At 53.0% G+C, this 130,654-nt stretch overlaps 3 protein-coding genes across 11 annotated transcripts; 2 read left to right on the top strand and 1 right to left on the bottom strand.

The window, feature by feature from the left end:
- Nucleotides 1–35,456: 35,456 nt before the first annotated feature.
- Nucleotides 35,457–59,565, top strand: CSNK1E (casein kinase 1 epsilon). 8 transcript variants are annotated; one of them, XM_074326397.1, is made up of 12 exons: nucleotides 35,457–35,639; nucleotides 39,124–39,211; nucleotides 47,477–47,587; nucleotides 47,725–47,873; nucleotides 49,294–49,522; nucleotides 50,152–50,322; nucleotides 51,865–52,013; nucleotides 55,249–55,309; nucleotides 56,121–56,313; nucleotides 56,412–56,551; nucleotides 57,292–57,357; nucleotides 58,316–59,565. In XM_074326397.1, exons 2-11 carry the CDS (start codon nucleotides 39,136–39,138, stop codon nucleotides 57,306–57,308), a joined length of 1,296 nt encoding a protein of 431 aa, XP_074182498.1. In that variant the 5' UTR covers nucleotides 35,457–35,639; nucleotides 39,124–39,135; the 3' UTR covers nucleotides 57,309–57,357; nucleotides 58,316–59,565. The 8 variants fall into 8 exon arrangements, with proteins under 8 accessions (XP_074182498.1, XP_074182500.1, XP_074182503.1 ...); XM_074326398.1 differs by having other exon boundaries at nucleotides 35,500–35,639; nucleotides 39,128–39,211; XM_019753000.2 differs by lacking the exon at nucleotides 35,457–35,639 and adding an exon at nucleotides 36,098–36,224.
- Nucleotides 59,566–70,123: 10,558 nt separating this feature from the next.
- Nucleotides 70,124–117,505, top strand: TMEM184B (transmembrane protein 184B). 2 transcript variants are annotated; one of them, XM_019752963.2, is made up of 10 exons: nucleotides 70,124–70,289; nucleotides 94,735–94,984; nucleotides 96,544–96,709; nucleotides 107,471–107,561; nucleotides 108,047–108,122; nucleotides 110,315–110,406; nucleotides 111,340–111,509; nucleotides 111,966–112,160; nucleotides 114,125–114,145; nucleotides 115,041–117,505. In XM_019752963.2, exons 2-10 carry the CDS (start codon nucleotides 94,793–94,795, stop codon nucleotides 115,280–115,282), a joined length of 1,245 nt encoding a protein of 414 aa, XP_019608522.2. In that variant the 5' UTR covers nucleotides 70,124–70,289; nucleotides 94,735–94,792; the 3' UTR covers nucleotides 115,283–117,505. The 2 variants fall into 2 exon arrangements, with proteins under 2 accessions (XP_019608522.2, XP_019608523.2); XM_019752964.2 differs by lacking the exon at nucleotides 114,125–114,145.
- Nucleotides 117,506–119,065: 1,560 nt separating this feature from the next.
- Nucleotides 119,066–130,366, bottom strand: MAFF (MAF bZIP transcription factor F). Its single transcript, XM_019753027.2, has 3 exons — nucleotides 130,031–130,366; nucleotides 121,445–121,502; nucleotides 119,066–120,859 (listed from the first exon to the last, which is right to left on the bottom strand). The coding sequence occupies exons 2-3, from the start codon at nucleotides 121,478–121,480 to the stop codon at nucleotides 120,407–120,409; spliced, it is 489 nt and encodes a 162-aa protein (XP_019608586.2). The 5' UTR covers nucleotides 121,481–121,502; nucleotides 130,031–130,366; the 3' UTR covers nucleotides 119,066–120,406.
- Between the last annotated feature and the right edge of the window lie 288 nt (nucleotides 130,367–130,654).

Raw genomic sequence — 130,654 nt, 5'->3', positions numbered from 1 at the left:
AATCTATCACAGAATCTTTGAGTCTGAGGGGTCGTTCCAGCTCCAACTCTATTCTACATGTCAACTGGTTACCCAACATTCGGTGTATAAGGAAACAGAAGGCAAGGCACCGTCCTCATTCCCAGGAATCCTCTACGCAAAGCTGCCAGCTACCTCAGGAAACACAGGGAACCAGCAGCCACGCTCACTCACTGTGAAGTACTGTGGGCTGCTTTGTGAATGACCACATTTCGCCAGCACTGGCAACACAGCTGCCATTTGGGTAAATCATTGTGCATCCCATGTGCTTTCACAGTTTAGTAAGAGAACCTGAGTTGTCTTTCCTGGAGATAGAGACTACCTAGGATCCAAGTCCTCCCAAAATAACTTATAATGTCTCTCATCTGCATAACACCTTTCATATCCTTTAGTTCACTGAACACCTACCAAACCCCAAGAGATAGGTAGGACATGGACTTGGCCTCAGATGAAGAAATGGAGGCCCAGATCTAAGGGACTGGCTTGACCCCAGGTCAGGACTGTCAGAAGCTGAGGGGCTTGCATCCCCCTTCACTGCCATCCTCCCTCAGGCAAGGGCTAAATTGGGGGGGGGCTGCCTCCTTTCCTCCCTTGCCCCATCCAGGTCTTCCAGAGTACACCTCTGAGGGCCTCCAGAGGCTACTCAGCAAGAGAAAAGCTCAGCTGTCCAGGTGCCTATACTCTCAGAAGAGCCCCTGACAGCCTTCTGCCAGGTGAGAGCACCCCGGGGTCTCACCCCCAACCCCACGGACTCATCAGAGATGTCACTCCACCCAGCCTTGCAGGCCCTGGAAGGACCTCACCAAGTCGCATGCTTTCCTGCCTGCTTCGTTCTCACTGATGCTTTGGCTCCCTGGGTAAGCAGCAGTAACTGAATAGGACCTCAGGCTTATGCACCCTTAGCCGCAGAGCCTTCAACCTGGAATACATCTTAGAGGTTGCCCAGCGCCCCACCCAAGAGGGCAAAGGGGTAAAGAGGAACAGGCAGGGCCCACCCTAAGAGGGCCTCCCATCCAGAGCGGTGTGGGAGCACTCACGGTCCCTCCCGAACACTTTCACCGTCACCAGTTTCCCTCTTGCTCAGACACTGGTGACAGCGACTCCTCTAGGAGGGCCCGTCCCTTTGTTAACACGTGAGGGTGACCTGGGGGACACAGGAGAGGCAAGTTTTGACAAGAGTCCAAAGCAAGGACTTTCTGGGGTGCTAGAGTGGACTGCCATTGCGGGCACTGGGGGTGGGCACAGGGAGGGCACGGGGACCGGGGCCACAGGGGTGTGGAGAGGTGAGCACACAGCTGCGGGGGGGGGGGGGGGGGGGCTGGGAGTTTCCACAGCAAACTCCTGCTCGGCTGCTCTGCGCTGACTCACCTTCCGCTCCCACCTGTCCCCCTTCCAGCGCCCTCCCACCTGCCTTCCCCCACCCCTGCTCGCTGGCTGGCAGCTCTGCTCATCTCCCTCACTTCGCTCTAGGCTCCTGGCAGCACTGAAAGAACGGGATCACTGCATCTGGGGGTGTAAGAACCTTAGACATCACGGAGCGTGGAATCACGGAAATGGGCTGGCTGAGGGGGTCTTGGAGGTGCTGCAGAGCCCTCCCTCACCCCACCCCACAGCCCAGGGGAGTGGTGGGCAGCAGGGAAAGAAGGAAGGGGATAACAGGTAAGAGAAAGGGAGGAAAGGGGCGGTAGAGAGAGTAAGAGGGCTTGGTCTAATGAAGCTGCAAACCTCGCCCTCGTCTTGTGGAAAATCCCACCATTTAGTGCTTGGATGTTCACCTTTGCTTCCTTCCCGCCAGCTTCTGAAAACCTTATTTTCCCTATGGACTCAAATTGCTTAAAGAAACAGAAAAGAACCTAGAAGGCATTCAACTCAGCTGTTTCATCTGGTCAAACTCCCGTCTTCTGTTTGTTAGTCCTTAATTAGATCGCGCGGCTGTGATTGAGCCTTTCTTCCTACGTCTGGCTTTTCTTACTGTAGTTTATTTCTGGGTACTGACTTCTCTTGGTATTGATCGATTCTACGTATTTTCCATTTTTAATGACAACACAATGTTCATAAAATCATAGAGCTCAGAGGGCCAACCCCTCATTTACAGGTGGGGAAACTGAGGCCTAGAGGGAAATAACCTGGAACCCCCTCTGCTGGATCCCAGCCCTTCCCACAACCACACACAGAACCAGCTACATAATTTGTGGGGGTCCGTTGCAAAATGAAAATGTGTGCCCCTTGTTCAAAAGTCGGGAAAAGTGTGCCATTAAGGCACTAAAATATAGTTTTTCCTTTCTTCAGATTACCTCTTCTGCTTACTCATATGTGCCTGCTGCATTGTCCCACTGGACTTCGCCTACAAAACACAAGTTCCAAGAGAAAATAAAGAATTTCAAGGCAGAGACCACAGAGCAGTAAAGCCAGCCTGGGTCCCTCCCATGAAGCGGGCCCTCTGATGAGCTCTGCTGGCTGCAGCATTTGAATCTCTCCACAGAACAGTGTAGCCCTGGGTCCAAGGACGGGAAAGGGGAGAAGTTTCAAACCCAGCTCCTCCTCCACAGCTTCTCAAGGAGGCTGCGGGCTGAGAGGGTGAGCACAGATGAGGAGGAATGGCTGGCAATGGAGCATAGCGGTGGCACCAGGGCACAGAGCCAAGAGCGCTGGCATTTATGTGCCTAATTACACAGAGGAAAGATCATGGATGTGAGAGCCCAGGGGTCCTAGGTTTGAATTCTGCCGCTACCACTTACTAGCTATGTGACTTCGGGCAAGTTGATTTGTCTCTGTACCTGTTTCCTCATCTGTTAAAAAGGGCCATTCATATCTATGTCACAGGCTTGGTTTTGTGAATTGAATGAGATCTCACATGTGACCAGTCATGGCATGGTGTTGGGTATATTAGGGGACCCAAATAAAAAGCCTTCCAGAAAGGATTCTGATGGATTTACAATATGAGACACAGTTTGAAAACTGACCTCTGAGTTCCTGGCAGCCATGCAAAAAAGGAAACGTGATAGATCACTTAGCTCCCAGGTATGGGGACTGGAAGGCTAGAGACGGAGCTTGGGTTCTGACTTACTGTGTGGTCCTGGGTAATCTCATCCCTTCTCTGATCTTCATTTTCCCCACCTTCAAAGTTAGACATTGGACCTAATGACTCCTCGGGCCCTGACATGTCAGACAACCGGGGGTTCTATTCCTGTGTCCTTTAGAAGATGGCAGGCGGTCTGGGGAGAGGGTAGGAGAGGACAGAACTGGCACTTGGCAAAACTAGGAGGATGCCCGTCTATCTCTGCTCCCTCTTGGAATCACTGGCAACCCCCAGGACCCACCCCTCACTCCATTCATTGACTGCTTCAAATCTGGTATAAAAACCCCTACACATGCCCCAGTGGGAGGCCCCCAACCAGAGGCATTTTGCCTGGGTCATGTTCATCAGCACACCCATTACAGATTTCAGAGGGCTTCTGGGTCATTCATTCATTTCTTCATTCAACAAATATTTGCTGAGTACCTGCTATGAGCAAGGGAAGACCCTGGTCTAGGAGAGGGGATTCAGCGCTGAACCAAACAGGCAAAGATGTGGCTGGGGCCTGGGCCCCCAGCCCTTGAACCCTGGGCTGTGGTGCTGGGAAGGAGCCCTGGGCTGGGCCCTGAGGCCCCAGGTGGGACCGTGGACAATCCCTGCCACTCCCTGCTCAAGCTTGGGCTAGCGGCTAGGGCTCCCTGGGTACTGTCACCATAGCTGTCCACTGCAGCTGCAGGTGCTATGGCAATGGGGCAGGTAGGCTGGAGTCCCTGCTGGATGGAAGCTGTTGTCAGCTCTCGCAGTTCCCATAGTGGGAAGCAGGCCAAGAGGGGACCCTTGGGGACCCCATGGATAGAGGAAAGACAGGCCCAGGGACGGGGTTTGAGACGTGACGCTGCGGCGCAGGTGCAGAGCCCCATCCAGAACCAGGCTCCTGACTCCCTGCCTGTCACTAAGATCCAGTCTTCCTGGATGTGGTCCCGTGGAATGAGGGTCTGGAGGCCAACACCTGCCCCTCGTGTTTCTGGGGCCTTCCCTGCCTAGCAGAGCAGAGGCTCAGATCACTGTCCTCCCCTTCTCAGCTCTACGACCTTCCCAGGCCTGTCTGAGCCCCCTCCTTCCTCCCCTCCTGGGCCTCCCTGTCGACACCTGGTCTGGGGGCTCAGGGTGAGTCCATGGACGTGAGAGAGGGCTCAGGGAGTGGTGACAGAATGGAGGGGATGTTATACACGGATGTGGGAGCAGGTGACAGAGATGGGGGAGAGAGAGAGATTCAGACAGAGAGGCTGAGACAGTTATAGAGTTAGAGACAGAAAAATGGAGAGAGACAATGGCTGTGAGAGGGAGGCCAGGGAAGAACAGAGCAGCAGGCAGGGGAGGCAGAGTGAGTGCTAACTGACCAAGACAAGTGCTGCTCGCAGTTGGAAGGGAGGGAGACACCCGCTCACTAAGTCGGCATGGAGAGCAAGAGGGCCTTGGGGTTGGGGCACATGGATTTGGAGGGGAAGATGGTTGGTGGCCTCCCACCCCACTACGGCCTGCATCCAGGGAAGCAGCTGCATGCTCTGGGGGCCCAAGGACGGAGAAACCTGAGGCCTGCATCCAGCCAGGCAGAGAGAAGGGGAGACCCCTTCCTGTGGGCTGTCGCTCAGTGAGGGGTGTCCCTGAGGAGACTCCTTGGAGGTGCTGAGTGGTGGTGGGTGCTCCACGGAAAAACCGGAGAGGCCAGGGCACCTTGCCCATGGAGCACAGCCCTGAGTCCCAGGGCAGTGTGGGCCGGGTGGGGGTGGGGTCCTGCAGTGCTGGGCTCCCTGCGGAGGCCTTACAGGGCCTGGACCACGAAGCCCACTAAAACCCAAGTTGGAGCGGAACATCCCAGAGACCAGCAGGGACAAAGAAGCCCACGCCCCAGCTTCGTGTGTTGGGGACAGGGGACAGGCCTATCCTGGCTCAGCAGCTGTGCCACCTGAACCTCTTTCCTTACCTGTGAGATGGGGATACTGACAGTGGCCCCTGGAGCCACATTCAAGGGTTCAAGGCCATGTGGGGCAGAGACAGGCAGCAACTCACCCCCATCCCATCGTGTACACCCAACCAGCCTCCTGCTACAGTTGGAGGTTAATCTCACTGTTCCTTACGTGGTCACCATCACAATCACAACCCCCGAATCTTTTATTTATTTTATTTTTTTGACACTCCCCAGCAGCCCTGTGAAGGGGATTCTCTTACTTATCCCCACTTTACAGATGAGGAGGCTCGGAGAGGCATCCCAAGGTCACGCACACCTTGGTACTCTACCTGGGCTTTCTGTCCTGGAGTTGGTGGCATTTCAGCCCCTGAGCCATGGGGAAGTGGGGGGCTGATAGGACAGTAAGGTGGGCGAAGGGGGTGCAAGTGGTGGGAAGACAGTTGCTACTGTGGGGCTGGGCCAGGCAAGAAGGTGAGGGCAACAGACTGAAGATCGGGGGCCTCTCCCTGCAGGCGGTGGGGAGCCGTGGCCCGTCTTGGAGCCAGTGACGGAGAGGCATGCAGGAAGCTGTGTGTGAGCTGAGTGGGCTGCAGTGGGAGGTGGGCAGGGATGGGAGGCTGGCAGTCCAGGGCAGGCAGAGTGGCAGCCCGGATGGGGTCCGGCCTCCATGTAGTCTTTGAGCCTCCTCTGGGGTCTCTGAAGGAAGCTGGATGGGGCAGCAGGCACAGGACGCTGCCAGAGGAGTGGGGCAGGGTGGGGGGCAGGGTGGGGGGCAGCGGGACAGATTAGTGACAGGAAAATGGAAGGGATGGACTGGCTCCTGTCTTCTCCATGACAGGTGCGAGGAGGAGGGAGGACACGGGCAATTGAGTACAGTGAATGCCAAAAGCGGAAACCCGAGAGGATGGACGCGGCTATTTATGGCCCAGTTCCTACAGGAGAGGAGTGAGTAAGGAGGGGCTGCCAATGGCCTTGCCACCAACCCCTGGCAGCCTAGAACCCAGGCTCAGAGGGAAAGAAATGAGGCTTCGGTCTTTGGCTAAGGAATGCCCCGGCTGACTGTTGCATCAGGAAGCAGGCAGCAGAAAGGGCAGGACTCGAGCCCACGGCCTCGGTCTGGGTTGTCCCCAGTGAGACTCTTCCCTCTCTGGGCTTCTGTGAGAACAACAGAATAATCACAGTCCCTCTGTCACAGGGACAGCCATGACGACGATGACGAGTGGACAGGCATAGTGTATGTCAAGCCCGCCACATGGTGTCAGGCACAGAGTCTGGGCTCAGTAAACACGCACTCCTTCCCTTCCCTTGGAGATAGGCGGGCCTCACTTGACCTGGAGAATAGGTCTGAGGGAGGCAGCCGGCAGGGGAAGGCAGGCTTGGAACACTCCCTCTGTCACCCTCGCCATCTCCCCACCCCCAACTCTGTCAGTCTCCCCAGGAGACATGTAACACAGCGTCAAGATTGGACAGACCCTTTGAGACCTGACCCCATCTCCTCGAATTTATAGATGGGGAGACCAAGGCCTGGAAAGGGGAAGGGATGTGCCTTAGTCCTGCGGTAATTTGGATGACCAGCCAAGGCCAGAATATCCCAGGTCTGACCTTTCTTCACCTCAGGCCCATCTGGGAGGTGGGGATGACGATAGCTTCTTGCAGGGCCACAGGGGCTCGCTGAACTAATATGTGAGAGGGCTCGGCACACAGTAGGTGCTCCAGAAACAGTGTACCTTCTACTTACTGAGGTTGCACTCACCTACACTGCAGTGGTTAGGAGCAGTCTCGGGTGTCATCCAACCCAGGCTGAATCCGGGCTCTGCCGTTGCTGCTGAGTGACTTTGGACATGTGACTTGGCCTCTCTGAACCTGGGTCTGTTCCGTACACCCGGGGAAGCTCAAGCTCCCACCTCACAGGGCGGCTGCGAGGATACAGGGGAATGTATGCAGCATCAGGCCCCCCGCCCCCTGGGCAGCTGCTGTCCTCTCCCTCAGCCTTGAACCCCACCATCCATGCCCACATCTTGCCACTCCTGCATGCTGGAGAGCCTGGCCCTAAAGAGACTGAGGCAATCTCTCCCACCTGGCAGGGATATGACTCTAGCTCACCTCAGGCCCCCCAAATAGAGCCCTATTTGAGCTTCCCGCTTCTCTATGGACAGGCCCAGAGCGCAGTTCGAGGGCATGTGACTGCTGAGGGTCTGCACCAAACCCTCTCTTTCCCTCCCGCATTCTGCCAGGCGCTAACCTTGGGCCTCTCCTGCTTTCTGGTAACTGTTTCCCGTCCTGGGCACCCAAGGCCTTCCACCGAGGCTAGGCTGCCTGCCCGTCTTGGCCCAGTTCCAATTGAGGGTCTCAGTGCCACCTGGACACCGTTTCTCCCATAGGGCCCAGGACCATCATCTTAATCAGGATCCCCAAATTCTTTATTGTATTATTCAAATGAAGTCCCCTGGGCCTTCGAGCCAGTCCGTGTTTCCATAGCCCCGTCCCAGAGAGAACAGAAGTCCTCCCAGAGGCAGAAGGAGGGAGACAGGACTGCTAGACAAGGGGTGCAGCCAGCCAGCTTATTCACTCAGCCCCACAGAACCTTCTCCCGAGTGCTACCCACTGCTGGCTACCTCAGTGCCTTTGCACCCGTGGATCCCCTGGAACGCTCTTCTCCATCTCCAGCTAGGACTGGAACCCAGATGGCCTGGATCCAGAGCCCATGATCTTAACCACTCTGTGGTCACTGACATCCAAACGGAGGGATGGTGTGTGCAAAACATGGCATTACGAAAGAGGGGGCGGCTATCACCGGGCAGGTTTTTGGTTTCCAAAGACACTAGGGGACTTCACTCTTTCCCGTTTTACAGATAAGAAACAGGCCCAGGAAAGTGAAATCACTTGCCTGAGATTATACACCAGTGAGTGAGACAGCTGGAATTTGAGCCCTAGGGGTTCTGCGTCCAGAGTCCATACCTGCACCCTCATAGCTGGCCTCTGGGCAGGGGCTCAGAAGAGGTTTGCGGGATGAGAGTTCAATAAATGAACGGATGGGAGTCTCGCCTGCCCGCCCACTGCTCACCAGCTGTGCATCGTGGCGCAAATCCCCTCGCTCAGTATGGCTGCCTCACCTGTCCCAGTGGAGCTGAGAACTTCCCCAGGGGTTGGGGAAGCCCACATCTTGGGACCCTTCAATCCTCAGATCCTAGGTCTGGTGAGTTGGTGGTGGGGAGGGGTGGAGATGGGTGGGAGGTGGGCGGTGGGGGCGGGGGGGGCAGGTGGAAGTCCAGAGGGGCTGAGAAGAAAGAAGGGAGAAGGGAGGGAGGAAACCGGGAACCAGGCGTGGGAGAAGGCGCCCGGGGAGGAAAAGGTCCACCCTCTCCAACCTCCGCCAACTTCTCGTCAGATGCAAGCACAGAACTCGGGCTCTGCTGAGGCTGTGTGACCTCAGGCAAACCACCCACATCTCTGAGTCTCAGCTTTCTTATCTGTAGGATGCGGCAATAGTAGCACTCAGCTTAGCTAATGGCAGTTGTTATTTTTATCCACATCCTTCTCAGTTCTCCTTTCAGTGCTGTGCACATGTTGTCCTCACCAGACAGTTGGCAAAGCCCCTTTCTACTCATCACCTGTAGTGGCCCAGCTCTTGCCCTGGGAGGTACTGGGACCCAGTTTGACAAGTGAGAAAATAGGCTCGCAGCGTGAACGGCCTGTCCGAGGCCCCTCAGCTGATCAGCGCAGGCCCTCACCTGGACCCTGAGGCTTGAGTTCCTTCCACCACAGCAGCTGCTGGTTGAATTGGATGAAGGCGGGGGAGGGGACAGTTCCTGGCCTCCATTTCCCCTCCTGCCGCAGAGAGCACCACAATGCTCTCACTCTCCCCTTCCCAGGGAAGTCCACGCCAGACAAGTGAACTTCTCGCCTCGCCTCCTCCGCCTGGTGCGGTCCTCAGGGTTCTGCAACGTCCCCAGGGTGGGGTGCAGGGAGCTCCCACAGCGCCGCCCCGTGGCGGCCTTGGGGACCGCAGGCTGCGGGCGTGGCCCCTGCCCCTCTGCTCTCTTGGTCTCTGAGGCTTGCGCCCTGCCCGGCCCTATCTCTGTGTCCATACCTGCCCACATCCTTCTTCCTCTCCAGCGCAAACATCCAGAGGGCTCCTTCACCACCTCCAGGCAGGACTCACCCGCTCATGCGGAGATCCAAGCTCGGAAAGTGAAGTGACTTCCAAGGTCACGTGCAGCCAGGACAAGACAGAAGGGTTGGAGGCAGGATTTGAGTCCAGGTGTGACGTCGTCCCCATATGTTGGAGGAGCATCGGAGTTTGTGAAGTGCTTTTCACAGGCATTACCCAGCCCAGTGTTGCTCCCCTGTGGCCCCCAGTCCACCCAGAGCCTACTCACAGACCGCGCCGTCCAGTGCATTGGCCACTACCCACACTGAGCCCCTTGACACGTAGCTGGTCCAAGTTGAGATGCGCGGTAAATGTAAAACACACACCGGATTTCAAAGGCTTAGTAAAAAAGAATACAAAATACCTTATTAATATTTTTATTATCGATTATACATTTAAAGGATTTTTGATAGATTGGGTTAAGTAAAATGTATAATTAAACACATTTTATTTATATATTCAATCTATTTATTAAATATATATGTATTCTATATCTTAAAATATATAAAGATATAATTTAAATTTCTAGAAGGAACATTTCACCTGTTTCTTTTTACCTTTTCATGTAATTCCTAGCAAATTTTAATTGACAAATGGGGCTCACATAGTTCAGTGCTCACAGGACAGCATTGGACTAAACTGACCCAAAGTCCCCAATCCTGAGCCCCACCCGAGACCCCTTACAGTCTGCCTGAGGTGAGGCCCAAGGACCTGCATTTTAACAAGGTCTCTTCAGGGATTCTGCGGACCACCAAGGTCTGGTTTAAGCTCCAGGACTGTGTCTGGCTTGTTCACGATTATCGTTCTCAGGATCTGGCATGGGGCCTGGCACAAAGTAGGTGCTCCTTAAATATTTGCTGAATGAATGATCTCATCCAAAGCTCATGGTAAGTAAGTAGAGAAGATAAGACATTTTAAAAAATATTAATAGTAACTACGGAGTTTTTGTGCACCAGCTGAAAACCCAAATTGACCTTTATGTCCTTTAATATGACCTCAATATAGAAAACAAAACAAGGAGAAATGAACAAATCCATGGTCATAATTAGAGATTTTATCACAACTTTTTCAATGACCGATATATCAAAAAGCTAAAAGAATCACTAAGGAGAGGAAAGATGTCCAATTTACTGTTAAAGAACATTATCTCAATAATCACATCAAACAATATTTTTATATAAAGGACAAATGACCTGGTTCCTTCAACAAATAACTTACAAGGAAAATAAAAGAGATAAAGTGGGAACCTATAAATTGAATGAGACTTAAAAGAAAATTGACCATTTACTCTCATAGGCCTTATTTAGATCCTGATTCAAACAAATTGTGAAAAATGACATTTGATGATGTTAGAGAGTTGCTGTTATAGGCTGGTAATAAGATTGTTTGCCATCTTCTTTTAGATACACATATTTTAATATTTAGGGATTAATTCCTATGACATATAGGATTTGCTTCAAAATAATATGGGATGGGGAGCCTGTGGGGACAAACACGCTGCTTTAGTATATATCTAAGCTGGTTGATGGGTTCATGGGGGTCCATTTTATATGATTCTGTACTTTTGTATATGTTAAAAAGTTTCCATAACATAAATATTTTTAAAATAATAAATCAAGTCACCTCTCACGAAGGCCAACTGGTAGTTTGGAAGTGATTTGACCCAGATAAGATGAAGGGGGGAGGCAAATAAATTGTCCTTTGTCTGGAAAAAGATCAAAGCCAAAAGGTTTATTACTAAATTAAAAGCAGACAAACTAGGCTTCAAGACAAAAGCATTATTAGAAACAAAGAAGGAATTTATAACTCCAAGAAGGTATAACAATTCCAAACTCTTATTCACTTGATAATATAACCTCAAAATACATAAAGCAAGACAAGAAGACATTAACAAACCCATCATCAGAATCAGAGATTTTATCACAACTCTTTCAATGACTGACATATCAAGAAGATAAAAGAATCACTAAGGATATAGAAGATACAAACAAGACAGATATTCAGTATCATTAGTAATCAGGAAAATGTAAATTAAAGCCACAATGAGTTGGAATTTTACTCCCACAAGCTTGGCAAAAATTATAAAGTTGAACAGTTCCACATTTGACCAGGATGTGGCTTGGTGGGGACTCATCCACTCTGGGTGGGAGTAAAAATTGGTTCCATCTCCTTGGAAAATAGTTTAGCCTTGCCTAATAAAGGCTAAACATGTTGTACACACGATGATTTAGCAATTCTCATCCTAAACTTATTATTTAAGAATACATATATATGTGGTCAATCTGTAAGGAAAATCAGAGGAGGGAGGAAGGTGTAGCTGCAGAGAGATGCACGGGTGTGCTTTAAGGTGTTGGCAATTTAGGGTGGGGGTGAGTACATGGGTGTCTGTATTGTTTTTCTTTTAAATGCTTATCTTTTGCATGTATATCTTACAATAAAAATTCTATGCCTACATATTTGCACATATGACATCTGTATGTAAATGCATAAGAGGTTGTAAGGAGACCACTCCCCCAGACTGTTCACAGCAGCTCTTCCTTACAGAGTGTTGTTAGGGGTGGGGGAGAAAGGAGGGAACTCATATTTTGTTTCAAATATTTCTGGCTTGTTTGCATGTTTTTACAGTACATGTGTATGACCCATGTAAAAACAAAAGCAAAAACAAAACCTGAATAACATTAATATGAGTAGAGTGAAAATGCCACAAGGGTATTTTAGGAGGCAGGCTGGTGGAATGGAATAAGAACCTCAAATTTCTGGTGTGTCACGTGATTTCCCTGAAGCTCAATTTCCTCATCTGTCAAATGGGCCCATCTTAGGGGTTCTCTGGAGAACCGGGTGTGATGAGATGGGTGAGAGCCTGGCTCAGCCCTGGGTGCACAGTGAATGTTCAATACCTGGGAACACTCGTAAGAGAGGAATGAGTATTTTGGGGATTTAGAGGAGGGGGACAAAGAGTGTGGCATTTGGAACAGAACTTCAGCTGGAGGATGGGGAGGCCTTCTGGGGGAGGTGATATGTGTGTGCCAGGCCTTGGGGAAGTGGGAGAATGTGGAGATGGGGGTAAAGAATGACATTTGGCTTAGGAAATGGGGTCATGGTAGACTGGGCTTTCCAGTTCTGAGGATGAGGGCAGTGCTAGAGGATGGGGTGGGGAGGGGAGAAGCTTTCCTCAGGACCAAGCAGAAAAGAGGATAGGGGCTAGCACAGGCTTTATTTGGAACCAGAGAAGGCATGCAAATTTATGCAAAAGACCATGCAAATGAGACAGGCTGGTGGCCATGGGAAGAGGCCCCAGCTGGTGATTTTATTCCCAAAGTGTGGTCCAGAACCACCTGTGACAGAATCACCTGGAAAACTTATCCTGCTCCCCCGCAACCCCCAGACCTGCTGCTTCCATCCTCTGGGGCTGCAGCCCAGGAATCCACAAGGTTCAGTTGCTCCCAGGTGATTATTTACTTCCTCACTCATTTATTAAACATGCACATGGTAATACACTATAATTATAACACATTATAATATATGCACATTATAATATATACTATAAACATTCAACAGAAAAGTAAGTCTCCTCATTCTCCAGCCCCATGCCCAGAGGTAACCACCAGTACTAGTTCCTGTGTGTGCTTCTGGAAGCTACTCTGCACATTCCCAGGTGATTCCCTCTGAACTTTCAGGTCCATAGCGTCTTAGAGTCTTAGGGTGATGTCTCTAGGCCACTCACAAACTAAACTGTCACTCACTCGTGTCTTTGTTCACTCATTCAAAACTCACTAGGGGCTGAATGCCAGGCCCATGCCAGGCACAGGGGAGACCCCAGTCTGGCCCCCAGGAGCTCACACAAGAAGGGGAGCCATTTGCAAAAGGCAGCACTTCCCAGGGGTTAGTGCTCAGCTCTGCAGTCAAGGGGCCTGAGTTTAGCAAGACCCCCCTCCCTGAGCCCATTTTCGCATCTGTAGCAGTAATGATCTGGCTCTCAGGGCAGCGATGCTGTGGGTCAAGAGTTTCATGTAATGATGGGAGCTGAGCAGGCTCTTCAATAAATTCTGGTTTCCTTCCAGAAGACAGGGCCCTGCCTAGAACAGAGGCAATGGGAAGAAGATTTTTTTTTTCCAACACAGGTTGGCCAGGCGTGGGGCCGTGGGTGTGAGTCGAAGGTGGGAAGGGGGACTTCTTATCTCTCCCTGCTCTCAGGCAGAGATCTCTCCAGGCTGGGGTTTGGGGTGCTCTAGGGCCTGGGAGGGCAGCTGTGATTACAGTAGAAGGTCCACAGCCCTGGGCCTGCTGTTCAGGGCCTCTAGGGTGGTAGAGGAGCCCAGCATCATCTCCAAGTTCACTCTGGGTCTCTCTGAATCAACCCTTACCTTGAAGGCCTGCTTCCTCCAGGCAGCCTTCCTGACTATTCCAACCAAAAGAGTCTTTCTGTCCCCAGCCCCGCCCACACTCAACATGCTCAATTCATTCCCCTCACATTCATCCAGGATAGGTGCATGCCCAGCCTGGTGGGTCTCTGCCTGGAGTGGGGGCTTGTCTCCCCACCAAAGAGGAAACTCAGTGGGGCTCCAGCACGTGGGGTGCCTGGCTGAATGTCTGAAGTAATTCCACAGAACTAGCTCCAGCCTCACCAGCCAGCCATGGAAGGGAGGGAAGAAGCCTTCCAGTCCCAACTGTAGATATTCTCACCTTACCGCTACCTTTGTTGTCAAGCTGTGAGCCTCTAAGCGAGATTGATTTTAAAACAATATATTTTTAAATCAACTCACTTTTTTTCACTTTAACAATTTTATGTTAAAAGGCCACTTTTTCTCCCTACCATAAGTGGAAATCGGTCTTGACTTGCCATATACAGAAGGTGAAGGTGGAACTCCTGCAATGAGGTCCAACAGGAGTTCCTGGTCCTGCCCGGTGCTCCTGGCCATCAGCGCTGCTCGCTGAGAGTGAGATCAGGAAGCTGGCTCCACGCACTGGCACTAAATGGAGAGCTTCTGGCCTCATCAAAAGGATGGTGAGAGCGTTGAAGAGGCAAACGTTCACGTGTGATCAGTGCTGCTTGGTGCTCTGTCCCAGGGGCTCTTGGGAGATGCGTGGAGGGATGGAGGGAAGCTGAGCGCACGCCACCCAGGACTAGAGGCTGGGCTGGATGCTTTAAACACCACCTCAGCTAGTCCTCAAGGCAGGTGTGTGTGCACCAGTTTCCCCGAGAAGGAAGCACCGGGACAGCTGCTGAGCACCGGGAACCCCCCTCTGTCAGGTTCCAAAGCCTGGCTATTTCCAGGCCAGCACATAATTCCGCCATGGCCTGGATCCTTCCAAGGCTGGACATTGAAGTGACACCGCCTCCCAGAAGCAAGCCTCGTTTACCAATTGCAAGTGAATACATTCAGGGCCCTTATAGGGATCGCAGGCTCCGGCCCAAGAGTTTCGAGGGGTCAGGGCCCTTCTTCTCTTCTCTCTGCGCGTGGCTCTCTGCCCACGGTCCGCCCCTGGCTTGGCACCCCCCACCCCGTGTAAGCGGGAGCGCCCCCGCACGGTGTAACCCAAACCCCGCGCCACCGCCGCGACCCGGCTGCAGAGCCCGCAGCGGCCACACAGGGGCAGCAGAAGAACGCCCTCCGCGCCGCGTGCCGCCCGAGTTCTAAGCCCGGGAGGCCTCCGGGAACGCTGCCAGAGGCCTGGGTCTGGAACCCCAGACAGGTCGCCTCACCTCAGGAGCCTCAGTTTCCCCTCTCTCAAATGGACTAGGCCGGCTGCAAGAGCCTTTTTCCCATGGCAATCCCTGAGCGAGCTTCGGTAACAAATGGAGAGGGGCTCTTGTGCCTGTTCCCTGCTCACAAAGCGGAGTCCTGCCTTGGTCTGACAGAAGCTTCTCATGCCCAGGTGGAGAAAAGGAGCCAGGGAAAAGAGGTGAGTCACATCTTACTCCTGCAGTCACACCAGACTCCAAGCCCCGTTCCAGTTTCTGGAGATCCCCCCAATGTACAGATGGGGGACCTGAGCCCCCAAAGAGGAGGGAATCTGCCCAGCTCTTACACTGAGGACAGGGCAAAGCTGAGCCTCTGTCTGACCAGTGCTTGCTCCCAGGGCCTCCCTCAAGATTTAAGGACTTAGCAACCTGTGGGGACAGAGCCCCAGAGAGTAGTTTACAGGCTCTCGGCCTCACGTGGAAGGGTGCTGGCTCGGGTGGTGAATGGCCGTCAGCTGTGGCTGATTGGCGGTCGGCTGTGGCCAGTTAGCCGATTGGCCGCTAATATAACTGCTGCGGCTACGGAGGAGAGCGGAGGAGAGCTGAAGAGGAGAGCGGAGAGAGAGGAAGAGTCGAGAGAGTGGAGGAGAGTCGTCGGTCGGTCGGTTGGCGGAAAAGCAGCGGACGGCAGGTCGGCGTCCGGTGGGCCCAGCCTCCAGTGAGACTGTGGTGGTATGGCTCCCCTACCTATGGCTCCGTGGGTGTTCCTTTTCGGCCTCGCCATATCCTGCGTTCTTGTATGGGGAGCGGGAGCTGAGACCCCGCAGGCCGCCCCGCCTGAAAGATGGCGCAGCGAGCAGGGTCTCCCGCATGACACAACCCCACCCCCACCCCTTACCTTTATTTGGAAAATTAAATGGAACAATAATTGGCAGTCCATTCTGCCTAGAGTGGGAAAAGCGAGAGGCTCCAAGGCCCCACGGAAGGTCCTGGACTCAGGGAACAGCCCCCCTTCACAATCCCTGGAGAATCTGCCACCCTGGGGCCTGGCCCTGCTGCCCAGAACCTGCTTCCCACCCGGCCCCTTCCAACATCTCCTCAGGGCCAGCATAACACAAGCCCTTTCAGCTCCCTCAGGAGGGAGTATAAAGCTGGGGGCCACCTTCACAGCCACTGAGTATGGCCCCTCCCACATACACAACACAACAGCCACGAGAGGAGATGAAGATACTGAGGTTCAGAGTAGGTCAGAGGCAAGGCCAGGACTTGAACCTCCCTCTCTCCAGGCCTGTGTACACCGTCGAGCTGTCCCCTTCATACCTCAGGACAGGAAAGGGAGCAGAGGGGATATTAGCTGAGCCCCTTCCCTGACCTGCAGTGCTTGCTTCGCTGGGTGCTCCAGCCACCCTGAGCCGCAGCACCATCAGGGCGCCCCACTTACGGAGGCGGATTGAGCCATGGCCACCCGAAGGAGCGAGCAGACTGGGGTTTGAACCCAGGTCAGCTTGGCTCCCGCACCTGGCGGGAGCCTCAGTTCTGATCCCCCTGCTGGGCAGGGGGCAAAGCAAGGGGTAGGCTGCTTTCCCATGGAGCCCCAGAGCCTAGAGAGCAACAAGGAGAGCAGGTTTCTAGTGTGGCCTGGGCGAGTCAGGGCACCACCCCATGCCTCATTTTCCCTAGCCCTACCCACTCACAGCACAAAAAAAGTACTGAAGAGAGCCTTCCAGCTGATCGGGGTGGCCTGTGCTGGCCAGTGTGGGAGAGTAGCATGGGCCAGGCTTCCAGGACCCCTCGGGTTGAGGGGAGAGGGCAGGATACAACCAGGGCCATCAGGGCCAGCATCAAGGGATACGGGGGGCGGGGGCAGGGGCAGAGCACAAGGGGTTGGTGTCATCATGGTGACAGCTCATTCCTCCTCCTCCACCCTGCACTCAGACCCAGGCAGTGCCCAGCCTTGGCAGAAGGTGGTGAAATACAGGATCCCGGCCTCCAGGGGCTGCCCTGGTCAGGGGTGTGTGTCAGCAGGATCGCCTGAGATTCCTCCCCCATCTTCTCATCGTCGTTGTCATCATCATCATCATCATCATCATCATCATCTTCAAAGAAATTCAAAGAACTTCCTGCATCGGGCCCACAGGCAAGTGCTAGGTGAGAAATCTTCCTGGGGTCCCTCTGCTAGGGTGCGGGGAGCAGGCGGAGGCCTGACACAGCACGAATTCTCTGCCTGGGAGTCAGGGAGACTTCTCAGAGGAAGTGGCCTGTCCTCTGAGCTTTAAGAAACACGTATATAGTTCCACTCATATTCAGTACCTGGAGGAGTCAAGTTCACAGACAGTCAATAGAATGGTTGGAGGAGGGGAGGAGGGGGAGTTAGTGTTTAGTGGGCAAGGAGTTTCCGTTTGAGAAGATGATGGTTACACACCAACACGGGTGTACTTAGAGCCTTAGAACTGTACACTTCAAAATGGCTAAAATGGTAACTTTTAAGTTATGTATATTTTACCACGATTTAAAAAATTGTTTTCATTTAAAAAAATAAAGAAATGAGTAGGAATTGGCCAGGCAGAGCAGGGGAAAGGGAGTCCCCCAGAATTGTGGAAGAAGAGAGCGTGTCCCTAAAAGGCAAGGGCACTGAAGTGGGGCACAGAATGCCCAAGGGGAAGGAAGGGGGGCACTGGTAGGCAGGGTACAGCCCCCACAGTCCTGGCTTCTTTCTCACAGTCACCCATTATCCCGACACCTCCTGCCCCGACTGAGACCCCAACCTCCCCACACAAGAGTCACACTGGACAAGACCCTCCAGGGTCCCAAGACCTCTTGGTCATCAAACCTCAAGGAGTCTTACAGTCTTACAGTTCTCCTGCCTCCTACCCCACCTGTCACATACACCCCGGCCCTCTGGGAAGGTCTGTCCTCTGCTAAAAGCCTCCTGGGATGCCCATGGTCTACAAGATACAATCCAGAGGCTTTGGTCTGGCATTCCAGAAGCCAGGCACCTGGCCCCAGCTAACCTCTCCCATCACTTCTCGAGGGTTGCTGGACCCCATCCTGTGCCAGACCCTGTACTCGCTCTGTGGGCACCTGTGCCCACCTGAAGGAGCGGCCTCTCAGGATCCTCTGCTCCCAGAAGTCCACACCCTGCCCATGACTTCTGTTCCCATGGCCTTGGCCCTCCCTTCCTCTAAGAAGACCCTCTCCCTCTCCCATCCTCCAGTGTTCACCTTCTTCGTCCTCTGACTGCTTCCTGCACAGCCTGCGAGGGCACCTTCCCAAAGGCCCTGTGAGTCCACAGGTAGGGTCAGCTCTCCACAAACGCCAGGCCCTTCCTAGTGCCAGCACACAGTAGTGGCTTAGGTGGTATCTGCCCAGGGATGAGTGTAAAGCAGCCTTTCTGTCCACCCTCTTATCTCAAGGGAGTAAGTTGGGCTGGTAGAGTCAGGAGCTCTGCATTCTGCACTGTCCAGATTTACTATGTGACCTCAGGCAAGTGGCTCCTCTCTCTGGGCTCTGGTTACAGCCTTCTAGGAAATGTGGCCTCCTGGGCAGTTGATCCCACGGGACGTGCTTTGTTGGACAGTAGTAAAGGCAGGGCAGAGGGAGTCATCAAGGGCCATGACCTGTGGGTGGGGCACAGTCAGTGACAGGGTGAAGGCCATCATCCCCACAGCAGAGTTTTCTGGGTGCTCACACTCAGTCACACACCTGTAGAGCTATGCTCCTGCCCTGGCCTCTGGAATGGCAGGGAGGGGCCGAGCTTTCTCACTACCACCAGCACCACCATCATCCTCTTCATCATCACCATCATTTTCAGCTCCACCATCATCCCCGTCCCTATCATCACCAAGAAGTTCAAAGAATTTCCTTCTCTGGAGGTCACCTCTGCCCGGAGACAAGCCTGCTTGCTCTTTCTGTGCTCAGTGGCTGGACAAGGAGACCTTTCTAGACCCCTGGGAGGGGCCTGGAGGGAAACCCCGATGACTCTTTGTCCCTGACCTCTTCAGGGATGCAAGGACCCCACTTTAGTGAGCATCTACTGTATATCAAGCCCTGGGCTTCATGTCCATAAGCTTCAAAACAGATTCTTTCCCCATCTTATAGACGGGAAAACTGAGGCCCAGAGAGGTCCGGAGTGCAGAGGTGGGACTTACTCCTAAGTGTTTTCACCTTCAGTTTGCTCATCCCTGTGCATCGAGGCAAACAGCAAAAACAAAAGAGAAGTCTGTCCTCTGACAGTGTCCCCTCTTACAGCCCTGTGTGTCTGTTCCCCTGCGGCCCCTCTCACAGCCTCATCTGTCCGTTCCCCTGCCTGGTGATCCTGTGTGTGATGAGACAGCCGCAGTGTAGTTAAGAGCCAGGCTCTGGAACCTTCCTGACCTGAGCAAATCACTGTGCCCTCAGCACCAGCATTCTCCAGCTGTTAAGTGGGGATGCTAATAGCAGCAGCTCCCATGCTGGCATGAGGCTAACCGGTCCAGTACATGGAGAGAGCACTAGAACAGAGCTGGGCATAAAGCAGGCACTCAATAAGTGTCCGCTAGCAGAATTAGCATTTATGTCCCTGGCAGGCAAACCCTCCGCCCCCTTCAATGCCTTTCTGACCACCCTCCCAGGCCAAGCTGCTGTCTCACTCCTCCGTAGCCTTTCTCATCCTGTAAGGTAAGGACCATTTACTTCCCTGCACCTCCTCACCCCAGACCATGCCCCTCCTGAGAGCAGTGGGCTGGTGTCCCACAAGGCCCTGCCCTGCATCTGCGGTCCAGCCCAGGGCTAGCCCTGGCAGGCCCTCAGGTCAGCTGCTGATTGATGAGTGAGTGCACACACATTTCCTCCTCCCACTGCTGCTGGCCACCTCCTCACCGCCCAGGACTCTGAGGAATCTCCCCTGACCTTCTGCTGCCCCCTCCCACAGCTCAGGGCTATGCCCTGTGAGCCTAGATCCCCCCAGCCCTCATCCCTCCATCCTTCAAGCCCCCACTCAGGGAGGAACCCCCCGCCCCCCCTGTCCCCGCCCCCCCCCATAATCTCTTCACCACCCTGCACACCTCCCAGCCTCAGCGCAGCCCTCCAGGAGCCTGGAGTCCTAACATCCCCTACCCACTGGCTGTGTGGTGTTGGGCAAGGCACTGTCTCTCTCTGAGCTCCAGGAAGTCAGCCATGAAAGGAGAAAGAGAACCCACCCCTTAATGGATTGCTCTGAGGATTAAAAAGAGAAGGTGGGGACTTCTGTAAACTGTAAAGAGTGGTGTGCTTCAGAGATCTGTATGGGGGCAGGGGCTGAATGCCTGCCAGCATAGGAATGGACCAACCATGGGTCAGTTAGAAACCCCTCCCCACTCTCAGGGGAACTGAGTTGAATTTCCCTGCTAGGGGAGGGAGGCTTGTGCCCTATGGCCTTGGAATCAGAAGGCCTGGGGTCAGTTCACTGGAGTTCATCCTGCCCTGGCCTGAGCCCCTGCTCTGGGCCAAGACCTGTGTCAGGCTCTGGGACCCAGGGGAATCCACAACTTCTGTCCTCAGAGAGCTGGGAGCCTGAAGGAAAACAGTTCTGAAAACTCTTTACCACCACCCAGTGTGAACCAGGAAACCAGGCAAGGGAGGCATGACTGCCGTGGAGGCAGCGTGTGGGGTCCTATAGGGGTTCCCAGGAGAAGTGGCCCCAGGACTGGACTAAGGGGGTGCAGCCACTGCACACAGTAAACCGGAAGTGGTAGGAGTTGTTGCCGTCTCCCCCAGAACTCCCTGGTAAGGTCTCGAAAAGCTTCAGACAGGAGGCAAATTCAGTCTTGAAAGAAACTGCCATAATCCCATCAGAAAATAATCCCGTGAATTTAGTCAAAGAACCACTTCATTGAATTTCTTCCAAATCCAGACCTATTCATAAAGCCAGGGAGTCTGACAGCCGCTAAATTTAAAGTAAACTCCTAAACAATGCAATGAACGGGCCAGTTGTATCAAGTCCCTGATAAATCCTGTCGCAGTCATGCCAGTCCTATGACTGCTGTTCAGTCGGCTTATCCTTTCTTTCTTTCTTTCTTTTTTTTTTTTTACATAAAGTGTGATTCAGGCAAACAATAGTCCACTTTGGTCAAATTACCAGCAAGTTCAGGATGAAGAATGGCCTGCGTCAGTTAAATGAGAAATGTGTCATGACTTCTGGCCAGCTGGGGGTGGCTTTGTGTACCGACAAGGCCCGTGGGGGGCCGTGAGTCATGAATGTGAACTGGTCATTGGCTGCCCCCTGCACCCCAGCCTTGTGAGCTCTGGGTGTCATTCCCCAGCTCTGAGCCTCAGTGTCTGCATCTGAAAAATGGGGAGGCGGCTCTGAGGATTAAAATCAGGAAACCGAGGCGGGTGCCCTCCTAGAGGACCCCTCCTCCCCACCTCGCCCTCCTTTATCCAGGGCCTTATAGGAGAGGAGTCAGCAGCTCTGTAATATGGACCCTTAAACTTTTAATGTAATGTGATTTTTCGATGGACAGATTTTCAGGGGGATCAAAATTCAAGTATTACCAGAGGGGGTACAGTAAAAGTCTCCCTCCCATGCCTTTCCCCCAGCCACCCATTTTCTCTCCTGGAGGAGACCCTCACATCACCAGGCTCTTATACTGCCAGCCAGAGATCCTCACAGAATAGAAACAGAAAAAAGATGGATGCTCGTCCTGTCTCCTCCCTGCCTTTTTACATACCGCAAACTTTTTTTCCACTAAACAGTACTTCATGTAGAGCAGGGGTGTCCAAACTTTTTTCAACGTTTTTCCCTGTTTCCAAGGGCCATATGCGGTAAAATACACAAACAGCCGGGCCACTCACTCGAGGTGAAGGACGTATTGCCTCACCTGGTTTATTTAAGTAAACTAAATATATTTTTGGAATTTGCTGCGGGCCAATAAAAAATGGATTGCGGGCCGCAGTTGGCCGGCGGGCTGCAGTTTGGACACCCCTGATGTAGAGCTTTTCCCGTTTGTACATTAAGAGCTTCCTCATTCATTTATGGTCCATTGGATTTATGTTCTATGATCTATTTTATCTGCCCCTTACTGATGGATATAAGTTGTTTCCAACACACACACATACACACACAGCTATGAATGGCCCTTTCCCTAGGCCGTTTCCCTCCTGTACAGTTAGACCTGGGCTTGGAACTCTGAAGGAAATGTGCAGTTGTCATTTTGATATATATTGTCGTTGTCCTCGTTAGGGGCCGTACTCATTTACCTTCCCATGGGTGAAGGTACCTATTTCCCCAGACCCTTACCATCAGTGTATTACCTGAATTTTGTATCTTTGCTGACAGGTGGGAGTGAAATCTCAGTGTAATTTCAGTTTGCATTTTTTTAAATTTTGAATGAGCCTACCACCTTTACCTGAGTTTCAAAAACCTTTGTATGTCCTTTTCGGTGAACAGTCTATTCATATTCTTGGTCATTTTTATATTATATTGCTGGTATTTTTCTTATTGTTTCTATTTATTTTATAACTTTTTTTTTTTAAATATTGGGGAACAGTGTGTTTCTCCAGGGCCCATCAGCTCCACGTCATTGTCCTTCAGTGTAGTTGTGGAGGGCGCAGCTCAGCTCCAAGTCCACTGGCCTTTTCAATCTTAGTTGCAGGGGGCACAGCCCACCATCCCATGCGGGAATTGTACCAGCAACCTTGCTATTGAGAGCTCACGTTCTAACCAACGGAACCATCTGGTCACCCTCTTATTGTTTCTAGGTGTTCTTTGTATATTAAAGAAAGCATGATTTGCAAATATTTTTCTTCTGGACCTTTCCAGAGATATTCTATGCATGTAGAAGCCAAAATATATAGGTTACAATGGGCTCTTTGAACTAGAGTTTGCTGGAGGTTCTTTGCAGGTCCAGGTGTCCGAGTAGGATTCCTCCAGGGAGAACCTTAGAGTTGGAGCTGAGGACCAGGGCTGGTGGCCTGTCTCCTTTCTGGTGCAGGAGCTAATGTCCCCCAGGTCTACCTGCATCAGCTTTCCTTAGGCCTTTGAGGGCAAGGGCCATGCCTGGGTTTAGCATCCAGGCCTCTCCCGGTCCACTGAACACTCCGCTTCAGGCTCCTAGTCCAGTGCTCTCTGTACTGCTCACTCTGTAATAATGTCTGCATGTTCTAAGCATGTGATGGGCCGAGCCACACCCTCTCTCTTCCTCCTACCCAAGGGCAGACAAAGAGTCTTTGGCCAGAGCTCAAATCACACCTCAGGCCTTATTCATACGGTGGGCTCATTCCTCTGCCTTTACTCCCCGTGGCGAACTCCTACACATCTTAAAGGCCCCGCTCCAGCGATGCATCCTCTGGGATGCCTTCCATGATTCCCATCTCCCTCTCTCACGGTTATGGTCACCTCATCTATGCCTATATTTACCAGAGCAAGACCTGCGTTTCCCCATTTCTCTCTCCTCCAGAATCACTTGACACGAATTACCAAATGACTCATCAAAGGCAGATCCCTTCACCATTTTGGACCTAGTTTCCACATTTGAAAAAAAAAGATCAAAATATAAAGCCAACCACAAAGGGTTGTTGAGAGGATTAAATGAGTCAGTTCATGTAAAGCACTCGGCGCAGTGCCAGGCGTATCGCCAGGGCCCAGTATGTGGTAACTATTAATTAGTACTAACCCAGAGACCTTGGGCAAACCACTTCTCCTCTCCTAGCCTCAGTTTCCTCCTCTATAAATTGAAGGGTGAAATAGACCTGGTGGATGACCATCTGTGGATGCCAAAACCACTGGGTAAAATGTTGATGGGAAGCTTTAAAACAGAAGGATGAGGTTAAGATCTAAAGCACTGATAACCTATACATCACTCAAAGGTGGAGTAGCCCAACGCTCTGTAGCTCCTGCCATGATGCCCTGGAGATTACACAACCTCATCTATGAAATATTCTCGATAAAATACTCAAATCAAATCAAGCCTCCAGTTTCTAGAGTCTGTATCTAATTACTTGTTTAGAGGAAATACTGGGGAAAATGGAACATGTTCAGTGACACCACCGGGATGCAGTCAACCCACTCGAGACCCTGGGAAACTCAGTCAGGAATATTATTCAGCCATAGAAAGGAATGAAGTGCTGATATGTGCTACTGCGTGGTTGATGCTTGAAAGCATTATGCTACGTGAAGTCAAGCCCAAGAGGTCACGTGATTCCAGAAAATATCTAGAATAGGCAAAAGACAAAAGTGGATTAGGGGTCACCAGGGGCTGGGAGAGAGCAGACATGGGGAGTGACTGCTAGTAGGTATGGGTTTTCTTTTGGGGGTGATAACAATGTTAGGGAGTGGCAATGGTGGTAAAACCTCGTGAAGCTACGAAAAGCCACTGCACTGTATATTTTAAAATGGTGGGTTTTATGGTATGTGAAGTATCTCACTGAGAGAGAGAGAGAGAGAGAGAGAGACTCACTTAAAAGACATATCAACCAGATATAATATGTGGGCCTCGTGTGGATACTGATTCAAACAAACCAACTATAAAAAGACATTTTGGAGACAAATAAAGGCAATTTGAACATGGACTACATATTAAATGATCTCATGAAAGAAGCAGTGTTACTTTTGGTAGGTGTAATAATGATATTATGTGTGTTTGTAACAAAGTCCTTAGCTGGTAGAGATAATTACTGAAGTATTTAGAGGTGAAACGATATGCTCTTTGGAATTTCCTTTTTAAAAATCTATGTGGAGTGGGATGGATGAAACAAGAATGGAAAATGTTGATATTTGTTGAAAATTAGGAAAGGGTATATGGGTTCATTACACTGTATTTTCTCTACTTTTTAGTATTACTTAAAATTTCCATAATAAAAGGTAAAGCAAAAAAGGGATTGACTTTTATTTTCTTCTTTATATTTTATTGACTTCCTCAATTTTCTGTGATATTAATGAGTATATATTGTTTTTATAATCAGAAAACTGTATTAAGGCTATAAAATTACTGACGAGTTTGAACCAGCTGAACCCCCAACGTTGGGGCTTGGTCTCTGGCAAGCTCTGTCCACCCGGGGTCCCCCCAGGGCCAAGCCTCTGGGGCAGACAGTAGGGGCTCACCCTCGGGAAGGAGGGTACGCTGGCTGAATGGTTCCGCCTCACACTGCCTCTCTTCGTGAAGCCCAAACCCTCTCCCCAGCTCCCTTTAGCCCAACTGAGGCTGGTGGCCCTGAGCCTGGTGGTTAATCAACAGTCCCCCTTGGTGTTGAAACAGAGAGACCTGTCTCTGACTCTCTCTACCCGTGTGACCTTGGGAATCAACCTCTCAGACCTTGGCTTCCTCCCCTGTAAGAGGAGGAAAATAATAATTCCTACCTCAGGGCTATTGCAAGGATTGCATGAAAGAGGCTTATCCTAGATCAGGTGTTCAGTTAATGGGAACTTTATACAAGTGATATAAGCGCATTAGATGAAAATACAGGAACACAGAACGATAAAAAGCAAACCTCATGGGACCCCCACCCAGAGATAATAACCACAGTGAACATTTTCTTTCCAAGCCCTTTCCTATGCAAAATATTATGTTGTGCTTTTAAGTACAACTGTAATCCTGCTGTCACCACACATTTATATCTTGCTTTTATTCTCTTAATATTTTAACATATTTCCTCATATTATTATAAGCTGTTTGTAAACATAACTTTTAAATGGTTGTGTAATGTTCCATCGTGTTTGTGCTGTTCCCAACAGCACCCCACCTTTCCCCTCCCCCTTTTGTGGGACTTTTAGACTGGTTCCAATTTTCACCATTATAAAGAACTCCACAGTGAACACATATTCTGGATGACTTCCTTAGGACAGCTTTCCAGAAATGGAATTTCTGGTCCAATGGCCAGCACATTTGGAAACCTCTTGGCTAGATGGAAATGAATTGCTTTTTCAAAGAAGTGGTGCCCTTTAGTTTTGCCACCACCAGCAGGTTGGCATTTTCAACACAACTTTGCTAAAAAACAATCTCGGATAATCCAAAGAAGATTGAAACAGTTTCGTGAGGTAGGTGTCAGATGCAGAGGAGGGGAGGGTAACTTTCCCCAATCCCCAAGAGCTGGAATCACACTTCTTGGCCAGTCACTGTGCCCACCCCATCCCACGCACCCCCTGCGTTTCCTTAGCTGGAAGGGTGGGAGGTAGGGTCTGAGAGAAGTACAGAGAAGAAAACACTGGGGGAATCAGAGGCTCCCTCTCTCCCTCTGGGGGTCATTCCTTACTCCAGGGGATTTGAGCTTGGAATCCACCGACCCAATAGTTCTACATGTAAACTGGGGTGGAAGTGAGGAGGTGGGGTAGGGGGTGGTGGGATCCCCTCGCCCTAGAAGAGTCGACCTCCTGTTTAATCGGCCTACCGCGAGGACCGCCCTTGGAGGCTTCCTTGAGCAGGCACCGCTGATGGCTGGGGGCCCAGCCCACGTGGGGCGTGCGTGTCGGGGTAAGCATCCCCAGCACCTCACCCCGCAAGCACGAAAACCACGCACCCCCGGGGGCCAGGAAGCCGGGGCGTGGCCTAGAACCTGGGGGCGGGGCTGGAAGGTGATGTCATGGCCCTGCGCCCCTGCCGGTTCCCTCCTCCCTGCTCTGCGGTGCCCTCGCTGAGTCCTCACCTGGAGGGACAGGTGTGCGCATCAGAGGCCGACCCGCCAGTGTGAGGTGAGCATCAGCAGGAGGCTGGGGGCTGGGAGGAGGGTTCGGGGCGGGGGTCCTCTCTCCACCGAGAGGGGAGCCTGGTCATAGCAGGCTGGTCAAAGAGAAGGAACTGACGTAGGTCTGTGGGGGTACTGGTTACTCCCCAAACTCCTACCACGTCTCTTGGTTATAGTCACGTTGTCCTGAAAACATAGGCTTTGGAGGGATTTGAAGGAGAAGTGGAAGAGGAAGAGAAGAGGTTTCCAAATGTTTCAACCACAAATTTATTATTTTTTTGCATGTACCTTTTCTTTGTTGTAAAAGTTATATGTACCGATTGATTATTCGGTAAGTGGAAAAAAGTAAGGAAGCCCTCACCCGTGGTACTAACACACACACAAAACCACTGTGGATATTTTGGTGTATTTCCTTCTCGTCTTTTCTATGCACAATCATTTTAGAGTATAATTTTATCATATTGTGTTTACAATTTTGGGGTCTTGATCTTCCCCCCTTAACATTGTGTCATAAGCATTTTCTCCTGTGGTTCTTAGTCATCTGTGTGTGTATCATCATTATTTTTAATGGCTGCATAATGTTACATTTGAGGGATGGGCTATTGTTGGGACCATTCTGAACAGTCGAAGGAAGGTTTGGGGGCAAGACAGGGAGGTGTAATAGGAAAAAACATGGGCTCTGGGTCATGTAGGCCAAGACCAATGCCTCCAACAGTAGGATCTTGGGAAAGATCTTTGTTCTTTCTAAGCATTGATTTTCACATCTGGGAAATGGCTACATAAAGTTACTTCCCCAGGGTGTTGTGAGGTTGAAGTGAGCTAATTTATGTAGAAAGTCCTCCCTCATGCCCCATGGTTCTGTCAGTAAAAGGATCCATGTGTTTTTGATCTCTGTCTTCACCCTGGCTGCACTGACAGGTCATTTCTAAGACCTGTTCTGGGTTCTGGGTCTCCTACAGCAGATGCACTCCACAGGGCAGAGCCCACCACAAGGCCGGGCTGGGCATGACCCGGCTCTGCTCTCTATCACTGAATTAGTGCTAATTACATCTACACTCAGGTGACAGGCTCTGTGCTACCAGCTTTATGTCCATCACATCTTTTAACCCTCCTGAGGTGGGTGTTATTGCCACCCCAATTTCTGAGATGAGGAAACTGAGGCTTAGGAAGTTCTACAAACTCGCCCAGCTCCACTGCCCCGGAAGTAGCCGATTAAGGATTTGAGCCCAGTTTATTGAAGCAGGGTCTCTCCCACCAACGCCTCTCTAGTGAGAACTCACTGCAGGGGGCCTCCAATGCTGATGCAAACTTCAGTGCACACCCTGGCTGTGGAAATATTCTTGAGCAGGCATTTTGTATTCAAATGTATCAATATTTGTTATAACAGGTATATACGTTTTGCTGTGCTAATGTGTGTATTATAAAACATACATCCAAATGGAATCTTTGGAAGGCTAAGATTAAAAACTAAATAAGAATACAAATGCTGACTTTTTTCCTCCCCACACCCAGGGGATCTCTTAGTGAACTTCCCGGGTACAGTCATCTACTTTGGGGACAGCCACTTTAGTGGTCACCAGAATCCCCTGGATGCTTCCAGAGTGAATGAGCAGACTCTTGATGTCAGTGGGGACCTCAGATATGTGGGCTGGTCCCAGCTGGCACTCACTGAAGGAGACAAAGGCAGATTGGGGTGCAGTCCCCAGGGCAGGGTGAGGCTCCAGGGTGGGTCTGGAAGGGTAAATTGGAGTCCTTGAGAGCCTGTATGAACATTAGGTCAGATTCTCTTAACCTCGCGAGGCCTCGGATTTCTACCTGTGAAACGGGTGGGGTGATCTCCAGCTCATAGGACTGGTGTAGAATTAAACAAGGGCCAATGGTAAGTGCCTGGTGCCGTGCCTGGTGCATTGTCTGTCTGATAAATGCTAGCTTGCCAGTTGTCTCCCTCTTCTTCCCATCCACGGGCAAAACTCGAAGCCATTCTGAGCAAAACCAGTGGATCAAGCCCATATCCAGGTGCTTGGGATTGCAGACCCTGACCGCCTCCACCTTCCCCTTCAGCCTTCTGAGGGAGGGGGGTCCTTTGCCTGGTCTCCCCAGAGTGGCTCCTCATCCAGAATGGCTGAGGTTCCTACCATAGTGTGTTCACTCAGTCTGTTCCTCCCCAGCCTTCTACATCCTCTCCACCCTCCAAATTTACCCACCTTCAAGCCACGCCTCCTCCCACCCTCCCAAATTTGGGGCACCTCCCAAATTTCTCCGTAGAAGGGGCTTGGGGGCAGTCTGGCTACAAGAGGGCTCAGGGACTTGTCTGGATGCTGCATTTGTGTAGTGCTTCCTGTAAGGTTAACGAGACCCCAGCGCTGCATCTCACAGAATGCCCGGGAGGAGGGGGAGAGGACCGCTTGCTGCCCCTTGGTGCCTCCACTGGCCCCAGGCCTCGTGGCTCTGTCCATAGCACTCACTGTCCAGCATGTTCTCTCCAGCATCAAAAGTCCATCTTTCTTTTTATGCGTACCCAGCCTCCCCACAGGATCCAGGAAGAATCGCTCAGGCTCTGCGAGGAGTTGGTATCAGGAAATGTTTGTGGAGAGACACGTGATATGGTGAGGAGATGATGAATCGTACCAACTATGCTGAGTTGAGAAGGGTTGTTGTGGGAATTAGGATTATTAGCAGTGGCAATCACCCTAATTCCCGTGGCCCAGCTAATGAGTGGTTGTGTCCTGGGAACGGCATTCCTTGGATTCCCACAGGACGGAAGGAGCAAGTTTTGGAGAGAGAGTTGGCAACAGTGCAAACAGGGAGGTTGTGCCGAGCAGAGGGGTCAGGTGAGCCCAGAGGGGCAGTAGGGTGACAGGACAATTTGAAGGAAGGAAGCAGATGGGAGGGGAGGGTGTTGGAGGCAGGTGATGTGACCCTTTGGTGATGCTGGGGTGTGTTTAGTGTTCCCTGTGCCTGTGGGACACGTGACAGGTATTGCTAGCTCTTCTGGGAGTTGATTTCCCCTAGGAAGACCAGCAGCATAGGAAATGCTGACACAAGGTCTGCCCCAGTGGAGGGGAAGGGCCGAGGGGCTGAGAGCCCACCGTGAGAAGAGGTAGATGGGATGGGGAGGAGCCACAGACCTGTCCTGTAAGGCACCATCTGACCCAAAAATGGAAAGTGCCAGGCCCTGCCTCCATCCCCAGGACCCCACACCTGAGACAGAATTCGTTTATTGCACAAGTATTAGGGGCATCCATTACCATTGGGCACCCTCACGAGCACTTATAGGGGGGTTTCTTTCTCTTGGAGTTTATGTTCAGGGTCATTAAAAATAAAGAAGTTAATGTTTTCAGCCTAGAGTAAGTGCCATAAAGACAATAGGGCAGGGTGATCCAGCAGTGGGGGACAGAGGGGAAGGGGGCCTGCTTAAGATTGTGTGGTCAGGGAAGGCCTCTCTGAGGAGGTGACTTTTGAGTTGTGGCTTACACCATGAGTAGGAGGCAGCCATTGAAGATCTGGGGGGAGGTAATTCTAGGCAGAAGGAGTGGCAAGTGCAAAGGCCCTGAGGTACGATGAAATGAAAGAAGACTGGGAGGAAGTGAGGTTGGAGATGAGGTCTGAAAGGCAGGTCGGAGCCAGATCACTGCAGGCCTGGAAAAGAATGTGGATTTCACGCTAAGGACAGAGGGAGCCACTGGTGTATTTTCAGGAGCAGAGGAACGTGATTGCAAGTTAACAGACCTCTGTAGAATCCAAGTAAAAGACACACAGTGAGAGGTAGCTGGATTCAGAATATAGTTGGGAGGCAGAGCTGAAGGGAAGTGCACAGGGTTTGAATATGGGGGTGGGGCTGGGAAAATAACACTTTCTCACTGAGCCCAGATGTGTGTAACCTCAGGATCTTTCTCAACAGAGTATCCCAGGTGTGGAGGGTACAGTTCAGTCCTTAGTTTACAGATGGGGAGACTGAAGAAAGAGCTTTAGAGGTCTCCTTGTCCGGCCCTCCCAAGAGGGGCTGTGAATTCTCCAAGTTCCCACAGAAAATCGGTGGCTGGACTGGCACTCCAACCCTGCCTCCTGGCCCCTGGTCCAGGCCTCTTGCTACCCTACCCAGCTGCCTCTCCGCTGGAGATGGACCCACTGCTGGGGAATGACTTGACCACACTTGACGATATAGTGAGGTCACCCGGGAGAAGCATCTGAAACCAGCGGAGTCTGGAGAGGCCGGGGCCAAGGCGCCGTGGGAGAAGGCCACTGCCCTGGGAGCAGGCAGATGTGGGTGGAACATCATGGAAGGGTCTGTGGCAAGGAGCTGAGGCCTCGCTGGACAAGGGAGTGTGTACCAGGGCAGCATCTTGGCTGGCAGGCCTGGGGGGGACCTCTCAGACCAGAGCCCATGTGGGCCACTCATGAGTAGCAGCTGAGAAAATGAAGACCCCAGGGGCCTCCTGGAGATAAGACCATTGGGGGAAGACAGAGGGTGGGCAAGGCCAGTGGCTGACCTGGGCCACCTAGGTTTGCATACTTCCCACTCACCCCACTTCTAAGGAGCTGGTGGGGGCCCTTCCAGGGGAAGGTAAAGCGAAGAAAGAAGAAAATGGAGACGCAGCCTGTGGTACGAGAAGACATCCAAGTCAGGTGGCCTGGATTTCACCCCCTGCCGGCTCCTCGGAATACTAATAGTATCAACGTTTTTCTCTAACTCGGGGCTTCTTCCTGGCTAAGTTGTTTTTGTGAGTGATCATTTGTGTTATCCCCGTTTACAAATGAAGCTCAGAGAGTTTAAAGAACTTTCCTAGGGTCACACTGTTAAACAGTGGCAGAGTCAGCATTTGAAGGCAGCTTTGTAACCACCGCGGGCTACTGTCTCAGGCTCCCTCTGTGACCCTGAGCAAGGCTCCCTGGGTCTCAATCTCTCTGCCTGTAAAATGGTGGGCCCTTGTGGCTCTTGACTAGGGCTTAGAATCACTCCTCTAGTAGAAGGGCTCGGGACTCTGATGGGGGAGGGGGGAGCTCAGGAGTCTCAGGACTGTATTCTCCACAAGCCTGAGTGAAGTGGTTAAGGGCACGGCCTCTGCCAGGCCACTACCTCCACTGAGGGTAGATGTGAGGGTTGAATGAGTCAGTGCAGGTAACATGTCTCATAGGGGGCCTGGCACACCGTAGGTGTTCAATAAAATGATAGCCCCCCCCCTTTTTTTCTTCAAGATTGTATTGGGGAAGGGGAGCAATGTTTACTTTGAGGACTTTTTCCAAGTCAAGTTGTTGTCCTTTCAATCTTAGTTGTGGAGGGTGCAACTCAGCTCCAGGTCCAGTTGCCGTTGCTAGTTACAGGGGGCGCAGCCCACCATCCCTTGTGGAACCGGCAACCTTGTGGTTGAGAGGACGCACTCCAACCAACTGAGCCATCTGGGAGCTCAGCTGCAGCTCAGCTCAAGGTGCCGTGTTTAATCTTAGTTGCAGGGGGCAGAGCCCACCATCCCTTGCAGGAGTCGAGGAGTGGAACTGGCAACCTTGTGGTTGAGAGCCCACTGGCCCATGTGGGAATTGAACTGGCAACCTTTGGTATTAGGAGCACGGAGCTCTAACCGCCTGAGCCACTGGGCCGGCCCCAAATGACAGCTCTTAATATTTTGTCAAAGAGAGTAGAAGCTGTCCCTTCACAGTCCATCCATGCACTCATTCAGCAAGTATTCATTGAGTACCACCTGTGTGCCAGACACTACTCTTGATACTGGTGACATAATGGTGCCCCACATACCACTAACTCCCTGACTTCATGCTATTTATATTCTAGCGGGAGACTCAGATCAAAAACATCAACTAAGTACCATATAGAATATGTTAGATAGTGTGATACGTGCCAGGGGCAAAAAATGAGGCAGAGGAGGGGGGAGACAGTGTCTTGGGGGGTGGGCTTGGAATCTTAAATCAGGAGGACTAGAGTGAATGTAATTTGAGAGTCAAGACCTGAGGGAATGAGCCATGAGGTATCTGAGGGAAAAGTGTACCAGGCACGGGAGCAGCCAGGGAGAAGGCCCTGAGGTGGAGGACAGATTGTGTGGGGCCGGTTTAAGGACTGTCCCTGACGTGTGGTAAATCCAAGGTGCCCAGTCAAGACTCAGGTTGCAGATCCCTTTAGGAGGACTGAAATCTTTTCCCCCATCACTGGCTTCATCTGTGATATCCTCCTCAAGATGTGGCAGTTCCAGGGCTGTCCTTGAGGTCCCCAGCCCAGTGCTCCTGGCGCCAAGGAAATAGGTACAAAATGTCAAATTGGAAAGGCACTGAGGGATCATCCTCCAGATCTGGTGCAGAGCAGCGAAACCTCAAGGAGGGACCTACGTGGGTCCCTGGGACTTCACTGACACCTACTGTTCCAGGCCTGATTGCATCTTCTCGGTAGGTGGGTGGGTGGGAGTACAAGGAAGGGGCTAGGGCCACTCTGGGGCTTTAAAGTTGGGAGTTAAATCCCAGAAGGAATCACTGAGAACCTAGTCTGGAGAGGTCAGGCCCAAAGGCTGCTAGAACTCAGTAAGATTGTTTTCTCTCTTTGGAACTGCCTTAATTACTCTGCTGGCTTTTGTGTCACCTTTTGTTTCTCCTTAGAGCTGAGCTGCAAAGCTCTTTAGAAGGACCCATGGATTGTTCTTTGAGGGGAGTAGGAAGGAGGAGAACTTGGGCCCACAACACAGCTAATCAGGGGTGGGGTGTAGAAAGCATCCCTCCAAGGGAGACAGTGGGTAGGGACAGTGGGAGAGAGACTGGGAGCAGACGCTGGTCTTAAGACTGGCTGGGCCAGGGAACTGACCAGGATCTTCAATGGGGATGGAGGTGGTTACAAGTTTTGGAACGGGGAGGGGGAGCAGGTGACAAGATTGGGAGGGGAAGCTGGTAGTTAAGTGTGCCCTTAGGCAAGCACAGTTAAGAGCCTCAGATTCCCTCTCTTTAAGAGGGAAAGAATAGAGTAGGATTTAATCTGTTGTTGTCTGAGAGGATTAAGTGAGATACCTGTCTCTCTCTGTGCCAGGTGCACGGGTAGGTGCTGGAGATGTACTAGTCCCTTCCTGGAGAGGGAGGCCTGTAATTGGGACGCAGGACCCTGGTTGGAAGGTAGGGGTGGTGAGGATGGAGGACACAGGGATTCATTCCACCCTTGCTCAATAGTGCCAGGGTTTCTCTGCCTGGGGTCCCAGCCTGGGCACCATGTCTCACTTTAGGAGAATGTGTGGCCATGGAGAAGGCTGGCATCCCCGGACACTGGAAGCAGACAGCCAGGATTCAGTGTTGGTGAGACTGAAATGAACACAGATGACAGAAGGGAGGGCACTGATAGTGAGTGTTGTGGCTCTAGGATGGGGTCACACTTGGGGACCTTCAGGGGATGAAAGGAGTCATAAAAATGGGGAAAACAAGCTGATGTGAGGAAACAAGATGGGGCCCTTGGGCTGTGACCAAGGAGGGTGGCCACTGCCCAGGCCAGTGTGAGTCTGGGCCCAGAGTTACCAGTTCTCCCAGTGATTCAAAAGAAGTAGGGAATATGGACCTGTGACATGAAATCTTCCCATTTTGAGACATTGGGAATCAATTAACAAAACAAAAGAAATAACAACAAAAAACACCATGCAGGCCAAGCAAAGCCCACCACCTTGGCTGGTGACCCTTTGCTCTGGCAGAGGTGGCACTGAGGGCAGGTCCCCAGTTGACTGCTGCACACCTCCTGGGAGAAGGCTTGTCCTCACCTGCTCTTGGAAATCAGTTCATGATAGACTCAGCATCCCAGGGACTATTAGGAGAACAAAGCCATCTTGCTGTGCTGTGTGGTCCTAGGCAAAGTCCTTGCCTCTCTGGACCACTGTTTCTGGTACTGTGGGCCTCCTACCAGTCTGGACAGTGTGTGACTAAGTCCCTCAGGCTCGAGGGAAGATGCAGTTATTATGGAAGTGACTCTTCTGGGGAACCATGCTTCCGGGATTGGATGCAGTGCACTTGGCATTTTGTGTGCCCAGTCACAACTGTGTGTGTGAATGGATGTGTATCAGAATTTGGAGCTTTCCACGGCCCAGTGTAAATACCATTGTTTTAATAACTCTTCCCTGGACCCTGTCATGGCTACTCTGGAAGCCAGTAGGAAGCCTTAATTAATTCTCCCAGTGACCCAAGGAGGGAGGGGTCCTTCCCCATTTGCAGATATATGTAAGCCCAAGCTCAGAACTCGGGACCCTGACTCAAGCGTTGGTGCCAAGGCAGTGTGTGGGGTCTCTCATTAAACCAAGAACGAGTGAGAAGAGGAATAGGGTTTGAGAGTCGGCTCTATGCCCATTGCAGTTTGAGCTGCTGGAAGAGGGCAGAGGGAGAAGAAAAAGGTGTTTGCCTTTGATTTTCCCCACGGGGTTGGAGGGAGTGTAGCTGAGCCTGGGCTAAACCTCTGGCCCTTTTGTTAGAGTCCTTCCATCTCCTGCTGTCCTGTCAAATCTTTTCCCCTTGAATCAACCTGGCCTGTGGTCTCAGCAGCACTCAGAGCCCGAAGTCAAGTGAGCCCCAACTCTCTAAACATTCTCCTTTTGCAGTGAACCCGGCTGGGGGCGGTGGGGGACGAGAGGAGGCTCTGGGTCTAGAACACCCCAGCTTTTTGTGCGCCCTTCTCCCCCCCAGCCCTGTTTTTTCCACCTGTGCCCTGGACTGGATCAGGGGGACAGTGTCTGTGTGTGCTCCCCGGCCCAACCCGGAAAACCACGTTCCCGCAAAGTGCTTATCGCACGGCTAGGGGACCGTGTTTCCCGACTGCGGGCCCTCAGCGTCCCCGGGAGCGGAAGGCGCGGGCCCTTTAAATCCTCCGGGGCGGCGGCGGCGGGCCGGGAATGACATCAGCGGGCGGGCCCGGGGCTCAATGGGAGCCGGCGGGCGCGCGCCCGGAGGGAGCGCGCGAGCCGGCGGCGGGGGCGGGCGGGCAGGAGGGCCCGGAGGAGGGAGGCGGCGGCGGCGGCGGCGAGATCCCAGAGCCAGAGCCCGGCCGGGGCCGAGCGGAGAGGAGCGCGGCGGCAGCGGCGGCGGCGGCTGTGCCGGGAGAGGCTGGCGCGCCCGGCGGCTCCGCGAATCCTCTGGCATCCGCCCCGGCGGGCCGCCCCCGCCCGTGGCAGCCCCCAGACCAGCGGCCCGGCACCGGCGCCTTCCCGGCGGGGTAAATATTGGGGGACCGAGGGCTCTCGGAGGGGCGCAAACCCAGGGGGAAACGGGGATCCCTCCGCCTCTTTGTTTTTGCGCGAGAGGGAAGGGAAAAGAGGGGAGGGGAGGGAAGAGGAGGGCGGACACCCGCGTCTTCGCACTAGGGAACGGAGCGGGGGGGGGGGGGGGGGGGGGCAGTCCGGGAGCCGCCCGCTCGGCCCGGCGAGGACAAAGGCGCGGCTGGGGCCGAGGAGGAAGAGGAGGGTGACTATTATTTTGCAGGCTTGCCTTGAGGAGCCCCCCCCCCCAGGACCGGCCCGCCTCCCCTCCCCCAGCTAGACCCTACAAGGCCCCAGGCGGCTGCAGGGGCCATCCTGGTCTGTGATTTGGGGATATCGTGGGAGGAGGTCCGGGACTGAGGTGCTGGGGGCACCCACCACTGTTGATCAGAGCTTCTCGGCCAAACCCTGGGCTTCTGTCTGTCTGTTTCACCGGACAATCAGCAGCGCCTCCCCCACTTCTTTCCTGGCTCCGTGCTCCAGACCTGGGGGTCAGCAAGACTACTCCCGAGTGTTGGATGGGGGCGCTTGGGGGCCCTGAGGTGAGGGGGTGTGTGGTCACCCAGCCACCGATTCTGTTTCCTTTGTGGAGAGAAAGAAAGGGGTGGGGGTTATTTATCATCGGATTCTCTCATTTCTGCGTGTGAGAAATCCATGTTTTGCAAGTCTCCGTGGAACATAAAACTCTGCGCCTGGGTATCTCTAGAGAAAAGATTCCCAAGCCCTTCTACACACCCAAACTCAAAGTGGGGTGAGCCCCCTCCCCAACTTTCCCTTAGTTTTCTTGCATATGTTATTCTTGGCACAGCCTTCCTAAGCGAGAAGGACCTGGGGAGAAGGGAAAGGGATCCAGAATGTCTAAGTTGCACCCCCAATTGGCTGTTTGGGGCTCCTTTGCCTTCGTGTCTAGGATGTCCCTTCGGTTTTTATTCTAACGGTCCAGTGACAAAGGTCCTGTGGGGGGGGCAGGGAGTGAGAAAACTGTCCATCTGCTGTGTTGCTTGGTAGTTTGTCTAGTTGTTTTAACCAGCTGAAACTCCGGAGTCTTTTTTTTTTTTTTTTAATACTTCGTTTATTCCCCCTCCCCCCCTTGGGAGAAGCAGTAAAGAACTGCAGAGCCTCTCCCATTCCTGACTCAATCCTTTCTCCTTTCCTCCTGGAGGCTTTTGGGGGCCAGTGCTGGGACAGTCTAGGCTCTCCCTGGGGTCTGGGTGGCCCAGAGGGCAGTTGTGGTTTCCTTCAGGGCCCATGGTTTGAACCCTCTCTTCTCCCCGTCCCTGCCAGCAGCCCGGTGAGTGGGGAGGGGCTGGGGGTCATGTGCAGGGTATTTATGTAAGATACCCAGACGGAGGGCACAGGGTATTTATATAACCCGGCGTGGGTATTTATGTAATATAGGATGCGGGTGTATTTATGTTCCTTTCGGAACCTGCGGCTTTCCCGGCTGCCATGTGTGGTCTCTGAATTGACGTTGGCGGAGCACAGACTGGGGGGGTGTTTGTGTGTGTACACACCCGTGCCCCCTTCCCCCCTTGCAGGGCTCACGCTGTATGCCTGCTCTCTATCTTTTTTTGGAATGTACACGGGTCAGTGTGGATGTAAGGTGTGTGGTGTGTGAGTTTCCTGCAAATGTGGAGTGTGTTCAGCTGGCAGCCCTGGCACCTCAACTGGGACCAGCCAGGCATGTGGGCAGAGGCCCTTGGTTGAGAGCCCAGTCTCGCCAGCCCTGGGGTGGAGGCTACTTCCTTGTGGCCATTGGGGAAGGGCTAGTGGCAGCTCCCTGGAAACCAAGTGCTGGGGCTGGATATCCCTCCTGGGCCCGAGTTCTTGGCGTCTCTGCCAGGTGGAGAGCTCCAGCCTGACCGTCTGTGGACTGCGTCTCTCCTGTCTCCCCTGGGTCTGGCTTTGGGGACAAGCACTTGGCATGGGAAGGGGCAGAGTCTCTGTGCCTAGCACAGTTGCTTTTCCATCTTCCTCTTTGTCTTCTGGCCCTGGCATGAGATAAGTCCGGTTTGTGAATGTTTGAGGCTGGCAGGTAGGATGGCAGGAACCCTGTGTGGGTCCTAGGCCAGGAGACTGCCACTAACGATGCTGAAGGGTGTCAGTCAGGACAGAGGCCCTTCTTTTTTTTCTCCCCTTTTTCCGCCTTCCCCCGGGCCCCCCCCCCCCTCCGTTTCAAGCTGCTGTTTCTCAGTCTAGTTGTGTAGGACACAGCCGGTGCCCTGGCCCATGCTGGTATTATGAGCCTTGTGCAGTTAGTCGCTAGTCAATCGGTTGGTCGCAGAACCGGTGACCTCGGCGTTAGGAGCACAACGCTCCAACCACCTGAGCCACCGGGCTGGCGCATGCCCTTCTTGATAGTCTTCTCTGCTGGCCCTTTTGTAGACACTCTCGAGACCTTAGGTGTCCCCCATCCCTCTCCCTATTTCCTAGTCCACCGTTTCCTATCCCTCTGCAGCAAAAACCACCTTCCATCTGTCGAGTTTCTTCCTCCACTGGCCAGGACCCCAGAGTACTACCCAGACCTTTGCCCCAGGCCAGAGCAGAGGGGTCTCTACCAGGGACCCTGATGTCCCACAGGCTTGGGCACCCAGGTTGGGGCACAGGAAGTAAGGAAACTGGAGGCTAAAAACTTGGCTTTGGTCTCCTCAGTTGCTCAGTTGCCCTCTTAGGAGACCCTTCTAAGGGTCCCAAACAGTCCATCCAGAGAAATGTGTGCAGAGCGTCCTGCGTGAGTTCGTGGTACTGGGAGATAGAGACGTGGATGAACGGAGGGTGGAAGGAGGCGCCTCTCCTGCAGGGCACACTGCAAACTGGCATGGTCTGGCCTCTGGGAAGACCAGGGCAGCCTGTAGAGGCCTGGCCTCCAATTCTTGGTGCTAGAATCATGGGGCAACCCTCTGATTTCTGAGTCCTAAACTGGCTGAGGAGCTCCTTAGGGACCCTCTGTTCAACTTGCCCTCCCATCCCTGGAGGTTGGAACTTGGTGGTGGTTGCCATGGTAGCACCCCAGGATGATGGCTCCTGCATCCCCCCTCCCCATCACCCCTTTTGTCCTTGGTTTTCCTTTCAAGGTCTTGGACCATTGTGACTGGCCTGCCCCTGAAAGGCTTCTCTTGGAGGGTCCCCAAATGAGGGTCTCCCAAAGTTTCCTCCCAGGCCTTGTCTCCCATTCCACCTTTTGCCTGGTTCTGCTGACACCTTTTCTAAGCCTGCCTCAGCCATTGCCCACATGTGGAGGCTCCTGGGCCACCTGACACCTGGTTGCCCTCAGGCAGAGCAAGGCCAGATCCCTTCCTGGACAGTGGGAGGGAGAATGCCGGTCTTCCAGTTCCTTGTGGCTTTTTCCGGTCTTTGATGGGGAAGAGTTGGGGTCCAATGGGCTAGGCCCCATTCCCAGCTCCCTGCTTCTCTAACCCACGTTTCTGCTTCCCTCCCCAGCCAGAGTGAATCATGGAGCTCCGTGTGGGGAACAAGTACCGCCTGGGCCGGAAGATCGGGAGTGGATCCTTTGGAGATATCTACCTGGGTAAGTGTCCCTGGTTCCAGCTCAGTGCTTCTGGAGCCCCTGGGACAGCCTTGGGGACAAGGAGGAGGAAAGATGCCAGGATTTCAGGCTCTGAAGTCAGAACTTGGCTCTGGGGCTGCAGTGGCATGTTTTGGTCATTTTGTACCCAAGGCCATCCCAGGTGGGGAGGGAAGCAGCAGGTTAAGGTGAGGCAAGCAGAGGGGCTTCTCACACAGACAGGGCGGGGTTCCTGATTGCTGTGGGCTTGGCAGAAAAGGGTATTTTTAGGTCTGATTCCAGCTGCGGATGCCCTGGGTCTCCAGCTGGGCGTGGGAAAGCCCAGGCTGGGTGAGCACCCCGTCTCTTGCCTCCTGGGAGATGGAGCTGGTGGACAGAGAGGCCTGGATTACTGCTTGCTCCAGCTAGGCTCCCTTCCTGCGGTCCACCTCCTGGAATTCAGCCTAGGCAGGCTTCTGAATGACGCAGGCTCCCCCAGTAACCTCAGGGGAGGCGGGGGTCTTAGCTTTAAGGATGTCTCTCTCCGGATGTACTTCCTGTTGAAAGTCTGAGTTTGCTCTCATTTAAACAAATCACTGTCCTTGCCCCAGGAGTATAGAGGCTTGTGCCTTAGAATGCCACTTTCCCAGTCACCCAAGGGACGAGGTCAGGAGTCCTTGCCCTTCCTTTGCAGTTGTTGGTATGTGGGGTAGACATTGTGTTGGCAGTCGTGAATTGGAGTTGTTAGAGCATGGTGGCCAACCCCGGGATTTAGCCTCACTCCTTGGACAATAATAAATAAGTTCTGTCCTGGCCAGAGGAGACCGACAGGTCAGTGTGCCGAGCTCGTTGATTCAGAACTTGGGGGTGGGCGGCGATTCCCTTTCCCTGCCTTCTTGGGTATGAGCTCTGCTCATCAGTGAGCCACCCCCTCCCCCATCAGAGGGGACAGGGAAGGGGCTGTGCACGTCCTCTGAGCACATACGTGGTGCTGGGCAAGGCCCTGCTTGAACATGGCCTACCCTCATAGCTGCTTCTAGAGATGGCACCGTCCTGTCACACATCAAGAAACAGGAACATCATGGTCAAGTTGTCCCCCCAGGGTTCCTCTCGAACACCAGAAAAGGCAGGCTTTCTACCCAAAGCCATTGGTATGAGTGAGAGAGTGTAGAAGACAGAACATGGGAGGGAGACATCAGACAGACCCAGCTTCCCGGCCTGGCTTCGTGCAGCTGCTCTGTGCTGCAGTGTCCCCGTCTAGAGAGTTTGTGTGGTGACGATGCCTGGCTGCCCAAGAGTTGTCATGAGGCACAAATGACATGGTACGTGGAAAAGCATTGCACACTGCATAGTGCCAGCTGGATTGCAGTTCATTGCTGAGCACCCCGTAGCTCACTCTCCTCTGTCAACGTGGCTGGAGCTCAGAGCAGAAGGAAGGAACAGGGCAGGTTGGAGCTGCTTTCCAACTTTTCTCTGACTCTAAGCTCCTCCAGAGTAAGAGACATGAGGTTGTGTCTCCCCTCTCCCTACTGCCCAGCATGCGGCTTGCCTGAAATGGGGATTTAGTGAAGGCCTCTCAAATGGATGAACGAGGAAATGGGTCTGTCACGTGCAAAGGCCTATGAAGTGGCCTCACTTAGGGCAGGGTAGAAGGAGGTTAGGATTTTCGGGCAGGTCCCCATTCTGCTTATTTGCTGTGTGACCTGGGATTTATCACTTTCTCTCTCTGAGCCTCGGCACGCTCATCTGTGAAATGGGTACCCATGTCCTTACTGTGTGTGAAATTGGGGTGAGTTTAAAGGATCCTTTTACCATGGAAGCTCTTGGGCTCAGGACCGAAGCCTGAAGCCCCACTGGCTTGAGGGCACAGGGCGTGGAGAGGCATCTTTTGGCAGATGCACACCTGCTCCTTCATGACACCCAATCCAGGGCCTTCTTGTTACAGAAAAGAAATTGAGGCCCAGAGAGGGGAAGGGGCAGCCCAAGGTCATCAGAAAGCCACTGTCCCTGGTCCATGTGGCAGGACCTCCCTGGGGCAGGACTTCCTGTCTATCAAGTAGCCGTCTAGTTCATTTGCAAAATTAGGCCCAGATTTACTCCTACTATACATGCTCTGGAGTAAATTCTATAAGGGTTTGGATGCTGGTGTTTCTTTTATTAGCTCTATGCTCTTGAGGCAAGTGATGACCTCTGCCAGCCTTGGCTTTCTCATCTGTAAAATGGGGGCATGAGGCCCCCACAGTGATGAGAAGTAATGCGATCACGGTGTGCAAAACACTTGCTCGGACCAGCAGTAGTGCTTTCACATTGTGTCCTCCCAACCCTCTGTCTTAGTCGGAATTTGCTACTATCAAAGGATCTAGGTCCTCTTGTGGGGGAGGGAGCCAGTTCTCCCCTGGCGGTCCAGCCTTCATCGGGTGCTTGGGCTTTGGGGGCCCTGGCCTGACACAGCGTCCTGCCTACCCCCCTGGGCCCCTGTCTTGCTGGCATGGTGACGGTGGTGATTGCAGGGCCTCCCTGGCTGGCCTGGCTGGCTCCCTTTGTTCAAAGCTCTGGCCACATTCTTGTCGCTGGTGCCAGTGCCAGGGCCTGACTCCAGATGGCCTCTGCAGGTGGGGCTGGGTGTGGCCTCCAGGCCCTGCTTTCCAGGATTGACTGACGGCTCATCATGGCCGCAAGGCCCACGGCTCCTCTTTGAGCCCCTCTGCGCCCTCCCAGCGGCATCATAAGGGGACACCAGGAGAGCCGTCCCAGCTTTGTTAGGGCCTCAGATTGGCTGCATGGGGTCCAGAGCTGGCCAATCCTGTGCCCACTGCCAACCACTGGCCATGTGTCCTTGGGAACTCTCTAGACCTTCTAGTCTCTGGTCCTTGGTTCTAAGTGGGGAGGGAATGGTGCTCCCCACCAGGTGGATGTGGGGGTACTTCATCGCCTACCCACAGTCCAGCCAGGTCCCTGATTGTGTCCATGTGTCTCTGTGGGTGTCCCAGCGAGCCCCAGTGTGAAGCTGGTCATCCTCCTCCCCACCTAGAATACTCAGGTCCCAGACCCTTTGGGGCTGGCCCGGTCCAAGCCCTTCTCTGTGCGCGTTTATTTTTCAGACTGGCCCATCCTGTCTGTATCTAACTGATGGGCCGCCTCTGCCGCCCCTGCCCTGGCGCTTCTCACTTAGTCACGGTTAGCCGTGATTCCTCCCACAGAAGGTGAGCAGAGCTCCTCTAGGCAAGGCTGCCTCAGCTGGTCCGGGGCTCGATATCTAGCTGTTGCTTGAATGAAAGAGACGCTAAGGAATTGGAATATAAAAAAAAAGCAGGGACATTGGGGCTGGGTTTCGAATCCTGGCTTTGCCCCAACCCAGGGCTGTGTGATCTCGGGCCAGTTCCTTAACCTCTCTGAGCCTCAGCTCAGCAGTGAGAATTAAGGGAAATCAAAGAAAAGAGTGGCAGGTTCCCAGTAGAATTCAGAGACATCGAAGGGGTCTGGTGGTGATGGGACCCCATTCAGGGAGGCAGCTGTGGTAGGTTTACAGCATTTGGTGGGGGTCAGAAGACTTTGCCTCACTGTTTTGGTCCTGGTCCCAGGGAAGTTATGTGGCGTTTAGTCACTGACCTTTGGTGTCTTGGTTTCCACATGTGTAGAATAGAGATATAAATAGTAGTACTTGCAGGATGGTGTAAGAGTTCAGGGGTATAAAGGGCTCCTTCTGCGCCCCACCTCCTCATCTTGGGGAAGGGCGCTTTCCCCAGCACCTCTCCTCCCTGTACACATTTGCTGAATTGGAAGTGCTGAAGGCCCTGCCCCGGCCTGAGCGGGGTGGGGGGGCCACCATCAGCTCTTGATAGTGGCAGCGGCCTTGGGTCAACCTCTAGTCCTCTCCAGTCCTTGCACTGGTGGGTCTCAATGAGAGGAGGGGGACATTTTGTCCCACAGGGAACATTGGATAAGATCTGGAGACGTGTTTGGTTGTTTCAACTCAGGGAAGGGGGTCCTACTGGCAGCTAGTGGGTGTCGGTCAGGGATGCTGCTGAACACCCTACAGTGCTCAGGACAGCCCCCCCACAAAGAGTGTCAGTAGCAGAGAGTCTGAGGAACCCTGTAATCAGGCATCTGTTCCTGGACCCGCCCCCCCCCCGCCCGGAGTCTCAGGCGAAAGGCCAGAGATCCTTCCCATCTCTCCTGCTCCCTCTTCCAGTGTCATCTTCAGCTACCACTCAGGGTGCACTGCACCCCCTCCCATCGGGGCTTTGCTGGTGCTGTGACCGCCGTCTGGCACAGTCCTGCTGAGGCACCAGCAGCCCTGGCAGCCTTCCCTCCAAGGAGGCTCTCCTTTCCCTGCCACGTGCTTATCCCCTCTTCCTTTCCTCCCAGTGGCCTGCACTCCGTCAGGACGTCTCAGGCTCTTCCAATGTTCCTTGAGCACTTCCTGTGCATCGGGCACACTGCTAAGCCTGCTGACACCTCAAAACAACCTAAGGAGCTGGGTGGTATCATCCCCTGGTTTACAGATGGGGTGCCTAGGGCTCAGAGGGATAACGTGACTCACCAAGGTCCCCTGGTTAGGAGGTGGCAGAATCAGGATTTGGGCTCTGGAGCCCATACTCTTAACCTCTGGTAGGGAGGGGGGCATGTCCAGAGGACTGCAGTGAATCCCAGCTCCTTCCTGCCACATCCCACTGTCTCCCGGGGCGTGTGTGGTTGGCTGTCCCCAGTGATGAGTGTTGATGTGTCAAAAGCACTTTACAGTTTGCAACGCACTTTATCTCCCATTGCTCACTGGATTTAGTAATCTGTTTTTTATTTAAATTTTGTTTTATGTGGCTCAAAAATGAAAACACACAAAACCAAAACACAAAAACGCATTCGGTGAAAGAAGCCAGTCACAGAAGATCACGTGTTGTGTGATTCTATTTCTATGAAATGTCCAGAATAGAGACATCTCTAGAGACAGGAAGTAAATTACTGGTTGCCTAGAGCTGGGGGGTCGAGGGAGATGCGGGTATTTGGGGATGATGAAAATGTTCTAAAATTGTGGTGATGGTTGTACAACCTTGTGACTGTACTAAAAACCACTGGATTGCACACTTTAAAAGAGTAATTGTATAGTATGTGAATTATATCTCAACAAAGGTGTAGAAAAAAAATGATAGCCCATTAAAAGAGTATCCAGTGAGATGCAGCTCCACCCCCCCCCACCCCCCAGCCAGGATGGGTCCTCACTGGTTCTCATGTTTCTTTTCAGTGTTTCTTTACGTAGATACAACCAAACACAGATACATATTATTTCCCCACTTTGTTTTCTTCTTATTTTTACTGAAAGGACAGCCTAGAATACAGTGTTCTCCACTTTGCTTTTTCACTTCCTGTATCTTTGAGATCTTTCCACTTCTGTACCGAGAGAGCTTCCTCATTCTTTCTCCATTGTATTCTGTTTTGTGGATGGGCCATTCTTTATTTAACCAGTCCCCAGAACATTGGGGTTGTTTCCAAGCTTTTGCTCTTGCAAGCAACCTACCACGGACAGCCTGGTCCAGGTCCTGTTTTGCACTGTGCAAGGGTGTCAGGTAAACTCTGGAGTAGGGGCTGGGTGGTGACAAATCGTCCCCAGCGGGGATTTACCAGTGCACACTTGGACCACCTGGGGAAGAGTACCCACCGCCCCACAACAGACAGGCACACATGTTGTCTTATGGTGGGGCTTTTGCCAATTGTAGGTGAAAAATGGATCATTTTCAGGATAATTTTAATTTGCATTTTTCTTTCAAGGAGCTTGAGCATCTTTCATATGCGTGAGCCGTTTCTGTATTAATGATTTCTTTCTCTGTGGAGTGTCTGAATCTTTTACCCTATTTGCCATTGAGGTTTTGGTCTTTCCTCCCGATTTGTAGGAGCTCGTCATATAGTAGTGATATGACATTAGCTCTTTACCGCTGAGAAGAATTACAAATATGTGTTTGGTAGGATTTTGTTTCTAGTGTTTTTACCAGGGAGTAGGGATTCCTTTTTTGGGAGGTGAGGAAGCCATTTTTTTTTAATGGCTTCTGGATTTTAAGTCAGGGATAAAAAGCCTTGTCCACTCCAGAGTTAAAAGGCAATTCTCCCTTCTTCGAATATTTCATTGTTTTATTTTTTAAAAACATTTCAGTTGTTTTATTAAATGTTGAATAGATACAAAAGAATACATGTAAAATCTGTGCATGGTTCAGGCACCCTTTCCACTACCCACTTGGAGGGTATGGCTGTCCCCTTGAGGGCCCCTGGCTCCCCAGCTGGTCCTGTCCTCTGTTTTCCCTTCACAGAGGTAACCACTATGTGACATTTTAAATGATTCCCTTTTGTTCAAGAACTCTATCACACGTTTATGTCCCTAAACTGTATGTATTTTGGTGTTGCATGTTTTGAAATTGAGACAAATAGAAATGAGCTTGCATTCCTGTCTCTTCCTTCCTGTTTTTTTTGTGTTTTTTTTTAAATTGAGGTAAAATTTACATAACATAAAATGAACCACTTTTAAAGTACACAATTCAGTGGCATTTAGTACATTCCCAATGTTCGGTAACCACCACCCCTATCTGGTTCCAAAACATTTTTATCACCCCAAAAGAAAACCTTGTGTCTATTAAAAAGATGTACTCCCTATTTCCCTCTTTCCTGCGCCCCTGGCAACCACCAGTTTACTTTCTTTCTCTATTTGTATATTTTATATAATGGAACCATACAATATTTTGTCATTTTGTGTCTGACTTCTTCACTTAACATGATGTTGTTGTTGTTGTTTTTAAAGATTTTATTGGGGAAGGGGAACAGGACTTTATTGGGGAACAGTGTATACTTCCAGGCCTTTTTTCCAAGTCAAGTTGTCCTTTCAATCCTAGTTGTGGAGGGCGCAGCTCAGCTCCAAGTCCAGTCGCCGTTTTCAATCTTAGTTGCAGGGGGCACAGCCCACCATCCCATGCGGGAATCTAATGGACAACCTTGTTGTTGAGAGCTCGTGCTCTAAGCCATCCAGCCGCCCCAACACGGTGTTTTTAAGGTTCATGGATGTGGCAACATGTGTCAGTACTTCATTCTTTTTTATGGCAGCATAATCTCCCCTGCACAGTTAGACACTGTTTACCCACACAGCCATTAATGGACGTCCGGGCTGTCTGCACCTTCTGGCTCCTGTGAATGCTGCTGCTCCTTACACTCTTGGACTCCGTGTTAAGGTGCTGGGAGCCGCCCCTGCAGCGTCCTCCGCTCCTTGACATGGCCCGGTGGCATTGCTCTGTATGACCGCATCGCCAGTTAGCCTTTCTCCTGCTGTTGGACGTTTGGGCCGTCATTGCTGTGTCCTTTCTTGTGTCCTCCTGGTGCTCACACGTTTCTGAGAAGCATATACTTGGCAGTTAACTTGCTTGTTCAAGGGTCCGCGTGTGTTCTGCTTTACTCGATACATGTCAATCTGATTTCCAAAGTGCTCAGGCCAACTTACAGCACCTTTTATTTTTTGTACAAACTGGTGCTGCACTTGGGATTTCTCCTGCTGTGTGGTTTGAGCTGTGGTGACTTTTCTCAGCTAGCTGGCCATTTGTTCCCAGGACATTTATTGCACAGCCCCATCTTTCCCCCTGATTCCAGGGGTCAGCTTTATCTTCTCTTAAGTTCTTCCAGTGGTCGTGTCCTCCTCTAGACTTCCCACTTTGTCTGTGTGTGTGCTGAGACCACACTGGTTTAGTTGCTGCAGCTACAATGACGCCTGGCCTGAGAAGGAGGCGGCCTCTCCGCCTAGCCCCTAGCCCTCCAACTCAGCCCACCCGTTAGTATAGCGGGGGAAACCGAGGCAACATGCAGTTTGGATTTGAGTCTTTCCGTGACTTTCTGAAAACAGATCGTTGCCCTGCCCCATTCTCTCCTCCGCGGCCCAACACCCCACTGAGCGCACCTCTGTCCAGCTCAGCAGCCCCCACTCTCCAGGCTAAGGTTCCGTTTCCGTGGTCTGTGAGCCTTTTGTGGCCCTGTCCACCCTCACATCCAGCCTTCTTGCTGCACTGGCATGTGGTTCTCTGAACTGTCCCTGGTTCCTCACCTCCTGCCCCTTGCAGGTGCTGCAGTTCTCACTCTCCCCTTCTGCCCACGCTGGACTGGGTGCCCCCTCCGCTTCCCTCGGATACAGTGTGAGCCCTCTGCCACCTTTGCAGCCTCCCCCAAGGGGCACTGAGCTTCTCAGATGCAGACACAAGTTGGTACTGGCATAGAGCTGCCCGTCCCGCTGAGGGTGACCTTGTCCCTTGTTTGCTCCACCCCTGGCAGGTGCGAACATCGCTTCTGGTGAAGAAGTGGCCATCAAACTCGAATGTGTGAAAACGAAGCACCCCCAGTTACACATCGAGAGCAAGTTCTACAAGATGATGCAGGGGGGAGGTGAGGGCTGGGAGGGGTCCTGGCGGGTGGGGTGGGGAGCGTGAGGAATTGGCTCTGTGCGCATGTGCTGGGGGAGAGGGGCGTCCGGGAGAGACCGCCCCTGGCAGTCCCTGACAGCCCCACTTCCCGGCCCGCAGTGGGAATCCCGTCCATCAAATGGTGCGGGGCCGAGGGTGACTACAACGTGATGGTCATGGAGCTGCTGGGGCCCAGCCTCGAGGACCTCTTCAACTTCTGCTCCCGCAAGTTCAGCCTCAAGACGGTGCTGCTCCTGGCTGACCAGATGGTGAGTCCACCACTGACCCACCCTGGCCGGGGAGCTGTGGGCCCTGCCAGGCTTGCTGCTTCCCTTCCAACCTCTGCTTCCCCATCGTGCCAATGAGCACAGGGTACCAATCCTGCCTCCTGCCTCTGGAGGATGCCAGAATAGGAAGCAGTGATAAGGGCATAGGACAGGTTTGGTTCCTGGGCCAGGTGACCTTAATCATTGGCTGTCAAATTGGCGAGGGGTGGGGGTGGGAGGGAAGGGAGAATTAAATGCAGATTTCCAGACCGAACTCCAGACCTGCTGGGTTAGGCTCCTGGGGCAGGACTCGGGACTCTGCCCTCAGGTGATTGTAAAGCCTGTGATCACACAGACCTGGGTCCTCTCCCAGTGTGGTGACTGTAGGTGAGCTAAACCTCTCTGAGCCTTAGTCACCTCAGGGGAGAGTATCCCCTTTGTTGCGTTGCTGTGGGGTCAGGTGGGACACCACACGGTGCCCAGGCCAGAGCAGGTGCCCAGTGACGGGAAGTCCTTAGGTCCTAATGCCCTTTATAAGCTCAAGGGAGGAAAGGCTTTTTAAAAATATAAAAGCATAGGCTTTTGGACTTGGAATGGTACGTGGAGATTGTTTCGCAGGGGTCTGGGTCTGTGGCTGGCCTGCAGAAAGTCTACAAACATCCTGTGATTTTAGACTAAATTAGTGTGTATGCCCAGAAAAGTTGTCAGATTCTCAGGATGTGGCACTGACAAAAGGTTTAGGAAATACTCAGCCAGGCCAAATGAAGCCTTTGATTTACAGAAGCCTGAGCCCCAGAAGGACTGACCTACCAGAGGACGTATTGTGTGCATATATGTTAATTAAGGTGTTTTGTTTTGGTTTGTTTTTTCCGAATTGTTTAAAGAAGGGCCTGTGTGTATGCCTGACTTTGTTGTCCTTGGGAACCCAGGGGACAAATCCTGTCTTTTGTGCTTCATCTCGATCACCCTTTCCATGTTTAGGCTTCATCGGTGCTCACTCTTCTCCCTTCCCCCATCTGGTTGCCAGAGCAACATTTGAAGTGCATCTCTGACTCTGGCTCTTCAAGTCCTATGAGGGTGTAGAGCCAGGCAAACGAGGCTTCATTTCCAGATCTCACCATGAGCTTTCCTACTACCTTGCTCTCTTTCCCTGACTCCTAGTAAACTTGGTGAAGTCCTCCTCTAGAGTTCCTCTCTAATGTCACTTCCTCCAGGAAGTGTTCCCTGACCTGCCCTTTGAAATCATCTGACACAGTTGCACACAGCTCCTTTGCCCCCGCCCAGGGCAGGGACTGTGTATGTGTTTTCCACCTCTGGCCCAAGCCCTCAGCCCCAGTCCAGGGCCCGGCCCCGAGTGCTTGGTGAAGGCCTCACCATGGAACGCTTGCTGAGTGACTTGCTGTCCTTCATCCCACCGCCTCAGATTAGCCGCATTGAGTACATCCACTCCAAGAACTTCATACACCGGGACGTCAAGCCCGACAACTTCCTCATGGGGCTGGGGAAAAAGGGCAATCTGGTGTACATCATTGACTTCGGCCTGGCCAAGAAGTACCGGGATGCCCGCACCCACCAGCACATCCCCTACCGGGAAAACAAGAACTTGACTGGCACTGCCCGCTATGCCTCCATCAACACCCACTTGGGCATCGGTGAGTGAGTGAGGCTGCAGGGGCAAAGTGCACCCATGGGCTGCTGGCCAGGGCCCTGGCTTTCTGCAGTCTGGATATTTCCCCAACTTGCCACTAAGTCAGGGCTTCCCCTGCAGAGAAGAGCTGTGACATGCCAAGCACCGTCACGTGCTTGCTTCACCTCCACAGCAGCCTTGTAGATTGGGCGAGGACGTTTCCCCATTTCTATAGGGTGGGAAACGCAGGCTCAAGGTTGCTTTAAGTCAGCGGCTTAGCAAGTGCCCAAGCCGGACTTGACCCCAGCTCTGTCTGATGCCATAGCCTGTGCTCTATCCACAAGGTAGGCCAGGCAAGGAGGCACCAGGGTCGAATGAATGAATGAATGCCTGAGCTGGGAAAACTAGGCCCAGATGGGGTCGAGAAAGTGCAGCCTCAGGCCCCTTCTCTGTAGAAGGAGTAATACAGTGCCTGTTTGTAACAGGGCTGCAGCAAGCCAGCATGCGATTGAGGGGTGGGGGCATGCTAGGTACACAGGGTGAGCTATTTCCCCGCAGTGAAGAAGCGTGTCCTGGAGGAGGGGGTCCTCGCCTTCATTGGCCAGGAGCCCAAGTTGACCCTGTCCCTCACCTTGTCCTTGACTCCCTGTGCAGAGCAAAGCCGTCGAGATGACCTGGAGAGTCTGGGCTACGTACTCATGTACTTCAACCTGGGCTCCCTGCCCTGGCAGGGCCTCAAAGCGGCCACCAAGCGCCAGAAGTACGAACGGATCAGCGAGAAGAAGATGTCGACGCCCATCGAGGTCCTCTGCAAAGGCTACCCCTGTGAGTAGCCCAGTTGGGAGCTGGTCAGCGTGGGGACCCCCGAGGCCCTTTCTAAGGGGAAGATGAGGCCGCACAGAGTCTGTTCTGGGCAACCACTACCCCTGACACCAGAACACTAGTCACAGGCTCAGGCACAATGGGAGGCCTGGCTATTAAATAGTCGATATTCCCCGACTCATGCTCCTGCCTCATCTCTCAAGGGCTGAGGAAAAACTAGTCTTTCCTTCTCCCGAGTCTTCTTTACCCTCATGGAACACTTCATTTCTGACACTATAGTCACCAAATGTGTGGGTTTCCCCGCACTGAGCAGTTCTCTGCAACACCAGCCGGGTAGCCTACTGTTTAACTCAGTTCTGACGGTGTCACCTGGAGATAGTTCCAGATCCCACAGGTTAAAGGCTCGGTCCCACGAGGCTGTTCCCACCATACTTCAGATGACAATCGCCAGTCTAGGTTGCCACCTGTTCTTCTGACCAACTGGCTGTAAATCTGCAGTTCCCATGAGGTTCCCGTGCGGTTCCCCTCCTTGAGTTCGATGAATTTGCTAGAGCAGCTCACAGAACTCAGAAACATGTTCAGCAGTTTATTAAAGGATCTGATTAAAGGATACAGATGGGACAGCCAGATGAAGAGACACCGGGCAAGATTGGGGGGGGGGGGGGTCCCAAGCACAGGAGCTTCTGTCCCCGTGGAGTTGCGGTGTGTTTCACCCCCTGTGTCGATACGTTCACCCACCTGGAAGGTCTCCAAACCCAAAACTATTGGCATTTTTATGGAGGCTCCGTCATGTAGGCACAATCAATTATTAACTCCATTTCTAGGCCCTTTCCCTTTTCTAGAGAAGTTGGGGGGTAGGGCTGAAAATTCCAAGCTTCTAATCATGACTAGGTCTTTCTGGTGACCAGCCCCCATCCAGAAGCCACCCAGAGTCACCTCATTAGAACAAAAAATTGCTCCTGGAGTTCTTACCACTTAGAATTTACAGGGTTTTAGGAGCCCTGTGTCAAGGACAACAAGGTCAAAGACTAAATATTAGGACAAGAGGTGTTCTTATCACTTAGGAAATTACAAGGGTTTGAGGAGCTCTGTGACGGGAAGCAGGAGCAGAGACCAATATGTTTCCTATTATTTCACAACGGCCCTCTCATCCCTAATTTTCAGAGGAGGAAGTGGAAGTCTTCGTCCTGTGGCTTAGATCATGTTGAGAGTTCCCACCGGGCTCTCTCGACTGTCCTTTGGCATTTATGGCAGTTACTGATCTGCCATCTCCATGACCCCCAGAGTGCTTGACAAGCGCAGGTGACGAGCTCTGAACGGGGGTCCTGCAGCGCCAGCTTCCTGAAAGGGGAGGCTCTGCTCACGGGCAGGTTAGGGTTTCATCACCATAGGGAGGACCATAGTTCTGTTCTCTCTTCATCTTGCCCCCTTTCAGATTGAAAGTATTTGTAGGGACAGTGGGTGGGTACGACAGCTGCTGGCTGCTGGGGGCCCTGGAAGCATGGGCCTCACTGTGGCCTCTTGTGTCCCTGTAACCCCCCGCAGCTGAGTTCTCAACATACCTCAATTTCTGCCGCTCCCTGCGGTTCGACGACAAGCCCGACTACTCCTACCTGCGTCAGCTCTTCCGTAACCTCTTCCATCGGCAGGGCTTCTCCTATGACTACGTCTTCGACTGGAACATGCTCAAATTCGTGAGTCACCTGGAGGCCAAGGCGGGCTTGGGGGACTGGACGGGGACGGCCCTGACTCATAAGGCCAAAGTGACCTTGTGGTGGGCGGGACTCCCGAAAAACGGGAGCTATGAGCTGGACCATGCAAGTGACCACACTGGGGTCCCAGAGCCCCCACGCGCCCCCCACTCCTGTCTCATCAATGCTGAGGGCATGTGCCACTATGGTCAGCAGGGCCCAGGCAGGGCGCCACCTCGCACCAGATCCAGGAGGACCTGGTTGGGCCTCCGGTCACTCCTAGGCGCCCGCAGCCGGCCGTGGATGGCACTGGCAGGCCCCCCCGCTGTCCTGATCATGGCCTACACCTTCCTACTCTTGTTGTTCTGCACGTCCCAGGTGGCTGCCTTCACTGTGGTCCCTCTGGCCAGCATGGACCCATTCAATGTGGTTTCCTTCTTCCTGGTCACGGGCCCCAGGGCCTTGCTAGGCGGCTGTTCTGTCTCCCTCTTTTGAGAGTCTTGGGGGGTGGGATGGGGTGGGGAGAAGCGGTCGTCATCTCTGCCTGGAGCTCGGGAATCTGAAATCGTACGATTTCTTTCACGTCTCTTCTGGAAAAGGGGGCTTCCTCGAGCCAGGCTCAGCCCCGTGACAGCGAAGCTATTGCACTGCCCTGCCCCTGCCCCCACCCTGGTACTGGGCCCACGTACTCACCCACCTACTGGTAAGAACCCTCCAAGGCCTGGTCTTTCCAAGATTTACCACTTGGCCGGGCGAGCACAAGAGGTTGAGCCTCTGCTGTGCTTTCTGTATCCCTTCCAGGTGCCCGGCGCCCCTGGGCACCCAGGGCCCTCCAGATAGGCTGCTGGAGGAGGTGGAAGAGCTGTGCCCCCAAAACTACTGTCCTGTGGTCTGGACTCCAGGGCCCCTGTTTTGACAGCACCAGGTGTACCTGAGCCCATCGGGGCCAGGCCTGAGGTCCCTTGGCGTAGTGGGGGGTCAGTGGAGAGGGCATGGCGGAGAAGGCCCTGTCATGAGATTCTTGGGGCTGAATCAGCTGCCGGAGGGATGAACAGAGCCTGAAGGAGGGATGAAGTTCGCTGCCCTGCGGGGCCTGGGAGCGGGCTCCAGCAACAGCCTCATGCAGACCCCGTCGGCGGCCTCTGTATTGAACCTGAACTCATTAAACGTCCCCCACCTGTACCGCGCTTCATTCTGGTGTGCCTCTCCTTTCATCGTGGGTGCCCTTCGCCCACTGTGGCCGATGGCTTAGGACTGAGGCCTTGTTCTCCTGGACATGGGGCGGCACGTGGTTTTGTGCCCCTTTTCTTTCTGGGTGTCAGACAGTGGCCTGGTACTATTCCCTAAGTGGGACAGAGGTCGGGCAGAGAATGGGGGTTCTCCAGGCCAAGGGACCCCAGAGGTGAGGGTGGGAGATGGGCGGTGGTGCACCTATAACTAGACCTTCCACCTGGAGCGCGGCCAAGGGCCAGGAGCCAGTTATTCTTGCCACAGGGCATCGCCCAGGGAGTTTGGGCACAGGGCACTCACTCATTGTATAGAGAGTCATTCCAGAGTCTGGTTCTGGGATGGGCTTGGCCTTTCTCTTGGTATAGCTCCAAAAATGGATTTTGTATTGTCTAGGCCTGTGTCATTCAACGTGGCAGCCACTGGCTACGTGTGGCTAATTTTAATTAATTAAAATTAATCAGAGCTGAAAATGTAGCTTCTCCATCGCATTTGCCACATTTCAAATTCTCAGGAGCCACAAGTGGCTGGCTAGTAGCTGCCACATCTGGCAAGGCAGACGTGAGTATGTCCATCATCACAGAAAGTTCCGTGGGATGGTGTTACTCTAGGGGCTCCTCACAGAGCCTCTCGTGGGACCATCAGGCCGACAAGATCTTGTCATAGGCCAGGCCAGGAGCACCCTCCCCACCCATTGCTCGCACTCTGACCCCTTCCTGGGGTCCCATTTAAAGCAGGCTCTGGAGTCTGAAGCTAAGCAGAGGTGCCAACTATCTTATCTTGGACGCACCAATCTCTGACTTGAAGGCTATCAGACTGCATAAGTGGGCGCTTTTGGCTTCATTACCACTGTGGTGAGCTCAGCCATCCCTGGGGAGAAGCATCTGCAGACACATGATGTGGCTGGAGGAGGTGGAAGAGCTTTCACGCTGAAGCCAGGACCCTTCCACCCCACCCCACCCTGCTGGAAGCCTTCACCAGCACCTGCTAGCAGACTGGACACCGTGCTGGGCATCACGGGCTGCAAACCATTCTGCAGGAAGGATCCCGCTCTTAACTGAGAGCTTTCCTCCTTGGAGCGGTCACTGTACAGCACATAGTGTCAGGGCCCTGGGATCTCCAGACGCCTGGAGCCTCAGCCGCTGCTCTCAGCACACGGAGCCACTGTGTTCTGAGGTCCAACCAGCCGGCCAGGAAGAAACTCAGTGCAGCCAAGGACGGGTCCCCACAGCACAGGTGGATGCCTGTGTGCCTTTGATCACAGGCAAATCTTGTGGGCAAATAAAAGCCGAGAGACCTCCCTGGTATGCGTTTCTTGAGGTGTCACTTAGGTGGGATGGAAACATGGAGAGTACGTCACCTTGTGCTTCAGGGCTGGCTTTGGCTTGAGCCTGCCAGGTCACACAGGGCAGAGGCGGTGCACCTGTGAGCGAATCACTTAGTGTCATGGAGCCTCAGTTTCCCCATGCAGGGAATGAGTTCCTACCTGCCCACAGGAGGTTTCATGAGTGGGTTCTATAGCTCTTCTCACTCAGGTTTTGCGTGGTTCTGGCTGAGTTGCTCTCTCTGTCAGCCTGTAACAGTAGGTGGGAACGCAGGGGGAGGACTGGAGATCAGAATGTAGAGCCCTGGTGGTTCCAGGCCTGCCTGCCTGGACAGGCTTGTGGGTGGGAGGACTGGGGATGTTTGTTTCTAGAATGTTCTGCCAAGTCATCTGGAGGCGCAGAGGGCAGAGCAAGACTGAGTGGCAGAGGCCCAGCTCTGCTCTGGGATGTGTGACCCCAGGCAGGTCATGAGAACTCTCTGGGCCTGGGTTCCTCGCTAGGATTCAGGGATCATTCTGACCCCCAGCCACTACCTCACAGAAGTGCTTAAAGGCAAGCTCCCCGCCCCCACCCCAAGGACAGTAGGGCCTTCTTAGCCAGTTCCTTGGGAGAGACACGGGGTTGCAGGGGACCGCACCCCGTGGCCCATGAGCAGGCGCCAACTCAGCCCACAGCTCTCTTCACAGATGCGGCCCCCCTCATGCCAGCCCCCTGCCCTTCCCTGTGGACGACCCCAGGACCAACTAGGTAACGCGGCCAGGCGCCGCTCCCATACCGTGCTCCTCTCTCTGGGCCTTTCCCCTTTCCTCCTGCACTGGGGGTGGCAGTGGCTGGATGGCAGGGTCCTTGGGGGTTCATGTACCCCTTCCGCCCCAGCCTGCCTGCTGGGCCGCTTTTTCCTCCATGGGCTTTCTAGCCCGTTCCTTTTCCAGCTCCCCCGAGTTCCCATCCTAAGGCAGGCAGCTCCTGTGTGGGTCCCCTGGGCCTCCTGGTGGTGGCCCCCACAGCACCTTCCAGAGCCATTGTCAGGTTCAGAGGCAGGGGATGAACAGCCCTTTGAAAAGATCCCCTGGCTGGGAGGCCTAGTTTAAGTCCAGGCCTGGCCTTGGCTAGCCTTGTAACTCTCTCTGGGCCTCTGAACACCTGCCCTGCTATGCTGGGAAACCTCGAGGAACCGGGGGCTCTGTATATAGAGGGGGTCCAGGTTGGGAGGGCCAAGGAGTCGCCTTGGCCATCCTGAGGGCATTAGCCCTCCTACGCTCGACTGGTGCCATGAGACAAGGACAGAGTGACCTTCTTCTGCCTCTCACATCCAGCTTCCTCCTTCCTCTGGGCATTTTTTGGCTGTTTTTCTGTGCTGTGTGATCGTGGGTAATTTCTAGGCCTCTCGGGCTTCCTGCTTTGTGGGGAGGAGGTGGGACTAAAGGGTTTCTGCGATGCCTCTTCCCTGAGATGCCCACCTGGCCTCCCTTCCCCTGTTCTGCCCTGTGGGGCTGCTGGACCCCCCAGCACCCTGACCTCACAGGGCTCACCAGGTCTTATCTTGCCATCCCCACAGGGTGCAGCCCGAAACCCCGAGGACGTGGACCGGGAGCGGCGGGAGCACGAGCGCGAGGAGAGGATGGGGCAGCTCCGAGGGTCTGCGACCCGGGCCCTGCCCCCCGGCCCGCCCACAGGGGCCACCGCCAACCGGCTCCGCAGTGCTGCCGAGCCTGTGGCTTCTACTCCAGCCTCCCGCATCCAGCAAGCTGGTGAGCAGGGACCTCGGGCAGTGGGCCCGGCCCAGGGGGGCCCAGGGCAGCCAGGGTCCTGGACACTGAGGGTGGCTTCCTCCTGCCTCACCCTCTAGGCAATACTTCTCCCAGAGCGATCTCACGAGTCGACAGAGAGAGGAAGGTGAGCATGAGGCTACACAGGGGCGCTCCTGCCAACGTTTCGTCCTCCGACCTCACCGGGCGGCAAGAGGTCTCCCGGATTTCAGCCTCACAGGTGAGCTGCCCTCATTCCAGCCCTTCTGTGCCTCAAACTGAGCCAGAGACCCCCGGGCATGGAGTCAGGCCTCGTGGTTCAGCTTTTTCTCCTCCGCTGATTCTCTCCAATAACCTTGGAACAAGCCCCTTTTGTTGAGCAGGGTCTCAGCCTCATTAAATCCTCTGAGGTCTGATTAGCCCCGTTGAGCAAAATCCGAGGTAGCTTGCCCCAGCAGGTGGCAAAGCTGGGATCCAGCCCTTGCTGCCAGGGGCTCAGCCTGGCTGGGCAGCAGGGAGCTCACAGTGGAGAGGCTCGTAGTGCCTGCCATTAGGAAGCCCCCACAGGTCCCAGTCTGCACAGGATAGAGGGGTGGGCAGATCCTGTCTGGTGACCCCACTTAGGGGTTGTGTTTGGACTAGGAAAGTTGGGAAGGGGGAATCTGTGGTTGACCAAGGAAGGCATCCTGGCAGAGGTGGGCAGGAGACCCGCTCTGGTCCTCCTGCCTGCAGTGAAGAAGCCTCAGGAGGACAGGCCAAGGGCTGTGCTTCCGGCAGCCAGACTCCTGTGTGGCCCGGAGCAGCTGCTTTGCCTCTCTGGGCAGTATTCTTACCTACATCCTAGGGTCATTGAGATCACACACCCCTTCCCTTGGCTTCAGGGCCTGGTGGGGGTGGGGTGGAGCTGGTGGGGAGAGGCTTGCCACAGTGCCCTGCCAGCAGCTTATCCACCTCCCCCTTTCTCTGCCTGTCCTCCCAAAGACAAGCGTGCCATTTGACCATCTTGGGAAGTGAGGAGGAACCACTATTGGACCAGTATTTGCTTAGGTGAGTTCATGTCTGCTGCAAACGCAGCCCAGTGAGGTATAGAAACACCCATGGATCCAGGAGGAGACCAGTGTGTGTTGTGGAGGGGTGAGGAGAGTGACAGATGGTACTAGGGACCCCAGAACCAAGGGCCTTTAGGGGAGTTTAAAACTTCGGAGCCTGTCTGACTCAGGGCCAAGTCATCCTCTGAGCAGGCCTGGCCCACACCAGTTAATTTCTTCTGGAAACCCCTTTCTCTGTCCTTGGGCCAGTCTTCCACACCCCCTTTGCCTTAACATATTCTGGAAGGTTGGTTCCTAGCAAAGACTGAGCCCAGGGGCCCACACCCTGACTTCCCCGGGGCTTTAAGCCCTGTCTCAGCAGTCTGGGCTGTTAAACTCTTAACTCATCAAAGCACTTAAAACAGGGCCCTGTACTTGTGAGTTTACCTGGTGTCAAAGAAGGCGCTTGGCTTCCACAAGCCCAGGAGGCCCTCTGGCCAGCGTGAGCCTCATGTGATTTCCATGGCTGCACAAGGCCTTGGGGTGGCATATAGCAGCCTTCCACTCTAGGGCTGGCTCATGAAACGGGAGGTGGCAGGGGGTTCTTTGGGGGGTTGTGGGGGGAGGTCTGAGCTCCCTGAGGGATATGGGCACGACAGGCCGGGCTTGGCCTCACAGCAGTGGAAATTCATTGCACAGATAGAGCAGGGGCATAAAGCCGGGCTGACCTTCGTCAGACCTCGGGCCCAGGAACCAGCCTGTCCATGGCCAATGTGTGAATGGGGTGGCTGCTCACCAAGAAGACAGAGGAAAGAGATTGATTGTGTTCTTCCTGTGAAAATGGAGCACCTGCTCTGTGCCCCAGAGGGGGACCAGCTCAAAGATTTGGGGACAAGGAGAACAGGAGCTCGAGGTGGTCTAGCAGATGGGTGGCCACAGGCAGTGCCCCTAATCTGTCTTCTTTCTCCCATTTTCAGTGTCTTCACTGTATTTTCTTTTAAAAAAAACAACAACAAAAAGATGGGGGAAAAAACCACTCAAAAGAACAAAAAAAGAGAAAAAAAACCCAGCACAAAACCGACGATGGATTTTGTTTCTTTGATTTTTTTTTTTTTTTTTTTTTTTGCCAACTGCAAGAAGATGAGATGCCCTCAGCACCGAGGATTCTTGTCCCTTTGCATTTCCCGCTGCCCATAACCTTCTGGCTGCCAAAGCCTCCCACACATAGAGCTACATGTGCCAGACGCCAGACCCTGCCCCAGCTGACGCTAACACCGGCTAGGAGGGGAACATGTCAGCCGTGAGGGTCCTGTGCCATCAGAAGGTGGCCTGAGGAGCTCGGGTGAACGGTTTGATGGTTTGGTTGGTCAGCAGCAGGTCCCACCAGATGTTCTTGAGCCTCAAAACGACGAAACACGCACAGCCCCCACCCCGAGATGACCATGGCTGACTTTCTGTGTGGGCTTTTACCAGTGTCCACTCTGGAAAAAGGAGTGTTTGGGTCCCTGTTTGCCTTTCCACGGAGACTTTGAGGAGTGGGTGGTGAGGTGGTGGAAGCTGAGATTCCTTGTGTGTATGTGTGTACCAATGTGACCTGTATCTCCCAGGACAGCAGGGGCCCTCCCCACCTTCAGGCCGAATTTCTGTTCTCATCCCCCTAACAAGGACACGGGGTTGGACGTTGACCTCCATGTCCCTCAAGAAGGGCACAGAGGATCCTTGCCACCACCGACCCCTGCGACTGTCATCAGCCTGTGGCAGCCCTGTCCCCCTCGCCTGGTCTTAGGGCAGAATCTGTGGAGACTACTTCCAGAAAGCATCTGGCTCCTGGGTTGTAAATGAATTCCCTGGTCCTGACACTCTCCCAGGGCCGCCCCTCCTGTGGGGGGGGGGGGCTGGGGAGGGAGGAGGCTGGGTCAGGGTGAGCCTGAGTCAGGGCTGGGCGGTGGATTTATTCATCCTTCCTAGTTAACACCCCGTTTTTACTTTATTTTTGTTTTCTCCGTGTGTGTATTTCCTAATTTATTTACCTCTGTTTCCCCTTTCTTTTTCTTTTTTTTAATTAAAGAGCAAAGCTTTTTATTACTTTGTAATTTAAAAAACTGAAAAAAAATACTGAAGAACTTTGGGGGGAATTTTGTACTTTTTTCCTGTGTAAATATTGGACTTTTTTGAGCTTTATTGTGGTTGTTAATTTGAAGTAATAAAGTAGAAAAGGATAAAGTGACATGGACAGCCTTCCGTCCACCTCTTTGTTCTGGGGTTTCTCCCCAGCAGACCTGGGAGCGGGTATGGCTGGGGATTAAACCAGTGCTTCAAAAACTATAAAGGCACTACCTGGAGACAGATTCTGACCCAGGAGGGCAGGGCTGGGGTCTGAGAGTCTGCATTCTAACAAGCTCCAGGGAATGCCCACATTCCAGGACCACACTGAGTAGGAAAGTTGAAAACACGCTTCACAAGATTATCTTATCCACATAAGAATCCTGAGGTCTATTCATCTCTCTGGCTTCATGTGGGGAAACAGTACAGAGGTGAAATAATTTGCCCAAGGTCACAGCTCTGGTGGCAGAACCAGGATTTGAACCCCGCCATTGTCCAAGGAGCCCTGCCATTGTCCAAGGAATCCTGCAAGCAAGGGGACTGGAGTCTGGTTCCAAAGGTGACTGTGCCACAGGTAATCCTGGGTGGTTCCTTCAGCCAAGCCTTGATAAAGGGCAGCCCTCAGCTTGGACTGCCTTTGTCTCACCAGCTTATAAAGCCATCTGTCTAATAGTCTGCATTTATCCAGCACAGTTTACTTTTCTATTTCTCATTACCCTAAGCCCTTCTGGCCCCCTTCAGGACATCTGGCTGGACGTCTGACATCAAACACTAAGGGTGAAGTTATCAACTATGGGCCCTGAAGAAAAAATGTAAGGAGCTAATCTTTTTTAAAAAATCTATCTTTTTGTAGTGAAAAATCTTAGTTTCTAATAACACAAATGTGCTTACTTATTTGCTGTACCCTACAGTATACAAGGTGTGACAATTAAGTTCGTAAACTTGTTTCAATGATGTTGCTAAACTTTTTTGATATCAGAGGGATTATTCATTATGAATTTGTACCAGTGAGACAAACAGTTAACCAAGTTTACTATTTGGAAGCGCTGAAAAGTCTGTGTGAAAAAGTTACACGAAAACGACCTGAACTTTCTGCCAACAATTCATGGCTCTTGCATCACGACAATGCACCAGCTCACACAGCACTGTCTGTGAGGGAGTTTTTAGTCAGTAAACAAATAACTCTTGGAACACCCTCCCTACTCACCTGATCTGGCCCCCAATGACTTCTTTCTTTCCCCGAAGATAAAGGAAATACTGAAAAGAAGACATTTTGATGACATTCAGGACATTAAGGGTAATACGATGACAGCTCTGATGGCCATTCCAGAAAAAGTTCTAAAATTGCTTTGAAGGGTGGACTAGACGCTCGCTTCGGTGCGTAGCTTCCCAAGGGGAGTACTTCAAAGGTGACCGTAGTGATACTCAGAAATGAGTATGTAGTACTTTTTCTAGGATGAATTCTCAAACTTAATTGTCCAACCTTCGAACATAAGTTTCAAAGTTACAATTTTAATATTACCACTAAAAAAACCTATGGAGTAAAGAATTTGTAAGTTTTTTTTGTCTTTAATATGTATCACTAAGGATGTACTGTCAGAAGTGAGTCGAAATAATTTTCTCTGTATGGTCCTTATTGATTGTAATGAGTTAGTGCACCAATTTTTGGTTTAATTTTATTTTTTGGCGATTACATGTATGAAAATGAAGCTCTAGAAAAAGTTAGAATCACTGCCCTCCCTGTCCCCTGGTGTGTTCCTACCCACCATCCTCACTGGTTCTGGTTTATCCTTCCTGTGTTTCTTATTCAGGGAGGTAATGTATATGGGAGCGGTAGTTGCTCACAACCTCTGAGGAAGTGACATTTAAGGCTGAGGCCAGAGGGGTGACCAGGATGCGTCAACCATGCAATCGGTTTATTTTTAATGAGTACGCCAAACAATTGCCAGGAAATTTTGCCCAAACTGGAGGGTGCAAACATGCCACTTGGTGAATCATCTTCATTCGTGCAACAAACAAACATTGGCTGGGCTTGTGTGGGGGCCAGGGGTGCCAGGTGTTGGGCTGAGGTGGAGCGCAGTGCCCATGTGAGGAGCGGGGAGCCCAGGGTTGGAGTCCCGAGGGCCAGCTTGGCCCCTCTGTGACCTTGGGCATTGACTGGGTCTCAGTTTTCTCCTCTGTAAAATGGAGGTGCTAATAACCTGCTTGAGAGGGTTGTAGGCTGAGTTAATTGAGGGCTCGCCATGCCTGGCCTTGCTCCCAGCCCTCTGCTAGGTGTATTAGGATGCCCATTTCATAGATGAGGACACTGAGGCACAGAGAAGACTGCCTGGCTCCACAGCATCCTGGAGTGCTCCGTAGTGGTAACTACATATATTTTTTTAATGTTTTTCAATTGCAGTTGACGTTTAATATTATATTAGTTCCAGGTGTACAACATAGTGATTAGACATTCATGTAACCTTATGAAGTGATCCCCCTGATAAGTCTAGTACCCATCTGACACCATACATAGTTGTTGCAATATTATGGACCATACTCCCTATGCTGTACTTTACATCCCCATGAGTATTTTGTTATTGCCAATTTGTACTTCTTAATCCCTTCACCTTTTGTAACTACATATTTCAAACACAATATGTGACCTAGTCAGGGGAAAGACTCAAACTAGCAAATGGCTCATCCTAATCCAGAATCCAGTGTGAGATGCCCAGTGTGAACTGGGGATGAGGGAGGGAACATGTCTGATGTCATCAAAAAAGATATTCCAGAGATCTTTGACCTGAGCAGTTCACTGGGATGGGGTGGGGGGCATGCCCAGCAGAAGAAACAGCATGTGCAAAGGCCCAGAGGTATGAACTAGCTGGATATCAGTTTCAAGCACAGAGGAGGAGGGAGGAAATCCACAGCAGCCCAGACTGGAGGAGGTAGAGGCTAGATCCAACCCGCCTGACTTCCATCTTCCATCTGCACTGAGGGGAACCATTGAGTAGGGGAGAGGGCATATGGATGTGAACTTGAGGAATGCAAATATGGCAACAGTGGGCAGGGAGACTGGAGGAAGGAGAAAGGCAGGGAGAAGGGTTAGGGAGTTAAGGTTACAACCCAGACAGGAGGCATCCAGAGGTGGGGATGACTGAACCATTTTGGAACCAGGTCTGTTAGCCAATTGAGAGGGAGGAGTCGGGAGGCGCTGAGGTGACCAGCCTGTACGCCTGGGAGCATAGCAGGGGGAGAGATGCATTCTTACCGTGTCTCCCCGAAAATAAGACCTAACTGGAAAATAAGCCCTAGCATGATTTTTCAGGATGACATCCCCTGAACATCAGCCCTAATGCGTCTTAGAGTACAACTTAATATAAGACCTGATCTTATTTTCGGAGAAACATGGTAACTCCACGAGGGCTGGCCAGCCAGGAAGCAGCAAAGCTGGGAGGGTGGGGCATCAGGGAGGGGCCAGCGAGCTCAAAGCAACAGCATTGGAAAGGGTAAGGCTGGCAAAAAAAAAAAAAAAAAAGTCCCGGCTGACCATTTTGCCCTAGTTCTTTTTTAAAATTTCTATTGAGGTGTAATTGAGAAAAATGCACACATCTTAGGTGTACAGCTCTATAACTTTCTACCTATTTCTATACGCCTGTATAGTCACCTCCTGATGAAGATGTGGATGCAAGTTTCCTCAGGCACCTTCCCATGCAATATTGCCTTGCCCCCTACACACACAGGACACTGCTCTTCTAAATTCTATCAACAGGTGACCTGTTGACTCTGGGAGAGAAGAGTCAGAGCAGGAGATGAGAAGGGAGGCCGTGGGCAGAGGAGACTGACCGGAAGAAGGCCTTGGGGGGGAGAGGGGACAACACCGGTGAGACAGGTCGAAGCAGTCTGCAAGTGTTTGGAAGGAAAAGATCCCTTGAGGAGGGGGATTAATGACTGGACAGCAGAAGGTTTGGAGAAGGGAAGGGAGGGGATACAGGGAGAACTTGGTCTGGGACAAGAGAGGCTACACTTCCTCTGAGCTTGGTTCAGTCACCTCCCCTGTGCTTCTCATCACCTGGAAAAAACGTAAGTCCCTTATGTCACTGGGCTGCTCCCTCTTAGGTGGTGGCATCCCCTCTCAATTCCTACCTGCCTCTTGATGCACCCACGCCAACTCAGGGCCTCCCATGGTGGTGTTGAACACAGGCAGAACCCTGAGGCCAGCTCCAATGGGCCACTCCAACATAGCTTTAGCAAAGGAGAAAGCCTTCTACTCCAATGTTCTCTCTCCCTTCCCCCTCCCTCATCCATGGTTTATTTCAGAAACAGATATGGGAAGAGTAGCTGAGAATGCTGAGTCCCCACGTCACATCCTCTTTCCCAGAGCCTAAAACACAGGCGCCCCCAGGAACATACCAATCATTCAGAGAAGTAAACACATTCCAAGCTCCAGCCTCACTGCCCAACCCCCAGACATCTACGGTTCTCACTCAAGCCGAGCCGCACTTCTCTGAGGTCCTCTTTCCCTGCCAACATGTGAGTTGGTGAGGGAGAAAGGGTCTGGTGTGCAGGATAAATGTTGCCATGGTGACATTGAACCACATCCCCCTCCTCTTCCTTTGGCCTGCTCCCTGCCACCTCTTCTTTCACCCTGACCTTGAGGCACCAACGGCATCTCTCTCCTCCCAACTGTCCCATGTGAGGCCCGTAGCCTATTGAAGTTCAGGAAGCTGCACATCGAGAGCTTGGCTTCACCAAGGCTGCACTGCCCCTACAGGAGAGGCTGATGGGATGGGAGTGCTGTCCAGTGGGGAAGGGCGGAGGGAGCAGAGGGCCCAGCCCTGGGGCACTGCCCCTTTAAGGAGGCCCCACTAGGGACCCTGACCACAGATCACTGCAGACAGTAACTCCAGTTCCTGTAGGCCCCTGGGAGAATGGCATCTCAGGTAATTGTGCCTCCCAAGGCCTTTCATCCCAGCATCTTCAAAGTACCTGTGATTAAGGTGCGGCCCCTATGAAATCATCCCAGCCAGGTTTACCGAGTCACTGCAGCTCTGAGACTGGGACACCCAAGCCTTTTGCTTCCTCCTCCCCTCCTCTCTTCCCTCTCATTAATGCCTCTCAGAAACTCTGGGCCCTGCTTCTCTAGCTGCCTGCGTGCCCCTGACCTGCGGTGGACCTCCCTTTCCCAATGCCAGTGCTGGAGTCTGTAAAAAATCTTACACATGTTCCTAGTGACTTCAAGGAAACTGGCAGTAAATCCCTCTCTTTGGCCTGTTTTCATTTACCTGTTTGTTTCGGCTAGGTAAGTTTGAAGTGGAACTCATCTCACCTGAGTTGGAGGTACAGGTGTGTATGTAACTGAGAGGACAGAAAAAGCTCCTTCTCTGTGTCTCCAACTTAGGCACTTTTCACAGCCAACTGGAAATTGTCACCGGCCACCTCTCTGATTCACACACACTCTCCCTCCACCCCCACTCCCACCCCCGTGGCATCCCTGGGAATGGCCTTGTTCTGCTTGCTGATGGCCACTGGTGCCCTGAGAATCACCACCCCAACAGGGAGAACTGCATGAAGTCAGAAGAATTTTCTCCTGCTGCATAATTTTCCTAGTCCCTGTGGGGGCTGGTGTGGGTCCTGGGTTCATTTAACACATACCCACGAGGGCCTCCTGTGTGCCAGGATGCTCAAGGTGTGACCTTGGCCAAATAATGATGCCTCTCTGTGCCTCCGTTTCCTCATCTGCCAAATGGCAGTCTCTGCTGCTTGCTGAGATAAAGAGCTTAGTACATTGCCTGCACATAGTAAATGCTCAATAAAGAGTAGTGACGAAGATGATGAAAGAGGACACTAATGCCAACTCCTGTGTGTCAGGTTCTGGGAATGCGAAGATGATTAAGACCTAGTCCTTGTTTGCCCTCCATTTGTGTCTGGGCCCATTCTCCTGACTTCCTAAAATTTTCTATGCATTTAAACACACACACACACACACACACACACACACACACACACACACACAGAGACTGAGAAAAATAATGTCCCAACGACCACGTGTGAGGCCTCAAATTCATCTCTGCCTTGCGCTTCGTAATTAAGTGAGCCCTTAAATTCTCTTCCTTTGTGAAACTTAGTTTGAGTTGGGTTTTAGTCCATTGCAACCAAAAGGGTCTAATTCAGGTAAGAAATTAGTTGAGTCCTCAGCACTCATGTTCTATGGATAGCAGCATGCTTGTCACAGTAGAAAGTACCATGCCGACATTTTCATACATATTGATGGGGAAACAGTCTCAGAGAGGCAAAGCCACATACCTAAGAGCATACTGCTAGGAAGTAATGCCGCTGGGCCTGTGCTCTGCCCACCACACATGCTACCTCTCCAGGACACCTGGCCAGGGCTCCGTCAGCATCCTTTGGGGTAAGTGGGAGACGCAGAGGCTGCAGGATCCGGAGAGGTCTGGGCTCGGCCACTGGCCAGTTTGCACTGCTGAGGTCTCTGCTCTTTACTCTGCACTCCCCTGCCAGATGCTAACAGTGCATTTTGGATGTCAAGAGAATCCAGCTTGGTCCCAACCCTTGAGAGGCCCTCAATCTGGTGGGGGAGACAGATTCATTCAGATGAATTATGAGGTTCGGGAAGAAAACGGTGAAGAGAGTAATATGAGGCACAGTGAGAAGGGAACAGAAAAGATCAATAAATCATTTTTTTTAAATTATTTTTTCTTATTTTGTAAAAACAAATTCTTCTTTTTTTAAAACTTTTATTTATTTAAGTGTGTTTTTCCGGGACACATCAGCTCCAAGTCAAGTAGTTGTTTCAGTCTAGTTGTGGAGGGCACAGCTCACAGTGGCCCATGTGGGGATTGAACTGGTAACCTTGTTGTTAATAGCACGGCGCTCTAACCAGTTGAGCTAACCAGCCACCCAAATTATTCTTTTTCTTATTCTAAAAATACTGCATGCGTTTTGCAAACACATTTTGGAAAATACAGAGAAATAAAGGGAGGGGGGAAGAGAAGGTAACCAGTATTCATAATTCTGTCACTTCAGAGGACGCACTATTAACCATTTCCTTCTAATCTTTCTTCTAAGCTTTTTTTTTTTTTTTTAATAGAGTTCAGACCAGGCTGTCATTGCAAATTTATTACTGCCTCATTCACTCATATTATTCTTAATCATTTCTCCATGTTATTGGAAATGTGTTAAGAGGTTATTTTAATATCTATGTAATATGCCATTGTATGGATCTACCATAATTTAACTATGCTTCCATGAGTTTCAGACTATTTTCATTTTGTTTTGGTTAGGGAGAAACTAATAAAAACAGAATGGGGGAGGGAGCCTCAAGAAAGAACCAAAAGATGGTATGAGATTTGGTCTTTGAAGGAAGAACAGCTGTTTGCTGGAGGTGGAAAAAGGCATTCTTCCTTTAGCAGCCAGCAGGCAGGTAAAAAGGTGCCTGAGAGGCTGGCTGGGCAGTGGTTCTAATTGTCCAGAGGTGAGGGGACCTGACCCAGGGCAGTCGTCCCAGGGGAGAGGAGATCAACATGAGTGGCATCTTTGAGCCTGGATGGATGTACAGTTGAACGGAGGGTGAGGGAGGGAGTAGAAAAAGGGGGTAGATGTTTATTTTCATTCTGGAAAGCCTGGGGCAGAGAATGAGGAAAGGCAAGGAGCAACCCACCAGGGGTCCCAGTGCCACCTGCTCACCTGCCATGTCACTCAGACCAGGTGACTTTCTGTGTTGAGCCCCTCTCTGGCGATACAAGCCTAAAAATACTCACCACCTGCCTCTGCCCACACCAGCCTGGGGCCTCTGTAAGTTGAGACCCAAGAGTACTCTTGATGAGAAAGGGCTAAGAACCTGAATTTGGGTGCGGCTCTGGAGGGGACAGTGGATGTCAGATTCCGTCTGGTTTATAAGCAGTTTGTGCTAAGCATAAGCTGTGGTGAGAGCTGAGCTTACAAGGACTTTGCCCTAGAGCGGTGTGTGTGTCAGGAAGGAGAGCTGAGAAGTCATGGACAAATGATTAGCAAGCAATTAATGATAAGCCTTGGTCAGTGTGTTGGGATCGCCCTGAGCAACTTCCCACCTGGGGATGGGAAGGAGTTTTTCTATGGGACTCTTTCTGGAGTATCTTTGTGCACGCTACAGATAACTTTTTGAGCATGTTCTCTATGCCAGTCCTCGTACTAAGTACTGGAATTATATCAGGAAACAAAAAGGATGAAAATCTTAGTCCTCATAGAGTTTATGTTCAACTGGCGAAAGACAAACTGTACAACAGGCAAACTATGTTATGATAGAAATTAAGTGATATGGGGAAAAAACAGCGTGGGGGGGGGAATCAGGAGAGCATGTAAGGGATCTGGCAATTTTACTAGAGTGGTCAGGGCAGGTCTCAGTGAGTGGGGAACATTTGCGCAAACCCTGAAGAGGGTGAGGGAGGGACCATTCTCATATCCGAGGAAACAGCTATCCCAGTGGAGGGAACAGCCAGTACAGAGGGCTGGAAGCGGAGTGTGGTTGGCTCGTTCGGGGAACAGCAAGGGGTTAGTGTGGCAGGAAAGAAGAGGAGATAAGGGTGGGTAGAATGTCAAATCAAGCAAGACTTCGTAGAGATTGGTAAGGACTTTGGCTTTTACTCAGAATGAAAAGGAGAGCCAGTGGAGGGTTTTGAGCAAAGAAGTGCCATGTCCTGACTTAGGTAAAAACAAAATCTCTCCGGCTCCTATATTGACATAGATTGGGGCAGGGGGCAAGGCTGGAAAAAGAGAAACAGGTTAGGAGAACATTGCAGTAATCCTGGTCAATTTGGGCTGCTTTGTATATAGCAAAGAGCCATAGCTTTATGAACAATTGAAAACGATCTCTCACAGTTCTGGAGGCTGAAAGTCTGGGACCAGGGTGCCAACTTGATTGGGTTCTGGTGAGATTGCTCTTCTGTGTTGCAGGTTGCTGATTTGTATCCTCTGTGGACAAAAATGGGGCTCTAAGGAAAGTAACCTCATAGAATGATCTCATTTCTTCCTGGTGCGTAGTCACGCCCCAGGCATATAACTTCTTTAGTCAAAGGTTTATCTTTGCCTTAAGCAAGCCCTGTCCTTTGTTTTTGTGCCTCTAGGTTAACAGTTAACACACCTTTGAAATAAGCCTAATCACTCTCAATAGAACACATAATCTTGTTAACTATCCTGTAATCCAATCCCCACCTTGCTTTTTCCCACCTTCAAGTAATCTTTACATTCCTCCTTCATTCATTTCATTTCATTTTTTTTTTTTTAAGAAGGGCGCAGCTCACAGTGGCCCATGTAGGGATCGAACGGGCAGCCTAGGGGTGTTATTAGCTTCAAGCTCTAACTGAAGCTCCAACTGAGCTAACTGGCCACCCCCTCCAAAATTTCAAATGTATAAAAGAAATGGCAAAACTGTCATTCTCCTGAGTATTTGAGATCTTGCTTCTTGGCAATTGTTGTCAGTTTGGGCTCCAATAAACCCCTTTAAACATTCTCTACAGGTTTAAATGTTCTTACATGGACACCTCGCATGGCAAACAGAAGGGTAGAGGGCTCTGCGGAGTCGCTTTTATAAAGACTCAAATCCCATTCATGAAGTCTCCATCCTATGATCTAATCACCCCAAAGGCTCCATCTCCTAATATCATCACATTGGGGGTTAGGGTTTCAGCATATGAATTTGGGGGGTACACAAACATTCAGTCCATGGCAAGAATATTGCAACGATCCTGGACAGAAACTGGACGAGGGTGCTAGCAGTGGAGACGTGGTAGAAGAGCTCAGGGGCTGGATATATTTTTGCCCGTAGAGCCCATAGGATTTCCTGCTCCAGCTGGGAAAGGGGTGGGAAGAGGGAGGGATTCAAGGATGACTCTTGGAGTTCTGGCCTGAGCGCCTAAAGGAAGGAGTTGCCAACTGAAGTTCCAGGGAGGCTGTGAGGGGAGCCCATCTTGTCTGTGTTTGGGAGGGAAGATGAGTTATGTTGTGGGCGTGTTGACTTTGAGATGCTTATTGCATCTCAAGTAAGACGTGTTGAGGAAACAGTTCAGGGGAGGAGCCGGCTGGGGATTAAACACATCTGGGGATCTTGAGCACATCGATGCCAGAACTTGACTGGATTTTGTTTTTCAGTTACCTAACGGATGTAAGGTGGTAAGGTGTGGACCGGGCAAAGAGCAACCGGGTAGGAGGTGTGAATGACATCTGAAAAACTTTGTTAGGTCTCCTAGAGCAAGGTGGAGCAAGACAGAAGCGCCACTAAGTGGAGTGGGAAGAAAAAGCCTCTTTCTCTGCGTGGTTGCACAAAGCACTTCGGAATGCATTCATTTCATGCCATTCTGCACGCACCCTTCACTCGACAAATAACCATTATAGTATATTGTTTTAGCTTCAAAACAGGCCCAAGTGAAAGAAATTTAGGGTTAACAGAAACGAAGCACCAGAATGGAACAGAGCTTAGAGTCCAAGACCCTGTCCCTGCACCCCAAGAAGCTCTGTGATGGTCAGGGTTAGGGGGTCGGATTGAGGCGGGGAAGGCGACTCTTGGCCAGTTTGTTTGCCAGCGGCAAGAGAACCTGGGGTCGCCCCCACCACTCTGCGGCGAGCTGGGTGCTCGGGGCGTGGCCCCTTTAAGGCAGCGCCGGTGATCTCAGCCGCGCGGTCGCTGGCCCGCCCTCCCCGGAGGCGCGCTCAGTGCGCAGGCGCGCCGCGGCGGCTCATCACTGGGCCCAGGACGAGCCGGCGGCGGTGAGACTCCGGGGTTGCGGCGCCGCCCGCCCGCCCCGCCCGCAGAGTCTGGCCGCCGCGCGTCGCCCGCACACGCCACCGCCGCCGCCGCCACCGCGATGGGCTCCTGAGGTACCCGCTTGGTCGCTCTCTCGCCAGAGGCCCTGAGGGGTGGCTGCGGGCTCCCGGGGGAGGAGGGCCACCTCGTTTTGGAGAGGCCCGTGCGGGGTCGCCCCGCGGGTCGCGTTGACCGCGGATCCCCGAGCGGGAAAGGGACGAAGGCGGCAGGCTTGGCGGAACCTGGAGGGAGCATCCGCCGCCCCGCCCATCCCGCCCGTCCCGCCCGGCGCCCCCAGCTCGCCCAGCGGGGTCGCGGGGCCGCCCGTGGGTGTGCCCTGGCCCCTTCCTCGCCAACGTGGCGGCGCCCGCGTCTGGAGTGTAATCGGACCTGCCGGTGGGGGTGGCTGGGGAGAGGGGAGGCGGATGGGCAGGCTCTTTTGCAAGTGGGATTGTGTGCGCCCGGGCGGTGTGCTGGCGCCTGGCACCGCCAAAGTGAGTGGAGGAGGTATCCGTGCCTCGTGCGGGTGGCTGTGATTTGGCAGGGAGGTTGGCCTGGCGAGGCCTTCGGGGACGCTTGCATGGAGGCTGTACACGCCTTGCATACAGGTCAGCTGGTTGGAGGGGCACCGCCAGGAACCTGGGGCTCCAAGGATGTGCGCCTCAGAAGAGACCGTAGAGACTGGTTGAGGGTGTGTGTATCTGTCCTCTGGGTTGTACATTTCCTCCCTCTGTGCACTGCTTGGGTCCAGACCTAGCTGGCTGTAGGCCATGGCAAGGCAGGGGGCTTGGGGGTGAACGTGGGTATCTTCCCAATCCATATCCCCTCTGGGGTTGTGCAAGGCCAGGCATTTTACACACACACACACACACACACACAGGGCACCGTGGCGCAAAGCAAGTGTTGGCACGCCTCATACCTCTGTTTGAGGTGAAGGCCATGTATTATTTATCCTACTGCCAGGTGCTTTATGTAAGGCAAGAAACAGCAATCTGTGCCCTGGAGGCCCTTGTGCTGCAGAGACAGCCAGGCGGCTCACCTGCACCTGCAGAGGAGGCTCAGGTCTCAAAGATGAGACTTCTTCACAGGTTCTGTTTGCAGCATCCCTTCGCATCTCCCTTTTGAGCCTGGTTGGTGGGCCCCGGAGGCTCTGTACATCAGTTCATCCTATGGGAGGGTGCTGTGTGTATCAGAACTGGGGCTGCGGGGTGGGAGGGCCCCGGCAGCCAGGCCCGAGTGCCCAGTTTGTTAGGCCTTGGACACAAACACATGATGCCCCATATCCAGGCCTTCTCAGGTCGGTTGGGGGAATCACACCATGTGGAAAAATATGAAAACAATAAAGGATGTGCAGAGTGGGTTCAGTGCTGGGAGAGGGCATCCTGGCCAGCAGAAAAGACACGACATGAGGGGACAGCTGAGCTGAAGCCTGAAGGGTGACTAGCATTCATCCGATGCTTTGGTGCTTTCCATGTGTACTTTCCTGGTTTATTCTCTCTGGTTGTGTGAGTACAGAGCTCGTTATCCCTGTTTGCACGTGGGGAAACAGACCCAGAGGGGGACCATAGATCCTTGAACTAGAATCTTTCTCTTGCCGCCAGAGCTTGCTGCCTTGTAACTTACTGAGTATCTACTATGCACCAGGCACCATGCTAAGGGCATGGTGAAGGGGTCTGAAGATGAATGGGACCCGGTGCCCAGCCTCTCGGGGCTCCCAGTGTGCTGGGGAGATGGACATAGATTGTGATCCCAATGCAGACACAAGGTCCTGATAGTCAGTACGGGTGGAGAAGGCACTGTGGATTCCCCCTTGAGAACCACCAGCAACGTGGGGCTCCTTTGTGCAGCCCTTGGGATTTTGGATGTGTTGTAAGTTGCTCCCACGTGGCTGTGGGTTATACAAGGAACCCCTTCTAAAGCTTTCCAGGTGGTAGGAAGAAGAGCTTCAAGGCAGAATAGGTGCCAGTGAGCGCCTTGTCCTAGTTTATTCGTGCTGGCCGAGTTCTCTGGAGCTCCGGCTTTTGGAGGCCGCTCTCTCCCCTCTGCCGTTGAGGTTTTGCTCCTGGATTTTGGTGGGCCAGCCCAGCTGTCTCCCCGAGAGGGGCTCAGTGCTGTTTCCAGTCCCTGCTGTGCTCATTTCTCCCCATAAATTCCCGGGAGTGGAAACAGCCTTAGTAAGACCGAGTACAGCCCTTTATTGTTTTGAAACCGAGTAGCAGCGAAGGCCCTTCCTTCGTCTCTGCGGGGCCTTTAGACTGGGGATTTGGTGTGTGAGCTGTGGAAGGCCAGCAGCTGGGCCCTGGGAGAGCTCTGTGTGGGGTCTGCCACAGGACCTTCACGGGGACTGAGTCATCACTGAAGACCTACTGTGTGCCTGGTTCTGTGCTGGGCCTGAGTCGTGTGCTGTGTCTGCCAGAAGGCTGTGGTTGGCTGAGGGAGTCCACAGTGCAGCACATATGTGTGAGACAGTGCTCTGCTTGTGGTGGAAACAGAGGGCTCTAAAGGGGCTGAGGACAATAGGAACAACAGCTTGTTTATTAAACACTTACTGTGTGCCAGGCACAGTTCAAAGCACTTTCATGCAATAGTGTGTTTCATCCTCCCACCACCCGGTGAGGCGGGAACAGTGACCCTCACGCCTTGCCTTGCTGAGGAGGTTCAAAGCAGGGCTGGTTGGTGGAGCTTAGCTTTGAACCAGACGGTCTGACCTCAGGAGCCGTGCTTTTTCCCCACTAACCCTCTGGTGTCCCAGAAGTCTTCCTAGAAGCAAAACGTGTCACTTAAAGGATGAGGAGTACGCATTCCCGGAGAAAGGGGTCGTTCTAGGCAGAGGGGCCCCTGGGCAGAGGCAAGGAGGCCTGAGATACCTGGCCTCCCACATGTCGCAGAGGTGGCCCTGGGCATGAAGACTGCGGAAGGCCTCGCTAAAGAGTTTGAACTTGACTCTGGTGTGGCCAACAGGGAGCCCTGGAAATTTCCTAAAGGAAGTGACATCCTCGGCTGGGCGTTACTGGATCGTATGAGCATCTCTCTCCTTCCTTTATTCCGGCAGAGAACTCCAAGAAGATCCGCCTCCTCCTTTGCTTTCCCCCAGGTCACTGGCATTCTGTTTAGTCCTCGCTGCCTTTCCCCTCTTCCAGCAGCTTCTGGTTTTCACGACCCTCTGTGACTCAGAACGGGCCTCTGGAGCCCACTGTTGTGACTGCTGTAAAACTGGCCTGTGTGGCCGGCTGTGAATTGGCCCCACGGCGCTGGAACCCAAGCTCTTCCCGGGTGCCACGGGTCCTCACTGACTTCCCACGCCGTAGATCTGCAGTGGACACGGGGGGCTCCCTTTCCCATTAGAGTGGTGGTGGCTGTGCACTGTTCACATGTCCACGCTCACCCGCGCTGTAAATACAGGCGGAGGAGAGTGGGGACTGAGTGGGAACTGGAGCGGGAAAGCCAGGTGTAACTACGGGATCCCACGTGGGTTCACAGAGGAGATGCTTACTCTACCTGCCTGCTGTGCTGCGTGTCTGGCGGCTGGTATTCACGCAGCTGCTCTAGTCGCTGTGCCGCGACGCCGAAAGGTTAGGGTCTTTGCACAAGACCTGCTAACGCACCGCTGAGGTCGGGTGTGGGAACTGACGGGTCGAGGATGTGAGCGGAGGAGTTGGAGAAATCTTCGGAATTGGGTGCCTTGGGAGAGGAGGCCAAGAATTCAGGAAGGGGCCCAAAATGGTCACTGGCAGCACAGGACAAAGGGACACCCCCTTGGACGTTGGGGAGAGGGACCGGAGGAGCTGAGCAGTCCCATGGCCTGGACTGAGACCTGGGAGGTGTAGTTCAAATCTTCACTCTCTTACGATCCCTGTGGCCTTGGGCAGCTTGCTTCCTAATTCCCATTCTTTAAGAATGGGGAAATGAGGCACTTTCCTTCATCGGTAAGATGGGAGTGATAGTAGTGCAGCCGTCATGCGACTCATGACCTAACGTCTACATGGAGCTCAGCTCAGCACCGGGCACATAGCACATGCTCAGTAAACACTGGCTTTTCTTATGACTCAGGGAGCTGAGTCCAGCTTGGGGGAGAGACAGCAAACAGGAGCTATTACATTTGTCACAGGTGCCCCTGAGGGACCATTAGGACATTCTCACCTGGGCAGGCACTTTGCTGGAGAGGTGACATTTAAGTTGTCACCATGAGTAAGGGGAGGAAGCGGTTTCCAGGCAGAGGGAACAGCATGTGCAAAGCAAAGGTCTGAGTCGATTCAGCACCTGGTAGGCCCTCAATAAATGTTAGCTGAATGTGATCTCTTCTCTGCCTCAAAAAGGACAGAAAGGGGAAGAAGTCAAGTGGGAGGGGTCCATGGAGAGAAGAATTGGGTGGTTGCCAAGTTCGGGGTTCCCTCCCCATCATCTCTACCTCTGTGAAGGGGGATGTGCCTAACGCCGTGCAGCTGAGTTACCAGCATTCTCCTGGATTGGCAGCGGGCGTGCAGCGTGGTTGAGATGCTGGAATTAGGCAGGCGTCACGCCCAAGCAGCATTTGTTCATGTTCCTGTTGCTGTTTTAGCTGAAACCCTATGCATGGCCAGAACCCAGAAGGATAACTCATAGCCTCTGGGGTCTTCTTTCCAGTGTTAGGTGAGTGATGGCTCAGTGTCTGGCACGATGCCTTATACAAGAGAAGGTGCTGAAATAGTTTCTGACTAACATGAAATGGTTGGGTGGAGTAATGTCATTAAGGCCGACCTGAGCTTGTATCAGGAGCCTACAGGGCACATGAAACAGCCTGTCTGATGGTCTGGGAGTCTCAGGCCTGGGCTGGGAGGCAGGAAACCCGACAGTCACCTCCTTTTCCTTCTCTTCTGCGGCGGAAACCAGAGGGGGAAGATCCCACCCAGAAACCCTTTGTGCCTAATCTGCGTCACTTCCAGTTTTACCATGTTTTAAAAAGTCACACATGACCTAATGGATATTTAATGGAAAGTTTGCATTGTTGCTCTCTGTGTTTCAGTCTTTAAAAAACATTAAGCTTTTCTGCTTTTGAAAATAGTACTTGTTAATTATAGTAAACAGAACAGAAAAGATGGGGGGGTAAGAATAAAAGTCACCCCAAATTTCATCACCAAGATATAACCACTGTTGACGCTTGGGCATATTTTCTTTGTAGGCATAATCTCGTATTATCTCATTGTTCCCATAACACTGGGTTATAAGCATTTACCCATGAAATTTAAAAGTTAGCCATAGATATAAAAGAGTCAGAGAAATTCCAAAACAGAGCGACTGGCACTGTATTTCAAGTTATCTGTGGGAAAGATGAGGTGCCAAGCTGGATGGCACTATGGTGCTGGCGGTGGACAGAGCCCTGTGCCGAGTCAGAGAACCCGGGTGATGACCTTGGGTGAGTCACTTGCTCTCTAATGAGGCTACTTGTACTCTCTCTGCCCACCACCTCTCAGGTGCCCCAAGGCTCAGGTGAGGTCCCATGTTAGGAAGCCCCCCGAAGGGAGGGACCTGGTTTGGAAGGAGAGCAGATCTTCAGTTACATGAAGATGGACAGAGAAGAGGAGCGTGCATGTCTGACTCCTTTTCCAACCCGAAATCTGTTTGGTGACCCCCCTGAAGACTGTAGTCTCCTTGCTGGGGAGCCCTGATCTGTGGACGCGTGTACCTGCGGGCCACGGGTGGTCCCACCCCAGGGAAGCGGGTGGAGTGAGACCTCTGGAAATGACTGCATCTGTCACCCTGAAAGGGATTTTCACGTCAGACAGCCTCCCTCCCTGGGAGACGTGTGCAGTTTGGTACCTTTATTTTTCTCCTGCTACAACCCCTGTGGACAGCCTGTACCCAGGGAGGCCCCGTCCTGCTGGCAGGTGGCTCAGAACCTCTACTCTGCTGGGCCGTGCTGTTCCCCAACGCCCTCTGGGTCATCATTTATAAAACAGCTTCGAGGGAAAAATAATTAACCCCAAGGCTGCTGCTGTAGCTGCTAGCAGGGATTCCTGGTCTCTGCCTCCAGCACCTGTTTTTCATTCCATCTAGAATGAATGGAGAATCTGGGATTCCATTGATAATTATTTTGACTGCCTGCAAGGCACAGTGATAGGTTTTAGTGAATGGATGTGAGGATATTAATGTTAATATTGACATGCTAATTAATACAAATATTACTATTCTCACTGGACTTTGTGTAGGGCTTTGCAGTTAGTTTGCAAATTACATTTCACATATATTGTTTCATTTAATCCTCCCAATGACCTGGGACCTTGGAATTATTGTACCTATTTTATAGATGGGTAGATTGAGACTCTGAAGGGTAAATTTGCCTAAGGTCCTGTGGACGGAAGCTCCAGGTTTTTCATTTTGAATCCTGTCCTTGCTGCTTCAAGTGCGCCCCCCACTCCACCCCCTGCACAGCAGTGCCCCAGTCTGCTCTGCCTTCAGGTGGGCCAAGGAACCTGGGGGCTCTGATGGACAGTGGGGGTGGCAGGTGGTGCAGGGCGGAAGGTCTCCACACACAGAGGCGGGAGACACAGGTAGGTGAGTTGAAGAGTGGAGACCAAGTGAGCTCTCCTTGGGCATTTGGGGTCACAGCCTTACCTCCAGGAAGAGGAAGTACATCTATACACAGTTTGCCCATGGATTTTAAACAAATAAGATGTATGAAAATCTAGATTTACCAAAACAGTACATACTTGCTTTACAAAGAAAGGTTGATGCACTGCACCTTGGTTAGAAGAATTTTATTAGCAATAACCTCAGTGCATTTACATATGATTTGATTTACAGGAGTTCCTGGCCCTCTCAGTCTGTCGGAGCAGAGAGCATAGGCTGGGAAGTAGGAAGTTGGCCAGGGCTCTTCCTCTCGAATGCTGTCTTTGGTTTTCCCATTCGATTGGGGTTAGATGGCCATTTCTTTCATTCCCAGTTATCAGTAGTAGGGTTGGATTTTTGCGACGTGGGAGGAAGCCCTGCCCTGCTTGTTGCGTTTGCCCAGCAGTCCTCACAGGGAGGACAGTAGGTATCCAGAGACGTGCCTCCATCCTCCACCAGCCACCCACTTGAAGAGTGAAGTCAGGCACACACGTTCTGTAAAAGGTCCATGATGGACGCAGCCATGCACGTCGTGACGTGTGAGTGTGTCTTGCGTGGCAATGGTGTCCCCTGCAGCTTGTGCAGGGGAAGCAGCACGAGGTACTTATCACTCACTTGGGACGGCCAGACTGGAAACAGGTGACCCTCTGGGGCTCCCCACTCCCTCCCCGCCAGGCCTGCCTCTAGCGCACACTCTGTGGCCTGCCGGCTCCTCCCCTGGGACCTTACCACCTTCTCCCAGGGAGACCAATTACAGCTGGGTGTCCTGGTGACCGTCAGCTCTTCCACCACCTGCCCTGGGCCCAGGGCATTGGAGCCCAGCTATGCTGGATGGGCTGAGTAGCTGAGCGGGTCTAGCCCTTCACGTGCTGGTGAGGAAATGCAAGTTCATGGACCAGGACAGCGGGCGAGTAGGGGCTGGTCCAGGTCCAGAACCATCTCCTACCTGGCACTCTGTCTGCTGAAAATGGGGTTTTTCTCCATTGTTTCATCACCTGGGCACCCTTAAAAATATGCATTATCAGAGTTTTCCCGAATAATTAGGCTTATTTCTTAGATGAGCAATTTAAATGTATCCTGCCTCTCTAGTAACATTTTTAAAATTATAGGTGCTTGTATATTTTCACCCACCAGTTTACTTCTAGGAATTTATCCTACAGATGTGTTAACACGTGTGCAAAGTGACTTGTTTGCAAGGTTTGTCATTGCTGCCTTATTTGTAATAGCAAAAGATTGTACGCACCCTAAATGTCTATCAACAGGGGGCCAGGAACAAATTATGGTCCATCTGGACCATGGAATACTGTGCAGCCATAAAAAATAAGGCAGGGACTCCAGGCACGGATAGGGAGCAACCCGCCAAGATAGATTCTGTGACAGGAGCAGGTGTGGGCGGGTGGCTGGGGTGTCTCCACCTGTAACAGGTGCGTCGTTGGCTTATGTTGGTGCTCAGGTCTTTGGGGAGTTACAAGAAGTGGTTGTGCCGCCTCTGGGCGCAGGCGCGGGTGCTGGGAGACTGTTCACTGGAGGCCCGTAATACCTTTTGAGTGCCGCGTCATGTGAATATGTGGTATTTTTTAAAAGTGAACTAAAATTAAATAAGATCCATTGGCCAGTGGAGGAAGGTCGAGACTCTGGCCACCCCCTCAAGGCCCAGCCAGCCTGGCTCAGGGCCCTGACCACCATCTAATCAAAAAGGCACTCTCGGGTCTCACAAAGGGACCAGCGTTGGGTGTTTCTTCGTTCCAATGACCCAGCCCCTGCCCTGGAGAAAGGAGCCATCCCTCTCTGGCCTCTCGGAAACACGGCTGTTGGCTGGCTTGTCATTTTAAATCCCTGCTGACCTCTGAACTCTTCAGGGTCTTCTGCACTGACAGCAGAATACAAGTGGGACTCAGCCCTGGGCAGCCCAGGCCCTTTCCCGGGCCTCTTCTTGAGCCGAACTTGACTGGTCGCTCTTTGCTCCGCGTGCGTCCTTGGCGTCCCACCTCCAGGCCTTTGCTCACGTGCCAAATCCCATCTGCCTTTCAAGGCCCAGCTCAGTTTCCACCTCTGCGTGGCCCTCTGACCTCCCCCACTTCTTTATCTGTTCCTCTCTGCTGACACTTAAGCCGTTTTACATTGTGTCCTGGGTGTCTGATTCCCCACAGGACGACGTCTGTGTCATGCTCAGCCCCTGGTCCCCGATTAGTTAGATGATTGCCGAGTCGGTGAATGGCGGTTGCCCTCCTTCTGGTGGGATGGGAAGCTGTTGGGGGCAGCGCCTGGTTCCCATCCGTGCACCCCAATGCCTGGCACAGGGCAGGCCCAGCCTCACAGAGGGAATAACGACAGTCTCATGCCTGAGTGCCATGTGTGCATTCTTTCCTTGCATCCTCATGAGGACCGATGAGGTACAGCTCTTAACGGTTGAGGAAATGGGGCAAACATCTTGTCCAGGTCCCAGCCAGAAGGGGGATTTGGACACAGGTCTGGCTGCCTCCAAAGCGCCTGCATTTAATCAATTTCTTCTACCACTTTCCCCAAATCACACCCTTGGACCACTCTCGTTACCTGTTCCACTGGCCCTTGTGTATTTTCTTCCCCACTAGACTGTAAACTCTTAAAGGGTTAGAGTCTTGACTGAGATCCCTTTGGACTTAGCACATAGAAGGTGCTCAAAGGTATGTAGTTTTTTTGTTTTTTCCTGTAGGTATATAGCTTTAATCTTTTAAAAGGTATATACTTTCACACTTTTCAAGGAGGTTTAACTTACTATAGTAAAGTACAGTGACCTTAGACATGCAGTGTGATGGATTTGTACGTCTGAATACCCGTGCAAACCACAGTCTAGAACGTTCCCAGCACACAGAAGGTTCCCTGGGCCTCTTCCTGGTCACTGACCCTCCCAGGGTGACCCCTCCTCACACCTCATCACTGTGGACTGGCTTGACTTTTCCATACTTGGGATCACAGAATGCTCTAGTGAGGTCCATCCAGGTCATGTGTAGTGGCCCCTGTTTTCACCGCTGCACAGGAGTCCGCTGTCGGAACATATCGCAATTTATTTATCCCTTCTGCGGGTGGGCATTTGGGCTGTGTCAGCCTTTTGCTCTTATAAACAGGGCTGCTGTGGAATTTCTTGTTCTTGTCCATGGTGCACATGTGGACTCACTGGGTGTACACCCAGGGTGGAAGGCTGGTTCACCCCACTCAGTACGTGTTTGAGTGCATGAAATTCGGGTTAGAATTTTTCACCAAGGTAACCTGGGCAGGAGCCAGGCTTCTTGCTGAAGGAATCCTAGGGGTCAGGGCAGGTTTAGGGGTCTTCGCTTAGACAACCTGCTCCCATGGGCAATAGGATCATGGAGGTTCAGGGTCCAGCCTCTAAAGGGGACCCATTTGTGCAGTGCTGGATGCGTTTAGCTCCTTACTGAAGGGTTTTGAATTACTTTGTTGTTCCCTTCTATTCCTCCCCCTAGATTGGATGATTTTTCTTTCTTAGTTGATAGATTCCTGGGAACGTGGCCCCTTGAGAAGGGAGAGATGTGGGGCTAATAGAGTGGCCTTCTTGTATGTGTTGATGGAAGGGGAGTGGGACTGAGTGATGGGACCCTCCCCGTCTTGAGGGCATGTGGTGCTTTTTCCAAAGGGTAACCAAGCAGACTGGCCAGCGGCTAGCAGCTCTTTTCCTCTGATCCGCTCTGGAGAGGGTCCAGGCTGGGGGTTGCTGACCTGCTCTGATGTGGGTCAGCCTCCCCCAAAGACAGCCAGGCCACCCAGAAGTTCCCAGAGGCAGGAGGCTTGTCATTCCCAGGCTGCTGAAGAGGCGGCAGAGCGGCCAGGTCAGGTTCACAGCGCCGGAGTCAAATTCTCCCCAGTGAGCTATGTTAAGATGGAAGTGTCTCCGTATATATTAACTAAAAGGACACAAATCCCTCCCAGGCTGTGTTAGTATTCTGTGTTAGTTGGTGTCACCAGCTCAGCTCGCTCAGTGGGTGTGTGGTAACTGCCCGAGTGAACACGATGGCTGCAGCTCAAAGGGTTTGGATCTGAAACGAACGAATGCAAAGATGACCTCAGAGGTTTCAAAGACAGCAGACAACCAGGCGGGCCTGGCCTGGGTCTCAGAGACTGTCGGGAAGTGTGTTCTCAGCCTGACAGGGAGGAAATGACTGAAATAGAGTAATCATAATAGGTAACGTAGTATCAGGCCCTGTTCTCAGCGCTTTCCTGCATTCACTTGTTTATTCCTTACACCTCTCTCAGAGGTAGGTGTGGCTGCAGCCCCATTTTTGAGGAAGCTGAAACAAGAAGATATTACGTAACTGTCCCGCAACACAAAGCTAGTAAGTGGCAGAGCCGGAAGTTAGATCTAGGTGGTCTGACTCCGGAGCCCATGGAAATCTGTGGGTTTGACAGAATGGCAAGGGAAGTGTCAGGAGCCATTTACCAGGGGACTGGCCAAACAACAGGACAGTTTCCTCATCTGTAAAATGGGTGTATTAGTTTCCTACTGCTGCTGTAACAAATTGCCAGAAACTCAGTGACTTACAATGCAAATTTATCACCTTACAGTTTTGAGGTAAGAGAGCCAAAACATTTTTCACTGGGCTAAAATCAAGGTGTTGGCAGGGCCGTGTTCCTTCTGGAGGTTCCAGGAAACAATTTGTCTGCTTGCCTTTTCTCACTTCTAGAGACTACTTGCCTTCTTTGGCTCATGGTCCTTTCCTCCATCGTCAACGTCAGGAGCTTAGCGTCTTCAGCCCTTCTCTCTGCTTCCGTTGTCGCACTGGCGTCTCGGCATGCTCACCCTCCTGCCTCCCTCTTGTGAGGACACTTGTGACTATATCGGGCCTGCCCAGATGATCTGAGATCATCTCTTTATGAAGAGACTTAACTTAATCCCATCTGCAAAGGCTCTTGCCATGCAAAGTAAAGTATTCACAGGTCTGGGGTTCAGCATGTGGACATCTTTAGAGGCCATTATTTGGCCTTCCACACAGGAAATTTGTGGGGTGGGTAGGGGCAACAGCAAGGTGTCCCCTGAACCTGACGTGAAAATAACTCAGAATACAATCTGAGTGAGACGTGAGAGTCTCTGACATACCTGAAATTCAAGGCAGGTTGCGAGTTCCGTGACCACACACAGCTTTGTAGCTTTTCTAGAAAAGGTAGATATCTTTATAAGGGGAGTTAACCCAAGATGGTCTTTCCCGGAGAAGGACGGGGGCAGGGCCTATTCGGGGAAGTGAGCGGTTGCCTCGTTCTGAGTGGTTTTCTAGGAGTGGCATGGTTTGGCAGGCCTTGCCAGGGCCCGGTGGAATTTTACTCAAGAACCCCATTGCCCTATACTCTGATTTGGTGCTCTCAGGTGCCTCCGGTGATGGCGTAGGCTCCCTGGCCCCCTGATAGGAGGTGAAGAGGACATTCATAAGCCAGCGCTCCTTGTGAGCTGGGTTTGCCTAGCCCTGACCCCCCCTGGCCTCCTGGTGCCCAGGTGAGCCCCCCCAGCCCTGTGGCTGGCTGCTGAGCAGGGCAGTGTGCTGGTGGCCCTGAGGCTCCTCCCGGGGAGCGTCTGCCTGGGCGCTCTGACAGCAACAAGACCCACTTCACGCCCTGTCAGGAGGCCCTTCAGTCAGGCTGCGCCCTCCCCCGCAATGGCTGTTAACAGCAGCCCGATGGAAATATCCTGCCCTGGACATACCCCTGGCCAAGGGTCTGTCTACACACTGTCTCCGTACCTTTGTCGATGCTGTTTCCTCTGTCCCCAAAGCAATCAGGAAGCAAATACCTTTTCAGCATGGCACACGGTCCCTGCTGTCATGGAGCCCATCTCAGGATGTTAAGGGACTAAGTCTAATCACAATTGTGGTAAATGCTACGAAAGACGAGAAGATGTGTCACGGACAAACTGTAATGGGTTATAGATGGTGATCGCTGACACGGCAGGTGGGGCTAAAGATCTGTAGAGGGAGCGAGAGAACGTTGCATTCCCGGGTTGGCACCGTGTGATGGTGGAGGGCGTCACAGAGTCTTAGAGTTGGAAGGAACTGCAAAGGGCAGACATACTCATTCCATGTTCCCTTGTGCATTCACAGCTTCCTGAGTCCCTACTGTGGCCGGGCTGTGAGACAGGCGCTGGGGATCATATGCACATAAGACATGACCTCTGCCCTCCAGAAGGTTGCAGGCTAGTTGGGGAGAAGACGGGTTCAAGTAAACCCTCCAGAGGACTCTCAGTCGGTGCTGCTGCCCCAGGGGACTTCTAGCCCTGTTTCATTGGGAGCTTCCTTATTCTGGAAGCAACCAGAAAATTGCTGGACTGTTGGTAAAAACATCTTTCTCTTGGCAGACTCTCACCGTCCTGTTGCTCCCACCAGGTGGACTGGGTGTGTCCTGATGGCGCACACAGAACAAGTCCCTTTGCCCTCCTGACGTGGCTTCCAGGTTGGAAGACGTGTGAGACAGTGTGACTCAGTCTCCATCCTTGCCCTAACCTGGCCCATGTTTCCCTCCTGCCAAATAGCCAGGCCCTTCAGCTGAGCTCTGGAAAGCGCTGATAATGGGGAGGGGACCAAGTGACGGAAAGCTTGCAGTGGCTGAATGCCAGGCATTCAGTCACTCATTGATGATCGAGTCTTCTAAATCCCTACCGTGTGCCTGGCACCATCCGGTCCATCCTGTACGCAGTATAGGAGTTAGGTGACTCAGGTGTGAGGAGACAGGAACCCTGTCAGAACTGACCTTTGAGAACTGGGGGTGAGCGCAGTGCAGCTGGCGGGAGTGGGCTGGCCCTCGGGTGAGGCCACGATGTTTAGGATGAGTCGTGAATGAAGAGCTGGCACTCGCCACAAGGACCAGGGCAGAGGGAGAGCACGTTGGCACAGAGGCCGGGGCTACGTATGCAGGGACCCACTGTTGCCAGTGCTCAGGGAAGAGGCAGGGAAGGAGGCTGCCAAGGGCCCTGGGCTCTGCAGAGGAGTCGGGGCTGCACCCCACTGCCAGACCCTGACGTGTTCTCAGAGGCTTTCAGGTCAGGAGCGGGGACTTGGTTACTTTGGAAAATAAGTGAAAAACCACATTTCATCCCTGCTTCCTTGAGTCCCACCCTCCCTGCGGTTCTGGAAGATGGTCCACGTCCATGGCCCTTCTCCACCTTTCTGGAATCCAGAACGCTCGAAATCCCAAAGGTTCTTCCTAAGTCTGCAGCAAACTAATTTTGTTTTTAAATTTAACTTTTGCAGCAAAAATCTGACCTGAATTAATGTGAGACTAATTATGGTCTTTAAAAATATCTCACGTTTCTCTGTGGAAATACTATGTGTTTGGTTTTTGGGGTGCTGCCCAGACCCCTCTGGGGGTGTCACCATATACAGTACCATACCCTTTCTAAAAATCTGAAAAACCGAATTCCTAAACTCATTTGGCTCAAGGGCCCTGACTACAGCACGGCGCACCCCAGGAACAAATTCAGAGACACTCAGAGACACTCACCTGCCCAGTCACAGCTGGGTGGCGGTGCAAAGATTCTGGCTCCGTGTCCCTGACTCAGAGCCTGGGACAAAGTACAGATTGTGGCCTGGTGTCTGCACAGCCTGCGGGGAGGTGTGCAAATGAGGACACAGGTGTGGAGTGACCAAGCCTTGCCATGCTTTCTGTCTGACCCACAGCCTGGGACAGGCAAAGACATTGCAGAGAAGAGGGGAGTGTGTCAGCCACTGGCTTTTCCCATTGCGTATAGCACTGCTCTTCAAACTTCTTTGCTCACACGTCTCTATCATTAAAAAACCTTGTTGAGCACATTCCTCTAATATATAGATATCGACGTGGTTATAACTACGAGATCTGACAGTTAAGTTTGTGAACTCACCACCGTGCGCTTACACTGGCAGCCCTGTACACGCAGCTCGGGAAGGTTTCATCACCTTGGTGTGTCAGTGTCTCACAGCTACATTGGTGTCAACGTGTGGCGGTGTTCTGCTCAGTGGCATTCATTATTGTTGTTTTTGTGTGCCGTCTCGAGAATGCTTGAGCTTGAATTAGAGCAACAAATAAACCTTAAGTTTCTTGTTTAACTTGGCAAGAGTGAAAGTGAAATCAAGGACACGTTAGTCCAAATTTATGGGGATAATACCATGAGGAGAATGGCAGTATACACATGGATTAAATGTTTTTCTGAGGGGAGAGAACGTGTCACTGATGCAGAGAGCTCAGGGTGGACAGTAATGAGCAGAACTGACGAAAACATTGCAAAAATTTGTCAGATTGTGCGTCAAAATCTTCAGCTGACTGTGAGAAGCATAGCAGACAAGTAAACATCGATAGAAAAACAGGAAAATCTTAACTGAAAATCTTGGCATGAGAAAGATGTGTGCAAAAATGGTCCCGAAGGAGCTCACTGATGAACAAAAGCAAAGGAGAGTCGAAGTTTTCCAAGATCTTTAGGAGACGCAAGATGATGTTTTGGGCCGTGTTATCACTGGTGATGAAACATGGGTGTACAATATGACCTTGAAACAAAGCGTCAAAGTGCACAGTGGAAGTCAGCCAAGGCTCCCCGACCAAAAAAGTTCCATCAGTCCAAATCAAGAGTCAAAACAATGTTGCTAACCTTTTTTGAGATCAGAGGGATTATTCGTTATGAATTTTTACCAACTGGACAGTTAACCAAGTTTACTATTTGGAAGTGCTGAAAAGGCTGCGTGAAAAAGTTAAGACGAAAACGATCTGAACTTTTCACCAACAGTTCATGGCTCTTGCATCACGACAATGCACCAGCTCCCACGGCACTGTCTGTGAGGGAGATTTTAGCCAGTAAACAAATCACTGTGTTGGAACATCCTCTCTACTCACCTGATCTGGCCCCCAATGACTTCTTTCTTTACCTGAACATAAAGAAAATATTAAAAGGAAGACATTTTTATGATATTCAGGACATCGACGGTAAAACGATGACGGCTCTGATGGCCATTTCAGAAAAAGAATTCCAAAATTGCTTTGAAGGGTCGACTAGGCAGAGGCATTGGTGCATAGCTTCCCAAGGGGAGGACTTTGAAGATGACTGTAGAGATCCTCAGCAGTGAGGTAGGTAGCACTTTTTCTAGGATGAGTTTGCAAACTTAATTGTCAGACCTCGTATATACTTGTATTACCTTACTGTTATGTACTTTATAAACTCTACACCAAAAAGAAATCAAAGGATGAGCTAAAGAGGTAATTTAACATTTAAACAATTTTGTTGGTGGTACAAAAACCTCAGGCTTCATACAAGGTATGATCAAACAATACAGTGAATGTTTAAATAGAAAAAAATTTATTACAGCAAGACACATTGTCATTAATCCCCCGCAAAATGCCGCCCCCCTTGCTTTGAACACACTTATCCCATCGTTCCTGCCACTTTCTGAAGCCGTTTTCAAGTCCTCTTTCGTGAGTGTCTTTAGTTGCGCTGTCATGGCTGCCTCGATGTCCTGAATCATTTTGACTTTGGGGAAGAGCCAGAAATCGCACGGTGCCAGATCCAGTCAACAAGGTGGATGAGGACACACTGTAATGTTTTTATTTGATAGAAACTGCTGTACCAGAAGCGATGTGTGACACAGAGCATTGTCATGATGGAGGATGATTTACGGCACACTTTAAAACACACCTCTCAACCGTAGCTCACACCCACTGACTTCACCGAGCAAGTTGAAATTTGTCACACACTGTTACTAAGGTTCGATGTACCATTTCCCATACAGGATGGCACTCGGCTGTAGCATAAGACAATTTCTGTCAAATAAAAATATTACATTGTGTCCTCATCCACTTTATTCACCGGATCTGGCACTGTGTGACTTCTGGCTCTTCCCCAAAGTCAAAATGACCATGAAAGGTAATCGTTTTGAATCGATTCAGGACACTGAGGCAGCCATGACAGCGCAACTAAAGACACTCACGAAAGAGGACTTCTAGAACTGCTTCAGAAAGTGGCAAGAATGATGGGATAAGTGTGTTCAAAGCGAGGGGGGGTATTTTGAGGAGGATTAATGGCAATGTGTCTTTTACGGTAAAATTCTTTTTTTTTTCCCCCTTCCGCCTCCCCCCCCCGCCACTCTGGTTCAAGCTGTTGCTTCTCCGTCTAGTTGTGTAGGACACAGCTCCCTGGTCCATGCTGGTGTTATGAGCCTTGCACTCCACCCCAGCTGAGGCAGTTGGTCAGTGGTCATCTGTCGGCTGCACATGGCAGCTCTCACCGGCTACTCATGATGGCTGCTGGCTGCTCCTGGCATCACACAGCAGCCCAGCTCCAGGGAGAACCGTTGTTCACAATCTTAGCTGTAGAGGTTGCAGCTCACTGACCCATGTGGGAATTGAACTGGTGACCTCAGCGTTAGGAGCACAGCGCTCCAACCACCTGAGCCACCGAGCCAGCCATGTAATAAATTTTTTAAAATTTAAACGTTCACTGTATTTTTTGATCGTATCTAGTATGCTTGATTATTTTTAGAAATTGTGCTTTAATGCTCTGTGAGAGCAGTTGGAAGGTCTGGCTGTATGTTCATTTGGTTTAGGTACTTTGTCTTAATGGCTGTCCTTCCTGAAAAAGGTCCCTGCCTGGGACATGTAGCTGCACACAGGAAATGCATCACTGGCTTTCTTTCTAAATCAAGTTATTCATTTTTCCATCCCGTCCACTGCGTATGCGGAGGATTTGTTGAAATTTGGCTAGTACATTTCCATCCTCCCCGATGCCAGTCAGATGTTTTTGTAAACTAAATGGAAGGCATTTTATTTTAAAGTTCTTAACACGAGTCCAAAACCCACTCAAATGCTTTGGAAATTTTTAAACAGTTTAGAAAATTGTGTTACGTAGGTTTTTAGGAATTCAGATATGAGAGTTTTTGTAAGTTACAGACTTGTAGGATTTTGTTACAGTAGAAACATTTCTAGGTCTCTTTCAGAGAGCAGTTCCTTTTTCAAATTCATTGTGAGAACATGCTTTTCCTGTGAGGGGACATATTAAACATGCTTAAAAATGTTTTGAAAAAAATAGCAAATTTCAAACAGTTTTGTTTTGTGTTTTGTAAAAGGTGTGTTTTGTCGAACTCGGTTGTTAGGTGTGACAAGTCTTTGATTGCTTTTCTACAAGATAACCAGTAAACCTGGTACAAATGATTTTCTGAGTTACTGCCCATCACATCACAAGTTTTGTGGAAAATTCTGTCTATAAAGATTTTTATTATTGAAATTTTCAAATGTACCAAAGTAGAGCAATTGTATAATGAATTTCTCCATTAGTCTCTGTGCTTCAATAGTTAGCAACACGTGCTATCTTGTTGCATCTATCTTTCTCCTCCTTTTTAAAGAGTAAACCCCAGATATCGAGTTATTTTTCACCCTTAAATAATTCAGTATGTAGCTCTACTTGATAAGGACTTTAAAGAAACCTTTGTATTTTGAAATAATTATAGGCTCACAGGAAGTTGCAAAAAATAGTACGTAGAATTCCATCTACCCTTCTTATCCGACAGTGACATCATCACTGTAGGACCAAACCAAAACCAGGAAGTGGACATTAGTACATTACTACTGTGTTTCCCCGAAAATAAGAAAATAAGACCTAGCAGAACAATCAGCTCTAATGCGTCTTGTGGAGCAAAAATTAATATAAGACCCGGTCTTATATTACATTATATTATATAAGACCTGGGATTGTATTGTATTATATTATTCCCAGTCTTATAGTAAAATAAGACCGGGTCCTATATTTTTGCTCTAAAAGGCACATTAGAGCTGATTATCCAGCTAGGTCTTATTTTCGGGGAAACACGGTATGAACTAGACTACAGGCGTTACTCCGTTTTCACTGTTTTTATGTGTGTGTAGTTCTGTGCGATTTTATCACCTATAGGCTCAGGTAGGTAGCTGCCACCACCATCAGGGTACAAAGTATCTCACCACCTGGAAGGAACTCCCTGTACTACTCTCTTCATGTTTGTGCACACCTTTGCTGCCCCCTGCCAACTACTCATCTGTTCTCCATCTTTATAGATTTGTCATTTTGAGAATGTTACATAAATGGAATCAGATGGTACACGTATATGATTTTGGGATTGGCTGTTTTCAGTAAACACAGTGTCCCTGAGCTCCATCTGGATTGCCACCTGTATCAGTAGTTTGTTCCTTTTTGTTGCCGAGTAGTGTTCCAGGGTCTGGACGTACCAGCGTTTTGACCTTTCACCTGTTGAAGGACATTTGGATTGTTTCCAGGTTTTGGCGATTACAAATACAGCTGCTGTGAACATTCATGTACAGGTTTTTGTGTGAACATAACTTTTCATTTCCCTAGGATAAATGTCGAAGAGTGATTTACTGGGTTGTGTGGTAAGTACGTGTTAGTTTTGTAAGAAACCGCTTTTTATAAGAGACTTTTCCAGAGTGGCATTTCCATTTTGCATTCCCACCAGCAATGTATGTGAGATTGTTTTTCTACATCTCGCCAGCATTGGGGTTGTCATTATTTTTTATTGATAGGTGTGTAGTGATATTTCATGATGGTTTTAGGTTTCCGTAATGGCTAATGATGTTGAACAGCTATTAATGTATTTAATGGTCATGTGTCCTTCTTGAGTGAAATGTCTGTTCATGTCTTTTGTCCATCTTCTAATTTGATTGTTTTTTGTGTGTGTGGTTTTTTTTTACCATTGACCTTTGGCCATTCTTGCTGTATTCTAGATGCTAGTCATTTGTCAGATATGTGACTTGCAAATATTTACCTTCGCTATGTGGCTTGTGTTTTCAGTCTCTTAACAGAGTCATAGTGTAAAATTTTTTACTCTTTGTGAAGTCCAGTTTATTCATTTTTCCTTTTATGGGTCATGCTCTTGGTGTCAAGTCTAAGAACTCTTTGTCTTCTACAGGTTTTATAGTTTCAGGTTTTACATGTAAATCCATGATCCGTTTTGAATTTTTGTATATGAGGTAAGGGTTTAGGTGAAGTTTCATTTTTTTATTTTTTGGCTTCTGAATGTCCAGTTGTTCCAGCACTATGTACTGAGAGGATTGTTCATCCTTCATTTGATAAGGACTTTCATTTTTATACACCCGCCATGCCATTATCACACCTGACCAAGTTGACAAGAATTTGGGTGTTATCTATTTTTAAGATGTCTTTTAATCATTGGTTTATTGACATCAGGACCCTGCAAAGTCCACACATTGCATTTAGTTATAATGTCCCTTGAGTCTCTTATTCTGTAACTGCCCTTCAACCACCTTTGTTTATAAACCACAGGTTTGTTGCGGGAACCAGGTCATTTGTCCCATAGACTGTTCTGTGGTCTGGATTTGGCTGCCTCCTCGTGGCATCATGTAGTCTGTTCCGCTGCCCTCTGTGTTTCCTGGGCACTGGTGGTTACTTCTAGAGGCTTGCTTTGATCCCAGTTCACTTTTTGGACAAGGGTCCTTCCTAGGTGGTGCTGTGTCCTTCCCTGAAGCCCTCGAGGAGGCTCGAAACTTCTAGTTGCTCCATTTTAGTGACATTGATCTTGACTGTGGGTTCACTTACGTGGCCCGAGCCATCGCTTATCAAATCCATTAGCCTTTCACCAGGTGGTTTTATTTATCCATTGATGATCCTTATCTACGTCCCGTATTTGTACTGGGAGTTGTAAAATGGTCATATTTTATTCTGTCATTCTGTTTCCTTAAATTAAGGGGACGTCTGTAAAGTAGGTCAACTCCCTTGTCAATCATGTAATTACCCTGAAATATAATCGGTGAAGAAACTGAGGGTTAGACATGAAGTCATTTCCCCAACCCAGCAGGTGGTGGCATGTGGCGGGAATCGTGCCTGGTGACTGTAGGTCTGCCGCTTGCTTATGCCACGTAAAGACTCTGCCCCTGAGTCCCCGCCATGTTGAAGCCTTCCGTGACCCTCTCCGCTGCTGTGGCCAAGGCAGCTGATGCTGCCTCCGGCTCCTTCATTCTGGGCACTCACCTCTCGGGCAGGGCAGTGGGTCAGGTCTCCGGGTTCCCCTTGTCACCTAGAGCCGGAGTGTAGAGGAGCTGCGAGCTGAGGCCTGGTCTCTTCCAGGGCCCAGCACAGCCTCAGGACACGTTTGTTGGAAAGATGATTCCAGCCTCTCCCCTCAGGGCTCTCTGCCACATCCCTGACAGAAGTTTAACATTTGGTTAAGAAAATGGGATAGAAAAACAAAAAAAGAAAATAGGGGGTTGTACCAGAGCATGTGGATTCTGAGCTCCATCCTGCGCGTCCCTCACACGTCAGGGTGCAGGGACTGCATTGAAAGGGGGAGCCGTGGAAGTCCAAACCCCTTTCCACAGGGGAGTGAAGGGGCTGTGCCACGCCAGTGTCCTGCTTGCTTGTGGGACCTGGGCAGGCAAGAGATCTTAGCTAGGTGCCTGTCCTGAATGGGAAAGGATGGGACGCCGATGTCCACCCCCATACCCCCAACACACACACGCGCGCACACATACTGAACAGTTGGCGAGTCCTAGCGTTGTGTGCTGCCCTGGTCCAAGGAGCAGGTTGAGCTCTAGAAGACGGCCTTCGAGGAGTCGCCATTACCTGTCTTGGGTGCCAGGGGCCATGCACCGGAGTCAGAGTATTGCTTCAGGCACTTTGGGGGAATATTCTGAAAACCCTCGAATCGTTTGATGCTATCCCAGGGGTCTGCAAAACCAAGTTCCACATCATTTTTCTCATCTCTAAAATAGAGATACTGTTATTTCAAAGTTGCTGTGAGAAACAACTGGAGATAATGTTTGGGAAAATGGTTTGTAAACCACAGGGCGTGGTCCAGCAACGTGGCGGGCACGGGTCAGGACACAGAAACCTCCCAGCGACGTGGCCTGCCCTCCCTCCCCTTCCTGTGGTAGGACAGGGTGACCACGTCACTGGGTTGTGAGCGACAAAGCCCCAGAAGAAGCTGGGCCTGGAGCTTGCGGGGGTCCGGGGTCAGAGCTCAGCAGTTGCCCCTGGCTGGGGAGGCCACGCAGGGGCCCCTCAGCACTGTCTTTAGATCAAAACAACCGTCACGTGCCATCCTTCCTGGGAAGGTGAGGATTTAGGAGTCTTTGTACTTCCTCTGCCCCCCCCTTCCAATTCCCCATGTTTGTTCGTTTAATTGGGGATGATAGACAAAGACGATGATTTACAACCCTGGTCTTCTTTTTAAAGAAATGTTTCTGGCACTGGTTTTCAATTTTGCAACCATACTTACAGGAGCTATTCTTAGACTTGTCACCGTGTCTCTTTTTCAAAGCTTGTCACCAGCCTTTATATAGACACCTTCGCCATTTTTGAGTTTCTTTATATAGATACCTTGTCCATTTTTGGTTTCTAATCTAGATACATCTCTTGGTATGTTGGAGATCATTTATTTTTATAGGAGACTAGAAATGTAAAAGGCTCTGCTAGGGTGAAACTTAGAGCTCACAGCAGACTTGGTGTAGATGGTGACAGAAGATGCTGGAGACACTGGGGAGAGGGCCAAGGGCACAGCCGGAAAGCACCAGGAGACCATGGGCAAAATCTCTATCGTTGGGTCAGGCTATGGGCCCAGAAAGGCCCAGGGAAACCCCCGTCAGAATGTTCTGGCTGAGAATAGGAGCTCAGACTTGGACTATGGGAGGTCCTGTGTGCTGCCCTCAGGGTTCAGGCTGAGCTCGTTGGGTTTGGGGGTTTGGCCACTTTCTGCCTCAGGCAGCAGAGGCTCTCTGGGGCCAAGTGAACCTGTGTTGGGGACACAGGGCTCGTTGGGGGGGAATCTGGGACATGAGCTCCGGCCAGGGCCCTTTCCACAGTGTCCACACTCTCCTCTTTGCATTCATTGCAGCACCGGTCAGAGGTTCCTCTGGTCACATAGCAGGTTATTGCCAGAGGTGGTGATTCCAGCATAGTTTTCTAGGGCCTCTGCTGCAGAGATTCTGTGACTCTAGGATGGCGTTGACCAGCCTGTCAACAGGTGGCAGCACTGAAAGGGACACCTGTCAGGGCCTGGGGCGTGAATGCCCAGATCACCTTGGTTACAGGTATGGACAGCCCTCCCAGGAGCACGTTCTACCATGTTTCCCCGAAAATAAGGCCGGGTCTTATATTAAGTTTTGCTCCAAAAGCGCATTAGGGCTAATATTCATGGTAAAATAAGACTGAGTATTCTTATATTATACTATATTATAGACTGGTCTTATATTAATTTTTGCTCCAAAAGATGCGTTAGAGCTGATTGCCCAGCTAGGTCTTATTTTCAGGAAAACATGGAATTAAGTTTTGCTCCAAAAGACGCATTAGGGCTTATGTTCAGGGGATGTCCTCCTGAAAAATCATGCTAGGGCTTATTTTCCGGTTAGGTCTTGTTTTCGGGGAAACATGGTATGTGGGCCCGACAGTGGCTTGGCTCTTTGATCGTGCTCCTGGCCTCTGGCCTGTCATCGGTCCCTGTTTGTAAACTTGGGAGGAGAATCCTACTAGCTCTTCCTTGGGCAACATGTGGGTTACTTTTCCACATGAAATTGTTAATTTATTGGCACAGGTACTGAAGTTGCCCCTAGGAAGCTTGGGGCTGACACGAGAGCCCGTCGGAGGTAACTGGAAGGACCCTAGAATGCCTTCCTGTCTTACCCACCCCTATCCGGACGTTCCCACCCAGAATCTTCCTTTATGTTAGTTTCCTCAACTCTGTTCTTTGCTTCTCTGTGAACTACCTCACATTCCTTTGGAAATAAGGAGTGAAAATCAATAGATAATAAAGTAGATCTTATAAATGGCCCCGTGCCGAGCCTGGTGCTGGGGATTCCAAGACGGAAGTGTGGTCTTGTCTCAACGAGCAGACAGTTTTAGGAGGATACACATGAGCACATGACAGACCGTGTTACGTGCAACCACAAAGGTGTGTAAAATGGGTAGTAGAACTATCTAATTGGAGGACATGTGCAGAGCAGGCTTTCAGGAAGTGACACGAGCGGAATTAAGAGACGAGCAGTTTGAAGGAGCACAAAGTGGGAAGGGCCACAGAGCCTCCAGCACAGCACAACTGGATGGTGAGGAATGGGTGTCAGCCACTGAGGACCTGGGAGAGACATGGCAAAGGAAAGGCACAGGCCCTCACGGGAGGAGACCTCAGCAATCAGGCGGTCTTGCTAGACTGGGAATGGAGTGAGGCATGGTGGGTAATTACTGAGCACCTGCTGAGTGTCCGGCACTCTCCCCAACTGGAGGTCCAGTCGGGAGCAGCACGGAGCCCCTGCCCTCGGGAAGCTTGTGTCTGCTGGAAGAAGGCAGACAGTTAACAAACATGTGAGTAAACAGTTTGTCAGATGGAGTCAGATGGTAGTGAGTTCTCCGGAGGAAAATACGGAAAGGGGTCGGGGTGCCCGAGATGGGGGAGGGGTTGCCACGTTTTGGGGGCGGTCAAGGCAGAGACCGAAGGAAGTGCTGAGTGAGCCATGCGGCTGGGCAGAGACACGAGCATGCACAGGCCTGTGGCAGGAGCAGGTGAGGCGTGGGCAAGGGACAGCAGGAGGCGCCGCATGTGGCTGGAGTGGAGGGGAGGGAACTGTGGGAGATGAGAGGTGATCAGAGCCACGCAGGGCCCGTCGGCAGGCTTGTGGGTATTGTCGGCCATGGTAAGGACGGTGGCTTCTACTCTGAAGGGAGCTTTGGGAGAGATTTGAGCAGGAGGCGCCCAGTCTGGCTAACGCCATAGAAAGCTCACACGGCTGCAGTATTGTGACTGGATGGCAGGGGCGAGGACAGAAACAGGTACACTGACTGGTCAGGAGCTTGTTCCATTAATTCAGGGGAGACACAGCAGGGCTGGGCCAGGGTGACAAATGGTGAGAGTCTGGGAACATTTTGAAGATGGACGTAGAGACCTGGAAGATTCTTTCTAACACTGCCGCTTGCCCTGAGAAGAGGCTAACGTTGTGATTTTCTCTCTCTAGGCCACCTCTTCAGTTACTCCCAGGGTTTCTCTCAGGGAGCCCCCTGCTGCCAGGCACCATGACGGTGAGGGGGGCTGCACTGGCCCCAGATCCAGCGGCACCCACGACTGCGGCAGCCTCGCCCAGTGTCTCCGCAACCCCCGAGGGCAGCCCCACGGCCATGGAGCAGCCCGTGTTCCTAATGACAACCGCCGCTCAGGCCATCTCTGGCTTCTTCGTGTGGACGGCCCTGCTCATCACCTGCCACCAGGTACCCAGGCCAGTCAGCGCTCGAGCCAGAGAGCCCCTGAAGGCCCTCTAGAAGGATCCTGAGAGGTTCCTAGTCCAACACCGTATTAGGCTAGAGCAGGCGCTGCTGCAGTGGTAAATAAACCCAGAAATCTCCCAGGCTTCACTGGGTGGAAGTCCGTTTGCTCAGAGCCCCACCCCGCCCTGTGCAGGTCAGGCTCCAGTGTCGTGCTGCTTCAGGGCATCCCTGTGAGCACTATGGGGAGATGTGGGGAGGGCACGCTGCACATTTTACCATCTAGACCCAGAAGGGACACTTGTCACTTCCGCTTGCCTTCCCTGGACCCAAACTGGTCACATGTGCAGCCCTTGCTGCGGGGAGCCTGGGAACTGTGCAGGGGCACGTGATTGTCACACGAGAAAACTGAGACCCCGGGAGGAGGGAGGGGACTAACGTAGTCACATACAGGTCAGTGGCAGAGCTGGGACAGAAGTCAAGTCTCCCGCTCACGGTCCCAGGGGAAGCTGGGGTGGGCTGAGAGGTGCTGTGGCTGCCTGAGGAAGGAGGGCTTTGAAGGTTGCCCAGTGAAGACGGGAGGCTGAGCCCCTTCGGGTCCCCTGTCAGCTCCTCGCCCGCTGCCCTGTGTTCCCTGTCCCTTCTACAACCCGATTGCTTCCCAGGCAGTTGGCTCCTAGCAGATGGGGAATGTTTTGTTCTCTTCCTCTTGAGCCCCAGGCTCGGCTGGGCCAAGTGTGAAGTCATGAGAGCCGAGATGAGAGACTTGGGCTGCTGGGACCGACGATCATGGCTGGAACAGTTCTTGGCATTTGGTGTAGCTTTATTTTCCCCCCTGCTTTCTAAAAACTGCATTTCATTCTCCCAACTCCCCAGTGAGGCAGGCAGCGCTGCCTCTGTTCACCAGATGGGAAAATGAGACACAGGATGAGGACATCACTGCAGCCTCTCAGCCAGGAAGCGCTTCCACCCTCCGTAGCAGTGAGGGTCCCATCTGTCCCACCCTCCACACCATGAGTTAATTAAGGAATGGTGCAGGGGGGCGCCCATCCGGATACCCGTGTTTTAGCTCCATGCCCCAGGGACTAGGTGTTTGGGAAGGTGGGCGTCAGGAGAACACACATTGAAAGCCTCTACCACACAAACCTGGCTGTGCATGTGGGTTCCCAGGGAGCTTGTTACAACTGGATTCCCGGCCTGGCCTCGACTCTGATTTGGACAGTCTTGGGGGTAGTCTCGTGGCCCCCCAGGCCCGTGAGGCCGGCCTTGGCGCCAGCAATGCACCCCACAAGTTTCATGTACCATACAAGCTTCATGCGCCCCTTGGTTTGATGCTCACAGCAACCTCACACCGTAAGGTTCATCATCCCATTTTGCAGAGGAGGACGCTGGGGCTCAGGGCTGAATAACTTGGTCACAGAGCTAGTAAGTGGCAGAGCTAAATGTGCTCTTGGCCGCCCCTCCCTTGTGGAGCAGAAGGCGGAGGTGGGCTGGCGAGGGGCGGGGCTGGCGAGGGGCGGGGCTGGCGAGGGGCGGGGCTGCGCTGACGGCCCCTCTGCCCGCAGATCTACATGCACCTGCGCTGCTACAGCTGCCCCAACGAGCAGCGCTACATCGTCCGCATCCTCTTCATCGTGCCCATCTACGCCTTCGACTCCTGGCTCAGCCTCCTCTTCTTCACCAACGACCAGTACTACGTGTACTTCGGCACCGTGCGCGACTGCTACGAGGGTGAGGACGGTGTGCGGGCGGCCGGGAAGGGCCTGGGACACGGCTGCACACCCCCTCCTGCCCCGCATCTGGGAGCCAAAGCCCCTCTCCCGCTCCTCCTCGAGGGGACGGCCACCTCTCCCCTCTCTACCCACTTCAGGGTTTCCATCCAGGCCCAAATCGACAGGTGTAGCCAGAATCTCACCTGTGCAGTGTGGCTCCCCAAATCTACCTGGAAGCAGGGACTCTGCACCCCTGTCTCATTTCTCAGTTCTGGTATCTCAGATGGGGCAGTGGATATTAGCCATCTGTTTGTAGATAGAAACCCCAGGTACAGTCGGGTCCGGGTTTACCCAGGGGCAGGGTGCTGGCAGGGCTGGGCCTCCCTTTCCATGTGTCTTAGTTCTAGAGCTTTGTCCCAGGAGGAGCTTCACTATGCCACCCAAGAAGGTAATTCACTGCCTTCTGGGGGCTTCCGTTCTTGTGTGTGGCACAGAAGCACCTCCCGCTCTGGTACTGAGCTCCAAGCCTGGACCCCGCCTGCCCTCCGGGAATCTCCCACCACAGGAGACAGGGACGCTCTCACTGGGGCACAGCAGTCCTAGCCGGGGAGGGCAGGGCGCAGGGAGCTGACCCTTAGAGAATGAGTGGGCGTCTGTCAGGGGAAGGCTGAGGAGAAGAGCTAATCAGAGGGTGAGAGAGGAGTCCCAGAATGCCCGGCCTGGAGCTGGGGGGAAGCTGTGAGGGGCGCCCCAGTCGTCAGCTGACGAGGGGATTGCTTCAGGAGGTAGGGACAGAAACATACACAGCCTTGCAGGCCATACAGAGAAATTTAGATCTTCTTTCTTACTGTTGATGCATAAAAATATGGCGTGATTGGGAATTGCAGGTTAGAAAAAACTCCATCTGGAGGGTGGGTGAAGGGGCGAGATGAGAGGTCGAGGCCCAGCAGGTCAGCAGGGTTGGGGGGAGGGGTCCTTGAATTCAAGGTCCCGGTGCAGATGCTCCCCATCCTCCCATGGTTTTCCTTTTCCGGTCCCTTCTGTGCGTGCACTGCTGGTTTCCGGTAGAGGAACCAGACGTGGTTTTCCTTATGCTGCGGCCAGGCAGCTCTGACCATGACCCGTTGTCTGCTTCCCTGACCCGGGAGAGCTTTGTACTTGGCCCTGGGCTTCATGGATATTGAGGTGCAGTGTGCTTGTGCCCCGAGAAGCTGGAGCCCTTCTTCCTGTCTCACTTTGAACCTGTGTATCCCTGAGGACACAGAGGCACAGGAAATGCCTTTGGACTTGGCGAGGAAATCCAGGCGCCTAACACTGCGGCCCACCTGCTCCGCCAGCCACACTGGCCTCCTTTCTGGCCGGGGCTCATCCAGTGTTTGCCCAGTGCCTGCGGAACTCTCCTCTGGCCGACTCCTCCTCCTCCCCCCCCCCCCCTCTGGTGTGTCCTCAGAGAGGCCTTCCCGGTCTCTGCTGTTCCCAGCGCCCTGACCTTGTGCTCATGGCCTCACCATGGTGGGCAGTTAAGTGTGTGCCTGCTTTGTGCTCTTCTTCCTGAGTCGACCATTGGCTCTGTGAGAGCAGGAACGGGGGGAGAGCCAGGTGCATGGTAGGTGCTCCCTCGTTCTGTATGTTTTAAATGAATAAGGGACTCGAAGAAGCACCTGCCATGTGCCTTGTATGCGTCCACGTGGGACCTCATTGAATTCCTAGGCTGGTATCCCTGCCAGGCCCTGCCAGGTGAGAATGCTAAAGCCAGGCAGGGACTTGCTCAGGGCGTCACTGGGGCCTGATATTTCTGGAAGCAGCAGAGTCTCCAGGGAAACCTCTGGGTACCTGGGGAGCCACAGAGGCTGAGGTTGGAAAATGTGGGGCCAAAAACCCTTTTCCATTCAGCTGCCAGCCTTGCATGGGTGCCCAGGAGCAGCCTCTGCCCACTTGTTCCTTTAGAAGCCAAAAGCCGTTCCCTGCCAAGGGGGCCTCTCCTGTGTGGTCGGAGGTGGGCGGCAGGCCTTGAAGACTGGGGCACAGGGCAGAGGGGGGCACAGCCAGCAAGCCTCCGTGCCATCCTCCCTCGGTGCCCCAGAGGCGACAACAGATGGTTGGCGGCTCCCCCACTCCAGAAGCCTCTTTGTTCAGGCCCTGGCTGTCCGGACCTTCCTCCCAGCCTAGCCAGTGAAGGTCCTTGCAGGAAGTCTGCATCTCCTAGCAACGCTATTGTCTGCTCAGCCCCTCCCAGGGAGTTTACAAACAGCTCAGCAGCTGCCCTGAAGTCCATGCTGCCCCAGTTCCCCAGCTTGTGGTGTCTGAGACGTGGCTTAGCCTTCACCTTGCCCTTTCCTGTACCTCTGCTCCACATTTCCGACCCCCTCCCATAGTTCTGTTATCTACAAGTGCTGCGGCCGCCTCCTCCTGCAGGGCTGGTGATGGGTGTCCCTTACAGTTCAGAAGGGGCCCCCCATTTGTTCCCCCTCCCACCCTTCCTCCTCAGTCTGCCCAGACCCGGGAAGGGGCAGGAATTGGCTGGGTTGGAGAGTTCTTACTTCAGATCCAACTAGCCAATGCCGAAGTGCCTCAGAGCCAGCTGGCCTCTCTGCTGGCCATTGGGCGGACATTTGCTTTTCTTTTTGACAAAATTAAAACAACTGAAATTTTACCTTTATTAAAGTCATAGGTGCATATGGTTAAAACACGAAACTGCCCTAACTCCTCCTCACGCCCAACCAAGTTAAATGCACTTTCAACTCTCTAAAGCGCCCCCGCCCCGCAATAACCTAAAAATAAGCTTGTACTGTTGTTTCTTGATTTTTCAATTTTATGTAGTGTTACGTAGTCACTTCCTATTGTGTGAAGGTTTTTGATTTAGGTACTTAATCTCCAACTGTTCTCACCCACCCACACACAGCTTTCTTTCCTTCATCTTTTCAGTGTACACAGTTTTTTCTGAGACCTCATTCCGTGTTTGCATTATTACATGTCGGTAAATATTGTTCAAAGCTGAACCTTCTGGTGTCCGGAGACGACATTTCCTTGTACAACTTTGCTTTTCCCCTGCTTACTACTCGTCTTGCTTTTGGGTTTGCTCTGTTTTCTATGGAACTATCATTAATGTATTCCCACACGCTTCACTGAATAAAAGAAAACCCTCTCTCAAGTCAGACACATGCGTTCATCTGTTAGCTCCGGGTTTGCCCTCAGTGGCACCCCTCCTGGAGCCCTGCCCTTCTTGCTCTGGCCTCACAAGCTGCTTCCAGGCTTCCTACGGGTCAGCGGTGGTCCTGGGTCCTTCCTCCACCATCATCCTGGGAATCCTGGTCGCCTCTCCTGAGCCGAGGCACCAGTTCCCTGGAGGCCATTTTCTTGTAGCCCCTTGTGCTGAGTGTTGGATAGAGTATCGGCCCCTCTCTCTGTGGAGCTATTGACGTTTTCTTCTATTTCCCGCATCAGCTCCGTCTCCTGGCTTCCTTTCCTCTGTTTGCTTTGGTCTTTGACCTTTGTGTTGGAAGCTCTTCTCAAACGGCTGGTGTCCTTGGCTATTCTTCATATTTAAGAATAGGGTTTACACTGCCGTCCCTCCCAGTTGGGTGATGAGGACACGGGGCCGTTTCCTCTGTCATTTTTATGTAGTGGTGGGGACAGGCACCAAATGAAGATGTTTTGGTGCCGGGCCTGTTTCCCCGGAGAAGAATGTTCTCATCTCCTGCCTGGGAGGTAAAAGCTGGGCAGGCTGAGTTAAGGGTGTAGATGGGGGAAGGGACCTGGACATCTCACCCTTGGTATTCAGACCTCATCTCTATTTTCTGCAAGTCTCCTCATTGCTGCCCTCAGCTGGGCCAGGTTCCCTGAGGACACAGCCATCTCAACCCGTCTGGAAAGTAAAATCCCAATAGCGCCACGTGGAGACCTGTAGCCAAGTTTCCCGTTTGCACCCTCACCCACAGCCATCAGAACGGCCTGGTATGTCCAGTTCCAGGGCTTCTCATTGGCCCCCTCCCCTCTCCGAGTCAGTTATGTGGAAGATGCTGCACCTTCCAGAGCTTTTGTTGACATCGCTTGTCGACATCAGCTGCCTCCCATGCCATGTCCATGTCCTTACAGGTTTGTATTTTTCCGCCCATTCATTCTCATCTTAGTGGCATTCCAGGGGGAGGAGTGGGGCAGTGGAGATGAACCGATTGAATTGGTAGTAGGATTGCCAGTTTCCAAGGAGAAGGCCGAATCTCAGAGAAGTCAGTGGCTTGTCCAGGGTCCCACTGCTCATGTATCTACTGTCTGGTGAGGGCTGTAATGCACACAGCAATTTACACAGCAGCGGGGTGTGCCTGGCAGGAGGAGGAGGGACGCAGACCAGCCCCCTTGCCTGCATTTAGTGTTCCATTGTGGTCAGGGTTGGGGGTGGCCCCTAAAGATGACTGTGAGACAGTCCCGGGGAACTCTGTGATCAGAGAGCTGCAGGGGGGCCAGAGTTCAGAGGAGGGAGATGGCTTCCTCCTTGCTTTATGCAGGCACTCTTTTCTCAGTGTGTGGCACGTCACAGTTTTACCGCATATTATTGCCTTAGCACGTTCTCACCTCCCAATTACCTGGCGGAGTATCTATTATTATCCCCATTTTGCACCTGCGAAAGAAAATATTGGAGTAGGCTAAGAAACTTGCCTGATTTCCCAGAGTGTTTGCCAGAAGCCAGACTCATCCTGGGTCTGAGTCCTGGGAATTGCTCTGTGCCAGGCTTGGCGAAGGAGCACAGAACAAGTTTCTCCCTGGGAAAAGTGTGAACGCTTGTTAAGGGAAGAGATTCCATGCATGAAAGAAAAAAAGAATGATGGTTCATTCACCCAGTTTCAGATTTGGGACAAACTTAGCTTCCTGGAATCGAGCCCCAAATGAAACATCTTCCTAGGTGGAGAGAATGCAGCCAGGAGGAACCCAGCTGAGGGCCGCAGACAAGGCCACAGAAAGCCTGAAGGCCGGTGTGCTGCCAGGAGGACGTGTTGTCTGGGAGTGGCGCTAGCTGGCCGTGGCTCTGGCACAGGCAGGAATTACAAGAGCGCAATCGATCAGAATAAAGCCAGATATTCAGAAGAGACCACTAGATCTTCAGATATCAGAAACAGGAGTCTGGAGGGCAAGAAGCAGCCATAGGTAGGATCAACAAAGGACAGAAAAGCCACAAGAGAGGAGGCGAGAACAACAATTGGAGCAGCTCGGAGTCAGGTCGTTTGTGTCCTTGGTGGCAGAGCCCCTGCCTCCAAGGCTGGACGTATCCATTATTGTCCAGGGTGATCCTTGATCACTGAAAAAAGGGGAAAGAATATTCTCAGGCCCCTATTGACTAAGCAGAGAAGATTTCTGTTCAAAGTGATCAAAATTAAGTTTTCCAGGCTCATCCATAAGTTATCTGAAATATGGACTGCCCCAAGTTTTTCCAAATAACCGAAGTGTTTCTATGTAGCAAAGATGGGTAGGCCAAGAGGCTGGCTTTAGGTGCTGAAGGTGTGTGGAGGATGTGAACTCGGAATGGCTAGGTCCACCCAGGGTCACAGGTTCCACACACAGTAGGTGCCCAGTGAGTTGAATAGACAGGTGTGCCTGCCTTACCTGTAGCTGGGAATTCGTGAGGACTCCTGATCTGGGGGACTGCTGGCAGAGATGGCTGGGATGTGCTTAGCGGATCCTCTCTTGAAACCCTGGGGGCCCTCTAGGCTATGCTGTTGGAGTTGTCCGTTCAGGGGGCCACACTGGGAGGGAGGCTGGGTGGAGAGCAGTGGCTTGGACTGTAGCCTCCTGTCCAGGCTGCTTCGGGTTAGAGAAGCTGCCGGTGAGGAAAGGAAGCCTCGAGTCTCAGAGTCGGAAGGAACCTGTAGAGTGTCAGCTGCTCGGAACGCCTTTATTATATGTGCTGCCGAAGCGAGCTCTCAGAATGCCTTTATAATGTATCTGCTAAGAGCGACCTAACCTGTTGCATGCTTCCACTGGCAGAGAACTCACTACCTTATATTTCTGAAATTATTTATTTTTTTCTTTTCTTTAAAGATTTTATTGGGGGAGGGGAACAGGACTTTATTGGGGAACAGTGTGTACTTCCAGGATTTTTTCCAAGTCAAGTTGTTGTCCTTTCATTCTTAGTTGTGGCGGATGCAGCTCAGCTCCAGGTCCAGTTGCCGTTGCTAGTTGCAGGGCGCACAGCCCACCATCCCTTGAGGGAGTCAAACCAGCAACCGTGTGGTTGAGAGGACGTGCTCCAACCAACTGAGCCATCCGGGAGCTCAGTGGCAGCTCAGCTCAAGGTGCCATGTTCAATCTTAGTTGCAGGGGGTGCAGCCCACCATCCCTTGAGGGAGTCAAACCAGCAACCGTGTGGTTGAGAGGATGTGCTCCAACCAACTGAGCCATCCGGGAGCTCAGTGGCAGCTCAGCTCAAGGTGCCATGTTCAATCTTAGTTGCAGGGGGCACAGCCCACCATCCCTTGCGGGAGTCGAGGAATCAAACTGGCAACCTTGTGGTTGAGAGTCCACTGGCCCATGTGGGAATCGAACTGGCAGCCTTTGGCATTAGGAGCACAGAGCCCCAACCGCCTGAGCCACCGGGCCGGCCCTGAAATTATTTCTTATACTAGGCTGAAGTCCTAGGATCTACCCCTAGGACCACGTGTGTCCCATCTGACCTGGGCAAAGTCACCATCACTTCACTGTAGCGAGTGACTCCTAATATTTTCCCTCCAGGCCTCAAACATCCAGGACAGTCCTCATTTCCTCTCCATCCTAGTCCTCTCCTGCTTGTATGCATTTGTCTAGTTCATTTAAGATTTGGTATCAAGGATGGAGCAGAAGGTTCCAGGTACCTGATTGTCTAGAGTAGGACAGACAGAGAAAGAAAGAGAGACCATCCTTTCCTCATGCCGGATGCTCCTCTCTAGACTGGAGGGCCTGGTCACTTACATGTCCCCAGGGCCGAGCACAGAGGCTGTAGTGAGTATTTAGGGAGATACAGTTACTCTGTTTCTCTGGGGCCTCATCAGGGCACCAGAACTGGAACAGTGGTCAGAAGGGTGGTCAGGTGACAATGCCGCTGGCTGAGAACCCCGTTCCTAATTTGTTTTTGCTCCTATGTCCAGGGCCAGTGTATCTTTGTGTTTGTTCCTGGGGTGTGTGTTGAGCTGTCCATTTAAACACCCTTGCTGGGGTGTTGGGCGTGGTGTCTAGCATGGCTCTGTGATTTCCTAGGAAGGAATTGATTTGTCCAGATGGCCAGTGGGCTGGTTGAGTCATCTTGAGATTCTGTCTTGCTCCTATCTCTGAGAATGTATTATGGACTCAGTAATGATTCTTTAAAGGAAACTGTCAACAAATTGGTTATTATACAGACTGGCGGGCCCCAGAGCCCTGATAAAAGGTCAAGAATCTTGAGTTGAGAGGCGGATGAAATTTGACGAGTCTGACCAGTTGAATGCAGAGCCTGACCACGTGACTCAGGAGGCTGCTGACGTATGTGACACAGGAAAGGACGGGAGCTCAGGCACCAGGCTCCTCTCAGGCGTGGATCGCAGGACGCCCCAGTTTGGAAGGGCGGTTCCACACGGAGGGCGCTGATGGACTTTGGCCCCTGTGGGTTCTCTGGAGGGTTTTATCTTTGGGGACTGGAAGTTAGATCACCTTGGGGAAGGTGCAGCTTCCCAGCTTGTGAGAGGGCTGAGCTCCTGAGCACAGAACTGAGTGGAGGCGTACCTGCCTGCCCTGCCTCAGCCTCACCTGGAGCTATGACCCACGTCCATCCTGTCATTCCTTCTGTGTTGACTGAGTGTGTGTAAGTGCTGGGGCCCCTGGTAGGTGTTGGGGGTAGGCCTCAGTTCCTACCTGCAAGGAGTTTGCAGTCTCGAAGAAGCAATAGGGAACACACCATGGTCTGCTCAGCGTGAGCTCAGCCTTACCTCAGGCGCCACACTCACCCCCACCCCCACCACCCCGTCCTCTCAGCAGCCCTTGTTACCCCCAGCTTATAGAGGAGAAAGCTGAGGCACACCGTGCGTAATAAACTTGTCTGAGGCCACACAGCTCCTACATGGTGGAACCACAATCCACAGCAGGCCGTCTGCCTCTGGGACTCGTGGCTTTCCTGCTACTTCATGCTGCTGCGTGGACTGGAAGCTCGGAAGGCTGAGTGAGAGCTCGTGAGCTGTGAAGTGCACATGGCAACAGGGCAGAGGAGGCCGCCGAGGAGGCTGCGGCACCTCAGCTGTCTCTGGGAGTCAGTGGAGGGAGCAGAATGTGCCCTCGCGGGGAAGCGTGAGAGGCCGTGACACGGCCGGGAGACTCCAGAAGTGCTTTTATGTGTATTCCGCTTGCTGTGGCTGTGTGAATAGCTACCCCGACACCACCTGTGTAGAACAACCATTTGTTTGTTCTCGGATAGTACAGGTCAGGCATTTGGATGGGATTTGTCCCTGCTCTGATGCCTGGGTCTCAGCTGCAGAGCCCAAAGGCTGGAGAGGAGTCACCTGAAGTCTGGTTCACTCACCGTGTGGCAGTTGATGCTGGTGTCAGCAGGGGCCTCAGTTCGTCCCACATGAGCCTCTCCATGGGCGCTGCATGTGGGCTTCTTCACATGGTGACTAGGTCCAAGGGCAGGCGTCTCTAAGAAAGAACCCGAGGACAGAGACCTTTCCTAACCCCAACATCAGAAGTCACGAAATGTTAACTTCTGTAGTCACCCTGGTCAGTCCAGATGCCAGGGAGGGAACAAGGTCCCATCTCTCAGCAGAGCAGTGTCAGTGTCAGAGGGTGTGGCCATCTTTGGAAAATACCATCGACCACAATATAGCCCGACCCAGCTTGGGATGGACACATCCGTTCTACTTGGCCTTGTGTGGTTTGGGACAAAAGTTATTAGCTATTTGCTGAAAGTTTTTAGCACACAGATTTGGCTGGATGCATCCCCCCCCCCAGATACGTTGCCGTTCTTGTCAGTGATGAGTGGTCTGGAGCTCAGTGGAGATGCCTGCAGTCACCAGATGTTCTGAGCTGCTGCTGTACCAAGCAGGTGGCACACAGGGTCCTCAGCCCTGTCAGGGGACACTCGCCCCTGAGGAAGTCAGGCAGACAAACAGTAATGGCCATGACATCCAACACTCAGAGCACTGCTGAGCGCCAGCCACTCTTCCGGACACTATACATACTCACTTCAGCCTCACAAACACCTGTCGAGAAAGGTACTCCTGTTATCCCCCATTTAACAGATGAGGAAACTGAGGCATAGAAAGGCTCACAGCTAACTGGTGGCAGACGCAAGTGGCAAACCCTCTGCTATATGTCTGTAGAGGCACAGTCATAGCACAGTGTAGTAGATGCTATGGGTCGTGTTTATAGAAGGTGCTACCTGAGGGCCCCTCACCCCCACCCTGCAGCTGGAGACGTTAGCCCTTAATAGGTTAGAGCAGCTGAGTGGTGTAAAGCACCCCAAATATGTTCTTTTCCAAATTGCTTTTCCAACTTTTGCTCCGGCTGAAGTTCTGCACGGCATCTGCACATCAGCAAGTCCCTGGAGAGAAAGCACTGTCCTGGGGTGGTGGCCAGGGACTTCTCGGGGGTGGTGGTGTCTGACGGGTTTGATGGGTATTAGGAGAGCAGAGGGAAGGACGCCCCAGGTAGTGGGAACAGCCAGTGCAAAAGCACAGCGGGTGCAGTACCGGCTGAGGAAAAGGGGTATCTGGTTTTGGCTGGGAAGGAAGCGTGAGGGGTGGGCAGGGACCGAGTCACCCGTCCAAAGACCTTGAGTGCCAAGCCAAAGGGCTGCACTGGGGAGCCTGGAAGGCCTTTGTGCTGCAAGGGATTTCAGGACTCCGTTGAGACCTTCCCCTTGGCCTTGCCCCTTCACTGGGCACCTTTCCTCGTTCCCCTTCTCTTGGCCCCTGATCTTCCTCCTGCACCCTTCCTTCGTGGTGTCCTCTGTTGCACTCCTCTTACTCCTCTCCACACTCTCTGTCCTTCCTCTCTCCTGGCACATCCCTTTGCTTCTAGCACCCTGCAGGCAGTCGCCTTCATTTTGCTGACCCAGCAGAAATCCTCTGACCAGCAGACTGATTACAGTGTATTGCTGTATTTATAGCATAGCGTTTACAACATAGTTCTCTGCTGTTGGGCGCTGTTGCAAATTCTGTGTGTCTTTGTGGGGATGTCCAGCCGCGTCCTGATTTAGAACGAGCTGGCTCAGCTTCCCAAGACATTTGTGCTATATTTCAGGCACCTCTCATATGTCTGGTGATAGATTATAGTGCTGTGAAGATTAAGGAGTATTGCAGGTTGTGGAATGGATAAAGGGTCTGCTGTCTTACTCGTGCTCGGAATTTCTCCTGAGATCCCTCTGGAGAATGTTTTATTGTAATTTTGTTGTAAAATTGTGATCCATAACACACAAACAGAAAAGTGCATCAAACTAATAAGTAATTGTAAAGCCAGTAGCCTTGCACCCCAGAGTGTGCACGCTGCCAGCTGCCCCGTGCCCATCCTGACTTCCCGTCCTGCAGCCTCCATACACAATCTGGAATTTCTTCCTTGCTTTTCTTTACGGAGTACCCGGTGGTGGGCACAGGCATGCCTACCCAGCACGACTTATCTGTGCCTGGTTTGGATTGCAAATGGAATATTCACCGTGTGGGTTCTCGTGTCTCAGGGCTCCCTGTTGCTGCTTGTGACTGGGGTTCTTTACTTCCATTGCTGTTTAGAATTCTGCCGTCTGTTTACCCACCCTGTTGATGTGAGTGGTTTATTGTGGACACTCTTTTCACAGCCTTGGTCATCTACAACTTCCTGAGCCTGTGCTATGAATACCTCGGGGGAGAAAGTTCCATCATGTCAGAGATCAGAGGGAAGCCCATTGAGTGAGTAGGAAATTCCCTGGGGCCTCCCCACGCTCTTTCCTGGGCCTGGCGTTCTTTGAGCTGCCCTGGTGGCAGCTGGGCACACAAACCTTGTCTGCCCTTGACCTTGACCTGCTGTGCCTCTCCTGAACTTCCTGAGCAAGGCCATTCACTGGGACTCTTGGAAGAGCCTCTGGCTCTTTCTCCTTTTCTCTCTTCCTGTCCTTTCCTGTTTGCCCGTTTCTCCCTCTTGCAGTTTTCACATTCAGTGTTTTTCAGGTTTGTTTCTTATCCCAAGGCCCATGCAGCCCTGCTCCCTCATGCTTTACACAGTTGTAGACATTTTCCAATGTCTCCCTGTGCTTGGCCTTGGGATCTCTGCCTCACCCCCACCCCACCCTGCTCTACCCTGGCTTGTCTTGATGTGAGGGTGGGGGGGCTACCCACGCCCAATCTATCCTGAGTCCTGGCTCTCTGCTCACCTTTCTGTCTGCTGTCTCTTCCAGGTCCAGCTGTATGTATGGCACATGCTGCCTCTGGGGAAAGACTTACTCCATCGGATTCCTGCGCTTCTGCAAGCAGGTCTGTGCTCCCAGCAACTGCCCGGGTCGAGCTGCAAGCTGGGGACCAGGAGCCAGGGTCTGTGTCTTAGAGCAGGGAGCAGTAGCTGCAGGAGCTCCTGGTTGACAGAGTGGCAAAGGCAGGCACAAAGCCGGGAGGGCCCTGCTGCAGGCTGCCCTGGCTGCCTTGGGCCCGCCCTGTGGAGTTCCCATTGCGTGCGAGACACCCCAGGGCGCAGCACCCACTCCCCAATCGGTTAGTGATGCTGCTGCATTAGCAGGGTGTGCTCAGAGGGACAGCGACAGGCGCCCTGGGACTGTCTGGTCCAGCCTTGGGCAAGAAGTGGTCCTAGACTTGCTCATTTGACCAAGTCTCCGCGTGCGTGCGAATCCAGGGAACTCTGTGGGGCTTCTAGAATCTCAGTTTGGAAACTTCTCATCAGCTGGAGCTAGAGGGAAGGAGGGTGGAGTGTCTGCATTGAAGATACATGACCCAGCAGGCCTGAGCCGCCTCTGTTCTCGTCCCCATTTCCCAGTTGGCAGTGCTGCAGTCGGTTTGCTCAGCGCACCCTGTGGTCTGGAGTAGCCTGGGCCGAGGCCGTGCGGTGCTGTGGTTAAGTGCACGGGCCTGGGTGTCTGACCATCTGAGTTTGGTTTCTAGCTTCTCCTCTGACAAGTGACCTTGGATAAGTTACTTACCGTCTCTGAGCCTCAGTTTCTTCTGTAACATGGGCATCGTGATACTTCTTACCTAAGGGATGGTTAAGGAGCAGGTGAGGTAGTGGATGTGTTAACGTGTGCTGGCACGGAGCCCGCTGCCTCTTGTTCAGGGAGGGCAAGTCAGGTGTCACGCCCAGCCAGCACCACCGTGCCTTGGTCTCCTCTGGGGCTGCTGTCAGCCCCTCCACCATCTCTAAGAGTAGTCACCAGGGGGAAGGAAACCCACAGCCGCTCACTGGCCAGCTCATAGGCTTTCCACTCCTTCTCTGCAGGGCCACTGCCCGTGGCACAGACACACCCGCAAAGCGTCTACCTGGATGTCCCAGGTCTCCAGGACTCATTCCACATCCTCCTCCCCTAAGGTTTTTCTAATTTCAAAACCTCCCCACTGCAGGGAAAGAGTTAAATTTGTCCTGGGCTCAGGGTGGGGCCTTTCAGAGCCATTGTTTACCAGTGGGTTTGGCCGCCCAGGGCCCCCGCTGTGACTCACCGCTTCTTTGATGATTCTGTTGTGTACAAAGTTTTGATCCCATGATCCCTAGCTCCAGTCGCCTTGTTATAAATTATTCCCAGCCCTGTGGGCTCGGATGTTCCATTCTTGTTCCTGGAGGTGGCAGGGAGAGGTAGTAAAAGGAATGGGAACGTAAGAAACCTCTGCACACCTTTCCCATGTTGGAGAACGAAGGGCAGCTTTGTCCCAGAGGCGAAGGAGCTGAACCTCCTGGAACGTTTGTCACTTCTGTCATTTCAGCTTCTCTGTGCCTCAGTTACCTCATCTGTAATGGGGAGTGGGGGTGAGGCTGCTGTGAGCACCCAGTGAGCTGACCCAGGGCGACTCCAGCCTATGGCCAGGCCCTGACCTCGGTGCCAACAGCTGCTCCTCCCTTTTCCTCCAAAGGTGCTGGTCCCCCTTCCTCCAGGTGGGGTGGTGGGGCCCGGAGTTCTGGGGGGTGTGCTGACAGCAGCTCCCATTGCACCTCTAGCCCTGGGGCAGGTGCTTCTGGCCGCAGCCCCACAGTGCAGCTGCCAGGGCTCCCCTGCAAGCCTCGCCCCAGTCTCCAGGCTACGTTCTCTGCCCCAGGGTCCTTGCTCTATTTGGAGCCACACTAGCTTAGCCTTTCTAGCCACTTCCACCTCCCAGAAGGGGCCTTGTCACTTAGATGTACTTGATTTCAAGAGAGTGGTCTGCCTGTCCCGTCTCTCTGGCACGTTCCTATTGGGCCCTTCTCCAGTGGCATCTCTTGTCTCCTGCTCCTCCATTCCTCCATCAGACGTCCTTCCCTTCACACCTTGTCTTCTCACATCACTGAGTTACACTGTCATCGTCTCACGTATTCTGCCACCTCTTCCAGACAGCTGTCCCCTCGGTGAGGACACTGGCGTCCCCCCTGTCGCCCTCCGTCCCCTGGCATCCAGCAGGTCCACCTGGCCAGAGACGGTGCTTGGTACATGGTTTCTGTACTCATCCCGACTCTCGGCCTTCTCCCCCAACAGGCCACCCTGCAGTTCTGTGTGGTGAAGCCGCTCATGGCTGTCAGCACCGTGATCCTCCAGGCCTTCGGCAAGTACCGGGACGGTGACTTTGAGTAAGCAGTGGGTCTCCCCAGGGGCACGTGGGAGGAGAGTTGTGCTGGGGTAGATGGCCCTGCCCAGAGGCTGATGTCCTGGCTTAGGGGAGGGGGTGGCCACAGACTGGCCACATTCCTGCAGCCAGGACCTTGCTCTGAGAGGAGGCCAAGCGTGGCCCAGCCTTCCTCACACCTCCCTGTATCCCTGAGCTGCAAGGTCCAAGCCGGGCAGGGGCAGCCATTGCACGCGGCCCCACTTCTGGCACAGGAGCGAGCCATCAGCATCCATCCCCCTCATGTACAGGCTACAAAGTGGGGCCCTGTGGGTAGGCCCAGAAGGAACAGTGACCATTCCCCAGATAGGGAGCGAGAGAGTCAGTCCTGAGAGGCGGGTCTGAAGTCCCCGGGTAGCACATCTCTCCTGTGTAAATTGTCCACAAACATCTCATTTTGGGGGTTAGTGAAAGTGACCACATGGCTGTGTGCTGGTAGACACTTAACGTGCTCCCCCTGTACTCTGCACGATGCCCCGCCAGGGCAGGTGACAGATAGGCTCAGAGCGGGACGTTCTGGGGCTCAAGTGGAAAGAGCACAGCCGAGCACCCAGTCACCCTGGTACCTCTCGTCTGACCAGCAGACTGAGCTCCCCACCCCAGGCCACACTGGCTTCCACGCCGTGTCCTCCATCGTGACCGTGGACGCCAGAGCTGCAGGCTGGCAGCTTAGACACACACGTGAGCGAAGCAGAGGCAGTAGGGCCGGCCTGCACGTGGGCGCACACCCTCGCTCCCCACTCACGTTTTGCTCACCTCTCTGTGTGGCTCTGGAGCACTGCTTGGGGAGCACTACTGACAGCCATGGGAGTTGGCACAGGGGCAGGGCAAGGACGGGGAAGGCCTCTTGTCCCTGGGAAGGGTCTGTCCAAGCCAGAACGTTGCTCCGTTCCTGCAGCGTCGCCAGCGGCTACCTCTACGTGACCATCATCTACAACGTCTCTGTCAGCCTGGCCCTCTACGCCCTCTTCCTCTTCTACTTTGCCACTCGCGAGCTGCTCAGCCCCTACAGCCCCGTCCTCAAGTTCTTCATGGTCAAGTCTGTCATCTTCCTCTCCTTCTGGCAAGGTGAGCCTCCTCCCAGCCCGCGAGGCTGGCCTGTGCCACCCTGTCCCCTAAGCCTCATCCCCCTGCTCCTGCTTGCTGTCCCCGGAGCCCCTGGGACCCAGGCCGTGGGGCTGGCCCTGGGTGAGCCCAGCCACTGGGCACCCACTGGGTGAGAAGTCTGGGCCCGCAGGGAACTTGATGGGAGCCAGGGCAGAGTTTCGGGTGGGCTGCTTCATGGATGGGTGGATCCAGGGGACCCCGCATAATCGATGACGTCTCAGTGTCAGTGGCCAGAATGGAGCTGGGGGACTAGGGTTCCCAGGAGGCCTCGGCCTTGTGTCGGCAACCCTGCCCTACAGGAGTAACTGTGTGGACTCTTCTGCCCTGGGAAGTGTGGCATTTGGGGGGCGCTGCATGGAGGAAGGGACACCGGGAAGGGAGTCCAACCTGGGCCGGACACCCACACTCCCCTTCCAGGCATGCTCCTGGCCATCCTGGAGAAGTGCGGGGCTATCCCCAAGATCCACTCGGCCCGCGTGTCGGTGGGTGAGGGCACCGTGGCTGCCGGCTACCAGGACTTCATCATCTGCGTGGAGATGTTCTTTGCAGCTCTGGCCCTGCGGCACGCCTTCACCTACAAGGTCTATGCCGACAAGAGGCTGGACGAGCAAGGTAAGCGCCAGGCTCCTGGAGAAGACCCAGCAGGAGGAGCACGCCCAGTCCCCCCCAGGGCGTATCCTGCTGCCCAGGGTCCTCCGGGTGTGGAAGGGTCAGGGATCCCTCCCAAGGGTGGGAAAGGCCACAGAGGTGAGGTTCCTCCTGCCCTGTCACAGGTGAGGGTACGTCATGTCCTGGGAGCTGGGCACACTGGTCTCTCGCAGCAGGTGTGGAGCATGGAGACCCCAAGATGATACAGCACAGTGTCCCATGGGAAGGTCAGGGCACAGGTTCTAGCGTAGACAGGTTCCTAAGGGTTCCTGACATCGAACAGTTATGTTTTATCCTGCAGTTCTCTCGTCTTTAAAGTTGTTTGTTTGTTTTTTAAACCTGATTACTTCTCAGGAACAGACTTGGATGGTAATAACTTTTCACAGCTTCCTTTTACACCTGCTGTTCTGCCTCTGTTAGAAGTTATACATGAGAACACCCTGAGAGACTTCAAAGTCCCATGTCTGGGCCCCACCCTTAGATTCTGCAGTCACTGGTCTGGGCTTGGGCCTGGCAGGCTGTGCTTTCAGAGCGCCCGGTGTCCGGGGAGGGGCTGCCTCTGGCTGCTGCTGGCAGGGAGGGAGTGTCCGAGGGGGACAGGAAGAGGAGGCTGGGATGCCTGAAAGGACAGGAGGCGGCAGGGCCTGGGAGGGGAAGCCTCCTGCTCTAACACACCCAGCCTGGCGCTCAGCTGCTGCCAGCTCCCTTCCCATGTGGTGGAGGCTGGATCTTCCCTTCCCTAGGCCCACCACCTGCGCGCGCTGCAGGCCGCCCAGAGCCGTGTCCTGAGCAGAGTATAGAGGCACCCACCGTGTGTTGGTGGGCGAGGGTACCAAGGGGCTCCTTGACCCCCACCCAGCACTGCCATGTTCATTCCCCCTTTGGGAGGAGGCCCTGAAATGTGTGGCTGCTGTGGGCATGGACGGAATTGTACTCAGGGCCTCTTGACCGAGCACCCGACTGTGTTTTCCAAACACACTTGCAGGCTGGGGGCAGTAGGCACGCCTTCCATTTCTGACTGCACACCTACTCAGTGCCAGGCGCTGCTGGTCACGGCTCACCACTGCCAGCTGCTGTCCCGCCTGCTTCCCACTAGGCCCCCTGGAAGGATCCAGTGAACACCTAGTGTCGAAGGCGAGATCCCTTGGACCTGGTCCTGACAGACCGTATGCCCTTGGGAAAGTCACCTGTGTTCCTGGAGCCTGGGAAGGTGTAAAATGGTTTCAGGGAACATTCCTGCACGTGGAGGCCCTGCAGAGGCTCTCAGCAGACTCCTGGACTGTCTTCCCACCCACGGGCCCCCAGACACGTCCACCTCCAGCAGTACAGCTCGCGCAGGGACCCCAGCCCAGCCGCACAAGCTGCTGCTTCTCCTTGCCCCCTCTCTGCTGGTCGTGGCCGCTCTTTTACCCACTAGCCGTGACACCCAGCCCCTCTCAGCCCTCCAGTCAGGTGTGGGTGCAGAGCCAGCTCTCAGGTGTGATCTGCACAGGAAACCCCCAAACCCCCACCCCAGCCTCAATTTCCTTTCTGTGGAGTGTCGTGAAGTTTATAGAGCATGAGGCACAGGCTTAGCGATTCCAGCCAAACCTAAAGACAAAGCGGGGGGCTAGGGGGGTGGCCCTGGCTTAGAGGCAGAGGAACAACTCCAACCACTGTTCTGGGTGTCTGCTATTTGTCTCTCCCCCACCGCCAAAGAAAGTAGGAATGCCACAGGAAGAGTCATCTGTAGATGGACATTCCACCAGGCCCTGAGGGGCCGCTTGGGCTGCATGGGGCTGTGGGGGGGCGTTGGGGGGAGGGGCAGCGTGCGTGGTGTGTGCTGGCCTTGGTGGTGGGCACATGGTGTTCACTCAGCTGTCTCTTCTCTATTTCTCCTGCTTCTCTCCCTCTCTCCCTGCTTTTGCCCTGGGTTTGGCCGCGGGCAGTGCCAACATATGGTCCTTACGGTAGGTTCTGCTCTTGGTCTGCACGTCTGTCCTGCACGTCAGTCCTGGTCACTGTAACCGGCATGCCTCTCCCAGCTCCTCCTTTGTGTCCGTCTCCTCCCCCACGGACACCCCTGGATGGCAGAGCCCAGAGCCCCTGCCTGCTGAGGGCTGCCCTGTATAGAGCTTGCCTGCTTCTGTCCTGGTCTGTCCTTGTTCTGGAATATGCCCTGCTCGGTTCTGGGGTACAGCACTCATTAGTGGGAAACCAGGAGCAACTAGTATGTTTCCATACTTCAGAGGACGTGAAGGTGGAAAAAATAGGAGAGTTTGAGTCTGAAGACCTGGGTGTGAGTTGGGCTCACCTCTGACCTCTTGAGTTTTGTGGCCTGAGCCCATGGGACGGTTCATCAGAGATGGAATTAGGAGGAAGCACGTCAGGGTGGGTGGCTCCGCTCTCAGAGGGGGCCAGTGAAGATGTCTGCTGCACTGGGTCCAGGCCCCTGCAGCTGTCCTGATGGAGCGGGGTCCCTGGGCCATGACCCCAGGACAGGGGGCAGGGCTAGCACCCGTGGAGCCTGGGCCCCTTCCTCTATAATCCCCGTCTTCACTCTATGCCCAGCCTGCCTGGCCTCCCTGGGGGTTCATTTCCTGCAGTGTGCCAGCCTCTACCCCAGGTCCCCTCCCCAGTGGCTGCTTCCCTCTCCTCCCTTCAGGCGTGCTCTGTGCTCTGCGCCCCAGCCACAGGGGCTGTTTCTTTGCCTGTGACGTCTCATGTCCAGGGCCCCGTTCTCTGTCCCAAGAGGGGGTGGTTGGATGACAGCCTTGGGGTCGGGGTGGGTCCCAGGACGAGGGGCATGGCTGAAGCCACCTTGCCCCGCTTCCCCGGCCCCCTCACCCCACCCCTGCCTTGCAGGCCGCTGCGCCCCCATGAAAAGCATCTCCAGCAGCCTCAAGGAGACCATGAACCCGCATGACATTGTGCAGGATGCCATCCACAACTTCTCGCCCGCCTACCAGCAGTACACGCAGCAGTCTACCCTGGAGCCAGGGCCCACCTGGCGCGGCAGTGCCCACGGCCTCTCACGCTCCCACAGCCTCAGTGGCGCCCGTGACAACGAGAAGACCCTCCTGCTCAGCTCTGACGACGAGTTCTAAGTGTGGCCGCTTCGGGGGAGGCTCAGCGCCTTGGCCTAGGGCAGCACGTGCCCCTCCAGCCTGTGTCCAGGCCAGGAGGCAGGCTGGCACAGCGTTGGCATTGCCCTTCCATGTATTGGACCAGAGACACTCACATATCGCTTCCAGATGAACAGCCAGTTGCTGTCTGCCCAGGGGACAGCCCGGGCTCACCGACGAGCCTTCAGGAATATTTATACAAGGCCAAGTCTGCACTGCCCGGGCGAGGGGCAGAGGACACTGGGAATGACTCTCCCTCCCCTGCAGCTTGTCCTGAGGTGGCAGCATGTGGGGACCAGCTGTGCCCAGGCCGACACTTGTGTTGTGGACCAGTGGCCGCAGCCTTCTCAGCCCTGTCCCCAGGTCATTGCCCTCCCCCACAAGACTTACAGCCCCCAACACCGTGCAATACAGCAACCTGGGCTTTTGCCCGCCTGCTCCCTCCCCTGTCTCCCCTTGTCTGATGCTAGATTAGCCTCAGCCCCGGCAGGAGGGAGGAGGGAATGCAAAGGCTCTCTGTGAACCCCCTCCTGACCCAGGCCTGCCTGGCATGCTGCAAGGATCAGAGCCAGACACCAAGAGCCACGGGTCCCACTAGGAAGGGTCCTCAGGTGCCTCTGAGCCCCTCTTCTGTTGATGCGGCCTCTCCAGGCGGGGTCCTCTCTGGCTGCAGCTCTGCCTCCCTCATGCCCCTTCCTCCTGGCCTGCTGAGAACAGCCCGCAGCCCACACTGCCCCTCACTTGGGGTCTTTCCTCTTGAGAGCATTTTAGGGCAGAGCCCTTATTTCCTGGCTCTTAAAAGGGTCAAGGGCTCCCACCCTCCTTCCCAGGCTGAGCAATCAGAACCTCTGCTGGGTCCTGGTCTCTCCCTGGGGCTTCTCCGTCCCATTTCAGGAGAAGAGTCCGAGTCTCCATGTTTTAGATCAGCTTCCAGAGGACACAGTTCTGTGGGAGGGAGGACGGAGGGCTGGGCCGTGCAGCAGGGGTCCAGGAGCAGGGAGGAGTGGTCTCAGGCTCCTCTCCGCGGCCCTGTATCTCACAGGGCCTGGTGTCCTCCCTTGTGTGGCCCCCTAGCCCATCTCTTCTGTGCCTTAGTCACATATGAAAGCTCCCCCTCCCTAGGCCCTCACTCTGTCCTAGACACTCCTTGGGGACTCCCTGTTAAGCTGCTGGCACTCAGGATCCTGCAGTGCTGGGCCAAGCGCCCTTGGACAGGCCTCAGGGGTGGCCAGGACCACCAGTCCTCCCCCCCCACCCCCCGCCCCATATACCTGGAGCCTCCCAGAGCCGGAGCCCCCAGCAAGCTGGGCTTACCCCGGCCACTGTCTTAGGGAGAGCGTTGAGACAGACATGATGCTTGTTCATACTGCCGTCCCCCTTGGGTTCCGGCTGTAGCAGCCTGGGTGGGGGTAGGGCGAGGGAGGAGGGCCCTGCCCAGTGGCATTGGAACTTCACTGTGGAGTTGTCTTCCTTTTGGCCACTCCTGGAATGAACTGTGCCGAGCGAGAGTGGGGTGGGGGGTTACATCCCAGGAGTCTTTGTGGGCACTTGGCCCTGGTGACCAAGCCAGTTCCCTGAGGACACAGAGGCCTGGGGTGGGGTGGGGGGCGCTCCCAGGACCAGGGGCGGTCATACACCTTAATCTGGGGGACTGGAGGCCAGCTCTCTGGCTCCTCCCTGGTGGGCCAGGCCGGCTGGTACCAAGCTGCCTGGGAAGTCAGTGGGTAGGTGCTGGCTGTCAGGACAACCTCTGTCCCTGCTCCCACCATTTCTTCACAAATCTGTTTCTCTGATTCCCCTTCCAGGCCAAAGTGTGCAGCTGCGTCCCTGCCCCTGGTCTCCGCTGCCCTGGCACTTGCCCTCTAGCTCAGTGGCAGGGAGCCAGTGACCCCTGGGGAGATGGGGGCTGAGAACTCGTGCCTGACCAAGCCACCCCTCCTTCCTAGGATGCATAACCTACCTTGTCTTTTTTTTTTTCCTGATAGAGTAGCTCTTTGTACATAAAAAATACTTGAAAAATTAATTGTATGATGTATGAAAAGACAGAGTCCCTAGTTTTGTATCTCGTGTATGACTGCCATGAGTTCCACCAGAAAGTCGTTCTATTTTGGTCTCTGTGACATTTTAAATGCGTGACAGAAGTGAGCAAATAAAGTGAGAAAGAAATATATATATATGAGATAATATACATTGTATTGAAATCTCTTCTGCCTATGGGTGAGGTTTTTTTCCTTCCTCTTCCCACCTCTGTGGATGTATTGAGGGTGGGTTTTGTGGCTGTGGGAAAGGGTATCTTAGGAAACCCTCATCTTTCTGGTGTGTAACGTGTAGGTGATAGGGGGATTCACATTGCTAGAGACTAAAATTGGGATCCAGGCCCCCACTGGACAAAAGGTGTCCCCATCTCCTGGCCAGCAGGACACAGTGGCAGCCTTGGCCACAAGGGGCCCAGCCTCAATACCCTACAGGGTTGGTGTGGGCGGTGGGTTGATGCCTGGTTTTTGTTTTGTCAACCAGCTAAGTGGAGCCCGCCCACTGGCAGCCCCCTTGCTGCAGGTGTCTCAGGGTTGAAGAGATTTCCTGGGGTCCTCACTGCTTCCAACCTATCTTCCTGCCTTCCTGAGCCCACGCAGGGCCTGCTGGGCAGTGGTCCCTGTGTCTGCTCACCAGGCCGGGTATCTGGCCATGCAGAGCACCTTCGCTGCCACCTCTGCATGCCTTCTCAGGGCCTGGCCTGGAGCCTGGCTGCAGTGACATGGCACTCAGGAATGTGGCGGGGGTGGGGGAAATTCCCAGCCTCGGCTCAGTCCCTCCACAGTTTCCGGCTGCCTTTTCAGGCCTGAGCTCAGCATCTCAGAATGGGGGGGGGGGGGGGGGGCAACCTGAGAGGGAAAAGGTCCTGCGGACCAAGCCAACCCATGTGGTTTGGCCCTTCCCCAACTTTCACATCCTGCACCTTCTCCCAGTCCCCCGCCATCTCCATACCCATAGCCCGGCATGCGGAAATCACCGCACAGCAGTCATGCGCGCTCGTACTCTGCGTGTTCCAGCTTGCAGCCCCTCGGGTCCCCAGTGCTTGTCATACCTATGCCCTTAGAATACCTTCCTTGTACAGATGGGTAAACTGAGGCTGCAAGAAGCTAAATAAGTCATCAACAGTCACACAGCTAGAAAAAATGCACACCTGGAGTCAAACCCTTACTTCCCAGACCAGCACTGTCATTCCAGCCTCCTCAGGGTGCCCCAGAAAGGCCAGCTGACAGATTCCAGTGCATTTGGGGCCTACGATGGGACATGGGCGCGTTTCAGGCCTGCAGGCTGCGACTGAGGAAGCCACTTCTCTCCCCGCCTCCCTGTGCCTTCCGGACCATGAGGAAAGTATTTTCTACTTGGCTGTAGAAAATCAGACCTCAATGTGAAAGTGCTGGAGATTACTCTTCAATCCGGGAATTTTCCTCTCTGAGAGGGACTGTTTACTCGATGATGGGCTGCCCAGAAAATTTAACCCTACATTTCATTGTCCTCCGGGCTTTGCCTTCCCCAGGGAGGATCCTTGGCTGCAGGCACCCAGATGGAAGGACAGATGTTTTAGTGCCTCCACCCCACCCCCAGCCTGAGCAAGAGCTAGTGATGGTGCAGTTACTTTATCTGACCTTCCCACCTAATAGAGGGTCTTTCCTGGGGTTGAAAACAGAACTCCATTTTAGGCGTCTCATTCAGATCCCCCACACCCACCCCCGAAAAAAACCAGCTCAGGACATACACTTCTTCACGGTGGAAAAAGAACTTGACTTTATTCAGAAAGTCTACAAAATACAGAAGGAGGATAACTCGCTTACTGTAAGTCAGAAAATAAATAAATTCTGGGGGCCGGGCAATTTTTATATAAAACACTTTTTGATGGTTATTGCCATCCGGCTTTCCCTAAATATAAGATAAAATGTGATTTATTTGCAGATATAAAATATAAAGCCCAGCTCAGGGCCATAGCTACTTTTCCCGGGGAGGGGGCGCTAGGGCTCTGGCCGGGGAGAATAACTTAGATTCGTGCAATAAATAAACAGCGGGGAGGGCAGCTGTATACAGTGTGGAGGGAGAGGTGGGTCTGGGCTTCCCAGGAGAACAGGTGACAATCAGTGGCAGCGGTCAGCCCCCACCCCACAGTGGACAGTCACAGGGGGACAGGTGGCAGGCACCCTTCCCTTTTAAGGACCCCAACCGAGTCTGCAGGATTTGCAGGCTCTGTCTTCTCCCCACCTGCCACAGTGGTCGCTTCCTTGGTCCCCTTTCTCTTTGGCTGGCCAGCTCCTTCCCTCTCTTCCACCTGAATCACCTTCTCTTTCCCTCTACTTCGCCTCCTCCCCCTCCACCCCACTCACAGAGAGCCATCTTCCAAGCCAGGGAGGCCCTTCCACCCTTTTTCAGTCCCTGTCCACTGTCCCCCTGACACCATGCCTGGGATTTCAGGGCAGCAGTGGGAAGATGTGGCTTTTAGTTCCAACTCAACCACTAAGGGTCTGTGGCCTTGGGCACTGTCTCACCCATCCATTGGAGGCCTGTCCGCGCCCCCCCACCACCTCCCCCAACTGGGCTTCACTAAGCAATTTCTAACTCTCCCAGCTTTGGAAGGCCAGGCACCTCAGGCACAAATCAGAGGGGGGAGCATCAGCTTCCCAGTTGGACAGCCCCACAAGACACATCCGGGCCAAACAGTCCTGAATCCCAGGCGGGTGGGGTGGGGCCACTGGTATAAGCAGTTTACAAAATGAGGGGTGGCTGTCTTGTCCTCTATGGCTCTTCTCTAATCCACTCTGTATCCCATCCAATCTAAGAAGGCTGAACTTTCAGCCAAGGGAGACTCCAGACCCCTACCCCACCCTACCTCCTCTCACCAATGTTGACCCTTCCCAGGGCCATTAGATCCCAGTTTCGGGGTCCCACTAGGAAGACAGGCTCTGGCGAGAGAACGTGTGATCACCACTGGGGTTGGTGGCTGCAGAGAAATGGCACCTGGGGACAGAGGTGGCGGTTAGGCACTTTGGGAAGGGAGCTGGGGTCGGAGGGGCGTAGTTTTGAGAATGGGGCATGGTCGTGTGGCGGCGGGCACTAGGAGCAGGCGGCGGGGGCGGGGCCGGGGGCGGGGCCTGGACCCGGGCTCGGGCTCGGGGCCGACTTGACGATGGTGATGACGCTGGCGGGCGCCACGAGCGCCGCCGGCCCGCGGGCCGCGGCGACCGAGCGCGCGAAGCCCTGCAGCGCCTCGCACTTGTCGCGCAGCGCGTCGAGCTCCAGGCGCATGGCGGCGTTCTCGCGCGCCAGCTTGTCCACCTCGCGCTCGAGCTCCGACTTCTGCTTCTGCAGCTCCTCCTTCTGGCACACGCGCTTCACGCGGCAGCTGGCCGCATAGCCGCGATTCTTGAGCGTGCGGCGCCGCTGCTTGAGCCGCGTCACCTCCTCAGCGGAGAGCCCGCGCAGGTGCCTGTTCAGCTCGCGCACAGACAGCCCCATCAAGGCCTCGTCCGACAGGTGCGGCGTGTTCTCACTCAGCTCGCGCTTGATCTGCGGGCAGCACAGTGGACGCATGGGGAAACTGAGGCCCAGGGTCGCATCCTTGTCTGTGGGCCCTGAGCCTTGGGCCTGGCACTCAGCAGGTGATGGGGATGGCTCACCCTCCACCCCTAATGCTCCCTCTTCACCACCATAATCAGTGAGGTGGTGGATGGACTTGCTCCAAGACCCGGATGTGGGGCAGGCATCCGTAAGCGGAAACCAGGCCAAACCAGGATCTGAGCTCACAAGGCGCCATCCCAGGGCTCAGCCCGAATTCTAACCCAGCGACGAGGCCGGACTCGGCCTAAGAAACCCAGGAAAGCACCTTTGAAGTCCTGCAACCCACTGGGCAATGTCCTAATGGGGAAGCAGATCCAGAGAGGAAAGTGACCTGCCCACCGGGTACACAGCCTATGACCATAGCGCAGGCCTCCTGGTTCCCAGCCTGGAGCCCTTCCCGTGGCCTCGTGATGCCTGATGCCTGCTGAGCCGCTCTTGGGGATTCCAGGTACTGAAGGGGAAGTTGGGATGGGAAGCTCAGCCTGGGCAGGGAGGGAGGGGAAAGACGAGGGACAACAGGGGCTGCCTCCTCACCTTCAGAGCTTTGCTGGATAAGGGATCCACAGACATGTTTGCAGAAGGTGTCCTAGACCTAGGAGAGAGAGGAGGCCAAGGTCACTTTTTTCCCCCACTTATAATGAAATCCAAACTCACCACCTTGGCATATAAAGTCAAGGCCCTGTTGTCTTGGAGCTCATCTCATACACTTTCCGCGGTCCCAGTGGTCCAGCCACAGTGGCCTCCTGGAATGGCTCATTTCAGCCTTAGGGCCTTTGCACTTGCTGTTCTCTTTGCTGTTCTCTTCCCTTTTATTTCCCCGCAGTGACTCTTCATCATTTAGGTCTTTGTTCAATGCCACCTCTTCAGAGAGGTCTAACTGTCCCGCTAAACACCCCCTTGTGTCACATCACAGAACCCCATTTACTTACCCTCATAAGTCACCTCTTCTGCAATTATTTTATGTTTGATGACTTGTTTATGGTCTACCTCTCCCTCCTCCACCAAAATGTAAGTCCATGACGGTCAAGGCCCTGCCTGTCCTACCACTGCATCGATATGCCTAAATCAGTGCCTGGCACATAGTAGGTGCTCATTAAGTATGCGCCAAATCAATGACCCTCTTCCCCAGCCATTCTTCCACATGGTGCCCACATGTGTATTTTATTAAAAAATAAACATTTTTCATTAAAGGACAACCTACATAGAGAAAAGTACACAGAACACATGTGTACTAGTCAGTGACTTCTCACAAGGTCCAACCAGCACCCCATTAATATACAATATAACCAGTCCTCTCCTTTCCCCCTGCCCAGACCTCCTTCATCCAGGCCCTTGTTTTGGAAAAGCGTCCCCAACCTGGGGGCTGCCTAGAGCAAATTCAGCACTGTCCTGAGCAGATAGAACAGCTATACCTAGACTGATGAGGGGCCCATTGGCCCTCACTGCTTCTCCTGAAAGCCCCATGTTCACTCGACAAACATTTATTGAACATCTACTATTTGCCAGATATGTGCTGGGCACTGGAGAGACATGGAGGGTACATTCTAGGAGCCAATGATCATTGCTCTGGGCCAGTAAAGGGACTGTCTCCCAAAGCCCACTTTTAAAGCAGCCGTCCTCTGTCCACAGCCTCTCTGCTCTTCTCCCCCATTCATTCTTAGGCTGTTTCCTCCTCTGATAATCCCCATGGAGACGTGATGGTGGTGAGGAGCCAGGGAGAACGGGGCAGGAGGGTGGTCTGAGACACAGCATCCCATCAGTTCTCACCAGCAATACCCAGTTTGATAGAGTGAAGCAGTGGGTGGAACCCGGGTCCAGACCCTGGTTCCTTGAGCTATCTGTGAGGCTGACCTCTGACCCCTTCTGGCAGGCCCCCAGTCTCTCTCGGAGACACTGTGGGGAAATGGAGAGTGCATGGACTTTGGCACCAGACACACTGAGGCCTTTCAGAGGTTGTCCCACTCACTAGCTGTGGGATTCTGGCACACGAGTTAACCTCTCTGTGCCTCAGTTTCCCCATGGGTGATACAGGGTGGCTGTGTGCGTTAGATCATGTTACTCCTCTCATGACCCTCCCATGGCTTCCATCTCACTTGGATTATAGCCAAAGTCATCACAACGGCCCACAAGGCACTACATGATGTGGCCTCAGCAAATGCCCCTCTGACTTTAGCACCTGTTTCGCTCCCTTCCCTCACTCTGCTCCAGCCACACCTGCCCCCTCGCTGTTACACACACACACACACACACACACACACACACACACACACACACGCTCCTCTCCAGGGCCTTTGCACTGGCTGTTCCCTCCGCCTGGCATCCTCTTCCCCTAGATAGCCACAGAGTTTGCTTCCTCACTTCCTTCAGGTCTCTCTTCAAATTCCATGTTCTCACTCACTTTAGAATTCCCAACCCTTGATACTCTCACATTCTGTCTCCCTTTCCTACCTCACGTTTCTCTACAGCACTTCTCACTACATATAACTATTATTACCCACATATATTTCACTTGTTTGTTTAGTGTCTGTCTCCACCAGAATGCCAGCTCATGACTGCAGAGACCTTGTCTTGTCCACTGCTCAGCCCCGCTGCTTTGCGCAGTGCCTGGCATATACTAGAAGCTCCAGTAATGGTTGCTGGATTCTCCTTGTGACTCAGGCCAAGGTAGGGAGAGTCCAGGGCTTCTCAGAAACCCCCTGGCTTTTCCCAGCCCACACAGCTAGGGGGTGTGACACCCCAGAGGGAAGCAAGGAGCTGAACAGGAAAGGGAAGTCTGCACTTTGACAGATCTCTAACAGAGGCAGCCACGCACACGCAGACCTTCCATGGTTCCCTCCTATCCTGGGGACAGAGTCCAGGCCTAGTGTGTGGCTCCCCGGCTCATTTCCCACCACTGCCCACCTCTGTTCTGCTGGGAAGTTCTTCCAAGCCACCCTTGCTTCTTGTGGTATAGCTAGGGGAAACTGAGGCCCAGGAAGTCCCAAGTCAGGACCCTAACCTTTCACAGACACCACCTGGAGACCCTCATATACCACCTTCACCACTCCTACCCTTCAATCCAGCCTCTTAAATGGCCACCTTCCCCCAACACAGCCCTAGGAAGGTCCCATCATGTCCGCTCATCTCCGTACAGCACGCAGAGGATGTTTCACCCACATGCAGACCTTCCATGGCTCCCTACTATCCTGGGGACAGTGTGGCTCCCCGGCTCATTTCCCACCACTGCCCAACTCTGTTCCGCATTCCAGCCACGTGGAATTCTTTCACTTCCTCTCATCCCACGCTGTCTTGCCTCCAGGGCCGCCCCACACCCTGTGACACTTCTCTCCCTACTTTAGCTGGCAGACTCCTACTCATCCTCTGCCCTGGGCATAGACATCTCCTCCTCCAGAGAGCCCTCTCCGACCCCTAGGACTTGTTAGGCCCTAGGACCGCCCGCCCCACCATTTCCCCACTGCACTGTAATGGTCTGTTTCCTTATCTGCCCACCAAACAGGGAGGTCCACAGTCAGGAACCAGGCTGAGTCAGCTCTGGGTGCTGAGGCTGCCTGGCATGGGGCCTGGCAGGGAGCAGGTACCGGAGAGGCTGCAGCCTCTGACACTGTCTGTCACCCAGCTTATCAGTGTCAGAACCACGTACCCACGCCCAAGCCCCACTGAATATCATAGAGAGAAAAACCTCCTGGCCCCTTCTCCAATTCTCCCTGCTTTCCGTCTGCCTCCTTGCCTCTGCTTGGCAGGGCTGGTACACAGACGCCAGGAGGAGGGGAAGGGAGCAGGAGGGGTTCTGTCCTCACGATGCTTGGCCCCGAGGTGGGTCATGGGAAACAAGGAAAGAAGCACTGGATGAAGAGTCAAGACCAGGTTTGAGCCCCATCTCTGTTAGCTCCAGGCTGTGTGACCTTGGGCAAGCCACTCCACCCCTCTGGGTCTCCACTTTCCCACTTTGTGGGAAATACCTGCTCTCAGAGTTTTGGTGGAGCCAATGGTAGAGGTCAGTGAGCACCTGGGGGGTTTATGAAAATAGCTGTCTGTCCAGGAGGGGTCAGGCTTGTAGCAATCCACTCAGCATCTCCTGGCCTGCCAGGGTCACACGGGAAAGACCCCCACCTTCTCACTTTACCCAAGGGGAGGGGAAGATCCAGAAAGGGGCATCTCTTGTCTGAAGTCAGGTGACTGCCTTCCCCCAAATCGGGAGGGATTCTGAAGCCCTGTAAAGGCCCCAGGACTGAATCCTGATTCTCCCAACAACCCTGTGAAGTAATGCCCAGAGAGGTCAATAGAGTAGTCCAGGGTCACAGAGCTAACAGAGTGGAGCTCAGGACTGAGGCCACACTGAGCCACATGCCTCGTCCCAGTGTGGACTTCACAGGTCCCAGCATGTTGGCTCTCTGTGGGTACCCTCTCTGTGTTTCCCCACCTCTGTGAAGAGGAGGCTGGACTTGTCAGTCCCCAAGGCCACCAGCTCTGAGGTGCCAAGATTTGTGTTGGGTCTGCTAGGAATATGCAAGTGACATACAGATAGCCAGGCCCCCTTGCCAGCTGCTCGGAGCGTAGGTGATACCCAGGCAGTCTGGGCTACACAGAGAGATCTGATGGGAGAGGGGACGCCTCTCCCTACAGAGTTAACTGAAAGACTGTTGGGTGCTGGGTGCTGAGCACCGGTGCTATGGCTGATGCAGAACATTAGAGGCCTGACCTGGCCCCTCAGACAAGTCATTTTCCCTCTCTGGGCCTTGGTTTCCTCATTTGTAAGTGGGAACGATTATAATAACATTAATGTGTAAAATACAAGAGACTTAGACAAGGTCAGAAATGGCAAATGGTTGGCCTATGTCACCATTATCCTTCCCTCCACTCAACACACACATCACTAATCAACCCCAACACTTTGTCCTAAGTGAGGTTGGACGCAGCCCCCAAATCTTTCTCAACACAGCACTGTTTTACACTGAGCTTGGATACAACCTCGGAATCCTTCTCAACACAGTCCTCCAAAGTAAGCCCGAGAGGTGGAAGCTGTTGGCTAACCCCTGTTCTATATAATGGCTGAAGGTCCCACCCACTCGGCTGGCTGTGATTCTAAGTCCTTTCAGGCCCTAGGGAGGCTCTGAACCTGTTCGCTCCTTTCCTCCTCCTGCTTTTCTAGCCTCCGCTCCCTTAACTGCATCCTGGACCTCAGCTGAGGCACCCACGTTTGCCCAGGAATGCCCTAGCCCAGCAGAGGCAATCACAGAGGCAGTGACGAGAAGAGGGAACTGTCTGATACCCTCTGGCTTTCAGCCTCCAAGCCTAGGCCAGGGGCTGCCCGGCTGTAAGCCGAGGGTCTGGGCCCCCCACCAGGCTGCGTCCGCCAGGCTGGTAGACCTTGGGCCTGAGACAGTAGCTGATCCGACCTCCGTGTTGTCACTGAGACAACTGAACAGCTGTTCGGTGGCAGTGGTGGGCTGGAACCCAGGAGTCCTGACCCCCAGCTCAGGGCTTTTTCTTCAATGCCAGCCAGCACACTCTCCCCACCACACACCCCTGCTTCTTTCCTTTGAGGCCAGCAGAGCGACCTCCAGGCTCTATAGCTTCCTAACAGTCTTTTGGAGGCATGAAGAATGAACTGACTCTTGGGGGATTGACAGCTGCCTTGCCCAGTCCGCAGCCACAAGCTCTCCTAGAGCCCCCTAACTGCCCCCCCAGTCCACTCCAGAGACATCCTGCAGACGGCCCACCCACTGGCACGGCCTCCTCTCTGGCTGCTGAGCCATTTTGCTTCCTCTGTGAGGACAGAGGGAAAAAATGTGTTTTCCTGGGTCTTGGCAGCCAGCATTGGTGGAGCCTCCTCCCTGATGCAGGGGGAGCAAAGCTGGGAGAACCCAAGCAGAAGCCTGGGGATCAAGTCCTGGTTCTGCCACCTGCTCACACTCATTGTGTTACATCAGGTATGCCACTCCCTGTCTCTGGGCCTCAGTTTCCCAATATGCCAAACCTCCACCAAGCCCGAGGTACCGCTAGCACTGACAATCTTAGAATTTAGGTGTCCGATTCTGCCCCACAATGGAGTGCCAGGACCACCAGTGCAGGTCCTAGAGGAAGGGAAAGGAAATCAGTGAAGGCTTCCTGGAGGCAGGGGCATGAGAACTCGAACTCAGAGACTATCAGCCTTGACCATTCCCCTATTCCACTTGCACAGCTAGGGACCACGGCCTCTTTCAGCTGAACCATCACCATAGCCACCTCCTCACTGGTCTCTCTAGTCTTGTCTGCCTCCACCTCTGACCTCACCATCTGTCCTCCTCCAAAAGCTGTCAGAAGGATCGTTACTGACACAAACCTACAAACCTACGTTCAGCCCATTTCAAAACCCTGCGATGCCAGCCTCCCTTCTGGCCTACAAAGTGGGGCCTTCAGGCCTCCACCATGTTCTCTCTCCACTATCTCCCAGGATCCTCATGGACCCAGTACTCATTCATTCATTCAATCAGCCAACACCAAGAAGCACCTACTCTGTGCCAGGCTCTGAAGGCCAAAGATGAATCACAGCCCCTGCCCTCAAGGGCTTCACAATCATCACTCGATCTGACAACCTGGCTCACTGGTCACCTCCTCAGGGAACCCTTCCTTGATTGCCTTGTTACAGGAATACCTGAGATATTGTGGGTCCAGTTCAAGACCACTGCATTAAAGTGACTATCTCAATAAAGCAAGTCACATGAATTTTTGGGTTCCCCGATACATATAAAAGTTGTGTTTGTACTATACTGAAGTCTAAGTGTGCAGTAACATTATGTCTAAAAAAAATAATGTACCCACCATAATTAAAAAATACTTTATTGCTTAAAAATGCTAACCATCATCAGAGCCTGTTGGAAAAACAGCGCCGATAGACTTGCCTGACGCAAGGTCGCCACAAACCTTCATTTGTAAAAAATCCACAATATCTGCGAAGCGCAATAAGGTGAGGTATGTCTGTTCTATATACTTTCAAACCACAGTAACTCCCCCCTCATACCACCCATCTCAGCTGTGGTTTTACTTTAGTGTGGTAGCTGTTCTTTCAACTTTGTCTCTTCTCATTGACTGCAAGCTCCCAGAGGGCAGGCTCTGGATCTTGTTTGTTCACTGTCTCATCTCCAACATCTGGCCCATGACAGGCGCCACAGCAGTTCAGGCTAAAAGCATCAGAACCGAGAAAGGCACAGGAGCCAGGGGAGCCCACGTGGGGTCCCAGGCCCGAGTGAAGGCCCAGGGGTGATCCAATGGGAAGTTAAACCTTTCAGTGCTAGCTTTCCATCGGCGAGTCAATCAGCCGCTTCCCCTCATCCCGACCCTCAGGAAATGCAGAGATGTTTCCTGCCCAGCTATAAGGGTGGGCCTGCCTGGTTCCTGTGCTCCTGGCGGCCATCTCCTGTACTTGTACCCCACACATTCCTGGACATCCCTGGCCTCGGCCTGGGGGTGTTGGCTCTGCTTTCTCTGCCACAGTTCCCCTGGAAAACAGGCTCTGTGTAGAGGCTGCTGTACCTCCCCCATTCTGCCACCTGGATGTTGCCTAGTTGCTGCTACATATGGGGAAACTGAGGTTCCTGCTGTGGTAGCAGAGCTCACCAGGGCTCAAAGATTCAAAACTGAAAGATCAATTGCAAGCTCAATTGCCTGCCCCCCATAATTCTGTAGCCCTAGGGGTAAGAAGAGGGGGAGGGCAGGATAGGACCAAGGACTCCCAAGCCCTCAGCCCGTCCCTCAGACTACTGAGCTACATGGAAGCTTTCTGCAGGGCTGATAAAGAGGGGCTAGGACTAGGTTGGGCCCCCACCAATCGCACATTAACCCTTTGAGTACCAAGACCACCTGTCCCACTGCCGGTTGACCAGGCCTGGCCCAGAGTGAGGACTCTGGGAACTCCGCCTGGCCCAGGCCCTCAATTAGTAGCTCAGGTCCGGCTATCAATAGGTATGTGTGACTAGTCCCACCTGTAGTTGAAACCACCAGCAGGACAGAAACCAGCTCCGCCCATCCTCCCAGACCCAGCAGGTACAAGTTCCAGAACCCAGACCAGCCAGAGTAGCCACCAAATAGAGGAAGCCTGGGATTCCTTTCTACCTCACTTTGCCATGGGTTTTCTGGTTCTTCCTGTTTCTTCTGAGACTGAGGGGACGGTAGACCCTGGGGATGAAGGAGAGTCCCAGGGTCTGCCTTCTCCAGGCAGCCAGGAAAACCTGGGACAAGGACCTGGGTGCCAGCCCACCAGGCGCTGGGGAGAGGGGTGGGCTCCTCGCCTCACCACCAGCCCAGCCAGGCTGGGTCTTTAATATACTTCACCCCACCCCGGGGCTGCAGGCGCCGGTTCTGGGCGGGGGACAAACACCGCGGTCACAGGTCACATGGCCGAGGCCCTGGGAAACTCCGGAGAGAACAGGGACCCGGCCGCCGCCGGCTGGTGGAAAGGGGACAGCCCAGGCGAGAATTCCCGGACCCTGTGTGACCACGAACGGGACCGCTTCCCCAGCTTGGGTCCCTATTCTGCGTTTATTCATGGGGGTACACTCTCTCCAAGGTATGCACCGCTGGAACACAAGCCCCAGGGTCCTCACCCGCCAGTGAGCGGGCGGGCGGGTAGACACACACGCACACACACGCACTCTCTCCACGGTACACTGCACACGCACGCACCAGGCAGGATACTCAGGACGCAGGCCAGGGAACACACGCACGCCCGCCCTCGGACGTAAACAAACCGCGCACGCCCGGCTCACGGGCACCGGTCCAGGGACTGTTCTCACCGAGTCACGTACTTGCACACACCGCCCCCCCAGCCCCGCCTCGGCGAACGCTGACGCTCGCTAGCCCGCACTGCCCCTTCCTGCTCTGCTTCGCCGCCGCCCACCCGATACCCCCAGAAGGGGCCCATCACTCCTGCCCCCCCCCCCAGCAAGCTTGCTTCCGTCCCGTATCGGTCTCCCCGACCTCTGTCCCCACCTTCCCCCACAACACGCCAGCCCCCTGGGCAATCGGTACAGTGGAGCACCGACTAAGTGGGCCCCGGCGCCCCGCCTCAAGCACGTTCCCAGGGCGCGGAGACTCTGCTGTCTCGGGGCCCCGCGCGCCTGGCCCCGTCCCGGACCCGCGTACCTCACCCGCCTCTCGGCCCGCTTCGCCTGGCGCCCCTGGCACGATCGAGTCCCGCTGTTGTGCGGGCTACTGTCCTGGCTGGCGCCCGGGTCCGTCTCCCCTCTGGTCCCGACCGCGGGTCGCTCGGAGCCAGGCTCCTGGGAGCGACGCACCGAGTTTTGTTGTGGGGCGGGCGGCGCGGTGGGCCGCTCAGAGTTGTAAGGCGAGCTTCCCGGAATTACTCACTCACAGGATTCCTTTCATTCATAAAAACCCAGTCATGCGGTGACGTCACCTCCCCGGCAGCCCCTCGGCCCGGGAGCGGCCTCTGGGCCCCTGAGCCCCGCCCCTGCCCCGCCCCGCCCCGCTCACGCCCCGCCCCGGAGTTCTCAACCTCTATTACAGCGCGGGCTGGATGCGTTCACGTGACACCTTGCGAGAGCCGCGTGGGTGGAGGTGTCATTTGGCTCATTTTACAGTCGACAGTCCCGAGCCTCTTCTCCTTTCGACCTACACCTTCTGCCTTGATGATCTCATCCAGTCCCGTGATTTTAAATGCCATCTATATGCCCATGAGCCACAAATTTGTATTTCCAGAGCACAACACTTGTCTTGAGTTCTACGTGGGTGCCATATGAGGACTAC

Source organism: Rhinolophus sinicus, linkage group LG02 (genome assembly GCF_036562045.2).
Source record: "Rhinolophus sinicus isolate RSC01 linkage group LG02, ASM3656204v1, whole genome shotgun sequence".
In the NCBI taxonomy this organism is placed as follows: Eukaryota; Metazoa; Chordata; class Mammalia; order Chiroptera; family Rhinolophidae; genus Rhinolophus; species Rhinolophus sinicus.
The sequence above is the reverse complement of the archived record's forward strand: the minus strand, read 5'-3'. Positions and strand labels throughout refer to the sequence as shown.

Bases quoted from the DNA above. Each gene is read 5' to 3' on its own strand.
- CSNK1E (XM_074326397.1), top strand. From the start codon at position 39,136: ATGGAGCTCCGTGTGGGGAACAAGTACCGCCTGGGCCGGAAGATCGGG. The intron at 50,323-51,864 runs GTGAGTAGCCCA...AACCCCCCGCAG, and splicing joins CCTCTGCAAAGGCTACCCCT to CTGAGTTCTCAACATACCTC. The intron at 55,310-56,120 runs GTAACGCGGCCA...CCATCCCCACAG, and splicing joins ACGACCCCAGGACCAACTAG to GGTGCAGCCCGAAACCCCGA.
- TMEM184B (XM_019752963.2), top strand. From the start codon at position 94,793: ATGACGGTGAGGGGGGCTGCACTGGCCCCAGATCCAGCGGCACCCACG. The intron at 108,123-110,314 runs GTCTGTGCTCCC...CTCCCCCAACAG, and splicing joins TCCTGCGCTTCTGCAAGCAG to GCCACCCTGCAGTTCTGTGT. The intron at 114,146-115,040 runs GTAGGTTCTGCT...CCTGCCTTGCAG, and splicing joins GCCAACATATGGTCCTTACG to GCCGCTGCGCCCCCATGAAA.
- MAFF (XM_019753027.2), bottom strand. From the start codon at position 121,480: ATGTCTGTGGATCCCTTATCCAGCAAAGCTCTGAAG. The intron at 120,860-121,444 runs GTGAGGAGGCAG...TGCTGCCCGCAG, and splicing joins TATCCAGCAAAGCTCTGAAG to ATCAAGCGCGAGCTGAGTGA.